This window comes from Phascolarctos cinereus, unplaced genomic scaffold, assembly GCF_003287225.1.
Source record: "Phascolarctos cinereus isolate Bilbo 61053 unplaced genomic scaffold, phaCin_HiC Scaffold_4;HRSCAF=312, whole genome shotgun sequence".
Classification (NCBI taxonomy): Eukaryota; Metazoa; Chordata; class Mammalia; order Diprotodontia; family Phascolarctidae; genus Phascolarctos; species Phascolarctos cinereus.
In genome coordinates, this window is record NW_027555847.1 from 184,701,552 (window position 1) to 184,845,730 (window position 144,179).

At 39.4% G+C, this 144,179-nt stretch overlaps 1 protein-coding gene and 1 long non-coding RNA gene across 2 annotated transcripts; one reads left to right on the top strand and one right to left on the bottom strand.

The window, feature by feature from the left end:
* Window positions 1–209: 209 nt before the first annotated feature.
* Window positions 210–86,053, top strand: GDA (guanine deaminase). Its single transcript, XM_021001821.2, has 14 exons — window positions 210–1,057; window positions 32,356–32,444; window positions 45,656–45,827; window positions 47,713–47,800; window positions 52,890–52,995; window positions 58,062–58,089; window positions 58,570–58,677; window positions 60,709–60,816; window positions 63,746–63,843; window positions 66,806–66,873; window positions 73,339–73,485; window positions 77,577–77,707; window positions 78,521–78,548; window positions 80,420–86,053. The coding sequence occupies exons 1-14, from the start codon at window positions 935–937 to the stop codon at window positions 80,488–80,490; spliced, it is 1,365 nt and encodes a 454-aa protein (XP_020857480.1). The 5' UTR covers window positions 210–934; the 3' UTR covers window positions 80,491–86,053.
* On the bottom strand, window positions 39,329–41,677 carry LOC110218839 (uncharacterized). The gene is made up of 2 exons (XR_002327427.2): window positions 41,248–41,677; window positions 39,329–40,548 (listed from the first exon to the last, which is right to left on the bottom strand). It is a non-coding gene; the product is annotated as an uncharacterized LOC110218839 (long non-coding RNA).
* Window positions 86,054–144,179: the final 58,126 nt, after the last annotated feature.

Genomic DNA, 144,179 nt, shown 5'->3' on the forward strand with positions numbered 1-144,179 from the left:
TTCTGATACCCTGGGTAAACCCATCATGGCACTGGACATGATGAGTATGACTAGAAGTTTTACAAAACATAGAAACAACCCTCAAAGCTAAATGAAAGTGAAACTAAATCACCGAGCCCCCAAGTCAGCATCAGCTGTCGGCAGAAGTTCTGAACTTTGCCTTCTAGGATGTCTTAGAAACAGGAGGGACTAACAGTAAGCACTAAATCTATGGGGTTGGATCTCGTCATAGAATCTGGGGCTGGAAGGGTCCTTAGAAGTAATCTTGCCCAGCCCTTCATTTTACACATCAGAGATTTAGAACTAGCACGAATTCAGGCAGTTGCCAATGGTCACACACGTAGGAAGCGTAGCTGAGAGTCAAATCCTACACCTTGAACTCTAAATCTCTCCATGCATGACTTTTTAAAAGGGAGGAGAAAGAGCTGTTTTGTTCTCAAGTTAAAAAAAAAGAAAAAAGATCAAGGCAGGAAACCCTTCTTCCACCTTTTTCATTTACCCACATCCTTAACCCGAGAGAGTAACTCAGAATCCTCCGCCTCAAAACTCCAAAAGTTAAGCTGATTTTTTTTGGTGGGGGGGGAGGGCCCAAAGAGTTAAATCGCAAAGGCAAGAGAAAGGCGGAGAAAAGGACTTTGCAAGAGCGTTAGCCACTCCCCAAAGGGGAAAGAGGGGTGTGGGGGGAACCCCTAGGGCCTGGAAGAAAGCCTATTAGAATCGAGGATCGCTGGGCGAGGCCTCCAGGGGGCAGGCGATTCTAGAGACTTGCAGCCGGGTGCAAGCCGAGACCGTGTTGCTTCTGCTGCGTCTATTGCGTCCGCAGCCTTGCCAGCCTGCCCTGCGGCGCCAGCAGACCCTGCGCTCGCTCCGCGCGTGCTGATCCCGCACCTCCACCCGGGCTCCCTCCGTGTCCTGCCCAGCCAGCACCTCCAGCATGTGCGCTGCCCACATGACGCCCCTGGCGCACATCTTCAAAGGGACTTTCGTCCATTCCACCTGGACCTCTCCCATGGAGGTGCTGCACGACCACATCCTCGGCGTGAGCGAAGCTGGCAAAGTAAGCGTCTGGACTGGGTGCTCGGGAAGAGGTGGTGTAGGCGGGCACATCCCCAGGAAGCGGGGGTGGGGCGGGGTGGGGGGGGATGTCGAGGGCTGGGACGTCGCGCCTGGTCCGTGACAGGCTGGAGCCAGTCGGAGGAGAGTGAACTCCAGGATCCAGAGAAAGGAAGCAATGAGGGCAACACGGGAGTTGAACGTGATCGAGCCTGCCTCTTTGCCACGTCTGGCTAAAACGCACCCCGATTGCCCTGGCGTCAGGTTTAGCCCCGGGTTTTGTTAGTTTCCAGAGGAAGGGATTCCCTCGCACTTTTGTATAAGACCGGTACTCTCCCCAGGCTCTGTTTTCTCCAAGCTGGAGGACAGGTAGCAGTGGCGGGAGCTGAAAAAGAAAACCTGGGACCTAATCATTGCTTAGGAGGAAATGTGTAAACTTAGAGGAAGAGAGAGGGTGTTGGGCTGAATGAGTAGAGGCCACTAAATGACTAATTACTTGTGTTACCAGCTGCGATTGCATCGAAGTGAGCTGGTGCTTCCTGTAAACCGTAAACAACTTGCAATATTTAAAAAAAAAAAAAGGAGGGGGGAATTCCAGGAAAGAAATTCTTAAATAACAATAACTGTTTTCATCGGTATTGCACGTGTATAGCCTTACACCAAGTTTATAGGTGGAGACTTCCCTATTGCCATAGAGAATAGGTATGAATCTGGGAATACCCTAAGCTCACCCCTGATCTCTAGTGTTGCAAGCAAAAATAGAGCTACACCTTGATGACTTGTCAAACCTAAGAAACTGTATATATCTATAAATGCTAACAAGAGTATTTTCGGTTTTGAATCTTGCCTCTGAAATCTAATGAGGAACCAAAATATTCATCTCTTTAAGTGTTTTAAACATGATTAAAAAAAAAAACAAACATCCTGGCTGTGGATTTCTAGGAGATCTGCTATTGTGTTACCTAGGTGATGGAGCATAGCTTCCAGAAACTTGAAGATAAAATGCACTCTCCCTAGACGGGTTGGTTGCTTTAGAAAGGTGGAGGTAATAAGTTTATGATACTGATGGACTCATGATGTTTGATGCCAGCATCATCCAGATTGGTGTAGAAAAAAAGCAGGTTTTTTTTTCTTTTTGAGAGAAAATAAGGCAAATTTTTCTTGCCCTGTTACAATACCATTTTAAAAATTAATAATTGAATTGAATTAGCCACTGAAACCATGTTATGTTTAATTACACTGGACTACCACCTCAAGCTCTCAGGGAAGGTTTGGCACTAAGCCAGTTTAGAAGAGGTAGCTGAGATTTTCACTGAAAAATGTAAGAGCAAGACTTGGGTTAAAATCCCTACTTTGATATTTACTAGCTTGTGTGACTTTGGACAAGTCACTTAACATCTCTGAGCCTTAATTCCTTTATCTGTAAAATAAAAATTATAATTACACTTCTCCTACCTACCTCCCAGGGATGCTGTGTGGGAAGTCTTTATAATTTATACCTTTAAGCTCTAGATAGATGTGAGAGGTTACTGTGAAAACTTAATTTACTGGGCCAGAGGCAACATGGTGCTGGATTTGAAGCCCAAGGAGCTGGTTTAAGAGCTACCTTACCTTGGACCTCAGTTCACTCATTTGTAAACAAAGGAGTTGGACTAGTTTATCTCTGAAGGCCTTTTCCAGCTCTTAGAGCTGTGGTTTCTATATTAATTCCATCACAAATAGCTGTTTAGCTCCTCTGTTTAGCTCTGTCCATTTTTTCACAATTTAGTTCAATATGGGGCAGGCTCAGGGTGATGAGTGGTGACTGAGAAGGATACAGAATAGAGATTTAATCATCTACAGAAATTAGTCACATTTTTTCTAGGTTCTACTGAAGGATTTGAAGATAGGGCTTAAGTAGTAGTGCAGGTAATTACCAGTTAAAATTCAAAGCAATATTTAGATAGCATTTCACAGCTTACAGTGAATTGAATGAATATAAGGATGAGTTGGTCAAGTTGATTGATACATTAAAATAGTTGATCAATGGATCAGATGTTTAGTGAGCTTCTGTTAGACACAAGGCACAGCTCCAATTGTAGCTCTTGCGAAGGAATTTCTGTACAATGTTTGGTGCATCATGTATCTTTAGTTTTTTTCTCAGTTGTAAGTTGCTGGGTGCCTTTGCTTCTATAGCATTGCTATGATGAATCTTTTATTAATTTTTTAAATGCACGGAGCTCTGGGGGCTAGAAAATGTCTTCCCATGTGAACACACGAATACTCTCAATCACATCATCTACTAATCCTTTAAAGAACCCCTAGAGGGTGTGTAAGTATCACTGAACAAGTGCAAGGCTTGTGTGTTGATTGTGAGCTCAATTCTCTTTAAGCCAAAGAGGGTGAGAGGTACCTGGAGCAAAAGAACTATGCTCACCCCCACCTCCATATGGCTTTCTTCTCCTCTCTTCTCTTCAGTCTTAGGCTGGGCATTACATTGCTTTTAGGGTAGGAAGAAAGAGCACTATCTTCTACCCCAGTCATAGAAAGCCAAAGCAAGAGTATCTCTGTATACTCTGAGATACATGGAGATTTTCAGGCCCAAAGAATGACTCACCATAGTAATTAAAGGTCAGTCAGAGTGAATTCATCAGAAAGCTAAATCAAAGCTAGTAAGCTGAATAAGATAATTTGTAAAATCTTACATTTCATACTTGTATTTTATATATTTGACTAAGCCAGAAACAGGTTTTGTAGCTGCCTGGGGTGTGTGTGTGTGTGTGTGTGTACACACACACACACACACACACACACACATACATACATGCTTATGTAATATATGTATACGACACATATGTGTGTATATATATGATACATATATCTATTATATACATGCACATGACATAGCACTTAGGAGCCATGAGCATAGTATCTTGCTCATAGTAAGTACGTAAATAGTAGGGCAGCTGAGTGGTGAAGTGGATCAAGTTCTGGGCCTAGATTCAGGAAGACTCATCTTTCTGAGTTCAGATCCAGCCTCAGATACTTCCTAGCTGTGTGACCCTGGGTAAGTCATTTAATCCCATTTGCCTCAGGTTTCTCATCTATAAAATGAGCTGGAAAAGGAAATGGCAAGCCACTCCAGTATCTTTGCCAAGAAAACCCCAAAAGGTGTCACCAAGAATTGGATACGACTGAAAAAAAAATGACTAAACAATAAAAAAGTGCTCAGTAGATCATAGACTCATAGATTTAAAGTTGAAAGGGACCTCAGAGGCCTAGTCCTATCCTTACATTTTACAAAGGAAGAAACAGAGGCCTAAGAAGGCTAAGTGACTTGTCCAAGGTCACATGGGTAGTAAACATGAGAGGTGGAATTGGAACCAAGGTCCTCTGATTCCAGATCCTGTGCTTTCAATATATGCTTAGTGATTGGTGGTTGGAGCTGTGAAATGCTATCTAATTATTGCTTTGAATTTTAACTGGTAATTACCTGCACTACTACTTAAGCCCTATCTTCAAATCCTTCAGTAGACTTAAAGGGGATGAAGGTGGTGGCAGTGTGAGTAGAGAGAAGGGATTGAATGAGAGGGATGTTGTAGATGCAAAGAGTGAAGGGAACAGATGTAGACAGCTTTTCCTAGGAGGTTGGCTGAGAAAGAGGAGAGATAGTTTGAGGCCATAGTAGGACCTAATGAAGATTTAATAAGGATGGGGCCCCAGACTTGGATGTGTTTCAAGAGACTTGGAAAGGAACCAGTAGATAGGGAGAGGTTGAAGGTTGGAGAGAGAGTATGACCATGCTTGCAGTCTGCTGGAGAAGACTGGGGGTGGGGGTGGAGGATAGGATCAAAGGCATATGTAGAGAAGGTTCATCTCATAAGAGACTGGAAGATAGGAGGAGAAATTGGGTTTGATGTCAAGGGGTTTTGAGAAGAAGAGAAGAGAGAATTCATGTTGAATGACCTCAGTTTTCTCAATAAAGAGGTGAGGTTCTTTTGTGAGAGAGAAGGGGAAGGGAAAATGTGGATGGCTTTTCAAAGAAAGAGAAGATGGTGGAACGGCTTCTATGGGGGTTGAGATAAGGAAACCAATTAAGGATTTCCTTGTTGCCATAAGGGCCCAATTGAAATTGGGTAAGGTGAATTTATGATATGCTATATAATCAGAGCCTTATGAGGACAAACAACTTTGAAAGACTCAAGAACTCCATTTAATGCCATGACCAGGCCTGATTCCACAAGCACTTGATGAAACATGCTTTCTGCCTCCTGCCAGACAGAGGCAATAGAGTCAAGATGCAGAATGAGGCATGTTTTCTGGTCATGGACAATATGGGAATTTATTTTGTTCAACTATATATATTTTTATCAGAGGTTGTAGGATGAGAAAATAAAAATAACTAAATTTTAAAGGTCAGTCACCAGTCATCATGGCTATGATGATTCCTCAGTGTTGATTACCACCTAAGTAAAATTGGGCAGGTCACCTAGCTGGCCTGGACCAAAGTTTTCCTCATACATAAAATGAGTGATGATGATAGATCAGAGGTCTGAAAGTGGCATTAGGAAGTGGCAATCGGGAGAGTATGTCACCCCCTCCTAACCATGTGGGGAGGGGGTCAGAAAGAGCAAAATAACAGGCAGCTTCACAGGAGGTGCTGAAAGGTGGTATTTGGTAACTGACTGACTGACTGGTGTCTTCGTCAGAAAGCTAAATTTGAGTAAGGTGATCATAGATCCAGAGTTGGAAGGGACGTCTGGTGCAATCTAGTCCGATTCCTTCATTTTACAGAAAAGGAAACTGAGTCACAGAATTTCAGTGACTTGTTCAAGGTCATGAAGGTAGATGTTAGAGGTGAAATTTGATTTTGTTAACAATAGCTGGTAGTTCCAAGGAGCAGAGTGAAGAGGGAAGAGCTAGGAGGATAGAGAAGAGGGAGAACTGAGGTTGAGTTGTGTAGGGATGAGAGTAAGGGGATAGTAGCAAAGGAAAGGGATTTTCACCCAGGCAAAAAGGAGACTCTGAATCAGGGGACAGGAATTTCCTAATTGTGTATGTGGGAAGTACCAAGTTGTTTTTATTCAGTAATTTCAGTTGTGTCTAACTCGTCCAGACCTCATTTGAGGTTTTCTTAGCAAAGATACTGGAATAGTTTGCAGTTTCCTTCTCCAGCTCATTTTACAGATGAGGAATCTGAGGCAAACAGGGTTAAGGGTCACGCAGTTAGTTAAGTGGCTAAGGCCAGATATGAACTCAGGGACATGAGTCTTCTTGCACTTTATCTACTGCGCCTCCCTCCAAGCCACCCAAGTATCAGGTACAGAGAAACTAAATGAGGTCTAAGGTCTTAAGTACTCCCCCCCCCCCGCAAAAAAACCCCGAAACCCACCATTAGAGTGGTATGCAAGTAGCTCTACAGATCCTGACTCTGAAGTGGAACCCTCTCACAGTTAGTCAGTAGTCAGTAAACATTGTCTACTGTGCTACATGTTTACACTGTGCTAAGTGCTGGGGGATTCATATAAGAAAAAGACAGTCCCTGCCTTCAAGGTGCTTACAATCTAATAGGTAAAGACAGTACACAAAAGGAAACTGGAAAGGAGATAGGGGGCAAAGGGATGAGGGAGGCCATGGGTACCTGGCCTATGGGGACATGATGTTTGTGGAGTTGAAAACAAGTAGAGCAGCTGAAGATAAATGAATTTAGCTGAAGTCTGAGCCCTCTGTAAACAAAGGCTTTGGGAGGAGTTTACTGCTCTACCCTCCAGCCTTCTAATCAGAAGGGAGTAGAAACTGAGGGTGTTGAGGAGGTGGTGAGTATCAAAGCTGCATCAGTCTCCTAGATGGTAGGATTTCAGGTGATGGACTCATCTTACAGGAGGCATGGTGTTCCTGGAGCCCAAGCCAAGCAGAGCAGCTGATGGTAAATGAATGGTTATAGCAATTATAATGAGAGGCTGGAGTAGAGACAAGATTATTTCTCTTGGTGGGAAACATGTCAACTTGTAATAGTTATCTCTTCCTATACATTTTTTTTTTCAGAATCATCCCACCGTACTCAGTTCAGCCCAAGCCTTTTTTCAAACTATTCAAATGATAATGACAGTCATAAGAGTACTGCTAATATTTTCACATATACAAAGTAAACAATTTGCCCTTATTGAGGCCTTTATAATTGGTCTTTAATGTTTACCTTATATTTCTCCTGGATGTGATATTCCCTTAAGTTCTAGGGTTTTTGTCTTTCATTTTGTTAAATGTCCATTTTTTTCCATTCAGGATTATACTCAACTTTGCTGGGTAAGTTACCCTTGGTTGTAACCCCAGCTCTTTTGCTCTACTAAATATAATATTCCAAGACCTATGGTCCTTCAACATAGTAGTACGGCTAAATTTTTTTTTGTTTTAATATATATACACACATTGGTTTAAAATTTTATTTTCTCCTTAATCCTGAGAGTTTTGAAACTTGGCTATGATATTCCTGTAAGTTTTCCTTCTGGGATCTCTTTCAGGTGGTGATCAGTGGATTTTTTTTTTTTTAAGGATCAGTGGATTTTTTCTATTTATGTTTTGCCTTCAGGCCAGTTTTCCTTGATAATTTCTTGTAATATTGTATCCAGATTCTTTTTTCATCATAATTTTCAGTAGTCCGACTATTCTTACATTATTTCTCCTTGTTCTGTTCTCCAGATCAGTTGTTTTTCTGATGAGATGTTTTACTTTTTCTTCTAGTTTTTTAATTCTTTGGATTTTGTTTTATGATTTCTTGGTGTGTTAGAACATCATCAGCTTCCCCTTGCCAGATTCTAGTTTTCAAGCAATTATTTTCTTTCATAAGTTTTTGATTCTCTATTTCAAGTTGGTTGACTTTCTTTTCTAATTTTTTTGATTTTCTTGGATTGCTCTTTTTTTTTCCCTAATTTTTCCTCAGTCTCTCTTATTTGATTTTTAAAGTCCTTTTTAAGTTCTTCCAAGAACTTTTTTTGTGCTTGGGACCATTTGACATTTCTCATTAGAAAAGGAGTGGCTTTTTAAGCTCCATTATCTTTCTTTGAATATGGACCCAGATCTTCTCTATCCCCATAGTTAACTATCTGTAATTGGGTTCTTTCCCCTTTGCTTACTCATTTTTATTTATTTATTTTTTGTTTTATTTCATTTTTAGCTGCTGGTAGTATAATCAAGTTGTAGTACCAGTGTATATATGGAATGATGCCCCAAGTCTCAGGTCCTTCTTTTTTTTTTTTTTGGTTAGGCAGTGGGGTTAAGTGGCTTGCCCAGAGTCACACAGCTAGTGAGTGTTATGTGTCTGAGGCTGGATTTGAACTTAGGTCCTCCTGACTTCAGGGCTGGTGCTCTATCCACTGCACCACCTAGCTGCCCCCCAGGTCCTTCTTATTGTTATTTTCTGAGGTCTGTCTTGGGGCCCAGCCTTGGACTGTCCTCTCCATTCCTAAGCCATGGCTAGGACTCCTAGCTACACTGTACCCCAAATGATTTTGCTTCCTAAACTGTCTGCAAACCACAGCTGTCCTGTTTGCCCTGGAACTGAAACCAAGGACTCTGTTCTCCTGCAAGTGCCCACAGCCAACAGCCCACAACCCACTCCTCACTACTGCACTCACCAGATGTGTGCTGGCTATTCCTCCCTACAGCCCACGATGGGTCTGGTCAGCACAGCTGTGCTTGATGTCCCTCAACAGTGGAAGATCCTTCAGTCTTCTACTCAGCCACACTATCTGCAAAATGAACATTTCTAAGGCTGAGGCTGCCTCTCATTGATTTTGAAGAGTGGGCCTGGAGGTGTTTGCACTCCACTCTGGCAGAATCTTGGCCCTGGAAGTTCCTGGGGTCTTCTCACATTGTCTTAGGAGGACAACTGCTTTACCCTGTGTTTATTTCTACTGCTCTGAGGCAATGTTCTGTCTTTTTTTGTGGAGGAAATTTGGACCTATTCCACCATCCTCCCAGAATCTTCTCTTTGGGAAAGGGGTCTTTAAGGATTTGGAGGACCATGTGGAAGAAGGATTAGTCTGATTCTTTATGACTCCAGAGGACAGACCTAGGAACTCAATGGGTGGAATTTATAGGCAGGCAGATTTCAACTCAATTTAAGTCAGAATTTTAGATGAGCCTAGAATTGTGATTTCATTGGTAGAGGGAACTCTAGGTGAGGAAACTTCTACCGACATCTGCACTTTCTCTGTAATTCATGGTATTAGAGGGTTATTTAAGCAGTGGTGTCAAACTCAAATAGAAATGGCTGTCACTGAACCTTACATAAAGATTCCTGTGAGCCTCATATTGACTTAGAAAACCACATATTAAGATCATCTGTGTTTTATTGCATTTTTAAAATTTTGTCAAATATTTCCCAATTATATTTTCATCTGGTTCGGGCCCTACTTTGGAGTGTTATAAGCCACATATGCCCTTCTCACATGTGACACATCTGGCCTAGAACACTGAGGTATTGCCCATGATCACAAAGATAAAATTAAAATAAAATTTTTTAAAAAAAATTTTAAATTAAAAAAACAACAACAAAAAACTAAAGATAGTATATGTAAGAGGCAGAACTTGAACCCAGATCTTTTCTGGCTTTGAGGCTGGCTTTCTACTACCTCTTTTACTTTTTGAGTACTACCCCTTGTCACCTCTCTTGCCTTTCAAAATTGAAACAGGCTGTTTTGTATAGCATTGAATTCCCTGTCAGTGTCCCTGTGGTATTTGAGCTCCACTTCTCAGAGATATTATAAAAGGCATTCATGTATTGGGAGACTAAACTAGAAAGATTCTCATCTGGCGTGCCGTGGTCCATGGGTTCACGAAGAGTCACACATGCCTGAACAACAAAAACTCTAACATTGCATGATTTTGTGCACGCCATATTCCCTATCACTCAATGAGGGGAAGGACAGTTACACTTGATGTTTCCTTTCTTCTCCACCATGAGTTATTCCATTTGAGTCACTGACTGCCATCATTTACCTTTCCTTCCATTCTCTCAACTTGGACACAATCCTGCCTCAGATGGGCAGGTCAACAAATGCTTTTTAAATGCCTAGTGTATGCAAGACAATGGAATGAGGCTGTCAAAGACCAATACCTAATCATCTCTGTTCTCAAGGCACTTACAATGGGTAGGGATATACGATATATTTATATACATATATAATATTATATTATATATTATTTATAAATATTTATATAATATATAATTTATATTCTGTATATATATTCTATATGACAGGTGGTTATATATATATGTGTGTATACATACATATATATGACAGGTAGTTGTATGTGTGTATGCATGTGTGTGTGTGTGTATATATATATATATACATGCATACCCACATACATACATATATATATATATATGTAAAACCTGTAGCCATATATAGTAGTCGGATAAGTATAATACAAACTGAAATAGAGATAAACGTAAAATTGTACCCTTAGCTTAAACACCTAGAAGCAGACAGTTACAAGATGGAAGAAATATAGCAGTTGCAGTGAAGAGGACAAAGAAGAGGCCAAAGAGCTCCAGGGGTATTTGAAAGGAAGGAGAGAACCCATCTGAGAAATATAGAATATCAAGACTCATTTCTCCTCTAATTTTAAAAAGTGACAATATATTGAACTCTTCAGCCTGAAGAGTAGAACTGAGTTGAGTTGCCTTTTCTTACCTCTGAAATTGAGTTTAGTATTAGCTGGCTAAGATGTTCTTGTCTCTATATATAAGCACTGAAAGTGGATTTTCTGAAATATCTAATTCTTAGGTCAGATTGCGCTTCCAGGTTGTTTTTTTTTTTCCTTAAGAGAAATGGAATGAAAAGGCATTCAGCCTCTCAGATGGATGAGAGCTTGTCAGTTAATTCTTTGAAACATTGTACCCTTCATGATACAGAGATGACTAATGAGGTGCCACTTATGTTCAGTAAGTTTTATTTCTTCTGGGAAACTCATGGCTCTCTCTGCTGAATTGGCCTTGTTTTCACAAAGCAATTCAAGGCTCAGGACTTTTGAGATGGGCCCATCAATTCAGTACTCAGTCCTAGAACCATAGTATGTTAGTGTTGCAAGGGACCTTAGAATGCCTACTCACATGCCTTTATTTTTTCAGATGAGCAAACTGAGGCTCAGGGGAGGGATTTGCTCCAGTCACACTAATATAAGCTCTTTGAGGACAGGGATCTTTCCTTCCCTCCTCCCTTCTTTTCTCCTTCCCTCCCTTCCTCCTCCCTTCCTTTTCCCCTCCTCCCTTCCTTTTCTTTCTTTTGTTCTTCCTTTCTTCTCTCCTCTCTGTTTCTCTCCTTCCCCTTTCTATCCAAAAAAGATAGTGCAGCAAAAAAAAACCATGCCTGGATAATTGCATTTCTTTCTCTTTTTTTTTTTTTGGATGGCATTCATAGACTGATATCGGGGGAATGCCAAGACAATATCTCCAGATTTCAGCAAGGTATTGGACAACAGTATTTCAAGATTATGTTATGGGCAAAACAAAGAGATATGAGCTTGATATTAGTATATTTATATGGATTTATAATTTCAAATAACTGGATCCAGTAAGTGGATGGATGAATGAATTAGTGAAAAAGTATTTATTAATTACTTTCCATGTTCAAAGTGCTGTGCTGGGGTTACCAAAAGAGAAGCAAGACAGTGCCTGCTCTTAAGGGACTCAATTCGAATGAGAGAAAACACGTATGGTAAATTTCAGGTATAAGTAATATGGAAAGGCCTCCTGGTCTGTAGGATGCAGTGGCAAAGCAGATGGTAACGCAGTTTCTATAGCATTATTTCCACCAGTAAAATCATATCCATTTCTGATGTTGAAACACTTGATGGTGCTGAAGTCTATGGTGGTGAGAACTTTCTTTTCCAAATCTAACTCCTATTAATTATTCCTTTAGTTGTGAGTTTCTTGAAGGCAGACACTGTTTTTTGTCTTTGTATTCAAGTGCTTAGCACTGTACCTGACACATGGTAGGTACTTAATAAATGCTTCTTGACTGACAGATCTTCAACAGCTACAACTACTGAGGAAACAGGGGCTGTAGCACCTGCAGAAATGGTTGCCAGGTCCCATCTCCTCAAGGATTGATTCTCTAGATGATGGTTTCAAGGGGATAGAATGGAGAGTCATTAATGGATTTGTAGCAAGAACACTCTAGTAGAGCACCAGAGGTCTGTCATTTTCTTGCTCTTCAATATTTTTATCAATGACTCACAAGAAGTCACACCACTCTTGACCCTAAGGAGCTTGTCTCAAGAAGATGACAAGAAGTGAGGGGAATGTGACATATACTCAGATAAGTATAATACAGGAAAAGATATTCCTGTAGGAAGTGATGCTTGAGTTGCCAGATAAACTGAGCCTTATGGTGCCAAAAATATTAGAGGCCCTGTACTTCCTGGATCTCAGAGACTGGCTGTTGAGTTCTTGCTCCATATGCAAGTATTTCTTTTATTGCCTTCATTCCCCCAGCTCTTGAGATGAGACTGTGGGGTCGACCCCAAGACTGGAGCACTAGTTATTTACCCACCCGATTGCCTGGACACAACTCCACTGTCGCTTTAAACCCTGGCTCTCTGTTGTTTGGAAACTCTGAAACTGAGGCCCATCCTTTCATTGACACTATTCTTAGTCACCATAAGATCCTCCAGGGTCGGGGCACTGATGAACAAATTCTTCTCTCTTGCTGTATATAGCAGGCCAACTCCCTAGTCCTGCCCCTTTGCTTCTGTGGTTTGGAGTCTATATCTGCTGACTAAAAAAACATTTCCCTCTACTACTGCTTCCCTTACTCTGTGCTTATCCTTGTCCACCTTAACCTTACCCCTCTTCAACCCATAACCTCCTCTGTCCCATAACCCCTTTGTCCTCTAATCCCCTAGTGTCTTCTGGACCACTCCTCCCTATTTTTTTCTTTTATTACAAAGATTTTAGAGGTTGTTATTTGACAACCAGTTACATCACAAACCACACAGACACTGTGAACAACTGTACATTTTTAAAATGCTAAAGTGATTTTCCTAAATGGGGAGCAGGGAAATAGGAATCGTAAGCCTAGCAGTATCATTCTTACAAAAGGCTGAAATGGGGAGCTAGGGCCATACCAGTCAAACCACTTTCCACCAGTCAACATAGGCATTTTACAAAGAAAAGTTCCCCAAATTATATGTTTAATAAAAATCAGTCACTACATATATTTTCCAGTCTTTTAAAACCCATTAGCAAAGTTTCTGGGAGTAAATTATACTTACACTCCCAAAGATGACATTATTATAGCACATGATTCTGAAATGGAGATCCAACATCAGGTAGCCATTTTATTTAGTAAACAGTCCTTCTGAAAGACAAGATGGATACAGAAGATAAGTGATTAAATATTAAGATTTTAAAAATGCACAACCGTGACTCCAAATCACGATCCCTGTTAGCTTTATTTAATGTAGTATTTTAAAAATGCCTGTGGAGTATATGAATGTATATGTTGAACCTATATCAATTTACATGCTGTCTTGAGGTGGGGGAAGGGAGAGGTGGGGAGAAAATTTAGAACTCAGAATCTTATGGAAGTGATTATTTAAAACTAAAAATAAATAAATTTAAAATGCCTATGGAGTGTTAAATCTGTACACAAGCCTGACAATACCTACTTTAATTAACATTCCATTGATTTCTGTTTTTATAGGAAAATAAGCAATCAGTACATGACTTAAGCTCTTTTTAAAAAGCATTTACAGGTATTCAAACATGTTAAAAAAAAAAGTTACATTTCTAGAGCTACTAAAAATTTACCTTTATAAAATAGTTGTTAAAAAATTATGCAAGAGAGCAGTGGTGGTAACAGGACCTGGGTGTAAGATGTTAATTAGATTTGGTTTCTCTCCAGCTGAATCTGAGGCTGGGACTTTCTTGTTTTTTAGTTTCTCTGTTTTCTGTGTCATTATTCTCTTAATTAGCCACTTGTACTCCTTTTGCTCCTTTTTTTTTTCCTTGTGTAAACTGGTTTATGGTTCTCTGCTGTTTTGGAGGCTTAGGTTCAGTTTTTTCAGGGACTTGTTTAGCTCACCCTCTCCCTGATCTCCTCTTAGACCTCTCTTTACTTTCCATCTGCAGGATTGACCTTCCTCCTCAGCATCTTGGCTACCAGTGTAGATGGGCTTCCTCCCTTTAGACACTGGCAGGCACAGGTGTTTTTGTTGTGGGGTGGGGAGGAGAGTGAGGGTGGGGCAGGAATGGGTATAAAAGCAGCTATAGACAGCACATTTTCTAAAGCCGACTCATCTTTTGATTTTCCCTCCTATCACTGCCTGTGTTGCCATCACTTAGCAAATTGTTTTTTGAGTTTCATTCCATCCCTCTCTATCACTGGCTCAGATCCTTTGTGCAGTCATCTGCCGGCCTCCTATCCATTATCCCTTCTTTTACAAGGGGCCCTATTCAAGGTCTTCAATATGTATATTGATACCCCAACACTCCCATATTCTAGTTCATTTAACCCCAATTTCCTTGAACTATGTCTTCATTCTCCCTCAGCCACCCTTAAGAATGATCAACTTGTTGATCTCATCATTACCTGTAACTGTTACTTCCATGATCCAGCACTCTACAATTCTTTCTGTTATGTTGTTGCTTATATCTTGCCAAAATCCAACCTTGGGGTACTCCTTTTGTTGTTGTTTGGTCATCTTAGTCATGTCTGACTCTTCGAGACCCCTTTTGGGGTTTTATTAACAAAGATGCTGGAAGTGGTTTGCCATTTCCTTCTCTAGCTCATCTTGCAGATGAAGCAACTGAGGCAAATGGTTAAGTGACTAGCCCAGGTTCACACAGCTAGTAAATGTCTGAGGCGGGATTTGAATTCAGGTTTTCCTAATTCCAAGCTTGGTGTTCTATCTACTGAGTCACCTGGTTGCTTCTTAAGTGCTGTTACCTTATCCCATTTCACAATAAATCTTACCCACTGCATTTCACAACAGGCTCTTCAGTGTGGCATTTCAAGAACTCCGAAATCTGACTCCCAGCCACCTTGCCAGACTTAGTTCACTTTCCTCCGCTTCCAGCCAACCTTTTCTCCTTGATGTTTCCCTAATTCAGCATTCCATCTTTTATCTATGTGCCTTTGTACAAGCCTGGGATGTATTCCTTTATTTCTGCTTCCCAGAATCCACCATCTTCCTTCAAGTCTCAGCTTCCTGTGAGAAACCTTTCCTGATACTCTAGTTGTTAGTATCCTCTCCCTCTTCAAAGTTATTTGGACTTACTTATCCTATGTATATAGGCTCATAGCTTTAAGAACCCCAAGGGCCACTGAATCCAACCCCTCATTTTATGGGTGAGGAAACTAAGGTCTAGGTAGGATAACTGACTTGCCCAAGATCATGTTGGTAGTAAGCAACATATTGCATGTGACAGAATATAAAGTCCTCAAGGATGGCTACTTTTTGTTTTTGTGTTTGCATTTATTGCCAGTTAGTTCACACTATTTTGGGGGGAGCGGGTACTAAAATGCCTGTTGAATTGAATTATAGTTCTGTTTTCCCTCTCGGTTTTTATGTCTCGGTTTATTTTTGATAGAATAAGTGTTCCTAACCCTGTCTTAACACTACCGAGCTACGTTGCCCTTTATTTAGTGGTGTGAGTACATCAGGAAGAGAGCTTCCTTCTTTCCCTTCTTCCCTCTTTCCCTTCTTCCCTCTTTCCCTTCTTCCCTCTTTTTTTGCCCTCTCCTTTCAGTTCTTTATGTGTATGTGAGTTTCTAATATGTCACTATTAATTGGTTGATCTCTATCTGGTAAATAATGCCACATCCTTTAACTTGGCGTGTATAATTGAACTGAGAAGGCTGGAATTACCAGATGGACTATATCCCTCCTACTTTTGTGGCTCTTTCTCTCTTACATCTCACCAATTTCTAGGAACCTTCTTCTGCCTCCTGCTCTGTTTTCGTGGTTCTTTAGTACACAGAAGTTCTCAGCCGAGGCTACATGTTGCATGTTATGTGTCCACTGTGTGATAATGCCATGCATATATATATGTATATGTGAATGCACGTGCATATACACACACATATACATATATATTTATACACATATACATATGCATGCATACATGGATACATACACACACACACAGAGCAGGATTGTTTTGCACAGTACCTGTCATGCTGTAGGCACTTAAAAATACTTGAATCAGTGGAAAAGTCTTTATTAAGCGTTTAATATGTTCTAGACTAGACTGTACTAAAAAAAGATGAGACAGTTCCTACCCTTAAGAAGTTTACATTCAAATGAGTGAGACAACAGGCATAAGGTAAGGGGGTGGTGGACAGACCAGGGCATTTTGGTCTGGGAAGTAATGAGGATGGAGAGAGGACAGTTCATGCAAGTTCATTACTCCTTTGGTGACAGTTCTTGGTGATGATTTTTTCCTCTCCACTCTGAGCTTCATTGAGTTGAAACAATATGCTTTAGAATGGGGTCAAGGGTGAACTTGTAGGGAACTTCATTCCAGTCATGTGGTAACTATTAACAATTCTGGTCATGCTGAGCTTTAAAATTTGTAAAGGATTACCCTTTGCATGCAGAGCCTTGATGACATTGTTTTGAAATATGTAGCTCACCCTGACACAGTAGCTCTTCTTTCTTGCCTCATGGTGACATGGAAGTGACCCAAGTTCCTGAAAGTTAGATTGATGGAACGGAATGTCTGCCAGATTCTGCCAAGATGGAAATGCTCTGAGCATGGGCCTCATAACAAACTACGTAACTAGTCTGAAGACAGCTTAGCTCATTTCAGAGATTTAGCATGGTCATGAATTTTTTTTGGCCCCAGCATCTCTTGAATGGTATGTAATAAATTATAGAAAGGTTATAATCTCCTTCCATGGAGAGATCACACATATCTACAAAAAGACATTCACCACCTCAGCTTAAATACAGGCTGCTTTCTTTTAAGCTGTCCTTCAAAAGTTTGGGTCTTTTCAAGCCACCTTTTACCTAGTGCAAGGGTAAAGTTGAATTTGGTCAGTCTAGAAAATGAAAAAAATGTATATGATCATAAAATATATAAAAGTCATTACCTGGTATGGGTCTTATTAGCTTTAGAGATTAAACCCTTGGTAAAAGACAGGCTAATGATCAGTCATTTGATTGGTGTTCTTCACACTTCCTAGAGTACTGTTTGTTTTAACTTTAGCCTCATTACCATCTTGATGTAATAAAAGAATCATAGAATATCAGAATTTCAAGTAAACAATTAGAAATTATTAAGCATCCACTGTATGCCAAGTACTGTGCTAAGTGTTGGTGATACAAAGAGAGGACCATTCCTGTCCTCAAGGACCTCAAAGATCTAAATGGGTGGTAGGGGAGAAAAGATGCAAACAGCTATGTACAAATAAGATTAATACAGGTTAAATTGGAGATAATCTCAGAGGGACTTCTCACAGTTTCCGGGTTGGAGAGTTAGAGGTCATCTACAGCCCAACCCACACCTGAACAGGAATCCTCTCTACATTGTACCAGCTGATCATCTGGCCTTTTCTTGAAGGCCTCCATTGAGGAGAAACTCCATTACTTCTTGAGGAAGCCTATCCTACTTTTGGACGGCTCTAGGAAATTTTTCACCCACTGACATTAGTTGTTCCCTCTGACCATATGGAACGAGCAGTTGCCCCTTTCATGAGATAGCCTACTATCTACTTGAAGAGAACTGTCTTGTCTCCCTTGAAATATTCTTTCTTTTCATCCCTAGTTTTTCAACCAGTCCTTGTATGGCATGATTTCAGGGCCCATTCAGCATCTTGATTATCCACCTTTGGACACTCTCCAAAGTTGTCATGTGGGTGGATGATTAGACTTCTTCTCTTTGGCCCAAGATGACAGCACCAGGAAAAATGGGTAGACATTACCAGGAAGCCAATTTGATCTTGATGTCAGGAAAAAAAACCACAACTTTTTAATGATTAGAGCTTTGTTAAAATGTGATGGGTCACCTTAGGAGGTAGTGGGTTTCCCTTCTCTGGAGGGGACAGTAAAGTCTGGATGACAATTTGATAGGTATGTTACACTGGGAATTTATTTGGGATATGGTTTGAATGAAATAACTAATTATGTCTCTTCCAACTCTCAGATCCTGTGATTCTGTCAGAATTGAACACAACAGTTCTGCACCCAGAATTGAACCCAACAGTTCAGATGTGATTGGACCAAGGCCTAGTATGACAAAAGCATTCAATAGGATTGACTTGGGTTAGGGCAGATAGAAGACCCTGGGAGATTGTCTCCTTACTGAAAACCTAGAATACAGGGTGTCCCAAAAGACTTACAGCAGTTTTAAGCTTTAATAGATACACTTAAAACCTCACCAAGACTTTTGGGACACCCTTTATAGGGGTCCATGACCAGTGAGTTGGGATTCACCAATAATTCCTGAAACCTTAATTAGTAGTTCTCCAAGCTGGTTGTCAACACCATTGTCCCTTCTCCAGAGTTTGTCAGGATTCCCACCAGGGAGAAGAGTAAGTTATTTATCAGGGGTCACTGACCTCCTTTACTTAGAGACATTCCTGTCTCTCCTCCGTTCCCTTAAGTTAATACAGCTTTCAGGAAATGATAAGTAGTTTTTTTTTTCCCCCAGAAAAAGGCTAGGGGCACCTGATATGTGCAATTCTTAGGCTTCAGAAAAATGAAGTCCAAATTCCTTTGCGTGTGACTCAAAACCTTCAATTGCCTGGTGGTCTCTGTGTACTTTTACGACTGTCATAGAAAGAACTACTCACGGCTCAGAGTTCAAGGTAGAAACTTTATTGAGATTATTATAAGTCATGGCATGGCTCAAGACTCTTGACTTTTAGTTGGTCATCCAGATATAGTTCTGAGATCACTTAACCTTGGTCATGTCCATTTATGTTTTGACCAGGTAGATGGTGGTTTTCCTGCTTAAGAATTCTTCCTCTAAAACAGAATTCTAAACCAGCCCCTCCTTCCCCTTTGCACCCCCCCCCCCAAGTTCACTGGGGTATATACAGGTAATCTAAACATAAGATATGTAGGGTAAAAGTGTTGTAATAGGTGGAAGGATTTCTATGTGAACAGCCAGATCCTTTAACGAAAGCAGACTTGGGTCATCAAGTTACTAAATTTTAAAGTTGAAAGACACCTCAGAGGTGCAAACTCACTCATTTCACCAGGGAAGAAATGAATTCCAGAGAAGGGAAGCAATGTGAAAATGTTAAACTTTGGGATCTCTTATTCACAACAGAATTGGGGTTAATTTGATGGTGTTCTCTTTTTTTGTTATTGTTTCTTTTTTTGGGTCAGCCCTTACCTCTACCTCCCCATTTTAGCTATAAACTGGGTTCATGACATTTCCTGCACATGAAAAATGATTTTTAAAAATTCACAAACTGTTCCAGCCAAACTAAATTTAGTCCCTTAAGAATATTTTTTTTTCAAAGTAACCATTTGTTTGATTTTTAAAAAATTTTTTTTATTGTTTTCCAAATTTAGATGTTAGATACAGACTATGTTTTATTATGGGGAGGTGATAACAAATCTATTCGCTGAGACAGGAAGCTTTAATTAGGATTTATGTTTCCCTTTTTGCTTTAGCTAAATTCAGGACTTAACTGTAATAACCACAGAGAGAAGTGGCTGGGATACACGTGACAAAAGGGAGGGAAGATGGTAATGTGAATGTAAGGAAAGTAAAAGCATCCTGGTCTAATGTAAGGGTGTCAGAATCCAATAGAAATAGCTACTGTAGGCAACCTGTTGACTTACAAAAAAAAAGTTAACATTATCTGTGATGTATTATATTTTTTTTTATTTTGTTAAACATTTCCCAAGTACATTTTAATTCAGTTAAGGCTGTACTTGGGAGTTTTGCCCCCACTGGGGAGTTTAACAACTCCAGTCTAATGATTGGAGCACTGGTCCCAGAGTCAGGAAAGCCCTGGGTTCAAATCCTAGCTCTGACTCTTGGCTGTGTAAGCATGGGCACATGACTTACCTTCTTAGAGCCCTTATTTCCTAATCTTTAAATTGGAAGTCATAATAATAGCTCTGTCGTACACACTTGTTTTAAGTACTTCATAAACCTTTAAACATTATGTGCATGGGAGCCGTTACTAGCCCAGAAACCTGGCACCATCTATTTTCCTACATTATTTGAACTAATTTTTGTTGTATTTTTATTTGTACTTGATTGTTTTCAAAGACATTGCAATTCCTTCTTGGAAGTAGGTGGTTATAAGTCCTAAGAAATAAAATTCTAATAACTTGGAATTGATGTACAGTCATTCTCAAAATAGAGGACTATTGACCTGGTGGGTGCCAGGTACTATTCCATTCAGACAGAGACAATACAAACAGTGGCATTTCCACACACAAAGATCAAAGCCTCTATTTTTTCATATTGGGGAATGGGGTGGGGATATAAGGGTGTCTAGAACTGTCTGTAGGGGCAACTAGGTGGCATAGTGAATAGAAGTCAGGTCCTGAAGTCAGGAAGACTCATCTTCCTGAGTTCAAATGCAGCCGTAGACACTTAATATCTGTGTGACCTTGGGCTAGTCACTTAATGCTGTTTGCCTCAATTTTCTCATCTATAAAATGAACTGGAGAAGGAAATGGCAAACCACGCCAGTATCTTTGCCAAGAAAACCCCAAATGAGGTCGCAAAGAGTCAGACAGTACTGAAACATCTGAACAGCAACAGAACTGACTGTAACACAATACTGAGAAGCTAGAGACCATTTTCCCTTACTTTTATTATTTTTAAGTGCTTTATATAACCACATGTGAATGTGGAAGATCATGGAGCTCAAGTAGTCGACTGCTTTTCAGTGAATGTGCTGAATCTCTTAGAAAAGTACACTCTTACGAATCTTTAAGTTGTAGACTACTTAGAAATACATAAACTCAATACATAATGCTTGTTAAAATTTTGCTGACCTCAAGTTCGTGTTTCATATTCCTGATGCTTTCATTTATAATGCAGAGTTCCTCAGCTTCTCCAAACTTCTGTGATTTTATCTAGTTAGTTTCTATTAGAAGTTGCATAAAAATTGTCCTGCTGCCAAAAAATGAGTAAGTAAGCTAGTAACAACAAAAGCAAGTCATCGTTTATATACTACTTTATAAAGTGATTCCTCCACAGCAGTTACAGGCAACTCAAGTGTAGAGAGATTAACTGACTTGCTTTGAGTCTCAGAACTGGAATTTGAACTCAGGTCTTTTGGCTTCCACTATAGGCTGTCTCTCTGTATTTTAGTAGATAGATCCCAAGGCAAAATTTAAAATTACTTTAATGGGGGGGGAAAGAGTGGGGCAGCTAGGTGGTGAAATAGATAGAGTACTAGCCCTGGAGTCAGGAGGACTCCAGTTCAAATTCCACCTCAGACACTTACTGTGTGACCCTGGGCAAGTCATTTAACCCCAATTGCCTCCAAAAAGAAATTAATAAATATTTCAATTACTTTTTCTCCAGAATGTTTCATAGTGTATATAATAAAGCTGGGCTTGGAGTAAGGAAGACCTGGAACTTGAACACATCCTAACTGTGGTATGATAGATGAGTAAGTGAGACTTTCATTGCCTTCAGGCAATTTTCCTAGATGTCGTATGTTTAAAATGAGCTTTTGATTTGCACTGGGGAAGTTTTCTTTAAAAATCTCAGAAAATCCCCTTGGTTTCATGGCACCATAGACAGCCAAGCAGTGAAATAAGTATCTCTACTACGAAGTCAGGCAGCTATGAACAAAGATGGATTGACAGTGTGGTATTGTAGAAAGAATGCATATTTGGATTGTCCATTGCTCTGCCTAAGACTCTGCTAAAAATCCACCTTGCCTTGGTGAATAATCTGTCTGTACCAGAGAAATTTGTTCTAGCTGACAAGCTAAGCTTGCCACAATTTTCATATGAATAGACTTCTGTTCAGTAATTTTCTCCAGGTACTGACAGTTAAGTGGTAAGAAGGAGAAAATGCCGATAGTGAAATGTTAGATTTATTTCCAGTAAAATGGACAAGAATCACACAGGACAAGGTGACATCTAGGGACTGTGTTCTGCACTGGTGAGGGAGTTTTACCCCTACCTACGTGAGATTGTAGGTCCACTGAAATATTCAGAACAAAATAGGAAAAACTCAATGTTTGGAATAATAGCATTAGGTTTACTTTAGATAATCTTCCAGAAGAGAGCTAGGCATTGTTTATTTGCCAGATCATCAGGTATTTTAGAGATGGAAGGAGCCTTTGAGATAGTAACAACTAGCGTTTACACAACACTTGCAGGTTTGCAAAGCACTTTACACATATCACATTTGTATCCTCAAAACAATGCTGTACAGTAGTTGCTATTATTATCCCCATTTTACAATAAAGAAACTGAGGTAGACAAAGGTTTCAGTGAATTAGCTACAGCTAACTTAACTGGATTTGAATTTAGGTCTTCCCCCAACTCTAGGCCCAATACATTATCCACTTTACCACCTAACTGCCCTCTAGTCTTGTTATTGTACAAATGACAAGTGGTTTGTGACAGCAGTACTACCTCCACCAATACTGATCATAACAGCCCTCATCTCGTGTGCAGTTTTTGGCCGTACTTTTTCCATATTTCCTATAAATACTCCATTGAGAGTTTAATTGTGTGTATGTGCGTTTTTTTTTTTTAAGCAGTTGGGGTTAAGTGACTTGCCTAGAGTCACACAGCTAGTAAGTGTCAAGTGTTTGGTCTGAGGGCAGATTTGAACTCAGGTCCTCCTGACTTCAGGGCCAGTGCTTTATCCACTGCGCCACCTAGCTGCCCTTAATTGTGTCTTCTTCTTGTTGTTGAGAGTTACTTTTTTGGTGTAATAATGATAGCTAGCATTTTTATAGCACTTAAAGGTTTTACAAGTGTGTTACTACATGTTTGTTCTCTCTCTCTGTCTCCTCCCTCTCTCCCTCCCTTCCTTGCTCCCTCTCTCTCCCTCTCTCTCTTAATAGAATGTTAGGCTTAGGGTCAGAAAAGACCTCAGTTTGAATTTTGCCTCAGTCATTTACTAGCTGTGTGATGCTATGCAAGTGACTTAACTGCTTGCATCCTTAGTGTCTTGTCTGCAAAATGTAGATAACAGCACCTACCTTAGAGGGCTGTTTTGAAGAGCAGATGAAATAACATAAATGAGATGCTTTGCAAACCTTAAGGCTGTTATGTAAATGCTGTTGCTGTTCAATCCTTTTCAGTCATGTCTGACTCTTCATGATCTCATTTGGTGTTTTCTGGGCAAAAATACTGGAGTGGTTTGCCATTTCCTTCACTGGCTCATTTTACAGATGAGGAATCTGAGGCAAACAAGGTTAAGGGACTTGCCCAGGGTCTCACAGCTAGTAAGTGTCTGAGGCCAGATTTGAACTCATGAAAATGAGTCTTCCCAACTCCAGGGCCAGCACTCTGTCTACTGGGAAATCTAGCTTCCTAATATAAATATAAATGTTAGCTATTTTTATTGTATCACATTTTACTTGGATGACAAGGTAGGGGTTGTGTTCTGCATTGGTGGAGGTATTGCTCCCACCTAAGTGAGACCAGACTTCTTTTCCAGTTATGTGGGTCCTCAAAGATTTTTTTTCATTTACTTCTGACATGTAAGTCATGGCTAATATGCAACCTACATACAGCCATTGTGCATCTATTCATTGCCTTTTAAATTTTTTGAAATTTAATTCTTCCAAGATTGTTGTGCGAATTACGTTCCATGCTTTAGCCCTTGAGCGTCCCTAGGAGGATGCCATTAAAAATGAATGCTTTTGTAGTGTTGTACAGTTGATAATCATTGAAAATACCATGTTATAGTCTATGCTGTATTTCTATGGCACCTAAGCAGAGCTCTTAAGGATTTTCAAGACCTCAGTAGTGAACATGAAAAGCATTCTCTTTAGATCTTACTATTTTTCTGTAGTTGAAAATGTTTTGAGTGACAGAGCACACCCAAGTTCTCAGGATCCCTGAACTAATGAGTGTCTTATCTTTAGAAAAAGGGAGAAGTAGGCTAGCAGACACATATGTGAACTGTTCATACCTAATGTGTTGTCTGGATTTGGAAATTTGAACCTAAGCTCTGCTGCTTACTATGTATATGTGTGACCTTGGGCACACATACATGACCATAGGGCAAATAGATGGTACAGTGGATAGAGTGCTGGCCCTGGAGTGAGGAATACTTACATTCCTGAGTTCAGATCTGGCCTCAGATTCTGTGTGATTCTGGGCAAGTCACTTAACCCTGTTTGCCTCAGTTTCCTCATCTATAAAATGAGCTGCAGAAGGAAATGGTAAACCATTTCAGGTGTCTTTGCCAAAAATAAACCCCAAATGGGGTCACAAAGAGTCGGCCAGAGCTAAAAACAACTGAACAACAACAAAATTGAGCAAGTCACCTCTCTGATCCTCAGGGTCCTTATTTGTAGAATAAGGAAGTTTGACTAGGTTACCTTCCAGCTTTAAATCTGATTACATGCCATCTCATAGAACTAACTCTTCCACTCTCCTCATACGTACCAGAAGTGACGGGTAGCTCAACAGAATCCAACCCAAGTTGACAATATGTTCATCATATAAGCTTAATGCCATAGCTATTTTAGACCCACCATAAGAAAACAGAGCCAAATGAAAAGTGAAGGAGTATTATGTCACCCAGAACATACCATATTTATATATTCAGTTTTTTAAAAAAAAGACTCTTCTGGAAATAAGGATAGAATTCCTGTTAACTTGGTTTATTTAAAAAATGCTCAAATGTGACTATATTAATACTGCATACACACGTGTGTGTGTGTGTGTGTGTGTGTATGTACACGCATATGTGTGTATGTGTACTGTTGTCTACTAACATTTTTTTCTGATGCCTCATTGCATAGAGATGACCCATAGGTCTGAAAAGCCATACCCGCAGAATATAAACTCTTGTGGGTTTTCCCAAGCTGGAAGGACTTTGAGAATTGGTCTGCTGTTAGTGTGTGCCTGTTATCTGGAGGCCAGCCAAGCTAAGTAGGGAGAACTCTATCCTAAAAAGGTTGAGGATAGCAATCCATCAAGTCTGTCTTCATAAGATCTCAGATCTAGAGCAGGAAGGGACCTCAATGGCTATCTAGTGCGACTCTCATTTTACAGATGGGTAAACTGAGACTCAAGAAGGTTAGGCATAAAAGGATCATAAACTGTGGTAGTGGAAATAATATATCCTTAAAACATTAATGGTTGTGTATGGGCATGTATGTGTGTGTGTGCACTCACACACGTGCGTGCCTGTGTGTACATGTGCATGCATGTACGAGACAGTGACAGAGAGATGGAGGGAAAGAGAGAGAGAGAGAGAGAAGAGAGAGAGAGAGAGAGAGAGAGAGAGAGAGAGAGAGAGAATGTGTGTATACATGTGGATGGGGAAGGAGGACTGGAGACTGGACCTGTAATTTCATTGGAATAAGGAGCTCCCAAATAAGGAAACTCCCCCTACTAATGTAGATTGGCATCTTCCATGCAACTTATAGTCTTAGAAAATTACCTGTAACACTAAAAAGTTGTGTGACTTGCCGAGGGTCACATTACTAATTTATAGTGGAGGTGGGGATTAAACTAAAAAATGTTTGGCCTCACGGCCAGCTCTATCCACTATGTTATATTGCCTCTATGTGTGAATATATATATGTATATATATACACACACACACACACACACACACACACACACGTGTGATTTACAAATATTTACATAATGGAGCCGTTTGGAACCTATTATGGTGTAAGATATACAAGTAGATGATTATACTCAAACATTCTAACACTACAAGAATGTATTATGTACACACATGCACTCATATGCACATATGAGCACATATGCTTACATAGGTATTTTGTATGGAAATACTTGTTGAATAAATGAAATGGGCTATTAGAGGCAGACTTCATCAATTTAACCTGGAAACTATCACCATACTTTTATTTATTTATGAAGCTCTTCCAGACTAAAGAAATAAGCCCTTGGTTTTGTTTGGCAGATGCACAGACTTAGGACTCAGAGTCTGCCTTTATCGTCTCACACAACTTCTTGAATACAGTCAAGAGAGACCCAAAATAGGCTCTGTGAGCACACCCTTGAATTAGATTCTGCCAAACATTTGGTTTCTGGGGGGAAACTGGGAATGACTTTGTAATTAATGTGACAGAGAGAAATTGAAATGAAGATGCCCTCAATTTCAACATTAAAGATACAAAGAAATGGAGAGTTGGGGGTGGAATGCATCTTCCAGCTCTGAAAAACAAAAAGGACCCTTCTTCTTAAACAGCAAGATAAAATAGCTCTATGTAATTTTGAGATGGCAGACAGCTTCACAGTGACTGAGAATAATCAAAAGAGCCATGTTAAAAATCATTCATTCGTACATCATACAGCATGGTACAAACGGACCATGAGTTGGGCCCAGAATTAAATAGGAGGGAGAGAGTGGGCTGGCTTGCCTTTCAGAAACTGCAGAGCTATCTTAATGACTCCTAGCTTCTCTTGGAAACAAAGGCTCGTCTTTTGAATGCAAATACTCTTACCTGAGTTGCTGTTTGACTAGGAGAGTAGAAAATAGGTTTCTGGAGAATTGAAAATGAATACCACCAAGTGGAGGATGGTTCGGATAAGGAGGCTGGAACGTAGGAGGAAGAAGAAGGAACTTCAAAGAACTCAAAGGAATATTGTCAGGGAACTTTAAGCTCTAAGAAAAGAAGATGGAGGGAGCAGCTAGGTGGCGCAGTGGATACAGCTCCAGGCTTGGAGTCAGGAGGACCTGAGTTCAAATCTGGCCCCAGACACTTGACACCTACTAGCTGTGTGACCCTGGGCAAGTCACTTAACTGCAATTGCCATAGCAAAAAAGAAAAGAAGCTGGCTAGCAATGTGGAGAAGGTAAGGAATGTGGTACCCAGAATGGAGTGCTGGACCTAGAGTCAGGAAGCTTTAAGTTCAGATCCCTCATCACATACTAACTGTCTAATCCTAGGCTAGTCATCAGTCTCAGTATTCTTCAGTTGTCTCATCTGTAAAATGAGGGTTATAACAAAACCCCTACTTCCAAAGAGTTGTGAGGAGAAAATGAGATAATATATGTAAAGTGCTTTGCAAACTATAAAATGCTATGTAAGTGTGAACTATAATTAGTAACAACAACAATAATAATGATGATGACAATAGAGTTCCATATATAACCAAATATTTGTAGAAAGCACTATGAGAAAAACAAAGAATAAAGAATAAAGCCCCACTGATGGGTAGAATTGCTTCCTGACTCTACGCCGGGCACTCTCTCCACTGTACCACCTAGCTGCCCCTAGTTATGGCTCTACCTTCAATGAAATTGACAAAGATAATTAAGGGATAAGGACGAGGCACTGTACCTGTGATTTCATTGATATAGGGAACTCCCTGTGCCAGTGCAGATGAGTAGCAGCATCTGCTCTTATCAAAGAACTTGCCATGGTTACTGAGAAATTAAGTGACTTGCCCAGGGTCACACAGCAAGTTTGTGTTATAGGTGGGACTTGGACACATGTCTTCCTGGCTTTGAGGCTGGTTTTCCATTCGCTGTGCCCTGTTGCCTCTTTCAGAGATAATGAAATATGATCAAGTTCAATTCTGGTATGATTAGGGTAAAACAGCCATGAAAATAACACTGATTGTGGGGTTGTGAATTAGTTCAACATTTGAGAAAAACAATATGTGTAGAGTAAGAATTTTTGTTTAATATTAACACATTTTAACCTAGTTGTTCTATTACTAGACATAAGCTGAGCTTGGGAGAAGAAAAGGAAGAGACAGGGTAAAGAAGGCTTATCTATGCAAAAATATTCTGAACAGCCTTACTGATGATAGCAGAATGCTCAAAACAAGCTAGGTGCCTAGTAATTGAGGAATGGTTGGGCAAATTATGGCATACCAATAAAATGAAATATTGTTTTGGTATGATAAATAAGAAATACGAGAAATTCAAAAGCACAAGAGAAAACTTGCATTTAAGTACCTCTCATTAAAGAAAACAAGAACCAAAAGAACAAAGTATACACTGACAGCTATGTACTTAAAGACAGAAATCACATTAATTTCCCATAATTCTAAAGAGGTCGCAAAATCAAGAAGGAAGATTTAGTTCTAGGTGAGCTAGACACAGTCAGTATGTACATCTTTTGTTCAGGAGTTTGCTATTAGCAAATAATTAAAAGTTTTCAGATATATAATATAATTTCTTTTGTTCTCTTTCCTTTGCATTTTGTGAAGATGGTCTTTAGAAGTTTCTAGTTTCCTTGTAATAGCAGCTGATTTAAATCCATTAAACTTCTGTGTGGACTTTTCATAATAGGTGTCAGTGTCCTTTCCTCCATCCATTTCTCATTTTTGGCATCAATAGCAATAGCTCCTATTGGAGTTACTTTAGTTGTATGCTGTATCTCTTTCTCATTTGTATTCTTCTAGCTTTGTGGTAATCTTGCTCTTTCTCTATTTCCATATAATCAACCTCCTTCTCAACATCTCCATCTGGTTGTTCCATAGGTATCTTAATTTTCATTTGTCAAAACCAGAACTTGGTACCTTTCTCTTAGCCCCCCAAATCTACCTGTCTTTATTTTACTATTTTTGTCAGGGTATCACTATTATTCCAGTAACCCAGTTTCACAATCTTGGAGTTAGCTGTGCCACTTCACTCTTCATTATAGTACATATCCAATCATTAGACAAATCTTAGCAATTTTGGAAGCTTTGTATCTTAGCAACTTCGTGCCTCTCACATCTATCTCCTCTCCATTCACACCATCACATTGCGACCATCAAACCCTCAACACCCCTCCCCTAGATTACTGCAATAGCTTCTGTCTTCTTCATTCCATTCCCCACACAGCTGCCAAATCAGAATTAATCACAAAATCACAAACATGGTTGTGACTGTGTCACTCACCTACCCAAGAAACTTCTGTGGCTCCGCATTATCTCTGGAATAAAATACAAATTTCTCTGCTTAGAATTTAAAGCCCTCCTCAGAGTAGCTCCAAGTGATCTATTCAGAATGTTTATACATTACTCCTTTTCACACACTGTATGGTCTATCCAAACTGGCCTCGTTGGTATTCCTCAAATACCAGTTCATTTACTGCCATCATGCCTTTGCACGGGCTGTTCCCAGTGCTTGGAATGCTTTCCCTTCCCACTTCTGCCTCTCCATCCTGGCTGTCTTCAAGGCTTGGCTCAAGTGCTTTCCCTGTTTCCTCTAGTTACTAGTGTTTGCTTTTCCTAATAATTACATTGTATTTTAAAAACATGTGTATTTGGGGGCAGCTGGGTGGTGCAGTGGATAGAGCACTGGCCCGGGATTCAAGAGGACCTGAGTTCAAATCCGGCCTCAGACACATAACACTTAACTAGCTGTGTGACCCTGGGCAACTCATCTAACCCCATTGCCTAGCCAAAAAAAAAAAAACAATAGCCCAAAACAAACATATATATTTGCATTTACTTATCTGTCATATATTGTTCCACCCTAGTTGAACGTAAGCTTCTTGAGGGCAGGAATGATCATTTTTGTCCTTGTATTCTTAGCACATGGCACAATGCAATGGTTAATGCTTCTTAGTATACACTTATCCTTATTAAATTAACTGGATTGAATTACTCCACATTTGTGGATGAACTACACTGATTATTTCCAAGGTCTCTTTAAGCTCTAAATCTATCTAGGATCAGTTTTGTCTTCAATCACTTGATGTAAAGTAGTGTACTGTGGCATTTTTCATTCTCGTACAGTGCTCACTAGTCCTTCTGGTCTTACCTTCTTGGACTCCTCTGGCAGCTTTGTTGGGATGGATTCGACAGTGGAACTATGGTTTGAGGATGGCTGTGCACTGTTCCATAGCAACAAGCTAGTTGCCCAAATCTTCCTTCTGCTATTTCAAGGCTGTATCTTCCAAAGATCCCGTTCATTAGCCGACAGCCATTACTCATTCATTTTTGGCATTAGGATCTCTGACATTTTCATTATTGCTCATCCCAAGTATTCTTAATTTCAAGTTTTAGAATGCATGGATGTGTTTGACTAAAGGAATAACAACTATTTAAAGATATGTTTCATGCCTCCTTGACCGAGAAGGAACTATGCCTTCAAGGGTAGGACTGTGTATGGCATGTTGTGGTGTTAGCTTGCTGTCGTGGCAAGTTTACATGTTTGTAAGGGTATGCATTACTCTTCCTTCCATACTCCGATCTGGCCAATCTGACCTTCTCGCTGTTTCTTATGCACACAACCTGCAACCTCCTTCTCCATACCTTTGCCCTAGCCATCTCCCATGCCTAGAATGCATTACTTCCTCAATTCTCCCTGACATTATTCTTGTCTTTCTTTGAGAAACACTTAAGGCACCATTTTCTACCCAGAGCCTTTCCTGTTTTCCCTCCTCCCAACTGCCATTCCCCATTTTCTTGTATTTAAGTACTCCATATATTTTTATTTATTAACTCTATATACAAATAAATATATCCATATATTTCTGTGTCTGTCTCCTCCATTAGAATGTAGATTCATTGCAAGTATGGGTAATTTCATTTTTTGTTTTTATATCCCCCAATACAAGACCTGACACATAGTAGGTGGTCAATAAATACTTGATTGATTGGGATCAGGTAGGGAATTCTCAGAAAGCGGAAACTCATTCTATCAATGCTATTTCAATACCTTCTCTGTAACTTACTGTCTTATAGAATTGCCAAGACTACTGAGGAGCTAAATGATTTGCCCAGGGATATATCAGATACAGGACTTGAGCCTGGATCTTCTTCGTTTAGAAGCCAGCTTTTTATTTACAATGCCATGTTGCTTCTCCCCATTTTGCTGTCATTTGTTTCTCAAATATTTCTCAAATAATATTTTTCTGATGGCAGAAAATCCATGAAGAAGGGGTCACTTGCCCTTATATATCAAATCCTGCTTCAGATACATATTGGCTCAGTGACCCTAGATAAGAAACCTCTCTGAGCCTCATCTGTAAAATGGACATAATAGTTCTTATCTCGAAGGGTTCTTATGTGAATCAAAGGAGGTAATGAATCTTTGCAATTCTTAAAACATTATACAGATGTGAACCCAGGACCTTTAACTTCTAACCCAGGGCTCCTTCTATGCCACAGTGTTGTTTCAGTAAATATTTGTAAAATGTTTGATTGGCCTTTCCTAAAGAATATTAGAACTATGATTTTCAGGTGTTTTGAATGGCTAACAGTCCAGTTAAGAAACTTGAGATGTAACTATCAGAAATATAATTATCCATAGCTACCACCTGTTTAGTCGTGTCTGACTCTTCGTGATCCCATTTGGGGTTTTCTTGGCAAAGATACTGGAGTGGTTTGCCATTTCCTTCTCCAGGTCATTCTACAGATGTGGAAACTGAAGCAATCGTTGCCCAGAGTCATACAGCTAGTAAGGGGTCTGAGGTCAAATTTGAACTCAGGAAGTTGGGTCTTCCTGACTCTAGGCCCAGCATTTTAGTTATTTCATCATCTGCATATGTATGTATTAACTTTATATTTATTCTGTATATTTATATTTACTTACTGTCTCCATTAGAAAGTAAATTCATTGTGAGTAGAGATTATTTCTGTTTTGTTTTTGTTTTTGTTTTTGAGTCCCCAGCTACTAGCACAGTGCCTGATGCATAAAAGCCTCTGAATAAATACTTACCAATTGATTGACTCCTTCCAGAACCTCTGTTTAAGGCAGGCCTCCAGGCCAGCCATGTCTCAAGCCTCTCCTGGCTCGGAGCTGCACTTGGGACTCCCTCTAGGACTTCCTCTGACATGCCAGGAGGTCGAGATACCTTTGTCGTTGCCCATCCCTTCCCATCCCTTCCCCGTCCCACTTTTCATCTTTTATATGTTATCTTTCCCTCTAGAGTGTAAACTCCTGGAGACCAGAATTGTTTTTATTTGTACTTATATTTGTGTTCCCAGCACTTACAACAGTGCCTGGCACATAGTAAGTGATATATACAGTAAGTGGTGTATATATGTGTGGGGGGGGTGGGGGGGTGTAGCTGAACTACTGAAATACATTTTTATTTTTATTTATTTAAAAAAATCTACCTAGACAGTTGTCACTAGCTTATTAATTTAGTTCCACTAAACTAAATTCTCATTTCAAAAGATATATATTAAATAGCAAATATACATGTGTATATGTGTATGTGTGTGTGTGTATTAACTTCGTGACTCTTTTTTCTTCCCATAAAGATAGTGTTTTTGGAACAAGCATCTCAGCAGGAAAAACTGGCAACAGAATGGGGCTTCACACCAATGGAAGTGAAAGAACTCAACATCCAGTAAGTCATTTTACCTAGAGCAATTAAGCTTGTTGACCACAAATCTTCAGGTACCAGAAAACACTACTGTGTTTTGTTTTACTGGATTTATTTGTACTCTCTCTGTAGGTTTCTAATCTCCCTCTCCCTCTTCCTCCTATTGGGCCAATAGGCCATTATTCCAAAGCTGTCCTTCTATCCCAAAGCTCTTGTGGAGGATTCACTGTGGTGACTGGGGTTTAGGTATTCTGGCCCCACTTCTCATATTCTGTTAGGAACCAAGGAAGATTGGAAAGAGGAATATGGTCTGATGGGGAGATGGGAGGGAATGAGGTACTTTCATCTAGGAAGGCTAAGACAAGGAACGGAAAAGTTGATGAGAGACCTTCAGAGGAAGGATGTTGTTCTGGGTTAGTGTCCTCTTCCTTCAGACTCTTTTCTGAACTATCAAAAACAGAAGCACAAGAGAACTTTTGGATGTGGATAATTTGGATTTTTATTGATAGCTGTATATGGGGTGTCCCAAAGTCCTAGTACAGTTTGAATGTTTAAATTGCACTAAGACTTTTGGGATATGCTCTATCCTCCCTCCCCCAAATATTCCAGTGACGTTAAAAGAGAGTGCTTAGTTTTCAAAGGTGCCCACATACCAAGAGGGAGCTTAAAGATTGCAAAAATCTCTTTAGTTTAGAATCAGCATAGAGAATGGTTTATAAATAGTACTTTTTTTATTTCGATGCCATCAACTGGAGTTGGATTGTAGGAAATCCTCCCTTAGGACACAGAACCTTTTTGAAAAAATAGAATAGAAGAGAGTATGGAGTTGAATGATAAAAAATATTTGAGAATTAGTGGTCTGCAGCATGAAATATTGAGGCCTTTTCATGAATAATATGGAATATTTCTTTATTGATCAGAAGGGTTTAATAGTGGTGATGATTTTTGTTTTTTGTTTTCAGAAATGGTTTTATGGTTGGCCCACAATCTCTCTGAATGAACAAATTGATCTATTTTTATAGAAACAGAAAAAAATAGCCATTTCATCTTGTTCCTAAAGAAGTATGTTTCTAAAGGCGGTGGGAATTGTGCCCATCATTTTGGTTCCAGGAATTCTTTTAGAAGGGTTGATAGGTATGCGGAATAAGTATTATTCTTAAGACCATAACTTGCCAAAGTCTGGAAAAGAAGGTAATCCATATAAAATCAAGTTAGACTATCTGCCATCTCTCAGTACAGTTTGGCTCGGACCTGAACGAAATTCAGCAGTAGCTTAAAGAAATTAAATTTTTTTTCTTTTGTAGTAGGGGGCCAAGGATAATAATAATATTAGCTAACATTTATATAGTTTGCAAAGCATTATATATGCATGTATGTGTGTATGTATATGCACACCTGTATATTCACACATATATAATTATCTCATGTGATTCTCATAACCTTGTGGGGTAGGTGCTATTATTATACTCATTTTACAGACGAGAAAATTGAGGGACAAAGGGGTTGAGTGATTTACCCAGGGTCACAGAACTAGTAAGTATCCGAAGCATGATTTGAATTCATGTCTTCCTGACTCCAAAATCGGCACTCTCTATCCACCATGTTTTGATCCGCTCATTTTCCCCAGCCCAGTTGATGAAATTACAGAAGTTAAGGGGCAGCTAACAGAGCCAAAGAAGTGTTGAAACCTTAAAAAGGAGAGCAAAGTGGGGCAGCTAGATGGTGCAGTGGATACGGCACCGGCCCTGAAGTCAGGAGGACCTGAGTTCAAATCCGGCCTCAGACCAAACACTTGACACGTACTAGCTGTGTGACCCTGGGCAAGTCACTTAACCCCAAATGCCTCAAACGTAAAAACAAAAAACAAAAAAAAAGGAGAGTAAAGAAGAGTCTCTATCCCCATTTATGAAATGTGAAAAAGTTCTTCTGTCAAGTAGCAGCACTAGAGGGAGGCTAGCCATTGGTTCTGGTGGCCATGCTTTGGTTAGCCCTTTGAAAAGCAAGATACACACTGTAGGGCATAGTCAGTGGAGAAGAGAGCCCTGAGGAATGAATGGGCTTGTGAGCTGAGAAGAGAGCCATATCTGGTCATCAGGAGTTGAGCTCTTGAGAGACAGGCACTAAACCCAGCTGAGCATCCTACCCAGGGGAGTTGCTATGTTCAGTGGGAGAAGCATGACCACAAGAAAAGAAAGGGTGTTGGGTCCCAGAGTGCCACAGGTATGAGTGGTTTTTTTATGTACGTGCCTCCCTACTAGATTACTTTCGGTGTGCACCAACTCTTCCCATTGGCCCTGAATATGGATATGGGAGAGTAAATCCCATATTCTTTTATTGATTTTTTTTTTTTTTGCATCTCTGTTACTATCCACTAACTCTTTCTCGCCCAAATAGAAGGAACAAAAAGTCGACACATTGGCCATATCTAATATATACATATATATATACATATATATATATATACATATATACATATATATACATATATATACATATCTAATATATACATATATATACATATATATATACATATCTAATATATACATATATATATATACATATATATATATACATATATATATATACATACACATATACATATACATACATATATATGTATATGTTTGTATATCTTCTTTTGTACCTTTAGAAAGATAGTGTGATATAGTGCAGAGATGTCAGATTCCTAGCAACCACAAAACTCCCGACTGTGGCCAGAACAAGATTAAATTGTAATTGGGAAATATTTAACAAAATAAATGAAAATGTATTAAAACATATATAATATTAATTTGTGGGTTTCTAAGTCAACATGCAGGGATTGGTTTCTATTTGTGTTTGACATCTCTGGTCTAATGGACAGAAAGCTGGTCTTGAAGCAAGAAAAACCTGGCTTTAAGTCTTGCTTCTGACATACTGGCTTTGGGACTTTTTTTTTTTTAATGAGGCAATTGAGGTTAAGTGACTTGCCCCAGAGTCACATACCTAGTACCAAATGTCTGAGGCTGGATTTGAACTCAGATCCTCCCGACTCCAAGGCTGGACCTCTGTCCACTGCACCACTAGCTGCTCATGGCTATGTGACTCTTGACAAATCATTTAAGCTCTTAATGCTAAGTCTCTAAGTTGTTCCAGACTACATCGGCAGAAGGAGTTGGCTCAAATGGGAGTTCCTTGTTATCAGTGAAATCCCAGTTCTAGTCTGTTCCTCACCTTTTCCAAGAAGCTTGGATATTTCAATATACAAAGAACAAAAAGAGTATTTTGTTATGAAACCGTGAATTTTTCTTTGTTTTTAATAAGTTTAACAAGGTAGTAACAAAATTGCCCTATTCGTGTGCCTTTCTGAACTCCTTTTTTTATTCTGTATTTTCTTCAACATCAGTCTTCTGAAGTCCTGATTAGTCACTCATTACTTTGATTAGAGTTCAGGAGTCTACCAGAGTTGTTTTCCTTTACGTTGTTGTAGTCATTGTGTAAATGGTATCCCTGGTTCTGCTCATTTCACTTTTCATCACATCATGTAAGCCTTCCCATGATTCTCAGAATTTTTCATATTTGTCATTTCTTAGGTTGTGATAATATTCCTTTACATTCATCTACCATAATTTGTTCAGTCATTCCCCAATTAATGAACACCTACTTCTTTGCTACCTCACAGAGCGCTGTATAAATATTTTTGTATGTATGGGTCCTTTCCCTCTGTCTTTGACCCTTTTATAGTATGTGCCTTCAGACTTTAGATACCTGTGGAGTGCAGACAGAAGGGAAACCGGTGAAGAAGTTCAAGATTCTAAGGATCAAAGCATAATTGAGAGAATTGAGAGTCCTTAAGGGGGATAGACATGATGGGATACATCCCGAACAGTATTGCAAATGGCAGCTACTGCAAGACAGTAGATAGTTTAGCAAATAGAAAGTGCAGTTAAAAAGCTTATTAGTGTGGCTTTTTTTCCTTATCCAAAACAGTGACAGTTCAGGGTAAGTGCCTATGCTTTCTTGATCCCTTCAGGAATTACTTGCAATTTATCCACATTCTTCCTTGCAGTACACTTAATCACCTTCAGTTGGTGCCCACTCCCTAAGTGCGGAGATTATGTCATGTTTTAGCTTTAAATTTATGGCACCTAGCTCAATGCCTGATACTTAGAGCCTGATAAATTCAGGATTTTCTCAGGAATGACTTGCAGTCTCCTTCATGTTCTCCCTTATTTGTATAGGTGTTTAATCCTACTATTCACTCTCTCAGAGCAGAGAAGGGGTCATTTTTCGTATTTGAATTTCCAGTACCTGGCATAATGCCTAGTATTGAGTAGAAGCTTAATAAATGGAATGCTGAATCGGCAATCACAGGACCCAGGTTCAAATCTCAGTGTTGCCACTTGCTTGTAAGTCACAACCCCTGGGCTACAGGTTGTCAGTCTGATGATAGGGTTGGACTAGATGACAGCTGCTAAGGTCCCTTCCTGCTCTAGAGCTCTGATTTTACGAAAGGAGGATTGTGTTGAAAACTCAGCTACTTACAAGCCAAGCCACAAACAGCAGACATGCAATGAGAAGGGAAAGGCCCTCATTTCTCTCTCTTCTCTTCTACCATCATACAGTGCCCTCAGCATTTCCCTGCTGCCATCTCATCATCAGTCTGCTGCACACATGAGACACAGCCTGACAAAAACCTTCAACCTGATACGATCTCCCAACATGGAGGTTGCTTTACTCCTCATGGGCAGACAGACACTGAAAACTGCAAACACACACATGCCCCAGAGTCTTGTATACGGTGATCCACATAGAAAAGACATGTACTCTACATGTTGCCATCCCACCTTATACCAGAAGCCCATTTCTTGAGTTATTAGACAAGGTCTTTCCAATTGGACTACCTTTATGTAAGTCAATCAGTCAAGACATATTTATTAAGCACCTGCTATGTGCCAGACACTGGGGTTACAAGTACCAAGAATAAGACCTGCCCTGCTTACAGAAATCTTATAATCTAATGGGAGAGACAAGTACATATTGTATATATGTGTGTGTATGTATGTATGTATGTATGTATCTATCTATCTATCTATCTACACATACACATAGAAGTACATATATAAATATATACACATATCTCTATATAAATTATAAAGTTAATAAATATGAACATACAAAGTCAACAGAATGCTATTTATTCAACTTCACATTAATAAGCATTTTGACTGTACTTTCTGCTTGCTAACCTATCTGCTGTCTTGTAGCAGGTGGCATTTGCAATAATGTTGGGGATGCACCCCATCATGTATGTCCCCCTCAAGGACATTGCTCCCTCAATTATGCTTTGATCTCTAGCATCTTGAACTTCTTCACTGGCTTCCCTACTGTCTGCACACTTCAAAGCACTTTCATTTGACCCTGCTGTTCTTATAATAACTATCCAATGCCTCTTTTTCTTTCATTGGAAAGCCTAGTGAGTACATCTGTTTGATGCCTTTACAACCACACCACCCACTTGCTCCTTATTGAATAAATGAAAAGAACATTTATTTAGTACTTATTATGTGCAGATTACAGGGATAAGTGCTGGGGACACAGATAGAAAAGCAAGACAAGTCCCGGCTAACAAAGGGAGACAATACATTCATATGGGAGATTTCAGCCTCAAGTCAGCTGGAAAAGCCCTATGGTCCTTAGTGTGCACCAGCAAAGAGAATGGTGATGATTCATCTTCTTTGATGTTATTTCCACTGATAAAACCATATGTGTTTCTGACGTGGAACCATTTGACAGTGCCAAGGACATTAGTGATGAGGACTTTCTTTTCCAGATTTTCAATAGCTGTGGTTGCCACGGAGGCAGGAGTTATATGGTACCTACAGAAACAGGTGCCAGGTCAGACCCTCACAACAGTGGCTTCCCTGGATAATGGCTGAAGTGGCTGAGCCCCACAGCTCCACTGCACCAAAACTGCTTTCCCCAGAAATCACCAGCAATTCCTAATGCTTGAATTCAGTTGCTTTTTCTTAGCCCTTGCACTGAAGTCAGTACTGTTAAGAGCTCCCTACTTCTTGAAACTCTCCCTCCCATAGGCTTTAGGATTCTCCTTCATCCTATTATATTTCCTTGTTTTCTGACTGCTCCTCTTCCATCTTCATTGGTTCTTTTCCTACTGCCACCTAACTGGGGCATCAGCAATCACCTGTGTCAGTCAGTGATACTTGAGTCTATATCTAATTGCCAGGCTTCTTTCTTGAACTCCACTTCTATATTTCCAACTGGCTATCTCAGATGCCAGCCATGTCTTAAACTTAACTATTTATCTCCTCCACACTCCCTAAATCATCTTCACCACCTGTTTCAATGATCATCCTTCCAGTAACTTACACTTTAAAAAGTTTTGTCTTTGACTCACTCCCCTCCCCCCAGTACCCTCCTTCCTTGGCCAGTACAATAAAATTCTAAGATTCTTCTTTATTAAGTTGAATATATTTATTAGGCCTTATTTTACTTGTGGAACAGAGTGAAAATGAGATGGAAAAAAATCCTATCTTTCCAAGAGATATTTTCTAAATATCCCTAGTATCTGTCCCTTCTCTTCCTTTCCTACTGAGTTAACATCCTAATTCAGGCCTATATCTATTCATATCTAGATTTATGTAACTGTTTTCTAGTGGGTCTTCCAAATTTCAGACTCTCCTTTCTTCAATTCATCCTGCACAGTCTTGCCACATTAATCTTTCATTCCCATCATATTGTACCCCTGTTGAAAAGCTTTCAAAGGCTTTCCACTGTCAGCGTGATAAAGATTGGCATTTAAGACCCTAGATATTCAGGACCTGTTACTTTTCATCTTTATTCAGAGGGATGCAAGTAAGTACCTTTTCAGTCTTACACAGAAAAATTCAAGTATTTATGACTCTCAGTACTGTTCTTGGTACCATTTATTACTTCCTTTTTGAGACATTTGCAGATAAACACAGACTTTGAATCTAGAGTTTTTTTTGGTTGAATTATCAGCTATGTCATATTTCTGTCATTCATGGCAGGGTATGTTTTAAAAGAAAATCATTGTGCTAGAGTTTCACAACTGTCAACCCCATATTTCCCTTTCCTTCAAATAGTACATTTTTGAATTGATAAATATTTTTCAGTCTTTTTTTCTTTTATTGAGGTGCAAGCTCAGGTAACTTAGATTATTCCATTAGAATGTCTGGGAACATGTGACTGCATACTCACAGTTAAGCAGATCTGTTTGGAGAAGTTTAGGGTTAGTATTAGATTAAAAGTGAATTGCCATAATGATGTGGAAAAGCTTTTTGTGTCTGCGTTAAGGCTGTTGAATCAATTTCAAGCCAATAATGATTTATTAGATTCCTTTGTGCATTCCATAGAAGTCCAATTCCAGTGTCTTATGATGGTACGGAGGGGACCCTGAGTTGTCAAAGGTGATGCTTGCAGCACAAGCTCTGGCAGGTTCTGCTACGTGCTAGAATGGTTTGTTGTACCCACTGCTTTACTTCAGTAATAGATCGTATCTGCTTTCTGGGATTCAGCCTTGATTAAGGATAGAAAGGTTCATAACAAATAGACAGGCTTCTTGGTAGTGATTTTTTTTTTCATCTTTGGAAACCCATGAAACAAGGAAAAATACAAAATGGCCCTCAGTCTTATGTAGCCACCTTCTGTTTCCCCAGTCATGTGGCAGACTGGCTGAAAGGGGAGCAGAAGGTGCTAAATAGCATCACTTTATAGACTAGCTATAAACATGAACTTCACTGTTTGTACTCTAAATGTGAGATCCTTGGATAATGACCAACAAGTCATCTGACTGCTCGAAGAACTGAATCATAGCAGTATTGACATTCTCACTAAAAGAATGACAGTGGCAGTGACTGGACCTGTGACTTCATTGATATTATAAATGTAACTGCTTTGCATTGGGTGTTCCATCTTTCAGAATCTGCTCTCTCCAGTCCATCCTGTACAGTCCTTCCAGATTAATCTTTCTGGTCCCAAATGAAGAAATTCCTTTTATATTCAATGCAAGTTGGCACTAGAGTTGCTCAGAGCATTAAGAAGTGATTTTCTCAGGGACACACAGGGGAAATTGAACACAATTCTTCCTGACTCCATGTCTGAGTCCCTGTCAGAAACCAAAAGACATAATGAGGTTGATATTAAGTGGAAGGATGAGTCACAGGTTTTCCTTAGGGAGGCAAATAAATGAGTTATTAGAGTCGGTTTTATTATATGTCCAAAGGCAAAAAAAGGAACATAATTTCACAGAATACTGAGTCATCTTGCATATGTTTATGATGAGAATAAACAAAAAGATTGATATGAAGAGAATTACAACTTATGTAATCTAAGTAGAGCTTAAGTATGTAATTATGTAATCAGTTACAGAAAATGAAGAAGTAGAGAAATTCTAAAAGGGCTTAGTAAGACCCTCCAAATTAAGTCAACATATACTTTGATACTTGGTCACTTCAGCTGAAATGTGGGCATAGTGTTGATGGATAAAAGAGATGTTGGAAAATATGGTTGAAAAACAAGAGAGGCCAAAGGCTTGTGGACTTCAAAGCAGCCACAAACTTACATATCATTAATATTTTCTTCAAGAAGGGCAGGCCCTTGAGGCATCCATGTAAGTTTACAAAATTGAAACTGACCAAATCTTAATGGACAGGAAATAACTGGTTAAAAATATAGGAGTACTTTCTGAATTATCTGTCTCTAACTCATACCATCAACATATTAAGAGTTGAGATCAAAGTCAACAGCAAATTTAAAAAAAGAATAAAAATGAGAAGATGTGGCATATAATCAAAACATTTCAAACCTGGCCTATTTAAGCAAGCTGTTGTTGCTGAAAAAACATGGGAAATTGACCCGGGCCGGATCCTTCAGGTACTTCTTCCTGGGAGCTAGGCTTCGGACGTCTCCGGACCCACCCTGGGGAAAAGATGGGCTCAAGGACCAGACAGGACGCGAGTGCGGTGTAAGATCTTTATTGCAGAGGACTCCCCCGATCCCTTGCTCTTAGCCCGTTATATACACTTACAAGAGCCCACCCCTCCGAGCCTCGTGAGACTCTGCGCCCCTCCCCTGTTCTATCCTAGAGGCGGAGCCACCCCGTAACCGTCAGCTGAGCGTAACTCAGCAACCTACAGCCGGGGGTCTACCACGACCCTTCCTAGGAAGCCAGGGTCCAGGGCGCCCCTGTCAGGAAATGGCTGGAGGAACAGACATCCATGTGGATTATTACCATTTTCTACAGAAATTTAACTGAAGTAAAGCAGTGGGTACAACAAGAATATCAAGAAAACCTAGACATCATCTCAGCCAACAAACACTTCATCTCATTGCCAAGAAGATAGATATGGCAGCCAAGTGCAACACCAACTTAGACTATAAACTTATTTGTAAAATTTTACAAAGATGGGTGGTGGAAAATTATGAAAAGTATCACCTCACAAAACAGCCAGAGACAGCAAAGGGGAAAGTGAGTGTACAGAAAGCTCAATGTAAGACCCCATTAAACCAGATCCTCTTGAGAGCATTTAAGAATAAAAGCAAAAGGAAGCCATAAAATTCAAAAGGCAAAAGAATTGAAAAGATCTGTCACTATTTCTATAACAAATCCTTTTATCATGCACTGACAGTAGAGCTACCACACCACATTTGTCATTATGGCCCTTGACATGCTGTGTGGAGAAGTAGAACTCACAATAAACAAGACAAAGAAGAAAGAGCAGCTGGACCAGATCATATATAGAGATCTCTTCTGGAAGCAATATGATTGGGGTGGGGGTGGGGTAGCACTTAGGGCAGTAACTCTCAACTTCTCTGAAAGAAGGGAAGATAGGAAAAGATGAAAAAATCATAAACTTTTTTTTTTTAAAAAAGGGATTGAGAGAATAATATCAAGAACTTTGGCTCATAACTTATTTTCTGATCTTTATAAAATTTTTGAGAGAAATTTACATACAAATTGAGGTCACCCTTGGTGAAAATATGAGAAGAAAAGAGGGAGGCTTTCTCAAGTAGTATTCTGTACCAGAGCAGACAAACATCTTTATAGTCACATAATTGACTGAAAGGTACACTTTGTACATAATCCCAGTGTGCTTACTGTTTGACTATTAAGTATTTGATTCAGTAGGACAAAATGCTCCCTTAAAGCCTCTCCTCCAACAAAATATCTACTGGGCTTATGTTAATGTCATCCAGCTTTCCTTTGGTACACCAATTATTTTAATTTTGATGTTCGTCTGACTATGAATATCAAGTGAAATATAGAAGAGGAGACATATTCAACCCAAATGAAAGAGAGATTTTCTGTAGAATGTGAAAATCTCCAAATACTTTTTTGTAGGTGATGTGGTAATTTTACTAATCCCTAGAACATTGCAGAACCTCCTAAATGAAATCCACAATCACTCAAAAGAGTTTATTTAAACACTCTTCTAGTTTTTTTTCACACTGGAAAAACCAAACCAATAAAGAACACCTATGTCCAAATAATGCTGTGTATTTTGATGGAGATCCCTTAGGGTTGTCCGATTAGGGTGGACACTAGAGATGGACAATGAATGGGGCCCAAAATTGAATAGAAGAATGAGTTAGATTACAATTGGGGAATTATGAAGTGCTTTTCCTTAGAAGAAAAATCTCACCTTTTTAATACCAGTACTCTTCTAGTAATGCTATTGGCTTCAGAATATGTAATATCACAAAACCATAACTCATATGGCTCTTACTGATGTGTTTAGTTTTTTTCTAGTCAGCCAGAGACACACTTAGTTCAAAGACATTTGTAATGAAATAGAATGGCAGGAAAAGTCCCAATAGAAACTGGACACATTCTCTTACAAATACACATGCCATCAGTGGGGGAGAGTGGGAATGATGGGGATCATGTAAGAATGTCACACATATAAGTGAATGTGTGTATTGCATATGTTATTAGTGACGAATTGCATACACAAAATGATGTAAAAGTATCATCAAAGAGATGATCTGAAAAGGCAATGAGGCAGTCATGTAGCAGAAGGGAAGGATAAAAGACCTCCCATGTGCTGTTTTAAGAGAAAGGTCCTCAGCTTATTGGGCAGACCCTCTGTGGAGGATTCATGGAAGCATATGTTCAAGAGTCATGTAAGAAATGAAGGTGTTCTTACTTACTAGCTGTGTGACCCTGGGAAAGTCATTTAACCGCAATTGCCAAAAAAAAAAAAAAGAAAGAAAGAAATGAAGGTATGGATGGTTTGTAGTGTATACTGTTGGCAGGAGAACCTCCATTGATGAAGTCATAGATCAAATGATGCATACTGCATGCCCAGCACTGTGCTGGTTACCTTCAGGTGGTTGGCTTTGTGAAGTAGCATCTTATCATGTCACGTGTTTTCAGTTCAATTCGACATGTATTTATTAAGCAGCTGTGCTAGGAAGATAAAGGTGAAAAATGACACTGGCCCAACCCCTACATACCTCACAGTCTAGCGGAGGGGATGAGTGAAGTGCGTAAAAGACCATCATAGAAGTTGGAAAATGTTTAATTGCATCAGAGAAGTGGGGATGATCTTGAATGGTTCAAGAAGGAAGAGATTACTTTTGCTAGGGAAATCAGGAAAGTTTTGAGAAAGAAATGGCATTGTGTTTGGGCCTGTAAAGAAGGGAAGACTATCAAAAAGTGGACATGGAGAGGAGAGAATTTTTTTATTCATGAAGGACAGCCTGCAGAGAGGCCAGGAGGTGGGAGAGGACAGAATGAGAATAAGAAAGAGTGACTAGCCCATGGTATAGGGGGGCAGTTTGATACAGTGGAAGGAACACTATCCCTGAAGTTAGAAGCCCTGGGTTCAAATCCTGATTCTGATGCTTAATGCTAGTATGATCTTGGGCAAGTCACTGAAGCTTCAGTTTCATCATTTGTAAAACGAGGGGGATAGACTGGATGGTTTTGGAACCATCTCTAGATTTATGAAATAAGAGTGGAGTAAAATTCTTCAGGGCCTTAAAATATTGAGATTAGAGAGCTTTTTACTTTATCCTACTGGTATTGGTAAGTCAGTACAGGGTTTTGATGTGAAAAGAGAGATCTTGATCCTTTCACACTTGATCCTCAAAAACCTCTCAACAGTGGCTCTTTGCCAACAGGATAAAATATAAACTCCTAGTCACGACATTTCAGGCAGCCAGGTGGCACAGTGGATAGAACTCTGGACCTGGAGTCAGGAGGACCTGAGTTCAAATCCTGCCTCAGACACTTACTAGCTGTGTAATCCACTGCAAGTCACTTAATCCCATCTGCAAGTCACTTAATCCCATGTGCCTCAGTTTCCTCATCTGTAAAATGAAAAGGAAATGTCAAACCACTCCAGCATCTCTGCCAAGAAAACCTCAAATGGGGTCACAAAGAGTCAGAGGACTGAGCAACAGTCATGACATTTAAAGCCCTCCGCAATCTGGCCGTAATCTACCTTTCCATCGATTTCACACTACTCCTGTTCATATAATCTTGACTCCAGCTATATTAAGCTGGTTAGCTGTGGTATATTGCAGTGGGGAAGTGAACAAAGGGTCTGGATTTGGAGTCAGAAGCCCAAAATGTGAATCCCCACTCCATCATTTACTATTTAAGTTGCTTAACCTTCAGTGTCTTTGTTTATAAGATCGTATTTCTGCTACCTTCCTCATAGGGTTGTATAGAGTTATGGTGAGGATGATGGGACATAAAGTACATAAACCATTTTGTAAATTTTAAGCACTATATCCATGGGTTCTGTTACTCCTTTGCTATTACCCATCTCACCCTGTTTCTCTTACACCTCCATTCATTTGCATAGGGCATCCCTCATGCACAGGTACTTTCCTTGCACATCTCCACCTGTTGAAATCCAGCATTGAGGTGAGGTGCCCCCCCCCTTCCATGAAGTCTTCCTTGATTCTCCTCCACCCTCACTCCCAAATAAAAGTGATCTCTCCTCAGATTTTCTTTTACTGCTTTTCTTGGATATCTTCTTTGCTTCCCTTACATTCTTTCTTTGTACATAGCCCCACTTTAAGCTCAGCCCTTCTAACAATAGAGGCCATGATGATGTAGAGGATTTCACACCTCCATGATTGTCTGGGTCATCAATCAGTGACATATATAGGTGTTAGGATATCGTTGGAGGAGAAGCTAGAAGGATAAGGAAAACAACTTCGTGTGCAGCTAACCTGTTTTCTCTCATCTTAATTTCCAGTGAATTCTTCATTCCTGGACTGGTCGATACACACATCCATGCACCACAATATGTGTTTGCTGGAAGTAATGTGGATCTCCCTCTCCTGGAGTGGTTAACAAAGTACACGTTTCCAACAGAAAACAAATTCAGCAATAAAGATGTTGCTGAAGAAGTCTATACCCGAGTGGTTGTGAGTATCATATATGCATGTTATTGTCTCTCAATCAAAAGGAATCAGTGTTTTGGGACTGAAAAGGTTCTTAGGGAGCAGCTAGGTGGCTCAGTGGATAGAGCACCAGCCCGGATTCAGGAGGACCCGAGTTCAAATCCGGCCTCAGACACATAACACTTTCTAGCTGTGTGACCCCGGGCAAGTCACTTAACTCCATTGCCTAGCCAAAAAAGCAAACAAAAATCCCAAACAAACAAACAAAAAAAGGTTCTTAGAAATTATTTAGCCTAATTACCCTTATTTTATACATGAGGAAACTGAGGCTCAGAGGAGTCAAATGACTTTCTTAGGTGACTCAGCCAGTAGGTAGGAGAACAGGGACAAGGGCCCAGGTCTGCTGACTCATTCTAATACTCTTTCTACTATACCATACTGGCTTCCATGGGCTAATGTTACTTAAAGTAGGCCTTACAGATGTATGTCTTTGATTTTTGCCTTTGGCTTTTCTGCAGCTCCGTAATATTGCTTTCAGTTTACAGGTGAGGAAACTGAGGCCCACAGTGGTTAAATGAGAGATTTAGAACAGGAAGGGACCTCAGACTCCCCTGAGCCTCAGTTTCCTCATGTCTAAAATAAGAGTAATTAGGGGCAGCTAGGTGGCGCAGTGGATAGAGCACCAGCCCTGAAGTCAGGAGGACCTGAGTTCAAATCCAGCCTCAGACCAAACATTTGACACTTCCTAGCTGTGTGACCCTGGGCAAGTCGCTTAACCCCAATTGCCTAAAAATAAAATAAGAGTAATTAAACTAAATTATTTCCAAGAACTTTTTCAGTCCCAAAACGCCTCCCAGGGTTAGGGTTCTTAACCTGGGACCAACAGATCACAACAGATTTCAGGAGGTCCATGAACTTTAATGAGGAAACTAATAATTATCATTATTATAGATATTATATATAATTATAAATAATACCATTCTTTTCACTGAGCTCTTAGCATTTCCTTCAGTTATTTAAAAACATTATTCTGGGAAAGAGCCCATTAGGCTTCACCAGGGTTCATGACACACAAAACGTTAAGAACGCCTGATTTCATCCAACCTATTTGTTTTACAGATGAGGAAACTGAGGCCCAGAAAGGTTGAGCAACTTGCCCAAGTTCACACAAGCAGTAATTACCTGAGGTGGGATTTGAACCCAGGTCCTCTAGAATCCATCCCCTTCCCACTGTTCCACAGTTACCTTCCCTTTGTTCCAAAATCACATAGCAAGTTAATGGCAAAGCTAGAACTAGAACTAGTGCAGTCCTATTGCATACAACTGATCAGTTATGACCAAAGATAATATTCCCTCAGGTAAATCATTTGCTTACTGGATACATGTTGTGTGTCACATGGAAATGTTAAAATTCCAATTTTTCATACCTAAATTCAGTGTAGTTTGGAAATCATTGGGAGGCAGCTAGGTGGCGCAGTGGATAAAGCTCCGGCCTTGGGAGTCAGGAGAAGTATCTGACCTCAGGTACTTAACAGCTGCTAACTGTGTGACCCTGGGCAAGTCACTTAACCTCAATTGCCTCACCAAAAAGAAAAGAAAAAAAGAAATTATTACCCAGCCCTAAGTATGAGATTCATTAAAAAGACATCTTGTAAAATCAGAACTTTTGAGCTGTGTAGGTGAAAGAAATAAAATTGAGGAGTTAGTAATACGTAGTTTCTTTACATTTGGTAGTTGCAGAATATACTCATATTTCTATCATCACCCTGGTTAATTCTACGTCCTAAGAAGTCAGCTCCAAATAAAAAGTATTGAAGATTGAAGGATTAGAATTTAAGCTTTCAGACCTTTCTGTCACATAGCTTTTTGGGGGCACAAGTGAACCTTGGTTTTTCTGGTCTATTTTTAGAGGAGAACTCTAAAGAATGGTACAACCACAGCATGCTACTTTGGAACAATCCACACTGACGCATCCCTCCGCCTTGCTGATATTACAGGTGAGCAGTTCAGAGTATGACAAGATATGTCATGCAGAAGCTACCAGATTAGACCAGTTTTTGACATCTTCACCCTGGCTGGAATTTGTACGTGAAAAGAGTCCTAAATGTAAATTGTAAGAACCTCAGAGTTAAATTTCTTGTAGTTCCTTAAATTGAAGGTCCTTATATTCTAACGGCCTGTGATTTTTTTTAAACTTAATTTATGTTTGTGGCTTTTACATCTAATTATGTACCACTGAATTCAAATTTTCTCAGGTGAGAATTTTTAGAAGCATTTTTAATTGCCTAAAAAAATGTTTCTAGCAGCCCCTCCTTCATCAATAAACATTTATTGAATATCTGCAAAGGAACTGTGTTAGGGGTTGCAATATCCTTCCCCTAAGACGTCCTTCTTCCTCTTGAGGATTTTATGACTAATTGGAAGGACTCTTCATAAAAAGGTGAGTAACAGCAGAAAGTAATACAGTACTGACTGTGAAACACATTCAAATCAATTTGACAGACATTGATTATTAAGCTTCTGCTGCCTATAAGGTATTATGCTAGGTAATAATCATCACTGTTATTTACTTAGCACTTTAAGATGTGCCAGGGTTTTCATACATCATCTTATTTGATCCTCACAACAATCCTTTGTGGTAGGTGCTTTCTCTAAGAAACTTGAGATGGGAACTGAAGATGGGAGCCAATGAGTGATTTGCCCTGGGGTCACCCAGGTTGTGCTGGAGACAGGATTCAAACCCTTATCTTCTTAACTCCAGGTCCTGTGCTCTATCTCCTTTGCCAGTACAACAGGCATTCAGAGGAGGAAGTTCTCACTCTGCGTGGTGAAGGAAGACTTTTAAGGAAAGATAGGTTTGGGTAAGGGGAGTGGTTACCATCCCTTATCCTTTCTCAGAGTCTTCCTTCACACCTCCTCTTTATTTACTCTAAATCTTTTCATCCATTCTAAGTCCTTCTCTGACACTCCCCATACTTCCTCCTCTAAACAATTAGTCAGTCAACAAGTCTTAAGTGCTTAATATTTGCCTTGCACTGTGCTAAGCACTAGGAATACCAAGAAAAAGCAAAAATAGTCTTTGTCTAAAAGAAGTTCTCATTCTAATGGAAGAGACAATATGTACATAAAAAGGTATAAATAAGATATGGAGTAAATTGGAAGGTGAGCTTAGAGGACGGCACTAGAGAGAACCAGGGAAGGCCTCCTGCAGAATGGTGGGTTTTAAGCTGTCTTGAAGGGAGACATGGTATTCTAAAAGGCAAAAATGAGAAAGGAATATGTTCCAGGCATAGGGAAAGGATCAAAAAAATCATAGGTTTAGAGTCACTTTATAGATGAGGAAAGATCCTGAGAGGTCAAGTGATTCCCCAAGATCTCATGCTAAAGTGACAGTCAGGATTTGAACCTCACCTTTTGACTCCACCTCATCATCTTTTCCCTTGTACCATAGAACCAAAGCATAGAAGGGGGAGATAGGGCATTATGTGTAAAGAGTGTCAAGCAGACCGGTATGGTTATTCCAAAGAGTAAGAGAGTAAGAGTCATAGAGGAGAGTAATGTGTAAAAAAAAGAAAGAAAGATTGTGTGGCACAGGTTTTGGGCTTATTCTTCCGACACATACTAGAACTGGTGGGTCAGGTACCTAGCGAGCAGCCTCTTGAGCTACTATTCCTACATGAGCCCCCACTAGAGTGCTCCTCAGTAGTATCCAACATCAGCATCAATTAGCTTTTACAAAAGTACATTTGCTGAGAAGGCATAGTGAAAATCAAAATACAATACTCCCCCCAAAAAAAACCAGGGGGGGAATACTCTCCCTTCTACCCACTCAATCAGTGCCTGGTGAGAGGAGGCTCAGACTTGAAGTACAAAAATGCTGAGACACAAATAGAGGACTGTATATGTGACAAAAGAGCATCTCCTGGCCCTGGGAGTTCTTTTCTCTCTTTGAAGAGCTCCCAACAAATTCACTTCTGGGTGGGATGTAGCCGCTAGTTGATTAGTGGCCCCTTGCTGACCTGGATCAGGCATGTCATTCCTCAAGGCTGTCTCCTTACCACATCCAGCCATTGTTTCTACCCTTGCACTCCAGGGCTCTGGTTCTCAGTGGCTCTCCCAGTCTCACTAGTTGCCTCGGTATGAGGAAAGAAGGAACACAACAGGAATACATATTCATAGAAACTGCTTCTTTCTCTACCTGGAGGCTTGCTGAAGGTGTTCCTAATTAAAAGCTTCAAGGAGAACAATGCTGTGCATACCTCATTTCTAGCTTAGCAGACAATTTAAATGCTTTTCAGCACCATGCAGTAAACTATCAGGAAATGGTCAGAAGATATTTGTGCAAGTTCTAAAGTAGGGGGAAAGGTTGCTCTTTTACACATACCTGGAAGCAGGCTTACTAGTCTACCATGTGGATTGGCACTATATAGAGCATTCCTGGATTTGAAGGAGATCAACATTCTCAAACTCTTTGATCTCAGGACTCCTTTACACTCTTAAAAATTGTTGAGGACCTCCCAAAGAGCTTTTGTTTATGTCTTTTGACAATTACCATACTACAAATTCAAACATCTTAATATTATGAAAATAGCTTTGCTTTCTCAGACCTCCTGAAAGGCACAATAACCCCTGGTGGCCCTATTCCTCTTACAACAGGAAGGAACTAGGTTATGAAGAATTTTAAATGCCAGAGGAGTTTAGATTATGAATTCTGTTTTGGATGTGGCGAATTTGAGATACCTGTAAGACATCCAGTTCAGATTGTCCAGTGAACAATTGGTGATGTAGAATAGGGGCTAGGAAAGGAGACTAGACCTGGAATGGTAGATACGAATGTTATCTGCATAAATATGTTAATTGAACCCAAGAGAGCTAATGAGCCCACCAAGTGAGAGTATAAGAAGGCAGCCCAGGACAAAGTCTTGGGGAGCAACTATGGTGGTAAGTGGGCTAGCTATGGATGAAGATCCAGCAGAAGTGACTGGGAGGGAGTGGTCAGACAGATGAGAGAGAAGCAAGAGAGTGCAGTGTCATGAAAACCCAGAGAAGTATCTGGAAGGAAAGGATGGTCAACTGTCAAATGCTGTAGAGAAATCGAGAAAGATAAGGATTGAAAAAAGGCCATTAGATTTGGTAATTGAAAAATCATGGGCGTACTTGTAGCGATTATGGTATATAATTTTTTACTTTTGTCTTTGTATTCCCAGTAGACAGTGTGTTTAATGTAGTGGAGAGAGCCCCAAATTTGTTGTCAACAAGATCTGGGTTTAAAAACTGCTTCAAATGTTTAGTAGCAGTAAAACCTGGGCCAGTCACTTAAGCACTCTAATCCCTAGTTTCCTTATCTTGAATAATAATAGTATAATAATAAGACTGTCCTAAAAGTCTTAAGGTTGTTTATAAGTGTCTAAGTTATTAAAGCTTAAGTCTCTAAGACTTTTGGGACACTATATATACTGTACAGGGTTGGCATTCCAGGTAGGGGGAATGTTGTGGGTAAAAGTGCATGGTATATACAGGATGCCACTTTGAATTGTTAAGGGTATGAGAGAAGTGAGAAAGAATATTGGAGAGGTAGGTTGAGGCTATATTGCAGATGGCATAGAATGTCAGGCTAAGTAACTTGGACTTTATTCATCATTTACTAGCGAGCCAGTGAAGGGTTTTGAGCAGAGGGGCAATATTTTAAGAAATATAATGAGAAATATAATATAATTATATATAAACATAATAAGAAATATAATCCAGCAGCAATTTGTGAAAAGGGATGAGAGACAGAAGGTAGAGAGAGATCCATGACTTCCTATTGCCTCTAGGGTAAAATATGAAATCCTCAAACTGGCCTTTAAAGGCCCTTACAGTCTGGCATCCATGTCCCTTCACTGTCTTATTTCACATTATTGCCCTTCCAGCACTCACTGTTCTTTCAAACTGGCCTACTAGATGTTCTATAGAGCAGTCCATCTACTCTTCCTATGCCTTTGCCTAAGTTGGTCTCCCATGCATGTCTGAAATACACTCTCTCTGCACTTTATAGAATCTCTAGTTTCCTTCAAAGCATTTTCCTTGTAGTATTCCTATAAGAAGTGGTCCTCATGGATCACTTCCTTTAGAAATGTTTTCTTGATCCTTCTTCCATCTTTCCCTCCTCCCCCAGATATTAGCATTTTCTCTCTTCTGCAGTGATTTTCTTCCCAGGATGTAGAATGTAGCATCTAGAAAATAGATTTTTCAAAGAAAACAGCTTACTCACATACCCCTGATGTGTCTCTCTTGCCCCTCCCTCCCCAATTTTGTCTTTGTATCCACAATGGCTAACATCATACCTTACACATAGTAAGCATTTAATGTTGCTTGAACTGAACTGACTCCAGTATGATAACTCATTTTATGGCGGACCTGAATATTTACAAAGTAATTTTCTCACAACACCCCATAAAAGTAGGAAGATTTTTACAAATAACAAAGAAGGACACTTGAAAAAAAATATACCTTTCTGCGTCTATTTAGCTCTCTAGCTGAAATTAAAATTCCATCAAAATCCTGAGTATAGCCTGAGTTATTAAGTTTCCTCTTTTGGCAGCCTATATAAAAAGAAAGAAAAGGAAAAGAAAAAGAGAAGTGAGAAAATAGATGTAATAGTAAATTGAGAGGGGAAAAAAAGGAGGAAAAAGAGGTGCCATGGTGGGAAATGATAGGGTATAATCAGCGCTCCTTATAAATGCCCTTCAGGGTCATAGGCTGCTTATCACTTCTGGATAATTTAATTGGGACATTAAAAATAACTTAATTTAATGTTTTATAGTTCACACAGCACTTTTAAATGCATTATCTCATTTGTACCTTACAGCCCCCTTATGGGATATGTGGTTCAGGTATAAGTTTTCATTTTACAGATGAGGAAAATGAGGCCCATAAAGGTTAAATAACTTACCTGAGGTCACATAGCAATAAGGAGTAAATTTTAACTCGTATGTTCTGACTCCCAAACCTCAGATTGTTAAACTAGTTAAGATTTGGGCTAAATATTTTTTTACAAACATAAAACCTGAATTTATTAAATTTTTTTTTGTTCACACTTTGCAGATAAATTTGGGCAGCGAGCATTTGTGGGCAAAGTTTGCATGGATATGAATGATGCTGTTCCAGAGTACAAGGAAACCACTGAGGAGTCAGTTAAAGAGACAGAAAGGTAAAATGCTGGTGTTATTTTGACATGGGGAACCTCTCAATATCTACCTAACTATCCATCCATCTATGTATCTATTGGATACATGTGTGTGTGTGTTTATGCATGTATACACATATATTCCTGCATGTATATGTATATTTACATATATACATGCATTGCTGTGTATCTATAAAGTCTGTGCATCATGTATGTATATGTATATGTGTTTTATATATGTATGTGTGTGTTTTATATATGTGTGTGTATATGTATGTGTATATATATATGTATATATGTGTGTGTGTATATGTATATATATGTATATACATATATACATGTATATATGTATTGTAAGGCAGCTTAGTGGATAGAGCACTGGGTTTGGAAGTCAGGAAGTCCTGAGTTCAAATTTGGCCTTGTGACAATTAAAAAGTTCCTGAGAGACCGAGTTTCTGGATAAATTAAGATCAGTTTTATTGGCTACATCTAGAAATCCATCAACAAAAAGAGGCTCAATGTCCCCTCAGTAGCTAGAGACATCAGACCTCTTGAACCTTTGATATTTATAAAGTCTTTTGAAAAAGGAATTTACTTGAGGGTGAAAATCAACTCTGATCGGTCAACAAAAGAATGAATATTATAATGAGAGGTGTCACCCAAATCTTGGCTGATAGACCTCAATTTCCATTTCACTAGTTAAGGCAAAAGAGAAAATCAGCACTTCCCCAGCCAGACCTGCAGAGCAAACACATTGAGCAGGAATACACACACCCATTAGCCCCCATTTAGAATTTCTTTTACTATCTGTTAAGATCTTGGCCTGGGTAAATCTGTAAGAGAGATTTCCCATACTAGTTGATTTTTGGATGAGAAAGTAGAAAAGGGGAAAAACCTTGGTCTTGATTCAATAATAAGTTATTAAATAGAGTTATTAAAAAGAGAGAAAAAAATAATTTCTCACACTTACTAGCTATGTGACCCTGGGCAAGTCGCTTAACCTCTGTTTGCCTTAATCCATTGGAGAAGGAAATGGCTATCCAGTCTTTGCCAAGAAAACCCTAGGGACAGCATGGTCCATGGAGTCACGAAGAATCAGACAATACTGATATGACCGACCAAAACAATATGTATTATAGTGGAATTTTTTTAGGGACCTAAGAGGGTTGTCACTCACCATTTGAGTTATTGAAGTCAAGGTTGAATAACAGCAGTAAGGAGTCAATTAAGAGTAGCAAGTCTATGGGTAAGTAGCCCATTTATTCCAGCTGGTGGTGGCATATTGCAAGATGGTTGGCAATCTCACCTGAGCCTGACATAAGAGTTTTCTGATAGGCATTTCTTAGGGTAGCATTCATAAGCTAATTATTATTCAAAGTAATGATGTGTGAAACAGAAAAGAAAGATAGCTATTCATAAAACGCAGGTGGCTATATAAAAAAATTGTATACTTGTTGGAGAAAAATGTTTATTCTTAGCTACAAGAGATGGATAAGGGAGTTATTTTCTGAATATAGTTGGTAACAGTAAATCAAAGAAATGTGCCTGCCAGGCCAGAATCCTCCACCTTTAGCAGCTAAGTCTTTCAGTACTGATAAGAGGCAAGAAGGAGACACAGAAGGACACAAGCAGCCGTAGCTCTGTCCTTCATCTCACTTAGATAAAATAGCTGAAGTCAGTGTGCCTTCATACCGAGCTGTTTCTAAAGAGGAGTTGGGTTGGGGGTGGGAGATGATGGGGGAAGGGAGGTCTTCGTATTACACAAATATATCAGAGAAATTCATGGTGCAATACTAAGGGATTCTGGTAAGGGATATTAAGGCAAGGATGTCAAGGAATTACTGGAAGGTGCCAACTCCAGGAAACTTGCTGAAGTCAGTCTCTGGGATTCATCTGGAGGGGGGAGTAATTTTGCCTGCTTTTCCCAAACACTGAATCAGTTTTGGCAATGCCTTCGTCAACCTCATTATCAATGTGTACATCCCTAGAAAGTATATTGCCAAGGTAATCAGACTTATCCACAACATTCAGAACTTTTCCATTTGCTGTAACCAGTGGTTCCAAGTATGGGTGGTGTGGTGCTGGCTGATGGAGTGATGTTTTCTTGGTGTTAATTGTTAGGCCAAAATTGGCACAAGCAACAGAGAAATGATCTATACTTGGTTGCATCTCAGCTTCAGAGGCTGAAAATCACGCACCAAAACTTCCTCCGTTTTGGTCTTGGCTTGTAGCCTTTTCAAATTGAAGAATTTACTATCAGCTGACCTTGATGCCATGTTCATCCTCATTGAAGGCTTTTGATAACATGGCTGAAAATATCATGCTAAAAAGCATGGGAGCAAGCACATGGCCTTGTGGGAAAGCATGAGAGCGTCATCCAATATCCAGAACCTGGGCAAGCGTGCCCCACAGCATTTACGGATATACTTTATGTGCACATAAGCATGCACATATTCACTCAAACCCTACTTAATGTAGTAGGAAGTGGTCTTTTAAAACTGACCACCATGTATGCATTTCATAAATGTGCTTAGCCCTTCAGGATCTTTGTGGGTGGATTACTCCGTATGTTAGAGATCCCTCCCAGCTTTGTGCCCCCTTTGTTTAATTTGTTAAGCATTTCTTTCATAGGTATACTAAAATGTTTAGAAGCCTGGGTATTAGGAATACTTAAAGTCTATAAAACTAAAAAAAGAAAAGACATAACTGAGTAATATTGCCACACTTTGTAACAGACTCTGCATAATTTTCTGCTTTCTGATGACATTGGTGTGCCCCATGGACTACATAACAGTCCCCTCAACGTTTTCTTAATTGTAGTGCCCATGGTAGAGAAAGTAAAAGGTATACCATGATTTCATTGACATAGGAATCTTCTGGATGAAGAAACCCCCTTTGCCTATTTCAGGTCATTGCTTTATCCACAATTTGTACTCTTAGAAGATTGCCTGGAGCATTGAGAAATTAATGACTTGTTCAGGGTCACACTGCCAATACGAATCAGAGGCAGGTCTTGAACCCAGGATTTTTGTTGTTGTTGTGTTGTGTTCTGGTTTTTTTTGTATTTTTTTTAACCTCCGAGTTTTGCTATTTGCTAAATGAAGGCTGCCTCCCAAAAGAGCCTTCACCACTATACACTGATGATTTGAAAAGGGTATCGTTTTATTGTATTCATCACCCAAAGGATGTGGAAGAAAGTTCTTTTAACTTCAGTCTTCCTTTAGGACTAAGCCTAGAGAGATTTGCTTTTTTTCCCTCAAAATACATAGAAGTAGTAACCCATTTCAAGAATTACTGTACATTGTAGGTGTCTAAAATTTCCCAGTTCTTACCCAAAGTAATGCTTTTTCCAGTTAGAGCTGGTAAAGCTGAGGATGGCCAGCTGCTAAATGCCCTAAAAAGAGAAACATTGTGGAAGCTATTCTTATTGCAATAATAATTATAATTATTATTATTATCATAATAAATAGCATTTATATAGCACTTTAAGGTTTGCAAAGTGCTTTACAAATATGAACTCATTTAATCCTCACAACAACCCTAGGAGATAGGTACTATTATTTTCCTTTTTATAATTGAGGAAACTGAGGCAGATAGACTTGTCCAGGGTCACAGAGCAAATAAGTTACTGAGGCACGTTGTGGACTCAGGTCTTTCTGACTTTAGGTCCAGCACTTTCAACTCCCTTCTTGAGTTTCTATGATCAAAAAATTTTCATTGTCTAGTGATGAACTTTTGAGGACTTAAGGCTGGTCATGAATAACAAGGACTCAATTTATTTCTAGGTTTGTGAGCAAAACCTGTCTAGCTTGATAGGACATCCCAGAGCTTACGTGCTTTTGGAATAACCCTTGCAAACCAATGACCACCATACAATGATTTGGCCTAAGTGGTAGGGCTTTTTCAGCTATTACGCATGTGAATTTCATGTGTAGATTGTGACCCAAGTTCCTGCTATTGTTTAATACATTGATGTGGAATATATATTCCATGCTTGCAATACATAGATCATTCTTGAATTGAGTAAATACATTGTATACTTTTATATATAATTTATTTTGACTTATCAGCCTACATGTATCTTGCCCCTCTGTCCACCCCCCATTTAAGCTCTTGAAGGCAAAAGGTTTTATCTTTGAATCCTAGCTCTGTGCTCTTCATGTATTAGCACTTTTGTTTCCATCATTTTCAGTTGTGTCTGACTCTTTGTGACCTCATTTGGGGTTTTCTTGGCAAAGATGCCGGAACCATTTGCTTCTCTGGTTCATTTTATAGATGAGGAAACTGAGGCAACCAGGGTTAAGTGACTTGCCCAGTGCCACACAGCTAGTAAGTATCTGAAGCCAGATTTGGACTCAGGAAGATGAGTCTTCTTGACTTCAGGCCTAGCACTCTATCCAGTGAGCCACCTAGCAGCCCTTTGGAGGGAGATATGAAAGTAGCAGCCAGAGCTGGTGGCTTCAGTTTACGTGTTTCTGGCTTACATTACCAACATCTTCATTTACTTACCAGTCCCTTTACTACAAACATGTGATTTCTTAGCCCCACCACCCTGCACCAGTCTCTGCTTCCTTAACTCCACCAATCTTTTCTACTCCAACTGCTTGCTCCAACTTATGTCTCTGTGAAGAGACACACTAGAAAATTGACTTGCAGCTCTCCACTTGCTATGAATTGAAAATGGAAAGCCCCCTGACTTCTAAGTCTCAATACATGACTTAAATCTCTACTACCATATTATATGTGGAACATCACGTCTTGCAATATTCCAAAAATAGAGTTTAAAATACTAGAATGGATTTAGTCCTGTGGAAACACTCATAAACAGCCCAAAGGAAGAAGAGCTTTTCTGTGTATGTTAGAATATACAATTATGTTTTCACTTGATTTTACTCAGCATGCTTTTGGTTCCATATGGAAAAAGCGTAGTAATTACCACTTGTCTTTCTTTAATTATCAGTGATAAAATTTGGGTGAGGTTACATGGTTTTTTGCATAAAAATTGGCATGTGGACCCATTACCATTTTAAAAGAAGGCTTACTTGTGAATTTTTGCATTTCCTAATTTGCTGTTTATTGTTTTGCCTTAGGTTTGTTGAAGAAATGCTAAAAAAGGAAGTAAGTAATGCCATAAAACAACATACTTATGATTATGTCTCTGAAAATAAAGCCAACAACTTTTCTTTAAATATAATTACTTGAGTTCTAAGATTATGCAGCATTGTTCTGTTTTTGGTTTTCATGAGTAGATTCTGTCTGTATAGCTTACTCTTAGAAACAGATCAGGTTTCGGTAAAAAACAAAAACAATTGATTAGATCAATGGTTTCACCCCAGAATATGTTTACCAGCCTAAATTTGGAGGGTCACTGAGTTCAGGTGTCTTAGTGTCTTATAGTTAATTCAGTAATGTCCATACCTAGTCCTATGTTAGAAACACGTTTTAAAATCAAGGTTTGTCATTTGAAACTACAGAAAAAAGCAAGAAGCTACGTGACTCCAAAGTGATCCCTTTCATTTTGTAGTAATAAGCTTGGGTTTGTTTTCTTGGGCCAAGTCCTCATGTTTTTCATATCAAATGTCTTTTGGCTGTTTCCAGTACCCTAGGGTGAAGCCCATAGTGACACCACGTTTTGTCCTTTCCTGCTCTGAGACTTTGTTGCATAAACTTGGTGACATAGCCAAGGACCACAAACTGCATATTCAGGTAGGTATTTACGATCTCACCTCTAACAATGGCTGCCTGCTCTCCACGGACTGCACATCCTTGGATTAGTCCTTGATCCTTTCAGGGCCCCGTAGAATCCTACTAGTTTAGAAGTAGAAGACTAGTGATCGTCTAGTTCAACTCCCTTGTCTCACAGGTGAGGAAACTGAGGTATTAACCAGCCATCACTGCTTCATAAACCTTAAAGCACTGCATAAATGTGAATTCTCATTATTACCTCTCTTCCTACTAGTCTTTTCTTAGAATTGTTGATCTGTTAGGTGGATTAGTAGCTTGAAATATACACCCACTGTGATCATATAGACAAAGACATTTTTCATAATCCACTGAGGCAAATCATAAGAGAGGTTATTTAGCTATTCTCTTTGTTAAGATTGTTATTGTATTTCTTTCTTAGCTGTATTTTATATGACACTTTTCCAGCACACTCAGTCTTTTTAGGGGAAAACTCACTGCCATTTGAAAAGCTAAAAGGACCTATTTTTCACCTTACAAAAATGCATTTTAAAGATCTTTTGTTCTAAGTGTCTCATTTTAACAGCAATAACCAAAAACACCCTGCATTTTACTTTATCATTAAGTTGCTGCAATTTTGAGATAAAATGCTTTTAAAAGCTTACAGCTGTGGTAAAATTGGGAGCTTCCCCCCCCCCCAATATCAAGCCTTAATTACACACTGTACTAAAATTTTCTCCACTTAAGAGTAATTCAGTGATGCTGCAAGAAGGGACAGGTAGGACAAAGACAGTGTAAGGATTCTTGACCACTTTTATGGTGGTAGTTTCTTTTAAAGTCTGGCCTTCTTAAGACCCATTAACTGTGGGTACCATTTATACCCTTCTCCTTTTTTATCTTTGTGCATTGAACACTATCATTTTTGTGAACTGTGTTACCTGAGTTGTCTCCCAACACCCTACACAATTCTGTCCAGTTGATGAACTTCAAGTATATCAAATCATTGCTACATCTATGCCTTGAGGAAGAAGGCTAACCACCAAAACAGCTGTAGAAGAGGGATTAGCCCTGATCTGTCAAAATATAAATAGTTTAGTTCTTTTTCATCTTTCCCTAACCTTCTACCCTCTTTGCTTAGGAATCTCCTGAAAGAGAGGGACCTGTATTTACTGTATTGTACTCACTTTGATGAAAATGCAATTAATTGATTCATTCACTCATTTACTGTTTCATTGATATAACTATGCACACTATAAATACTGCTGATGAGGGGGATACCACAACACCATTCTTGAGATTGTTAAGCTGCTCACTGAGTTATTAGCCCATAACACACACCCACCATCAGTTGTAGTCTAGAAACTGCACAACAGTCTCCTTCCTAGGAAATGTGCATTACATTGTCTTGTGGCCTAGAGAAAAGCAAACATAGAGAGTTGTTTGGGTTGAAGGTAGGGAGCTTATCACAAGTGAGTGAGGCCTCTTTCTCCAGAAATGACTAAATAAAAGACCTTATGGGCCATAGAACCATAGCATATTAGAATTGGAAAGGACCTTAAATATCATCATTTTACAGATAAGGAAAGTGAGAACTAGAAAGGTAAAGGAAGTTAATCTAAGGTCACGTAATATGTTCAGGGAAGAAGGCAGACTAGAATCCAGATCTCTGGTTCAATGCCTGATTCAATTAAATAATGTCACCTATATTCTCTGACATCTACTCAACTTTTTAGTAGCACAGAGTCTATTCACCTCTGATGAGGCAATTTACTAGAAAAAGGTGGTTTCTTTATCTTGAGGGAAAATGTTTTACTTATTCTGATGAGGTTCTGAATTTTAAAATTTTTGATTGGAGTTCAATTTTGAACAGATTTTAATTTGTTTGCATTAAATTATTATTGACTCTGAAAAGGCCATAATTTCTATCACCTGACTTCCCAAAAAACCCTTTTGTATATTCAAGGCCAAACCATCCCTTCCATTGTTGTACAGAAAGTTTAATTTGGTAAACTATGTTATAAAAAAACCTTGAAAGTACCATCTTATTTCTCATAGAGCCACATAAGTGAGAATCCTGATGAAGTTGAAGCTGTAAAAATGTTATTTCCTAATTACAAGAATTACACAGATGTATATGACAAAAACAGTCTCCTGACAGACAAGGTAATGTAAAAGACTGGCTTCTGTGACATTTATTAGACAGTATATGTGACTAAATGTGTTGAAAATTTTAATCATTGTGGTCCTCACAATTTTAATATTTATGTTCTTCAGACTAGGAAATTAAGACATTTTGACCTGAAATTTTCTCAGGTCAGATTCCCTCATTATGAGGATGTAATTCATAACAAAAAAATTGTGTTTAGATGCAACTGTGCAGAGTAGAAAGAACATTGGATTTAGAAAACCTGAGTCCCAGCCCTAACACTTTCTGGCTACATAACTGGGGAAAAGTTATTTAAATTCCCTAACACTAAATTTTCCCATCTGTAAAACAGGGATAATAATATAATTACCTACCTTGCAGGCTTGCTATGAGGGAAGCTTATTTTAAACCTTACCACCCTATGTAAATGTGAGACTCTGTGATGCCATTTTTAGACCCAGGGTTTTATTAAAAATAAGGACATGTTTCCTATAGTGTTCTGAAATTAAATACCTATTGTTGGATGGCACAGGTATATAGTCAATTCTCAAAAATCCAAATGTGGATTATCTGCAGATGTTAAGTTCTAGTCTGGTATACCATGGATAAACAGTATACTTCTGAATCTGTACTCCACTAACTACTGGTATGTTCTAATAGAATTTAAACCACTTTGAATATTAGATTAAATTACTGTTGTTTAAAAAAAGACGTGTTACTTCAATCCAAAGCAAAATTTGCCTTATCTGGTGTTTCAGATTGCTTCTGTCATGACCATTTATGTAGCTATTAGAAAAATGACTATAATAATAAGATTTTAAATAGAAGTTATTTAATATTCTTTGGGCTATACAACCTTTGTTTCCCAAACTACAGTATGGAAGTGGTAATGTGACTTGTTAGTATGTGTGTGCACATGTTAAATGAATATCCAGACAATTCCGCTCGTGCTATTCGTACTCTGTCCAAGGCCATGTAAAGGAGAAAAATCAAGCCAGGAAACATTCATTAAGCACCTACTATGTAGCAGGCACTGTGGCCAGTGCTGAGGATACAAAGAAAGGCAAAAACAGACCTCGCCCTCCAGGACCTCTCAGTCTAATTAAAGCTACAGCATGAAAATAACTGTATGTGAACAAAATCGATGTAAGTCACATTGGAGATTATCTCAGAAGGAAGGGACCAACATTAAGGGGGATTGGGAAAGGCTTCTTGTAGAATGAGATTTTAGCTGGGACTTGAAGGAAGCAAGGAGATTGAGGGGAAGAAGGAGAGAATTCCAGGCATGAGGAAGTCAGTGAAAGTGTCTGGAGGCCAGAGATGGAGTGTCTTGCAGCAAGGAGGCCAGAGGCACTAGATTGTAAGAAGACTGAAAAGGTAGGAAGGGCTTTAAAAGCCAAATAGAGGGTTTTATATTTGATCCTGGAACTACTGAAATGAATTGAATAGTAAACTTTTGCTCCAACTACTCACCTCCTTGACTTCCTTTAAGACCCTTCTATAGGAAGCTTTCCCCAACCCTGCTTAATTCTAGTGCCTTCTATTAATTATTTTCAATTTACATAGGATTATATATAGTTGTTTATAGCTGTATATAGCTTGCTTTGTATATATTTGTTTGCATGTTATTGGCTCCCCCATTAGATTGTAAGCTCCTTGAGGGCAGGGACTGTCTTTTGCCTCTTTTTGTAGCCCCAACATTTATTAGCACAGCACTTAACATGTAGTAGGTGCTAAATACACGTCTGTTGATTAATGGATTGAAATAAACCTTCTGACTACCACACCTATGTTTTTTTACCCCCTCAGCATTATACCCATTTAGAGAATCAGGTTGAATATGTTTTAAACCACAAAGAAGAAGGGCCAAGGTAGTTTAACCCACAGAGCAAATCTTTACTTTCTTAGCCAATAAAAACAAAAACTCAATGGCAATTTCAAATGTATGGGAATATGAACATTGAAAGAGGAAAAGACTAATTTTTTGCGTAAGTGACATAAAGGTTGCAAATGGATTTAAACCCCGCTTACATTCTTACATTTATTCGCATGTGATTCACAAATTAAACTTCAAATTTGTATATGTGGTTTCTTTACATACAAATTGTAGAAACTTGATTGCAGCAATATTTTTGTGCTCACTACACCATGACAACTTGAAATAGAAAACTACTTTGATGTGGATTTTGTTCTTATAAGAGTTGTTGAAGAGAAAGGGCTTGTTCTGGAAAACCATACAGATTTTGCAAGAATCTGGAGAAATAAGCAGAGGTTTCAAATGCTAGACAGGGCCTACTTTGTAGAGCAAGGTTTCTTTTAAATAAAAAACAAAGGGATGCCTCTTATCAGAGATTCTATCCCATGCTGCTTTTTTTTTCCCTTCAAAGAAATTTAATTATTTTCAGCTAAAAACATGAAGTGGCATCATGTCACAAGACCTTTGGAGCCTAAATTAAGCAAAATGGAGAAATGAAATCAAATTATGACTCTATAATGGCTGAAAACATAATTCTGCTAAATAGTGACCTTTTTCTTTTAAAGAAAATTCCATTTAAGATAAGAAACCCACAATTCTTGTAGGAATTCATTTGGTGATTTGGGGTGAATAATTGAGCCTGACTATGTAGCAATGGAGAAAATTGGATCGTAGAATTCAGAGCTCAAAGGAAGCTAAGAGATTCTGTGGTCCTGCTCCATCATCTCACAGGTGAGGAAGCCTTCAGTTGCTTGTCATAATTTGCAGAGTTACTGTGAGGCAAGACTTGGCCAAAAAAAAAAAAGTTACTTAAATTCCTTGTTCATAATGTGCAAGTAATTTAAACATACTCTTGCCACTATGATAACAATAAAAATAGCAACTCATACCATGTCTCTGGTCTGAATTGGCAGATATTAACATCACAGCAACTAAGCGGTAAAGCTTACATGATTTGTTTTCTTGTCTAGACGGTGATGGCTCATGGCTGCTATCTCTCTGATGAAGAGCTCCAAGTATTTCAACAGAGAGGAGCTTCAATCTCCCACTGTCCCAATTCAAACTTGTCGTAAGTAGATAAGAGTGTTGTTTTTAAGGAATTCTCAGTACGTAGGGGAGGTGCTTAACCTCCTGTTCTTTTATATATGAATGAGTGAATGAATAGATTAGTGAATGGAAGAAAAGGACATTTACTAAGCACTGACTATATGTAACGCACATTATTAGGTGGAGATACAAATTTAAAAATGAGACATTTCCTGCCCTCATGAAGCCTATATTCTAATAGAAGAGAGACACAACTTTAGAGGAGTTGTCACAGAGAGAGAGAGATTTGACCTATTTACAGGGATGGTGATTGGAGGATTGGTGATAGGGCAGTTAAATGATTTTCATGCTCTTTCCAGTAGTAATGGTAGTAACAGATTTCTTGTTGCGCATGTATGTAGAACCTATATCAGATCGCTTACCATCTCAGGAAGAGAGGAAGGGGGGATAGAATTTGGAACTCAAAGCAAAAAAAAAAATCGGATATTGAAAATTGTTTTTACATGTAATTGGGGAAAAATTAAAATATATATTTAAAAAAACAATGGTGGTAACAATTTTGATAAATATTACTTATTTCAATGTAAGGTTATGTAGACAGAAAATGTTGTTGTGGGGAATGGTGTGGATGACACTGTATGTGATGCAGTTGGACTGATTTGCACCAGACTTTAGAATCTATTGTGGCTCTCCTGAGTCAACTAATCTATCTAAGTCGACTCAGTGTCTTTCAGAACCCTACTACTCCCATGCATCTGGAACTTATCCAGGTTTTCTCTCTGTCCTATTCTAGATAATCTATTAAAGATTACAAGGGTTATTTCTTAGTTATATCTTACTTTGTCCTCTTAGAACCTATTAATATCCCACTTAAAATGGGGGGAATAAGTCCCAGAATCCAGGCTATGAGCTGTTTTATCTGGTCTTCAACCTTGTAACTTGCTACTACAGATTTTCCTCATGGGAAAAATTAGAAATCTCAATCCCTGGCTCATCACTATTCTGCAGCTCGGATGCACCGTTTCTCCTGACTTGGCAAATAACCTTTCATTCCAAGTGAGCAATACTTTATAACAAGTGACTTAGACCAAGCACAGACTAGCTCCAAATGAAAGTTCCATTGCTAGAGAGAATGAATCAATAAGGCAAAAAAAAAGTTCTTAAATCCTCTTAGTAAATAAACAAATATTTCACAAGGATATACAGGTACAACTCCCCAGGTTCTCACTCATGCGAATGTATCCAGGTCAGTGACTTGAAATACTGAGAGGCAAGATCAAAAAATTACTTTAAAGAAATGCCTCATTAATATATACAAGAAATTAATAATAATAGCATGTATATAGCTAAGGTTTGTAATATAGAGTATCTCACTTGATCTTCACAATTCATTTTACAGATGAGGAAACTGAGGCTGAGGTTAAGTGACTTGCCCAAAATCAGACAGCTAGTGAATATATGAAGAAGGATTCAGATTCAGGTCTTCATGACTCTAAGTCCAAAACTCTATCCACTGTGCCACCTAGCTGCCTTTTATTATTACACGTAACCTTGAAAATATGAAAACAACTACTCCTTCCCAACAGCTCATCAACTCTGAAGAGGCTACCTTCCCTTCTCGATGCTGATTTATATACGATTTGCCCCAAAGTGAGCCTTAGTTCATTTAGCTCGTCCCCAGTCAGGTCTCCACGACTAAAGGCTATATATTCATTTTAAATCATCAACAGTATATGGTCTAATAAGACCCTCAGGGCCCAAGGCCAAGATAGAGCAAAATTAAGTTTTTATATTCCTCCATTTATAATTTAGGACAAACAGACTGACCCAAAGAAACAAATCAGTATAGACTAGTTAGCTTTTGGGCTTGATTTAAAAACTTATTTACTTATTCTTCCATTCAAGTGATTTTCTTCTCTCTTTCACTTGGCCCCCCTCCCTTCTCCTCTTACTATTTCATTTGCTTCCTGAAGGGTAACTGGCAAAATGACCCAGCAGCAGAGCAAGGCTTTTGTGATTGGTCAGCCTCCCTTCTCCTGGATTCTGGAAAGATTTCCCGTGATTGATTTAACTTGGGCACTTCTTGCCACCTAAACATTAAAGCAGTAGCTTTGTCTGGATGATGTTGGGGAAGGGGGAGACAGAGAGAAAGACATACAAAGAGAGAGAGATAATAGGAGAGATGAAGAGGGGGAAAGAGGAGAGAGAGACAGACAGACAGTGGGAGAAAGGAGGAGAGAGAATGAAAAGGAGGGTGAGAGAGGAGGGGAAGAGGAGGGAGGGAGAGAGCCTAAGTGGGAGAGATGAGGGGAGAGGGAGGGAGGGAGAGAGCCTAAGTGGGAGAGATGAGGGGAGAGGGAGGGAGGGAGAGAGGACAGAGAGAGAGAGTGGGAGAGAGGAGGGGAGAGAATGAAAAGGAGGGAGAGAAAAGAGAGTAGGGGAAGAGAGGATGAGGGAGGGAGGGAGAGAGACTGAGGGGGAGAGATGAGGGGAGAGGGAGGGAGAGGAGGGAGACAGACAGACAGTGGGAGAAAGGAAGGGAGAGAATGAAAAGGAGGGCAAGAGAGGAGGGGAAGAGAAGAAGAGGGAGGGAGAGAGCCTGAGTGGGAAAAATGAGGGGAGAGGGAGGGAGAGGAGAGAGACAGACAGACAGTGGGAGAAAGGAGGGGAGAGAATGAAGAGGAGGGGATGAGAGGAAGAGGGAGGGGCAGAGCCTGAGTGGGAAGAGATAAGGGGAGAGGAAGGGAGGGAGAGAGGAGAGAGAGAGAGTGGGAGAGAGGAGGGGAGAGGATGAAAAGGAGGGAGAGAGAAAGAGAGGAGGGGAAGAGAGGATGAGGGAGAGAGAGACTGAGGGAAAGAGATGAGGGGAGAGGAAGGGAGGGAGAGAGAGAGAAAGGAAGAAAGGAAGAGAGAAAGAGAAAAGGAAGGAAGAAGGAACAGGTTGTATACTCTTTCCTTAGACTTCCTTTCTCTCCTGTCTCTAGGATCTCCAGTGGATTACTAAATGTCTTGAATGTTCTGAAACATAACGTGAAGCTTGGACTGGGCACAGGTCAGTAAGTCACTAACTCTGGTTTGCCAGGCACTTTACATGCATCACCTTGTCCGAGCCTTATAGCAGCCCTGTGAGGTTGGTACTAGAGATATTATTTTCTCCATTTAATAGATGAGGAAACTGAGGCTGGTGGTTATGGGAAGAGGTGGGGGTTAAAGAACTTGCCCATCATCTTATAGCTCATAGGTGACAGAGGAAGGATTAGAACTTGGGTCTTTCTGAATTTAGGTCCAGTGTTTCTGTCCATTATACCACAGTGCCTTTAAATGTTTGGCTTCACAGTACTACTTGAATGAGGATGACTTTCAAAGGCTATTATTCAACTGGCTGTGGTAGCACATGCCTAAAATCCTTGCTACCCAGGTAGTCTGAGGCTGGCGGATCGATTGAGCTCAGGATTTCAGAGCAGTCTTAGTCTGGTACCAATATAGTGAGCCCCGTAGGAGGAGAGGGTTGAACTGGTCCAGGTCTGAGCGTCCATGCACATTGGAAGTGGTATCCAGCCTGGTGAGTGGCCTTTCCACTTCCAGCCCAGGCTAGATAGGGAGACCAAGTCTCAAAAACAAACAAATAAATAAAAGGCTATTATTCCTTTAGTGTTAGAATAATTTAAAACATCCTGGAATCGTTCTTTTCTTCTGCTTCCATTTTATCTTATCCTTCTAAGTTTGCACAGTTTTTATTTATGTTATTTCTCAGTAGATGTCTAAGCACAAGTGCTAACTCTAGAAAAATTAAAGTTGTTTTATTTGACCCTATCAGCATAAATAAAGCATTTAGACAACTGACAGATTCAGCAAAACAAAATTCTCTTCTGTAGTCCCTCCACCAGTCTGGATGTTGACAAGACCTTTTAGGCGGCTGACGGATTAACTGATGCCTCCTGGTTTGAACAGTACGTTTGAGTTGTTTCTCCTAATTGTGTGTTGAGCTGTTCATTTAGGAAGCATGTGTCACACCCAGATGTCTGGGTGGAAAGTGCATTGGTACCTCTTTGTCTTACTCTGTATGGCTTTAAACTGAAAATTCTACAATTGAAAGTGACTCAAAAAATAAAAAAATAAAAAGGAAGGAAAAAAGCTTGGAGGATTTTTAGAATGCTGTTGTGTTCCATTCCAGCCGCCTACAATGAGAATGAGTAGGAGGGCAAGCATTTGTTTTTCAGATGCATAAAACCATTAGGATCTGTTCTGCTGATATTTATCCAAGCTTTTTCTGTCTAACCCAAATCTCTACAGAGAGCACTCAGATTTAATAGTATTGCTGTTATTTTGTTGACATTTCAATAGTATTGATACTTTGATGGACTTGTCATCTCATTGATGTGGGTAGAGTCTTTCCATAGCCTCAAATTGCAGCCCTTTGATGTCTTCTTATTCTTTGTGATTCCTGTCTGTGTCTTCCTGTAAATTCTCTATAGATTATCTGCCAATATGCTGGAGAACTTCTTATTCTTTTAGTATTTCATGCATGGCAGTGTGGCATTGGAGTTATCCATTTGAAGTCAGAAGACTTGGGTTCAGGTCCTGACTTCTCTATTTAATATGTTTAGCTTGCCACTTCACCTCTAAAATGAGCATGGTGGACTAGATGGCATTCCAAAACCTATCATTCTTAATATTTATCTCTAACTCTATCTACATGTTTTATTTTTTATATTTAGTATTTTATTTTTCTCCAGTTACATGTAAAAATAATTTTTAACATTTCATTTTTAAAACTTTGAGTTCCAAATTCTGTCCCTTCCTCTCCCCCACCCCCTCGCCATTGAGAAGGCAAGCAATTCGATATAGGTTATACATGTGTAGTCATGAAAAACATATCCGTAATAGTCATGTTGTGAAAGAAAACACAGGCAAAAAAAACTCAAGAAAAATAAAGTTAAAAAAGTATGCATCAATCTGTATTCAGACACTATCAGTTCTTTCTGTGGGGAGGGGTAGCATTTTTCATCATAAGTCCTTCAGAGTTGTCTTAGATCATTGTATTGTTGAGAATAGCTAAATCATTTACAGCTGATCATCTTACAGTATTGCTACACAGTAAATTTCACTTTGCATCAGCTCATGCAAGTCTTTCCAGGTTTTTCTGAGAGCATCCTGCTCGTCATTTCTTATATACAATAATACTCCATCATAATCACATGCCAGAACTTGTTCAGCCATTCCTCTGTTGATGGACATCCCCTCAATTTCTAATTCTTTGCCCCCAGAGAAAAGCTGCTATAAATATTTTTGTACATATAGGTCCTTTTTCTTTTTTTCTTTTTTATCTCTTTTGGGATACAAACAGTATACAGTGGTATTGCTAGGTCAAAGGATATGCATGGTTTTATAGCCTTTTGGGCATAGTTCGAAATTGTTCTACAGTGCACTCTATATGTAATAGCATTTCTGTAGCAGTTTTAGGTTTGCAAAATGCATTACATGTTATCTTATTTGATCTTTACAATAGCCCTGTGATGTAGATGCTATTATTATCCCTGTTTTACTGAAAAGGAAACTGAGGCAGAGGTTAAGTGACTTGCTCAGGGTCACACAGCTAATAAGTGTCTGAGGCAAGATTTGAAATCAGGTCTTCCTTACTCCAAGTCCAGGGCTCTTACCCACTGTACCACCCAGGTGCCAAAAAAACAACAAAAACTCAAGTGGATTTTTTGCTTTAAAATTTTTTTTGCCCTTTCTGTCTATAGTGTCCAGATTAAGTGAAAAATTACCAAACAATTCACTTCACTTTATTTATATGGCAAGAAGCCTGTTGGTTGATAGGCTGATACTTTAACACAAGGTTGGTTTATGTGACACCTTCACTGAAGTCAAAGTCTTAAGTGGTTAATGTGATTTAACCTAAGGCAAAAGTAAAACAGGTCCAGGGAAAAGCGAAACAAATATCTACAAGATTAGGAGAATATGTTTTTTTAAAAATAGAAACAAGAAAGCTTACAAATCCTGCTGTGACAAAGTTAAGAAGACCAATTTGTGATGGAAAGACTGGTTATATAAGAATTTATATAAAATATGTAAATATTTTAACCCATATAATATTCTCTTCTACTTTTCCCACTGAGTCACACTAAACCTGTTCTTTGCCCTTATTGTGACCTTCTGGCCCTTCACAGATCCATGTTCTTTGCATTTATCTCTTCCACTTGCCTCCATTACCTAATAACTGTTTCACTAGTTATCCTAGAATCCCTTGGTCCCCTAAACATCTGCCATTCTTGACTGGCAAAGGCTTTATCCCTGGTTAACTCCCACCATTCAATTTCTCTTCCTGTTTAGTCATTGCTGATTGTCACTGAACAAGGTCAGGCTGGTTTCACTCACTACAAACTGGTCACCAACCTCAGCCAAACATGTGCTGTTCTTTGAAGGCTCTTCTCCTCTACTCTTATTAACTTCATGCTTTTCCCCACAACAGCTATTCCAAGCTTTGCCTTCCTTTCCCAATTCCGCAATCACATCACTAATCCCTGACATGTACAGCAGATGATTGAACTTTCATCGTGAGCTTCCCCTCTTCCATTCCTCAGAATTCAGTGCTATCACCTGCTTTCTCTGTTTTTTTTTTGTTTCTACAAAAGGAGAAACAAGTAAATACGAAATATTTGAGACCTGTCATTTATATGTATGTTTGAGAACTCAACGTTACCTCCATGCCCAAGAAGGGACTGGAGTAGTGCTAGAGGAAAGGTATTCACAATTTTACATTTCTGGCTACAAATGACAAAGTTTCCAATGAATTATAAAGTATACTTCATTCTACATATAGAGATATTCTTCCCACTAACAGTATATTAACTTTCCTGCCATTTATTTATTAAATTAATTTAAAATAACATTTAAAGTAGCTTTTGTCAAAGATTGTTCAACTCAATTATGTTAAAGTACTTTGTTTTAATAACTTAAATGATTTGTTCATCAGATTAGAATGCTGATGTGCATATGAGATAGTTATTATCTATTAATTAATATATAATTAATTAACATGATATAAATAATTATATATTAATATTATCAGAATTAATATGCTCATTTCTAAAGAAAATCTTTCTTGAAAATTAACTTTATAGAACTTTGATTTTAATTTTTTATAAATTGTATTCAGAATAGGACTTGGAAAAGTTTCTAGATTAAAGAATGGTGGATCTGTTTTGAACTCATTATACCCTCTAAATAATCCATAAAGCTCTAAAGCTACAAGTTTTCCCTGGGAGTTCTACCAAGGATATATATAAATATGATTTCCTCACTTTACTTTACCAACCAAATTAGAACATACTTAACACCGTTATTTTCAAAGTGAATGTTATAGTATATGTTATTTGTGGCCATCATTTGTACATAGGATTTTTGCATTAATTTATCAGATGTACTCTCAGGAATGTCTGTGATGAAAACTGCTTCCATTTATATAGTGTTTTTAAGGTTTCCAGGGTGTTTCCTTTTACAATAATACTTTGAGAGAAGCAGTGAAAGTATTAACTCCATTTTACTGATCAGAAACCTGAGACTAAGTCAGCAAGTAACTAACATTTAAGTACCTGCTATGTGCGGACATTGTACTAAGTGGACACTAAGTGTTTAGGATACAAAGAAAGGCCAAAGACAGTCCCTGCTCTCAGGGAGCTCACCATCTAAGGAGGAAGACAGCACGCAAATAACTTTGTATAAACAGGATAGAGACAGTGTAAACTGGAGATAATATCAAAGGGAAGGCAATAAGATTAAGGAGAACTAGGAAATGCTTCTTGTAGAAGGTAGAATTCTAGCTGAGACCTGAATGAAGCTAGAGACGGAAGAAATGAGGAGGGAGAGGGTGCCCAGGCATAGGGGACAACCAGTCAAAAGGCTTGGAATCCAGACATGGAGTATTGTGTGTGAGGAACCAGGAAACCAGTGTCAGGGATTGCAGAGTACATGAGATTTGTAAAGTATGAGACTAGAAATGTAAGAAAGGAGCCAGGTTATGGAGGGCTCTAAAAGACAGTAAGTAATAGGGAACTACTGGAGCTTATTGAATGGGTGTGGGAGGGTGACATGGTCAGACTTGTGGTTTGGAAGAGTTTGACAGCTGAGTGAAGGATGGACTGTAGTGAGGCTATTGCAGTCATGAGGGGTGAGGTGATAAGGACCTGCACCAAGATGGTGGCAATGTCAGAGGAGAGAAAGGGGCATGTATAAGCCAATGGTATGAAGGTAAAATCAATAAGCCTTGGCAACTGATTGTATATGAGGGTGAGAAAGAGTGAGGAGTTAAGGATGACACATAGGTGACAAGCCTGCATAACAGGAAGGATGATGGGAAGTTAGTTAGAGGGAAAGGCTAGAAGGGAGAGAAAGAGATAATGAGTTCAGTTTTGACATGTTGAGTTTAAAGTGTCTGTAGGAAATCCAGTTGGATATGTCTATCAGCAATTGGAAATGTAAGGCTAGAGCTTAGGAGAGTGGTTAGGGTTGGACAGGTAAAACTAAGAATCATCTGTGTAAAGATGATAATTGAATCTATGGGAGCTGATGAGATCATCAAGTGAAATAATATATAGAGAGAAGAGGACCCAAGACAGAATCTTGTGGGGAGGTTACTCACATTTAATGAGCATGACCTGGATGATTATCCAGCAACAGAGACTGAGGAGTGGTCACACAGGTAGGCCGAAAGCCAGGCGAGAACAGTGTCATGAAAACCAGGAGTCAAGAGAATGCCAAAGAGAAGAAGGTTATCAGTAGTGTCAAAGGTGACAGAGAGGTTAAGAAGGATGAAGATTAAGCAAAGGCCATTAGACTTGGCAGTTAAGAGATCACTAGCAACTTTGGAGAAAGTGGTTTCAGTTGAATAATGAGACTAGAATCCAGTCTGCAGAGAGTTATGAGGAGAGTGAAAAGAAAGGAAGGAATCAATTATAGGCAACCTTCTCAAGGTATTTAGCCACAAAAGGCATAAGAGAGGTGTCAATGGGAGACCAAGAACAGGGTTTGAAAAGTGGCAGCCAGGGGCTCCAAATCACTGGGATAGGGATAGAATGATGTGGTGGAGGTATATTAATCATTAAGGAATGAGTTCAGGTAGGTGTTCAGCCTGGGGGAGGAGATGTCTCAGGGCATCAGGCAGCGGTGCGCATCAGGAAAAGGGGCGGTGGTGGTGATGGTGCCCAGGCAGGGCAACTGCCCTGGAGCCTAAATGGCCAGAGGGAGTGTCTGGAATGCAGTCCAGTTGCTGCCCTGGGAGTCCAGGAAGCCAACTGGCTGAACAGGTGCAGATAAGCCAACTACGATGGTGTTTAGGGAGCCAAGGAGAGTGACTAACCCATAGCAACACACCTTTCAGAGCCAGGATTCAAAACCGGGTCTTCAGATTCCAAATCCAGTGCACTTTTTATTACATGATGCTCCCTTGTTTATATACTTGATCACCTGTTTATCCGCATGAGGTTATTATTAATATTTTTTAAATCTACTATAGATGTTGCTGGTGGTTATTCATCTTCCATGCTTGATGCTATCAGAAAAACAATCATGGTGGCCAACATCCTTTACATGAAAAAAGCAAATGAGAAAAGCCTCACTCTGAAAGAAGTGTTCAGACTAGCAACTCTTGGAGGAAGCCAAGGTAATGGGCATTTTGTGTCTATCTCATTTCATATCTCTTTATATCCTTACGTGGACCATAATCTCTATGAGGGCAGGCATATAACTTTGTCCAAACTTTTTATTTCCCCTGGCATCTAGCACAGTTCTCTAGGTATGTTAGCTAATTAACAAATATTTATTGACTTGAAAGTCCTTAAATAAAGTATGGAAAGAAGAAATCTTTAAAATTTTTTAAATTTAAACTTTTTTTTTAATCTCTAAATTCTCTTGATTCGAGAAGAAAAATGTAGTAATCATGAAGAATAATCATGTTATTCTTTCAAACTTTATGTGGCACATCCTAAAAGTAATAAGTGATCATTTTTGGCATAAAAGATGAGTATGTTATCATTCAGGGAACCCTGTACATATGATTGATAAATAAGCATAAATATAATGCAAGTCTTTGCTGTGCCGAGTCCCAGTGGTGGATGGTGGTGGGGAGTCACTGACTACTTTGGGTCCTGTAAATTGCTAGCTTCCACTCCAAGAATGTCTTGGAATGTAGAAAACCATGAGGAACATTTGAAGAAAGAAAGGTCTTGAAACTGTTGATTTATTATCTAAAATTTCAGAAATTTCAGCAAAGCTAATGCCTTATAAGATTGGTAATCACTAATCATGTTTTTAAAAATCTCCGCTTAGATTGCTTGGCTGGTTTTTCAAAGATCAATTTATTATATGTTTGAATTTGCTTTCAGTGGTGCTTCTTTCACTCTAGGCTCCTTGTGATGCTACTTCATCAGGGATTCGCCCACTTTCTGAGCTGGCCAGCATAATAGGGGTGTATACCAGATCATTTCTTTTGTTTTTACAAGGTTCTCACTTCTAATTCTTAGGGCAGTATGGCCATTGTTGAATGATGTCTTCTTCCTAGGTTGTTTCTGTGCTATAATTTGAAGTGAAATGAGGGTAAATGGAAGCAATTGTGCTTCTTAAGGGTGGACTCTTCTCATCATTGTTTCAATGCTTAAATTCCCTAGTAGATCCGAATGTGGTTAAACAGCCCAAAAATCCAGGTTTTCCTCCAGAGGATAGTAGTTTTCAGTAAAACAAGTCTTCTGTAAATGGATTTGAATTATTTATCAGCTTTGGTATACCTCTGCAGACCTAATACTGATTGGCCTCTTGTAGGCACTTAATGAATGCTTTCTGTTTTATCTGTATTTCAAGTGCTTAAAATTCCTGGTAGATTTGGATATAGTTAAATTATCTATACGTATAGCCAAAGAATTGAGTATTCCTCCAGAGGGCAGTAGTTTTCAGTAAAACAGACCTTCTGAAAATGGATTAGAGTTGTTTACCAGCCTTCATGTACTTCTGCAGACCTTATAGCACCCATCCCTAGTAGGCAGTTACTAAATGCTTTTTGATTCATCTAGATTTGGGTGAATTTAGTAAAATAATAAATAATAATAAAATCTAGTAAAACCAATCAGATCATTTTTAAAAAAAGAATGTCTGGATTCTTTGACTGTATGTAGAGATGGTTTAACCACTTCCAAATCTGCTAGGATTATGAAGGTATCAATGAAATATCCAAATCAGTATAACCAGAAGCATCCTTATTCTTGCTTGCTGGCTTATTGAGCCTATAGCCATTACAGAATGATCTGACTTACAGTATTATTTTTCTACGTACTAGACAGATACTTCTAGAACCCAAGAGGCAGGTGTCACATACTTCAACAAGGGAAGAATTTCCACAGTTTTCCAGTATTCTTATTTTCAACTCCACACCAACAAAAATACAAAGAAAAACCCAATTTGAAGTCATCTAGCAATGGCCATTTCTAACCATTTTAGTACCAGCCCCCCCCCTTTTTTTGCTGTGATATTTCTTTGGCTTACAGACTTTTATTTCTGAGAATGAAAAAGTTACCTTTCTATAAATTGTTTAAAAAAAAAGACAAAGTCATTGCCCAGTAATTTTGCCAAAATTATTCTCAGACATAGTGGGCATTTGGAGATCAAAAGTCACCCATCAGGAGTTTGTTATTTCAGAGACAATTGCACAATGCTATGAGGGTGTTGGTTTCCTGAGATCACCTTTACAAATGAAATAAAGAAGTTCACTTTTTTTATCCAGACTTCGCCAGTTGTCTTGGTGTGTACATCTCCACCAATCTATAGGTTGGTGTTAAAGAATGGTTCTTGGCAGCATGGCACTGTGGGATGAATACCAGATTTTGGAGTAAAAGGACCTGGGTTCAAATCCTGGCCCTCCCAGGGCAAGTCAATTCCTCTTTCTGCCCTCTAGATTCCTGTAAGTGAAACAAGGGATTGAACTAGATGGCAACTCTAAAGTCTCCTTCAGTTCTAAATATGAACCTAGTACTTTCATTGGGCAGGAAAACCACATTTTGGAAAAACTACATTTTGGGGCTCAAGGTAAAACTCTTAGTAGTAAGGGATATTTGGATGTGAAATTCAGTACCAATCACCAAAAGGCACTGCAGAAGTCTTTGATCATTGAGAGAGGCCATTGACCCAATTTATTGGTTATTGATAGTCTAACTAATAAATTGATCATGGTCTCCCAGTTTACCTTAATTTTCAAACGTAACAATACAATGGCTACACCATTGTTAGTGGAAAGAATGACAGCAGAAAGGATCGATCCTTAATGATATTGATAAAGGTTGTCCCTGAAGAAAGAAAGAAAATGCAAGTCCCTCCCTTTGCAGAGGTTGGTCATTATAAATGTGGAATGCTACATATGAGATTCAATTTATGAACCCCCAGCCAACAGCCTCACCAGGAGGCTGTGTTCTCAGCTGCCTTACTATGAGATAGTGTCTGTCTCGAACTCCTCATCCAGTTAATCAACTTTTCCACATGCAAAGGGAGCATAGCACTTTTTCTGCAGAAAATGAATTTTCATTGTCATGCCTTTTTTGCTTTCTGCAATTAAAGTCTTCCTCTTTTAAATAAAAAGGGCATTGTAGACAGATTCCGTACTTCCTTAAACCTCAGGTTTGCTCTAGTGACCAGGAAAAATTTGGAAGTCAATGTAGTAAGCATCCCATTGAGATGCTTACTAGTCATGAAATAATTTGCTCAATTTTTTTTACAAAGCTTGTTTCTTTTCAGAGGATTTGTGCCAATGGCATCATATATATGTAATAGTATACTTGATTTTTTAGAGGTGATAGTAATAGATGATATTTACATAGTGCTTTAAGTTTTGCAAAGCTATATATATGTATGTATGTATACACACATGAATGATTTGATTCTCACAATCACCCTGTGAGAGTGGTTTCTTAATTTGATAGATAAGGAAATTGAGGGTAAGAGAGGGTAACAACAGTGGCCTCACAGCTAGTGTCCAAGGTAAGATTTGAACACAGGTGTTCTGACTCTGGGTTCAGCATTCTTTTTACTGTACCACACTGCATCTAGAGATAATGTCACTTCCATGAAAACAGACCTTGGGATCAAAATGATAAGTATGTGACAGAATAGAGGAGAAATAAAAGCTGGGAGCAGGAGGATAGCAAGGAGGATGCAGTTAGCTAGTAAATTTTAGATAATTTTAAGCAATGGTGTGCGTGCGTGTGTGTGTGTGTGTGTGTGTGTGTGTGTGTGTGTGTGTGTGTATGTTTAGCAGGAGGCAATAAACCAGCCTTCAGAATACACTGGCATAATTCAAAGGGAAAAATTTCAAAATGTGGAAACACATTTTAGATGCAAAAGAGACCTTAGAGGCTTTTGAGTCCACCTCCCTTATTTTATAGTGGGGAAACTGAGGTTAAGTGACTTGCCAAGAATCACAGCCAGTTAGTGCACTTTGAGTGAAAAAAAGGGCATAGACATTTCATTCTTAGACTTCGCTTTCAACGTACTTAACCTGCCTACTGTCTCTGTAACTATCTGAAATGAGTACACAAAAATTAACTTCTTTTATGCTTGACTTAAAACACTTGGCTGCTTCCCCCACCCCCTTCTATTGATATAAATGTCAGCAGACTATATATTTCTTCACAAATTTAACTTAAGTTTTGGGACACTTGAGCATTCTAGGAGTTCAAAAGTACCATAAACTCACTACTTTGCTCCCCATTACAGCCTTGGGACTAGATGGTGTGATTGGAAACTTTGAAGTCGGCAAGGAATTTGATGCTCTCCTGATCAACCCTAAGGCTTCAGACTCTCCCATTGATGTCTTCTGTGGCGATCTGCCTGGTGAGCTCTCAGAGGTAAGCCAAGAGAAAGTCTTTGGAGAGTGAAGTGTAGGACCCTGTACTTAATTTGAGTATTTTCTGTTAAAACCTTCTAATCATGCTGTTTAAAAAACGATCATTCAAAGCATAAGTTACATGATAAAATCTTTGCATTAGGAAGGACCTTGAGGGATTGCATTGGATTAGTATTTGTTAATCAATGTAACAGCAAGATGACTAGATTATAAACTCCTTGAAGACAGGACCAAGAATAAGAATAAGTATAACATGTTTTGAGCTCCTTAAAGAAAAGATCTATGTAAGTTGATATTGGTATAATTCATTATTTTGTTCACTGTTTAGACTCACACTGGAATGTACTTCCTGATGCCAAACCTATTCATCCAGTCCATGGTATTATTATTGTACAACTTCTGTGATGGGTCAATTATTTTACCATACTCATTTTTTAAGCTTTCAGAGCTTCTTTTCTCTGAAAACAGTCAAACACTTTAAAAACAAATACTGTTCTAGCAAATGATCCCTGGTTTTTAAAAAAATGGAAATAAAAATTCAATGCCAAAAAACAAACTCATGTCTCTTGGCTTTGCTAATTGCTTATGGTTTTTTTGCACTGTACCACCTAGCTGCTGTATACTAACAGCGTGATGTTGGGTAAATTACAACATCTTCGGGTGTCAGTTTCCTCGACTATAAAGTGAAGAGGCTAAACTAGATGCCTTCCAAGGTCCTTTCAGTGTTAAATCCTGTGGTTTCCTGTAAATGTCCTTTTCTATAGAAGATATCAAACTCTGCTTTCTAATTATTGTCTTTCATTGTTCATTTCAGGCTGTCATCCAGAAGTTCTTCTATCTAGGTAGGTCCCTGCATTTCTCTCATCCTTGGTGTTTATTATTCATCGTTATTTGTTACACCAGATTGCATAAATTTCTCTTTAATCTTAGCTCATTCCAATCCCATTATGCAGACTCTTGCCAGGCTTTAACTGTTTTAGTTTTCAAAGAAGATTTAGGGCACTCACAATTCATCAGATGTACATCCCACCCTAGCTTTGGCCTCTGCTACCATAACAACCTCCTAATTGGTTTCTCTGCCTCTAGACTCACTCTTTCCAATCCTTCTTACATATCTGTGTTAGACTTTCATCATAGCATCAAGTTCAAACTTCTCTGTCTTTTGAGACCTCTGTGCCTTATTTCCTTACTACTACCCAGTTTTTCCAAACTCTCTGTCTTTTGCCTCCATCAGCCTCAGTATGGCCTCACTGCCTTTGCTTATGCTGTTCCTGTTACCTAGAATGTTCTCCCACTGTCTCCATGTACCTCAAACCTACCCCTATTTCTTTTTATAATAATATTTTATTTTTCCCCAATTACATGTAAAAGTGTCTTTGACATTCTTTTTTTTGAGTTCTGGGTTTTAAATTCTATCCCTCACTCCCCTCCTTCCTCCCTGAGATGGCATGGCAATCTGATATAGGTTATACATGTGCAATCATGTAAAAATTTGCATATTAGTCATTTTGTGAAAGAAAACTCAAACAAAAAAGGAAAGAAAGACAGTGAAAGGAAGGAAAAAGAGAAAAGGAAGGAAGGAAGAAAGAAAAATAGTATGCTTCAGTCTGTATTCAGACAACATCAGTTCTTTCTATGGAGAAGGATAGCAATTTTAGTTTTCATCATGAGTCTTATGCAGTTGTCTTAGATCATTATATTGCTGAAAATAGCTAAGTGATTTATAGTTGATGATCATGTAATTTTGCTCTTACTGTGTATAGTGTTCTCCTGATTCTTCTCACTTCGTTTTGTATCAGTTCATATAAGTCATCCCAGGTTTTTTTGAAACCACCCTGCTCATCATTTCTTATAGCACAATAGTATTCCATTACATTCATATACCACAACTTGTTCAGCCATTCCCCAATTTATGGGCATCCCTTCAATTTCCAGTTCTTTGCCACCACAAAAAGAGCTGCTATAAATATTTTTGCACATGTGGGTCCTTGTCCCATTTTAAAAAATCTCTTTGCCTACCCTTCTTTCAATATCCAGTTCAAGGCTCAATTCTTCCATTACTCCATCCCACCCTGATCTCTCCATTATACTAGTCCATTTTACACTTTTTTCACCTAATGGTTATGTATGTCTTAGTCTTGTCACCCCAGTTAGATTATAAGCAGGGTCAGGAGTCTGGGGTGCTTGCCGGGCTCAGGAACAGAGGGCACAGGTCATATCCTGTATAGTTCATTGGAAATTTCTCTGGGATTCCCTACATAGTTCCAGGGCTATTGGCAACAGCTAAAGCTGCTTGCATTTCCACAGGGGAGCCCTATAGTAGGATAGGGACTGTTGTAACCTGGATCAAACTGGCTCATAAGTGAAACAGCACGGTTGAAGCTGAAATGAATCCAGTAGCCATTGTTCCTTCACCTCACATTATGGTTGAGAGGGACTGCTCACAATTGTCTGTCAGTCCACACTTGGGTCTTTCGCCATTCCAAAGCCCTAAATGATGCTGAAAGCTGTGATCAGCTCCAGCCTAGCACTGCCTACATGAATTGTACCAGCTCAACTTAATTCTGGTTTGCATGCTAAGGGAAGGGTCCTTACCCTTAAATGCTGGTCATGTAACACAGAAGGCTATATCATCCGCATCGTCATATCTCCCTTAGCATCTAGTTCAGTGCCAGGTACATACTAGGTATTAATTGACTAATTCTTGTTTTAGGAGATGATCGAAATATTGACGAAGTGTATGTGGGCGGCAAGCAAGTGGTTCCATTTTCAAGCTCCGTGTAGGTCCGCTAGGCTTCTGAAGACATTCTCCTGGGATAACTGATGATTCTGCATCTCTCTGTTCAGCCCAGGTGGAGTTGGAAAGTGTTGGTTAAAATATAGTACCTTCTTGTTGGGAATGACTACTAAGTTTCTGTGTCTAATTAGAGCCTCCACTTGAGAAATTACTAGAGGGAAACCAGGGATCATTTTAGGTTCCTGGGTTGGGTGGCTTTCATATATGTGAAAAATTTACCCTTTCAGCTGTTGAGATTTTTTTTGGCCATATTCAAAGATAAATTTTGCTTTATTAATTTGAAACATCAAATCAGTTCCATGGTAAGAAAGACAAAGTTGCTTTTCTTATAAAAATGAATCTTGGGCACACGTGAAAATTTTCAACTACGAAGTTGAAAATTGCCTAGTGGGGAAATCTTAATGAAGAAAGAAGTCTTTAAAAAGAGTGTGAAAAGAAATGTTGAAGATCATTTAAAGTTATTCGTGTTTGAAAATTACATGTCGAGCATACACATTTTAAGAGAGACCTTGCAGAATTTTAGAATGTGATTTCAGAGCAGGTCTGTGTGCTTGGAAATTTGCACTTAACTGACATTTGCACTTCATAGATATTTTGCTATTGTTCTTTGGCTTTGTTTTGGATGAAACTTAGGAAACAAAATGTTAAATGCTACATTAAGATAGTTTTTGGCTTGTTTTAAATGTGTGTTGAAAGCTGGAAAATGGCTTTTTAAAGGTCTCTTAGGACTATTTTTAATGCACTTACATGGCACAAGTAGGAGTATTTTTAAGTACCTTGAAACACCTTAAATTATAACCATGCAGTGTTGTTATCTATCAAAATTATACTGTTGGAAAGAAAATGGAAGCAGATTGCTTGAGGTAGTGTTATCCACAAGATAACAGAAATTGCAGAGACAGAGAAGACCAGTGGGCATCACCAAATCTATCTCATCTCAGACAAATATGAAAACTGTCATTGATTAAAGCTTTACCTGGGAAAGGTTCCATTTATTAAAGACAAGCTCTATCCACACTATCAATCACAATTGATGATTTTTCAAAGGCTGATACCAAGTAATGGCTGGCATTTTGAAATACACCTCCACTGTTCTTTTAATGGGTCTCATTAAAAAAGACCTTCTCTCTCCCTTAAAAGCAGACAACCCTTTGTCTATTGAAAATACTCTACTCCCATTTATTCTAATAAATTTTCAATCCAACAGTATTTAAGTACAAATAAATAACTTAGATACTATCTTAAAATTCATCTTAATTGGATTTATTCCATATTGAGGGCAGTCACTGGTTTTTTGTTTTTCTGTTTTTGCCTTTCTTTGTATACCCAGTGCTTAACAGTGCCTGCCACATGGAGAACACTTAATAAATGCTCGTTGATTGGTTGACTAATTAATGTTTCATATTTAGAAGGATACAAAAGCTTTAAGAGTACCTTAAAGTTACTAATACTTGCCATGTCCTAGAATTGGAAACAATTTTTGCCCCTGTAATAAATCTTTGAATATTATTGTTTATGGACTGTAACTCATTGCTAATTTTATAAAAATTACGGCTTTTTTCATACCTGTGCATTTTGGCCGTAGAAACCACAGCAGTCAGAAAGAAACAAAATCTCAGTATTCCAAGTAAGCAAGTACCCAATTGGGGTACATAGGCTAATTTTGTTTTGTTTTATAACCCCTAACATTGAAGAACTTTATATACATATCTGTAACTAAAGATATGATCTCATCAATAACATGTCTGCTATTTTGGAAAATTCATTGAAATATATTCATCTTATTCTACCCAGCCATCATGTTTTGGCTGGTTCCATATTTCCATCTTCCATAAGACTTCCCTAAGTCTTCCATAAGTCCTTCTTTCCCTGAGCAGAAACCTTCCTAGAATGAATTGTTTCTTCATCCCACCTTAAAGATAAAACTTTTTTAGGTCACCAGGTAAGCATTTGGAGATACTGAGTAGCTCAATAAGTCTTTGTTTTTCCAAAATGTCAAAGAAGCCAGGTAGAGTTTGCCCCTGCTTCTAAGAGGTGTTTTGAACTGTAGTTCACACCTTCTTGCTAAAGTTAGGAAGATAAGTAGACTAATGAGTGTTATGGGAGATGAACAATCTATCCCAAGCGGTGGTAGCATATTCCTAGCCACTGTTGGTTTTCTTGTTCACCTCACTTTTTTTCTGTCTGAATTGTAAATGAACTTAAATGTGGATCATTAACTTTCATTGATATTTAGAATTAGCATGCAATCAAAATGACAATATAGCAAAGAAAAAAGAGAGAAGGACAATGGATGAGCATGTTAAATGTTAAGTTTCTCCCAGATAGTATGTTAAGACCAACATAGTCTAGTGGGAGGAACACTGGATTTGGAGTCAGGGGACCTGAATTTGAGTCTCAGTTTTGCCATTACTGTGTGGCTCTGGGCAAATCATGCCCCTTCTCTGATCCTCAGTTTCTTTATTTGTAATATGAGGGTGTTGGACGAGATGATCTCTGAGGTTCCTTCCAACACTATCATGCTATGGCGTCGTCGTTTTTCTTAAGGAACCTGCTTGAAACGTTAGTGTCCTTTGACCTCCCTGCACTCCCAGAACTTGTTACTCTTTGTGTTTTATTTCTCCAAGAAAAGTGTTATTGTACATTGCATCTGCTTGTGTCTCAAGTGAAGTTCTTGCACTTAGAAACATTCTTTTCCTAATGTTGGCTAACTATTTAATAATAAAAGCTTTCACGAATCCTGGAACGGCAGCACACTGAGCCAATCCGAGGTGTCACTTGATGTAGAATGTTTTCCTCTCTGACAGAAGCAGGAGTTATGACAGTGATCTTAAGCAAGTCTGCATTTTGAAAATGCATACTTGTTGTCACCCCCTGCCGTGTATCACTGCAGAGTCCCTGACCCTCTTTTTAATCAGATATACATTCTTCTGGAATGTTGTTGCTCTTCTAGCATTGCAAAAATGCTGTTGCAACTAGAGTATGAAAACACTAAATAAGTAGTCAAGGCTTTTTTCATCGTCCAGAATAATAAAGGAAAGAAACAACATCCATAATAAGGAAGTGAGAGGCTGTATAGGGCAGTGGAAAGACCCCTGGCCAGGGGGTCAAAGGAGCTCAAATCTAGAGCTGGAAGGGACCACAGAAGCCATCTAGTCCAACCCCTGTCCTTTTTTAGGGAATAACCCTTGAGAGCTATAGAGGTTAAGGGACTTGCCTAGGGTCACATAGGAACAGCTAGGTCCTGTGACTAAAGGACCAGTGCTTTTTTTCCCCGCTACATATTCTGTACAAGCGATCACATTTCTAGCACTGGCTCTGCCCCTCACTAGCAAGGTGGCCTAGAGCAAGTCACATCACCTAAAGGAACCTCAGTTTGCTTGTTTATAAAATGAAGAGATTAGGTGATGAGTAAGGACCCCTCTAGCTCTGTGACTGTAACTCTGATTGTCTTCCCACATCCCTTTCTACCTTATCCCCTGCCTCTTAAACCTAAGGTTAAATTCAGGAGGGCAGAAGATGTTTCTTTTGAAAGTATAACTAAGGACATTTATTTTTTAAATTGAGATGGAAGCAGATTACAAGGCTTATGAATGTGAGCTTGGTGTATAAGATAGAAAAACTGTCAGTCTTGTTCACCCAAGAATTGCTTGTATTTTGCTTATTACTGCTTTGGGGAAGGAAAAGAAAAAGGTTAAAGACATTTAAATGTAAAACAGAAAGTTTCCATGAAAAAGCACAGATTTTTTTTAAAAGCTTCTCAATTTAAGGAGAATATGATTTATGGCAGACAAACTGGAAAGAGTACAGATGTTATTTTTTTTATAGCCTATGTGTAGACTGAGCAGAGAAACAGGTGGGGTGATGATAAAATGTTATGAGTTATTCAATTGTTTTTATGATTTTATTATATTTGGTTTTCAGCCCTTTCTCTAAGTTTAAATGTAACATATTTTGGAATAGAGAATACAGGAGCACACCGAGGAGTAGATTCTCCTGATATCTCTTTCAGAAAAAGGAAGAACCCTTTGGATGTACAACCCAACAGTCTCTCTCATATAAATAGAAATTCCACAGTCAGAACAAATAGTGTTGGGAGAGAAATACTACCTTATAATCCTCAGTGGTTTTTTTGAAACCACCAGTCAGCCAACATTGATGACTGTCTTTGGAGATTGTGAGGAAAGGACAGGATTAGGGATATATGATGTCACAGCGTGTTTTGAATGTTCACTCCCTCCTGGTTCTTCCTGTTACCTTCCCCTCCAAAAGTTCTCTCCCGGATTTTTGTCCCAAAAGGCACATTGTGTTCATTGAATATTGTGCTGTCTCTGTCAGATGCATCCTAACAGGAAGCCTTTCATGAGGGCACAGTTTTAAAGCAAATGATAATTACCCAAGCTCTGGGATTTTCCAAGATTAAGGTTATTTTTCACTTATAAAGATCATAGAATCATAAAGTTAGAGGTGGAAAGGACCTTTTTTCTTTTTGTTTTCTTTTTTTTTGGGGGGGGGGAGGCAATCAGGGTTAAGTGACTTTACCAGAGTTACACAGCTACTACATATTAAGTGTCTGAGGCTGGATTTGAACTCAGGTTCTCCTGACTCCAGGGCCAGTGCTCTGTCCTACCTCACTGCCCGAAAGGACCTTTCAAGGCCATCAAGTCCAGTCATCTTCATTTCATAAATAAGGAAACTAAGTCACTGATGTGACTTGCCCAAGGTCACACCAGTAGTAAATCACAGAAGCAAGAATCAGACCCAAGACCTCTGCCCTCAAAGGCAGTGTTCCTTCCATCACACCACCTTGTCTCCTTGGTAACTACAGAATGTTCCAAGACCAGTGACTTCACATTATTTTTAAGCTGAGCAGAGTTAATTAGTATATAATTGGTGTCTTGTTCAAAGGCTAAGAGCAGATTAAAAAGACTCTCTGATCTAAATCAAATGTGATTTCAGTCAGTGGTGAATTAAATAGTTTGGCCCCTGAATTTGATGTCTTTAGGGGAAAATTATTACATAAAAATATAATTTTTTTCAAATTCTAACATTAATTATGATAAAGAGCTTTTAAGTGTAATCCTACTTCTCTTCCTCCCCCCCCCACCACTTTCTTTCCCTTTTGTATCTTAAATGTTAAGGGTAAGAGATCTTGAAGGTGAAACTGTTTAATCTGTTTTCATGAAGTCAAAAGTTGACCTTTAAAACCAATGATGAAAAGAAAATATGTATTTTAACATGTCCTCCCCATTCCCACTGTGCCCATGAACACCCAGGTAACTACGGTGCTTCTTGATACTGGGATTAGTGGCAGTATCTGCCTGTCACTTTCCTGCTCGAAGACCTGGTTTTATAGATTCTGTCAGAAACTGCTTTTAAAGGAAAACTGCTTTAAAATGTTGCTTATCTCTTGATCGCTACTCTTAAGTATTATGTATTGGGTGGGAAAATGGAACTCAATATTTGTGTTGATTTGCTTATTTCTCTTGTGAGTGTGAGCACCTCTGTGTTGCAAAAACAAAAATAAAAGTGGTCTTGTGTTTACCTTAATCATTTGAGTTAATTTTTGGTAGGGGGAGAGGGCCCATCTTGGAATGCTATTCTCCTCACTAGAGTAAGAGAGACCAGAATACAATATACATGCTTATAGGAGGTGGACAAGGTGTATTGTGTCATTAACAGTCTGAAGACCTGAGTTCAGATTCCTGGCCTTGTCGATTCTGATGTGACCTAACCTCTCTGAGCTTAAATTCCTCATCTGCAAAGTGAGGGAGTTGGGACTACATGACTCCAAAGATCCTTTCTAGCCCTAAAGCCATGAACTTATGATCATAAGATTCCCCACTCTGAAAAGTTACTTCATCGCATGATAGTAGGAGTTCTTTAACCTTTTTTGTAGCATAGACCTTTTTGCCAGTCTGATGAAATCTATGGACCCCCTTATAGAACAATGATTTACATTTACTTTCGTAATTGGAGGAAATGCTTAATTTCAGTTAGAGGTTAGTGAAAATAGAGAAGTTAATTTTTCCCATTCAGGTTCATGGAACCCCTTGAAATCTATCCATGGACTCCTTGGCTTCCCAGGGATCCTAAGGTAAGAATCCCCATATTGTAGTATTGGTTGTAATAGAATCAGATTAAAAGATGAGCTTTATTCTCTCATGATGTTAAAATGACCAATTAAAATAAGCTGTACCACTAGCTTTTGCTTTTTGGAACTTTGAAAAAGAAGTCAGGAGTACCTTATATATTCTAATGAAAGAATACAGAAATTAAGGCAAAAAAATCACTCAAATGTATATTTCCCATTTTTCTGTCTAAATAAATTATATAAAAAGAACCCTGTGTTTGTTCAAAATAGACCTATATTTGGAAGGGACCTTACAGGTAATATCGTCCAGACTCTTTATTTAAAGCTGAGGAAATGGGTCCAGAAAGAGAGAAAAAAGAGACAGGTGGAGGAGAGGTAGAGGGGGGTTAAATGATTCATCTGAGGTCACACAGTTAAGTGACAGAACCGCTGAGGTCCAGTGACACCAAGTTCACCACCCATACTTCAGAAATCTTTCTGCTATGCCATATTCGAGACTTAACATAAAAATTTTCCAGAGTAATTTTGGACAGTAATTTTTCCCCCTGCAGTATGAGACAGAAAATAATAGATTTGACCAGTTGTCCAAGAGTGTGCTTTCCCCACACCAATTCTCAGAGCCTACATTTCATTTATATTTAGGCTTATGAATGACTTATTACGTGCCACTCACTGTGCTAGGTGCTGGGGATTCAAATGCAAAAGTAAGATAGTCCATCCCTCAAGGACCTTACATTCTACTGGAGGAATGTGGCTTTTTGTAACGTGTCTAACCTTGTACACTGACAGCACATACTTTCCTAGAAGACTATTAATAGATCCAGTCAAATCAACTTGGGCCTGCTGATGCAGGATTTGAGTGAAATAAAGCTAAAAGTAGCAATGCGGAATTTGGGAAGAGTGATGTAGTATGAGACAGAAGACTTTGAGTTCAAGTACCTGAATTTCCATTAACTGACTTTTAGGTATCACTTAACCCTACTGAGCCTCAAATGCACAGAGTTTGGGAGTTGGAAGGGCTATCAGAGAGTCTTTAGTGCAGGAACTCAACCTTGTGTCATGAACTCCTTTGGCAATATGGTGAAACCTACAGACTCTTTCTCAGGATAATGTTTTTAAATGCATAAAAGACACAGGAAATCAATCATTAAAATATGGTTATCAAAATATTTTTTACAACAAGTTCATGGGGCCCTGGTTAAGAACCCCTGTTCTAGTTCAACCCAGCTATGAACAAGAACCCCATCTCTAGCAGCCCTGACAGATGGACATCCAATTTTTGCTCCATCTTTTGGATAAGCCTAATTTTTTAGGATGTTTTTTCTTGTACCAAGCCAAAATCTGCTTCTCTGCATTTTCCATCCATTGTTCTTAATTCTGCCTTTTGGGGTCAGGTAGAATAAATATAATCCCTTTTCCAAATCATAGACCTTTAAATGTGTCAAAACAACTTTTCATCACCCCCTTTACGTCCTCTTCCAACTTAAAAATTTTTAGTTCCTTTGACAGATCCTCCTTGTGTGACATCATGTTAGTGATTTCCCTCTGCTGATTACTTCCAGTTTACCTTGTATAGATCATGTTTGCAGATAGTTGTTTGTATGTTTTCTTCCCCATTAGACTGTACATCTTTGAGAGCAAGGACTGTCTTTTACCTTTCTTTCTGTCCCTGGTGGTTGACACAGTGCCTGGCACATAGTAGGTATTTAATAAATGCTTGTGTACTAACTCTCATTCTGGTTGATAAACAAGAGATTGCCCAGAAGAGGGCAGTGCCCTACTAAAACGTAGTACCCAGAGCCGAAAACAGTCTTCCAATTGTGGGACAGACCAGAGTACAATGGGATTGTTAACTCTCTCCTTCTACATGCTATTCTTCTCAACACAGACTTTTTAGTTTGTTGGGCTGTAGTATCATAATGTTGAGTAACTGATCTTATGGTTCATTAAAACCTCTATATCTATTAGAGAAGTTATCTAGACTTGATAGTAACTTCATAGATACAAGGCAGGAGAGATATATTTCAAACCGAAGTATAACACTTTACATTTAGCCCTGTTAAATTTGACCTTAGAGTTTATCCGAGTTATTGACCAAAATGTTAAAACAGAATGGTGCCAAGCGTATGCTCCAGGGGTATTCCACTGAGGACCTCCTTCCTTCCAAGATGTCATCGAAGTGTTAATGTCTTTACATCCAGCCATTCAATCAGTTCTGAGGATATCTAGCCATATTATCATCAAGCCCATATCCTTCCATATTTTCCTCAGGAATAACTTGGGAGACTTTGTCAAATGCTTCATTAAAAATCATATATATATATATATATATATATATATATATTACTCTCAACCTACCATTTCACTATATGGACAGATCTGTTATTTCATCAATAAGCATAGGAGACTTCAGGAAAAAGATTTCCCTTCACTAATGAAAATCATAGCCTATAAGTGGTATTAGTTAATGAATCCTAGAGAGTTACTTAACGAACACAGAGAAGTAACTTGCCCAAGATCATATAGCTAGTGTCAGAAGCAGTATTCAAACCCAAGTCCTCCCAATACTTTTCCCACTGCACTGTATCAACTCTGTACAACCTGATAAGGGCTAAAGCCTTTCCCTGTCTTCCAACAGGCACTATTCAGCTTGTTTTATTAGCTGTCCCAGGGAGGTGGAACATGAGGGACTGTGTTAGGACCCAAAAAGATGATGAACTCTGCCCGGGTGAGAAAAAGCCAGAGGAAACTTTGATGGATATCCATAAAGAGAGAGAGGGAGCAGAGAAAGGGAAAAGGAGGGAAGAGGGAGAAATGAGCCTCTCTGTAGCACCTGCTATGTGCCAGGCACTGTGCTAGGCACTTTTTACAAATATGGCCTCATTTGATCCTTACAGCAACCCTGCAAGGTAAGTGCTATTATTATCTCCATTTTACAGTTGAAAAAATTGAGGCAAACAGATTAAGTGACCTGTCCAAGGTCATACAGCTAGGAAATGTCTGAGATCATAGAGGTTCTGGCACGCAAGCTGGTCATCTGGTCTTGGATCTAGGAGTGAAAGACCAGACCAATGACCCTGTCAAAAGAGAAAATAATTTTTCAAAAATCACTGAGAATAACTCAAAGTCCCATCTACCACTGCTTATAGTATCCTGGTATATAATTGGTCAGTGTTCAATGACCAGAACTCAGCAAGGTCAGCCAAGTGCCCTCATATTATCTTTTTATTTTAGGTTTTAGCCGATAACCTGTTGATGATTGTTGCTCTGACTTTTCTGGTCTCAAGATTATTCTTCTTGATAGAGAAAATGGAAATAAAATTAAATTGAGCGATTCTGGCTTTTCTCTGTGGTCCATTATTATCACTGCACCACTCACCTTTCCAAGCAGGTTCTATCACTTTGATCTTTCTTTTTCCTTTACTTTAAAAAACAATAACAAGCCTCTACTCACTCAAACCCCTCTCCACCTTTGAAAAACAACCTACTAAGTTGTTCTTAGCTTAATCCCCAGCTTCAGCTCATTTTAAGCTTTAGTACTCAGAACTGATTTCCTACAGGTTCCTGCCACACTATTTTTACAAATACTTATTATCTGTCCTACACAGCCCCTCCACCACAACAAGGCAGTAGCCAGGAGGAAAAATTTTTTCATTCATGTCCAACTTTTCATGACCATATTTGGGGTTTTCTTGGCAAAGATACTGGAGTGGCTTGCCATTTCCTTTACAGATGAAGAAACCATCACTTTACACATGAAGAAACTGAGGCAAACAGGGTTAAGTGACTTGCCCAGGGTCACAAAGATAATAAGTATCTGAGATCACATTTGAACTCAGTTCTTCCTGACTCCAGCCCAAGTATTCTGTCCAATTCGCCACCTAGCTGCCATAAAGAGTAGGATATGACTGAAAACAACAGCAACAATTATCTTTCCTTCGCCACTGCTCCTTTCCCAGTTGAACAACAACAATAAAGAAAAATATTAACATGTGCATAATCTAGCAAAAACAGATCCCCATGTTGGCCAAGTAAAAGAAAAAAATCTCATTTTTAATTTTTTAAGTCCTTCATTACCTCTTTGTCAGGAGAGGCATTTTTTATCTTTAGTTCTTTGAATTTTGTTCTATTATTACATCGAACAGTGTTCTAATGTCTTTCAAAAGCTTTTTCTTTACGACATTGTCATTATGTAAATTGTTCTCTTAATTATGATCACTTCACTCTGCATCAGTTCTTAGAAGTCTTCCCAGTTTCCCATGAAGCTGTCCATTTCATCACTTCCTGTCATACTTTTCTATTCATTTACCATCATCTACTTCCCTTGCTTCCGTCTTCTGTACATGGAGATAAGAATAGGAAATGGACCTGTTCCACTGCCCTCAGTTCCCTCATCTGTAAAATGTAGATAATAATAGCACCTACCTCCCAGGGTTGTTGTGAGGATCAAATGAGATAATATTTGTAAGGTGTTTTGCAAACCTTAAAGTGTTAGAGAAAAGCAAGCTATTTTTACATAATAGCTATTATGTAGGGAGTTCCCCTTTACCAGTGCAAGTAGACATAACTTTCTATACCTCTCTTAAGATACCCAAATCTCTGGTCATCTAATTGGTAATGCATATGAATGGATGAATGAGATTCCCATTTTACAACCTAGTGAAACCAGGGCCACAGAAAGAGCTTGGTAAAATCAGCCAGGAAAGAAGACCCTGTTAAGCTTGACTCTAGTCTGGCATCATGAAGAGACACATTTAGAAGAAACTTAAATAACAGCTTTTCACAGAATTAATCATTGGAAAGAAACATTTCAAAAAATGCTTATTTAAAACACACGTACGCATTACACACAAACACACAACCTGAAAGTTGCTTCAATTTTGAGAGTTACCTAGAACATTGAAGACTTAAATGACTCACCCAAGGTCCGAAAGCCAGAATGTATTAGCCAGGTCTTCCTGTCTTTAGGGCTACTTCTCTAACCATTGCACAACCTTGCCTCTTTTTAAAATAGAAATTGGTGGACAGGTTTCTTGTGTATCTGCATCAATCTCCACTGACCTTTTTCCATCTCTTTGAAATTATTTTTCCTCTTTGTACCTTCAAAATCTCATTCTTGAAAGTATCACATCTCCCTGGGCTGACATGCCCCTGGAGAACTGTAGGCCTTTGTATATCCTCCCTAAGTTTCTCCTCACTTCCACCTCCTGGCTTCTTTCAAGAATCAGTTCAAATTTCCCTTCTGCAGTAAGGAAGAGGAGTTGAGTCTAAACTATTGGCTAGGGAGCTTGACAGCACGGTGGATACAGCCCTGGCCCTGGAGTCAGAAAGACTTGAGTTCAAATGCAGCCTCTGATGCTTACTAGCTGTGTGACCCTGTAAATCACTTAACCCTGATTGCCTCCAAAAAAAATCAAAACAAAACAAAAAAAGAATAACTCCTGGTTGCCCTAGCCCACTAACTGAGAATGACTAAACTAAATTTCTCAGTTCCTTCCCATGCTAACAAGGCCTCTGCATGGATAAGTAATTTCACATTCCAATGATAGAGGCGCTTTCAAAAATCTGCATACTTTATGTTTGTATGTTGGTCTAATGAAATAGAGGGTACTGGGAGAGACAGTGGCAGCTAAGTGGCACAGTGGATATATCATTGGACTTGAAATTGGGAAGACCTGAGTTCAAATCCAGCCTCAAACACTTACTAGCTGTGTGGCCCTGGGCAAGTCATGTAACCCTCTGTGTACCTTGGTTTCCTCATCTATAAAATGGAGATAATAATAGTACCTGCCTCACACAGTTGTTGTGAGGAGATAATGAGATATTTTTAAATTGCTTTGAAAATCCCAAAGCACTATATAAATGCTAGCTATTTCAAAGGGACAAGACTTTCAGGCAGATGCTGCTGTTAAGAAGAGGAAAACATTTTTTACTGGCCTATGGAAAGTAGTGGGTGGGTAGGGTGCTGGGACAATTAGGTAGGGTAAAGTATAGAAGTGGGACATTGAAGTTTAGAGACCTCCTATTCCATCATTTTGCCTAGAATCATAGATTTGTAGATTTTTAGAGTGAGGGTGGTCTCAGATGCAATCTAGTCTAACATTTCATTTTCTAGATGGGAAGATCCAGGACCCTCATCATCATGTAAGTATTAATAATACCTTTGGCTTCATTACTATCAGATGAGGGCAGCTAGGTAGCGAAGTGGATAGAGTGCTAGGCCTGGAGTCAAGAAGACTGATCTTCCTGAGTTTAAATGCTTCCTCAGACACTTACTAGCTGTGTGACCTTAGGCAAGTCATTTAACCCTGTTTGCTTCAGTTTCTTCATCTATAAAATGAGCTGGAGAAGGAAAGGACAAACCACTCCAAGTATCTCTGTAAGAAAACCTTAAATGGGGTCACAAGGAGTCAGACACGACTGAAAAAAAAAGACTCAATAACAACAACTATCAGATGATCCTACTGACAAGTTGTTGATAAGTGGGCAGAAAGAGTAAGATTTTCTGGTGGATGCATGGTTTCTCTTAATCTAGTATTAACAGGGCTAAAGTTATCACTAAATTCAGAGTATAGTACATATTTTATGATCATTCCAACACTAATTTACCTATGCTTCCTTGTGAAAAATAAAAAATTAAAAGTGTAAAGAGACTGATGGAAGGAATATTTAGCAGACTTCAAATTTTTCAAGCACTCCAAACCACTTTGCTAGTCACTTTACACATCAGTCTCTATATGCTAGTTTCAAAATATGTGTTAATTGAAACAGATCCACAGAATCTCTCCTGGTGGGTGCGAGTGTGTGTCAGAAGGAGGTTGTCAGCCCGTGGTTTAGCAATTCCACTTGAAAGTAAACACTCTTATGGTTTTATGCAAATCGCAATCTCTGGGGTTCAATTTCTTTATTCGGGAAACGAGAGGATTGGTTTAGATGACCTCTGAGGTCCCATTCAGCTTTAAATCTGTGATCCTAGCATCCTAAGACACAGCATGGTGTAGGGCAGTGGTTTCCAAAGTGAAGTGGACAAGGTGATCTCTGGGGTCCCATGAAGAAAGTATTACAACTAAAGAGAAAAGCATAGCTGTTCAATGCACTTCTAGCTGCTAGTCACCTCTCCGCCCTCTTTCCCTTGCCCAAGTTCCTTCCCCACCAGCTGTGCTGGACCATCCTATGTACCTGCTCACCCCCAGTTAGGAGGCAGCTAGTCATTGCCCACCTAACCCTAACTAACCCTCAGGGCCACCACAGCAAAGTCTCCTGACTAAAGGGGGACATTTTTTTTTGTGCCATTAATAAATAAAATTTAAATCAGTTCAACATTTTGTTCATTTCATCTCTATGGCATTCTTTTTAATTTCCATTTTGTGAATGTTTTCTAATGCAAATAATATGCAAGTATAGTCATATATGTATGTAATTTATACATATACTCAAGCAGTGGATGGTGCAGTGGACAGAGGGCTGGACTTGGAAACAGGAAGACGTGAGTTCAGATTCTGATGTTGTGTGCCTCTGGGTAAGTTGCTTAACTTCTCTTAGCTTCAGTTTTCTCACCAGTAAAATGGGGATAATGATAACACCTACTTCCCAGGCTTGTTGGGAGGATCAAATGAAATAATATCTATAAAATGCTTTGCAAATCTTAAACTGCTATATGTTTTGGCTATATAAATAAGAATATGTATATATGTGTTTATATACACACATATACATATATACATGCATACATATACACACATACAAATACACACACGTGAGGATGCACATGTGCACACATACACACACACACATCCCACAAAATATTTTCCTACTGGGGCATGTGATCAAAAAAGTTTGGAAACCACTTATGCAGTTTATAGAAACCTGGTAGTGAAGTCAGAGAAACTTTAGTTTGAGTCCTGTTTCTGAAATACACTGGTTGTATGATCCTGGGTAAGTCACTTAACTTTTCAGTGCACCGGGCAAGCCTTTGACTCAGTTGCAGAGCCTGTGTCAATTTGCATTAGTGGAGGTATTTTCCTCACCAAAAGTCCCCTACACCAGTGACAAAGCAGGGCCAAAAATATAATAAAGTGATTTGATAATGTCAAAGCAGAAATTAAATTTCATTTTAATTAGTATCATAATTATTATTATAGTATTTATATTTATTTCTATTTAAATATAGTAAATATATTTAAAATATTAAATAATTTATAAACATAAACATAAACAATTCATTTGAAAAATAATTAAAATTAAATATATTTAATTATGTGCTAAATATGTTTATTTTATTATATGTATTACTTATTATATTTCCTTGCATAATATTATGTGTATATTTTTATGGCCTTTTCCTGTACTTATGCCATTACTAAGATTTTTTTTCTATAGTTTCAACCCATATTTCATGATAGACTGTGTTCTCTTTACCACCTAGGCAGTTAGGTGGCTCATGGGATAGAGCATTGGGCATGAAGTCAGGAAGACCCAAGTTCAAATCCTACCTTAGATGCTTACTAGCTCTATGAGCCTGGGTGAGTCACTTAACTTCTGTTGGCCTCAGTTTCCTCATCTGAACAATCAGGATAATTATAGCACCTACCTCCCAGTACTGTTGGAAAGATCACATGAGATAATAATTATAAAGCACTTAGCCTAGCACCTGGCACATAGTAAGCGCTACACAAATTATTATTATTATTATTATTATTATTATTATTATTATTATTATTATTATTATTATTATTATCATTATTATTACACTGATGCAAAAATGTTCTATTTTAATTCACAATTTAAAGACTGTTAGGGCTTTGTTTTGTTTTGCTGCTAGAAAGAGAACCCCAACACAACAGGCCACCTATACTTTAGCAATACTCACAGCTCATATTTATATAACACTTTAGGATTTACAAAGGACTTGCCTCACAACAATACTTTGAGGTAAAAGGGCAAGAATTATCATTCCCATTATATAGATGGAGAAATGGAGCTGAGAGTTAGAAACAGGCTGTGAATCTGGGTCTTTGATTCTGAGTCTAATGCTTACCACTCTACCAGGCTGTGCACAGCTATAATTAAGGTAGAATGATCAAGGCTTTATCCAGGGGGCAAACATGGAAGGGGCAGGGAGGTAGAAAAGGGGGAAGAAACGTCTTCCCTGAGGCAGCCTTCTGAGCCCAGGCCACAAATAGTATGACTATCTTTACTCCATGAGCTCCCAGACGCCACTAGGTCCTAAAGCAAGTCAAGGAGCACTTTCTTATTTCTTAAGCACTTGTTATGGGCCAGGCACTGTGCCGGGCTTTGGAGATATAAATACATGCAAAAAGGAAGATAGTCCCTGTCTTCAGGGGGCTTACATTCTGATGGAGGAAGATATCATAACAAGAGACTGCAAAAGGGTGAGGAAAAGATAGAAAGGGGGCATGGTAGTAAAGTCTGCAGAGTGAAGCATGGCTACTGTGGACTCTTCCTCAAAACAGAGGTTCTGTGGTGATGCACACGCTAAGGAGAGAAGGGAGACTCAAAGGTGGAGGGAGAAGGCAGCTGAAGTATAATGGAAAAGTCTGAGGAGTGAAGACCATTTCCATGATGTCTTTCTGTGGGCCTTGCCTTCCCCCACCACCCTGCCCACAACTGTTTTCTTTGCTTGGGTAAATGGATTTACTTCCTATTCACTATTTGTAATGGTATTTGGTGTAACTAGCATTTGGTGGGAAGGACCTAAGCTGGTAAGTGTAAGCTAAGGGCTATCCTTCCTCTTAGGAATGATCAGAGAAATGACTTGTTGAGCTCACTAGTTCAGAGATATTTGAGGATTGCAGACAGTTAAGATTCTAGTCTTATACTCCAGAGACTAGAGGCAAGAGTGAGTTGGGTTACTCTTGGGGACTTCCTGCCCCTCTCCTTCCCTCACCCTCCACCCACTAACTAGCATGTTAGCAATACAGGTACTGTGTTTTAGCTTTCCTCCTTTCTGCAGGAGGTGGACAAGTCTTAGATAATATCTATCCATGCTATACACAAACTACATATACACATTTAGACAACCCCTGTGGACATACCTATTTTGCAGAAGTAGTTAGCTGGGACAGTAAAAGAAGCATTAGACTTGGAGTCAGGAAGTCCTCAGTTCAAATCCTGCCTCAGAGGCTGAGCAGTCACTTGACCACTGTGATATGAAGGGGTTAGAGTTGATGGGCTTTAAGGTCCTGTCCAACGCTAAATCTATGATCCAATGACTAGAAATCAGGAAGGTTGAAATCGCAACTTTATTGGAGAAGATCTAGCATAAGATCTATGATCAAAGGATTAATCTCTAGGCTTTTTGTTGTTATTCAGTCATTTTTCAGTTGTGTCCGACTCTTTCTGACCTCATTTGGGGTTTACTTGGCAAAGATATAGAGTGATTTGCCTTTTCCTTCTCCAGCTCATTTTACAGATGAGGAAACTGAGACAAACAGGATTAAGTGACTCGCCCAGGGTCACATAGTTAGTAAGTGTCTGAGGCCAGATTTGAACTCAGAGAGCTGAGTCTTCCTGACTCCAGGCCTGGCACTCTATTCACCATGCCACCTAGCTGCCCCTGCCCCTTGCTAGACTTTTTGACCTGTGCAAAATGCATTCACTTGTGTTCTACTTTTTTCTTATCAGAATAGTGGAGAATGAGTTAGTGCTTGCCAGATTATATAACCGAAACACAAATCCCCAATATTGCAAACCTGAGCTGGAATAATACAGTGACCTGGCAGAAATTCAGTGAGTTCTCAGTATTGAGCAGTGTTCAATGGGAGGCTTGGGTGTAGAGAAAATGTTTTGTTTATTATTATTTTTTTTAATTTTGGAGCCATTAAGCAGCTCTAGACATTAAAGGCTAAATAGTACATTTACTAGATCTTCCGGGGCAATTGTAGCATCTTTTGTAAGACTGTTTATTTAACCTAATAGTCAACAATAACAACAATGGCAAATTGTCACTCTGTAGAACCTCATACAGAGTCTTCACATTTCCTGCAAAATTACTTTCCAGAGAAGTGGTTGTGCTCAGCCTCAGTGTATATGCAATCTCTGATGAGCAGCCTTTGTACTGTGTGCTGTTTAATGTGACATAAATGAATCATAAAGAAATTGCTGTTAGTCATTCAGTAAGCTCTGAAAAATAGTTGGCTTATCCCTCACAAAAGGGCCATTTTCCACAGTATAATCCTGCAGATTCATAGCGTCATCCCCCAAATTAACTACAAAGGAGTTATGAAGGAAGACACTATCTGCATCCAGAGAAAGAATTGATAAATAGAAGTACGTATAGAATGGTTTTACATATGTATATACGTACATATACATAATATACATATTTGTGTCTAATAGTAGCCATCTCTGTGGCAGGGAGCGGGATAAGAGAAGAAAAAAAGGGAAAAAAAAGAAAGCTACATGATAACTTTACTGTATGTTTAAAAAGAATAGTAAATTGTACATAATAGATTGCAGTGTCATGTACACTCATTTTTTCCTATTCTACTACATTATGGAAATACTTGTTTTATTTCTTAAATCCAGAATAAAATTTTTAAAAATTTAAATTAAAAAAGAAAGATTCATAGAGTCATCAAAAGCTGACAAGATCTATCAACTGTTTAAACCAGAGAGATAATATGATTTGCCTAAGGCAGGGGTAACCTGCTGCCTGAAGTCACACTGCTGGTTAGTGGCATGAAGTAAAGTTACACTTAAAATCAGGAGACTTGGGACCAAATCCCAGCTCTGTCTGACACTTGATAGCTGAGTGACAATCAGTCAAATCTCTTAATCTCTCTGAGCCTCAGTTTCCTCATCAGTAAAATGGGGCTTATTATATTTTCACTGCCTATCTCGCAGGTTTGTTGGTACTCCTCAAATAACATATACTTATTTGTGCACATATTCTGTCCTCCTCTTCCCCCCACACCATTATATAAACTCCTTAAGGCCAGGGGCTATTTCATAATTGCCTCTGTTTTCCTACCACCTGATGCCTTACTTAATAAATGTTTGTCAAATTGAATTAAATTATTGAGAGGGAAATATTTTATAATCTTTAGCAGGTCCTTTTCATTGTTGGTCAGTTATTTCACTCATATACAATTCTTCATGACCCCAATTGGGGTTTTCTTGGCATAGACACTGGAGTAGTTTGCCATTTCCCTCTCCAGCTCATTTTACAGATGAGGAAACTGAGGTAAACAGGGTTAAGTGACTTGCCCAGTGTCATACAGGTAGTAAGTATCTGAGGCAGGACTTTTATTCAAAATCTTCTTGACACCAAGCCAAGAGCTCTATCCATCTAGCTAGACAGTCATTTCCTGTAAGAAATAGTCTGAGTTTCTTTTTTCTTGACAAGTAAAGAAAGGCACAGTACTGAAGTCAGCTTTCTATGCTCAGTCCACAGTTCTGGTAAGATGGTTTTCCCTTGCCATAGCTCCACTCGATCTTTCCCTGACTTTTCCTATCCCTCCCTCAACTCCATCCAAAGCTTACAGTGAACTAGCCTTAACCCTTTCCTCCCATTCATTCCAAGTCACAGAATGCCTGGGCTGAGGAGTCTGTTCGTTAAGACACTGGACTACAAATCCCAAGATTCTTAGCATCGTCTTCCTTCACCTGCAAAAGAGTTGGCTCCATTGGAGCTGGGCTTATGAATTAACCTGAGTTACTTCAGGGATGTCAAGAGAGTACTTGCTATTCTCATATATATATATATATATATATGTATATTACATATATATGTATATTATATATGTATATTACACATATAAAATTATACATTATATATATATATATATTGAATGACTTAACAGCAAATTTATTTTAACATTCATTTTTTTTTAAAAAACTGAGTTCCAAATCTTCTTCCTTCCTTCAACCCCTTCCCCACCATTGTTGAGAAGGCAAGCAATATAATATCAATTACACATGTGAAGTCATGAAAAACATTTCCAGATTAGCCGTGTCACAAAACAAGCATTTGCTATTCTTTCCTTACCTTTATATTGGGAGATATACCCTGAAAACTTACACTGTATATTTAATAGGTTTTGGATTTGCCCCAGCTGATCTTTGCAAGGGATTGTAAAGAGCTTTGGCCCAGGGAAGGAATATAACTCCTGTCTCAAAGCCTGTTGGTACAGGACTTTCTCCTTATTATTAGTAGAGATGAAGGCCCTGCTCTTCTTGATGGGTAGAGCAGAATTTTTAAGAAACTCAGAGCTTCAATTCTCAGAGTGCCCTTTTGGGGATTCATCATTCTGGTACTCCTGACTTCCAGCTTTGAGAGAGAAGATGGAAGAGTCTAACTCCATTTCAAGTGACTGAAGGAAGAGACTGGAAGGACATGTATTTTCTGCTAGCTCAGAGAGTTTACAAAAACACTGACCCTCAATAAAAACTATAATGGCTTGTACTTCCAGATAAGCAGTTCCCTAACAGTTGACTAGAGGCAGCTAGCTTAAATTCTGCGTAACTTTTAGTTAGCCAGAGAGGAAAGGGTAGTGGGAGGTCTCCATTATGTCCCTATTCTCATCCGCTATTCTAGAGACTTGGGGGAGTTTCCCCTCGGGTGAGATCATGGATCTCTCTCTTGGTTGAGCTGCGTGATCCTGCTCCCAATGGGAGAGCTCCTTCATTCTGTATTGTCTGGTATATATTCTCCCATGGACACTTCCTCTGATTTATGTTTTGCTGTGATTTGGATAAGTATTTTTGTTTGTTTTTTGCTGTTGTCTGTGTGGTCATTGTGAAACTGGTATTAGGTGTTAAAGGAGTAGATGTAGAGCTTAAGGTTCTCATTACCCCCAGGAACAACAAAGTTCAAAAATTAGATGGAACCTGATCATTCCCCTAGACTAACAATATTTAAGGGAGCAGATAGATCTCTCTCTGAGGTGAACAGAGCAGTGGACTCTGGCCCCAACCTCCTGCTTTCCCTACTGTCAGGAATGAAAGTCTCCCTTGGAGAAGGAGGGGTGGGCACAGAAGAGGCTGAAGATGTATAGTCTGCCTCCCTTCAAGTCACACACAACAATGGGCATCCTTACCACACGTGGAGCCTGACTCCACATGTGGGACCCGCATATTCACTCCCTTCCCTACATCTGTAACAGACTATTTCCCTAAAGGTATTAATTTAATTTCCTAGTACACATACCAACTGTAAGGGAAGAGGGAGGCAACCTTAACTGTTGCCTCCTCGCATGTGTGACATGTGACCAGGAGAATTCCTCCTCCTTTCCTGTTCCCCCTTGACTAGAGTGCACCCCATGTTGTGCCTGGAGCTGGCTCATTTACTGTACTTGGAACTAGGCCCCTTCTGCTGATACATTTGCCCTTAGCCTTTTAGCACAAAGCCAGCACATATGTCCCCCTGGAAGGGGCCAGGACTGCCATCCTAGGAAGGGGTCCAGCTCCAAGGACAGCCCATGTGGCGCCATATAGCATCTATCCCCAGGCCAGCTCCACAGGGTGCACTCCAGCTGGAGCTGATCAGGAATGGGCATGGGAATTTGCCCTGATCACAACCCCCACATACATCTGCATTTTCTTGGGTTTCCAGCAAGATGAGTCTGTCTGAATTTAGCCAGGCTTTTCTTTGGATGATGGTTTCTCCCCAAGCCTGTAGTTGCCCATAGTTAGTGCTTAATAAGTGCTTTTTAAATTGAACTGAAGACTGAAAGTAGGCCAGATCTGATGTTCACTATCTGTGTGATTTGCGGCAAGTCACTTAGCCTTCCTCAGCCTGTTTCCACATTTGGAAAATAAAGAGGGGAGACTCTGAAGGCCCTTCTAGTTCTGGGTCCACAATCCTAATATAAATCTTGCAACCTGGTAGCAGAGCCTTTGAGAATTCGGGGTCAGTTCTATACCACCATCAAGCTAGCCATCAAGCAATGAATTTTATACCCATAAAACCTCATGAAATTATTTACTAAGCCTTAGGGGACTTGTAATCTGCATCAGTGGGTGTGCCCATACTCTTAAAGCTCAGGTCTAATCATGTCACCTGCCTACTCAATAAACTTCAGGATCAAATATAAAATCTTCCATTCGGTATTCAAGCTCTTCATAACCTAGCCCCCTCCTACCTTTCAAGTCTTACTCCTTGACACTGATATTCTTTTTTAAGATAGACTTCTGCCTAATTATAGCTCTTTCATATTGAACATATGAAATAAAAATTCTGAACCCAAGTGTAGGACTTTACAAATATCTCTATGGCATCATCTTAGATTGGGCCCAAATTCTAGCCTGTTGACACTCTGTTATCCAATATATCCAATGTCCAATATTATCTGATCTGAAAATCTGATAAGCACACTTCTATAACTTCATCCAAGCCATTGATAAAAATATCAAGTGGCACAGGGCCCTGGGATGCTCCACTAGAGACTTTTCTCCAAATTGACATCGAGCCACGAGTGAACTACTCTTTGTGTCCAGTCATTCAACCAGTTCTGCACTGGATTACTGTCTAACCTACATCTCTGCTGTTTGCTAACATTGTTTCCCTAGGAAGAGCATGCAACTGTAAAATGATTTGATTTTCAGTAAACTATCTGTAGAATTCCCCCTTCTACTATTCTATGTCAAAAAAAAGACAACGAGCTTAGTCCTGAATGACTTATTCTAGATAAAACCACACTGGCTCTGTGGTTAACATTTACTTTTCTAGATGTGCACTAAATATCTCTACAAATGTATTCTAAAAGACTCAGCACAAATACTACCTACTGCATAAGGTCTTTCTTTCTCTATCTCCCCTCTTGTTGCTAGTGTCTTCCCCTCTGAGATTACCTTTTATTCACCCTTTATGTTGTCTCTCCATTAGAATGAAATCTCTTTGAGAGCAGGGCTATTTTCACCTTTCTTTGTATCTCCAGTGTTTAGCAAAATGACTGGCACTAGTAAGCACTTAATAAATGATTAAAATTTTGCCAGGACTTAAAGTCAATCTCATGGGCCTAGTTTTTGCAGACTTTCTGTTAATTATATCCCCAGCACATAGCATAGTGCCTGAAATAAAGTAGGTGCTTAATAAATGTTTGCTGGATTGGAATTTTTTTTTAATCAGTAAATAAATGTTTGGGGAGTCTAGGGATTTTAAATATTCCCCAGAATAAAGTGAGTTTGGGAAAATTTTAGAATAAAGTGCTCTATCCTACTTCCATACTGGGGAGGAAGGAGGATCTGTTTCATATACTAAGTATCCTTGATACCTAATTTTTGTATTTCATATTTGAGCTAAAATATCACCAGCAATCTCTTAGATTGCCTATTCATATTGTGAAGAGCCCCAAGGTTCTGATCAGTAGTGTGGGAGACTGTTTTCGAGACTTCAAAAGATGTGAGCAATTCCTTCAGTGATACAGACCTCGAGATCTCTCCATTTTAGTTTCTGGTTTATGAGTTGCTACAGGAATGAAAAAAAAAATCACCATTTAGCAGTCAACCTTTTGGTAATGAACCTCTCTAGACTAAGTTCAAAGGACCTAAGTTCAAAAGACAAGTGATTTGGCATAAAATATCTTGCCAAGGACATGGACAGGGTGTGTCAACCTACCCTCCTTTGGTTCCACTCACTATCTCCGTAACTTCCAGGACTAAAACGCCCCTTTTTGGCCACTACTCAGCTATAGGTGTTTTTTGTCCCATTAGAAGGCAAATTTCTTGAGGTCAAGGACTGTCTTTGCTTTTGTATTTATATTCTCAGTACTTAGCACAGTATATGCTCCTGAAAAAAAAAAAGCTATTTCATTCATTTGTGATTAGAAAAGGAAGTAACCCATTTGAGTAGTGAGAATGAAGGATGATTGTATGGCACTGGTATCTATGAAATATTAGTAGACCTAAAGAAAGGTCCCTAGTGGATCTTCTATGGATGATTTATGGAAGGACCCTGGACAAGAAACATAGGATGTGAGTGCATGAATGTGTTGTGACCTGAAAAAGGTTATGTTATATCAACATCTATGAAGCCCAGATTTATAGAAATAAATGGTCAGACTGAGGAAAGTGTATTCTGCACTGATCAATCCATTTCCTTCTGGGTGCTACAGTTTTAGAAAGGATATTGACAAACTGAAGTACACTTAGAAGAAAGATAATGTTTTGGATGGTGAAGTTAATGGAAACCATGAGACCTATGGACTGGTTGAAGGAATTGAAAATATTTAGTCTAGAAAAGAGAACACATGGGGCAAAGGATGGATGACAGCTGTCTTCAAATATTTGAAGGATTGCCATGTGGAAAAGGAATTAGACTTGTTCTTCCTAGGACCGAACTGAGAATAATGAGTAGAATCAATCAATTAACCAATAGGCATTTATTAAGAACCTTCTAGGTGCCAGGCATAGTGCAAAGTGACATGACAGACATGAGAAAGTCTCTACCCTAAAAGGTGTTTACATTCCATAGAGAGAGACAACATATGTGTATATAAATGTTAATAGTCCTGGCAAGGCTTGGACTGGCTGCCTTGCAAGGGGTCCTAGGGTTGCTAAAGATTCTGGAAGTTTTGTTTCTTGCCAACTTGTAAATTTAAGCTAACATGAGATAGGCCTGGAAGAGGGCAGGATTTTTCATGACAGCTGGAGTTTTAAGTAGCTCTGAAGAGAAAGGAGGAAGTCACACTGAGAGAAGAAAGTTGAGTTCCTTGGACACATGGAACCTAGCCTTATGGTAGTAGTAACCACATTATTTCAGCCTCTTAGTGGTTACTTAGGGATATTCAAAAGACATAAAAGGAGATTTAGCAGTTGGGGAAGGTGTGTATGTGTATGTGTGAGAGAGAAAGAGAGAGATTGGGAGAAAAGTAATCAGGAAAAGCCTCTTATAGAAAATACTACCTGCCTGAGCTAGGGCTTAAAGGAGGCCAGAGATTCTAAGAGACAACAGTGAGAAGGGAGTACATTCCAGATGTGAGAAACAGCCAGTTTAAAGACGTGAAAATGGGAGGCAGATTTAAGTTATAAGGAAAGAAATCCTTTTAAGAGTCAAAGGTCTCCCAAGTGGAATGGTTGCTTCAGAAGGAAGGAAAGGAATAAACATTTATATAGTGCTTACTATGTGTCAAGCATTCTGCTAAGAGCATTTCCAAGTATTATCTCATTTGAACCTCACAGCAGTACTGGGAGGTAGGTGCTATTATCATCCCCATTTTACAGTTGAAGAGACTGAGGCAAACAGAGGTTTAGTAATTTGCCCAGGGTCACACAGTATCTGCAAGTATCTGAAGCTGAATTTGAACTCAGGTATTCTTGACTCCAGGCTCATTTCTTTATCCATTGGCCCAACAGCTGCCTCTAGAAGTGAGGAAGTCTTTGGGCAGAAGCTGCAAGCCTCTTTGTCAAGAATGCTATTGAAAGGATTCCCATGCATGAACAGGTTTGACTGGGATCAGGGGTAGGGAACCTGCAGCCTTGAGGCCACATGTGGCTCTCTAGGTCCTCAAGGACGGCCCATTGACTGAATCCAAACTTCACAGAACAAATCCTTGATTTGTTCTCAATTGTTCAAAGGGCCACACTTGGGGACCTAGAGGGCCATATATGGCCTCGAGGCCACAGATTCCCCACCCCAGGTAAGTGGCCTCTGATGCTCAATTCAGAGCTTCTCTAATAATAGCCCTCCAGGTGACGCTGTAACTTCTGTTTCACATCTGATAAAATCTTCCTCATAGTGTCTGCTTAGCCCAATATTGTTCTTAAATAGAAGAAATTATCTCACAGGTAACTTCTTCAACTTCATACTCATGACAGGAACATCTAAGAGAATAAAGAAGAAGTTGTTTCTTCAGCAAGAAAAAGAGAAGAAGGTCAAAGCAAGTAATCAGATTCTTTGACAGCTTGTGATCAATCATTCATCTAAAAGCACATATGCTATTCTTTTTTTTTTCCCTTCCCAGCACGGCAGGATTTGGCACTTAACGTATAAGTAAGTATGTTACACACAGGATCATAGAATGGTAGACCTGGAAGGGACCTTGGAGATGTTCTAGTCCAAGCCCTGCATTTTGCATAGAAGGGTTGGCCTCTCTAGTACTCAAGCAAATATATCCAGTGACTCCTAAGCTGTTTGCTGGTCAAGGCTGAACAATGGTCATTTGGTGTGACTTTCACACAAATGTACGTGTGTATATACACACACACACACACACACACTCATTAGCGGGGGGGGGGGGATTATTGAATCATAGTACTTCAAGTTGGCTTATTATTTTTTTCTGCATTTGGTACAGAAAATCCAAAGGAAACCCTGTTGCATTCAAATGTAGGTACATTTCTGTCATTCTGAAATAAATTAAGCAGGGATGGTCCAGTAGAAAGAGATCTGGCTCTAGAATCAAAGGACCAGGGTTCCTACCCTGCCTGACACTCGCTACCTATGGAACCCTGGGCAAGTCACTTAATCTCCCTGGGCCTCAGTTTCCTCATCTGTAAAATTAAGATGGTCTCTTAAGTCCATTCTAGTTCTATATCTGGAATCCTACGAAATTGGAGGCTATTCCTGCCTTTTTAATATACTTCTTTCTGATAAAAATGATTCCAAGTAGGATCTGCAGAGCCAGTGATTATGCTTAACCAGTGCATCCCCTAGTGGCCAGCATTTGAACAAAAGGAAAGCTGCTTTCCACCCGCAAAGAGCTGTCAGGTCAAAAAAAAAAAAGATCAAAAACCTATTTGATTTTGACATTTGCTTGGGAATTCACTGTTTCAATTACAGGCTGGGCGCAGTTGGGGAAAGAAAGAGGGAAGTGAGAAGAGAGGAAAATTGGGTAGAATGTTTTCCTAGTTGGGATTTAGAAATTTGTCAGTGAAGAACACAACCATGCTAAAAAGTAATCAGTTGTGTGTTTTTCATTCTGAGCTTAACAAACACCAAAAAATCCACAAGCATTTCATGTACAAAGTAGAACAGAAAAAGAGGATTGTACATGAAGCTACAAATCTCTATTTTGTTATACTCTGTGCTTTTCTTTTTTGAGTATATGATAAATTCAACATATTATTTTTAAAGATGTTCCCAATATCTCTATTTCCTTCCTTCTGTTTTCTTCCTTCTGAGACTACTTTCTATCTACCCTGTACATTCCTATCTAGGTAGTATGGTAGATAGAATGCTGGATCTGGAGTCAGGAAGACCTGAGTCCAAATCTAACCTCAGATACTTATTAATTGTGTGACTTTGGTCAAGTCATTTAACCTCTGTCTGCCTCATCCTTAACTGTAAAATGATATCTGTCTGTGACAACTATCTATCTCCCAGGGGTGTTGTAAAGATCAACTGTTGTCTCTCTCATTAGAAGGGGAACTCACTTAGAGCAGCAACTGTTTTTGCCTTTCTTTGTAGCCCCAGCACTTAATACTCAGTGCTTGCATGTAGTAGACACTTTAAAAAATGCTTGTAGACTGATTGACAGTTCTATGCATTTGAAAAAAAATACTTCAATGACTCTTTAAAAGAAATTGGCTTTATAAATGAAAACAGAAAACAATGAAACTAAAGAAACCTTGCAATAAGGAGTATGTGAAGTCTGAAACCAAAGTAAGAGAAGATAACAGGGACTGTTCTATAAAAACAGACTGCTCCCAGTCCAAATTGTCTTTTTCACCCTTCCCAAAGCCCTGCCAGCAGAATACAGTAGATACCATTAAATTCATTTGCTTCTTAAGCACTTGTTCTCTGTGGTTAACTGGGGCCAGGAAGAAATGATCCAGAATGAGATCATTTCTCCCAGGATTGAGGAAGAAATGTTTCTTTAGGTTGCCTCACCATTTGGGGGACACATAATCCAGACTCCTGTGGGGAATGAGTAGCAGAGTGAACAGGAAGAAGCATGACCCAATAATATATTGATCCTGCCCTCCTTCACTCAAAACAACAACAACAAAAAAACCACCACCACCACCAAAGAAAATTTAAGCTTAGTGGTTAAGTCCTGTTCTTTCAGGCTAACCAGAGGCATTTCCTTTTATATTCACAACTAGAATGAGAGCTTCAAGGGACTTCTCTAAAATATTTTACTATGATGTTTACTATATATCTTACTACAACATTTACTACAATGAGGTGCTAACCTCATGTATCTTTTTGATATTTATCCCACATATGTTCACTTTCTGGGACTGGTTATGTGTATGTTCAAAACTTTGTTGCTTGGGTTGGATAAGAATTTTATCTCTCGCTTCTGTGGCACTTCGTCACACATGCCTCACAACCCACTCTGCTCCAACCTTTCCTAAAAATCTGTTCTAGGTTCAAGACACTCTGTAGGTCAACACCCACAGAAAGCTCACAAGCCCCCACCAATGTGCTTACTTTCACCAGTTAGAGGATAAATTAATTCAACACAAGACATTTCCTCAAACAGCATAGCATATAAAGCAAAAAGAAAATATCTCCCCAAGTACCTATTGAGGACACTTTTTCACAATTTACAAAATAATCAGAGGAAAGGATGTGCATGAAGAGGACATATGGGGCAGGGAACTTGCATGAAAATATACATTCCAGGAACTCATGTGGCCAAGGTGAACAAAGGGAAAGTTAAGATGCCTGTAGAATCTTTGAAACAGGCTTAAGGAAGAGAGACTCTGCAATCAGTGATTTAAAGTGAATCACACGGAATTTTCTAACCCCAACTCAGAGAGTTTGCCTGAGACCAAGGATCTCAGATTCAGCAACTAAAACCGTCTATTATTTTGACTTAAACTATAGTCTCACAGCTAGTAGTCAAATAATTAGTCAATTCAGCCAAACAATGAATCTGGTTGATTTGAAAAAAAAAAAAGAATTAACCATCTGTTTAGCTGAACTGATCATTTGATTAATTTAAAACGTATTGGCTGGGCACATATTTCATATTACTAGAAGGCTATTGAGGTAGTCAAGGTCAGTGGTTTCAAACTCACATAGAAACAGGCAACATACTGACTTAGAAAATCGCAACTTAACATTATCTGTATTGTACTGTACTTTTATTTTTTATTAAACATTCCCAAATTATATTTTAACATGGTTGGGGAAATATTAGAGAGTTTTTCAGGCCTATGGCCTACAAATTTGACCCTTCTATGGTATGAAGTAGAGGGAAGGACCAAATACAGGTCTGAAGTTATACATCTGGGTGACTGGGAGAATAGAGCTACCAGCAATAGAAATAGAGACAAATAAGGGAAGGAACAATTACATATATATGTACATATACACATACACATACATATATATGTATATACACATACATATTTAGCAAGAGTGGAGTTATCTGAGGCTAGAAAGATGATAAATTCAGTTTTGGATATGTTGAATTTGAGCTAACATTGGGACATCCAAGTAGAGATATCTATCCGGCAACTGGAAATTTGGAACTGGAACTCTGAAAAGAGGTTGAGGATAGAAAGAATATCCATATGTCATCATCTTGACATATTATCTATCTTGAGAAGACAGACTTTCTAGAGGGCAGAGGCTACACCTACTATGCATCTTGGTGATGCAGTATCAGTCTGTCAATAAGCATTTGTTGTTGTCGTTCAGTTGTTTCTGACTATTCATGATCCCATTTGGAGTTTTCTGGGCAAAGATACTGGAGCGATTTGCCATTTCCTTCTCCAGCTCATTTTACAGATGAGGAAATTGAGGCAAACCAGGTGAAGTGACTTGCCCAGGATCACCCAGCTAGTCTGAGGCCAGATTTGAACTCAGAAAGATGAGTCTTCCTGACTTCTGGCTAGGTGTTCTAACCACTGTGACACCTAGTAGCTCTAAGCATTTATGAAGCACCTGCTCTGTGCCAGGCACCGTCCTAAATGGTAGGGATACAAAGAAAGACAAAAGACAGTCCCTGCTTTCCAGGAGCTCACACTCTAGTGGGTAAGACATGTAAGATGGAGCTCTGGGCCTGGAGACTTAAATTCAAATGTGACCTCAGACACTTACTAGCTGTGTGACCCTGAGCAAGACGTTTAACCTCTGCCTGCCTCAGTTCCTTCAACTATAAAAGAGCAGTGAAGATGTCACCCAGGGTTGCTATGAGGATCAAGTGAAATAGTGTTTCTGAAGCATTTAGCATAGTGTTTGGCTTTAAAATACTTGTTACCTTTCCTCCCTCCCTTCCTCCCTTCCTTCCCACTTTCTTTAAATAGCATCAAGCACCAGACCACATGCAGATATGCATATATCTGCTAGATGGCATAATAGATAGAGCACTATAGTTGGAGTCAGGAAGACCTGGGTTCAGATCCTGCCTTAGACTCACCATATGTTTGACCCTGGGCAAGTCATCTAATCTCTTTCAGCCTCATTTTCTTTATCTCAAAAATGAAGATAACACCACCTACCTCATGGGGTTGTTGTGAAGAATAAACAAGATGACAGCTATAAAATGCCTTGCAAACCTTAAAATGCTAGCTATAAATGCTAGCTGTTATTATATGCAGATATGTTACTTAACGTATGTCTTTTGAAGACAATAATAGGCATTTATTACATTAAATATAGGCTCTATTATAATTTAGCTAAAACTAGAGTTGTTCTCTCTATACAAATGAGTTTCACAATTTACTTATTGTCCTTTAGCTCAGGACTAAAGTTTCTCTAGGAAAGACATCAAACAAAAACTTTAGAAGATAAAACTGTCATACTTTCCTCATCTATCAGATAAAAGGACAAAGAAATGTTTACCAAGAGCAAAAACTAGTCTGGTGAAATGCTAAAGATGTGTCTATATATAGGCTTATTAATTGGAGCCAGAGAAAGAGGATTGCAATGAAACATTGTGTTTGTAACAAAAACTAATAGCAGACTATACGCACATATGTATACATATATGTATCATGTATATACATGTATACACTTCCACACACTGATATGTATATGTATACTTTTGGTATTTGATAAAAACATAATGTTTGTGTGTGTGTGTATTCATACACACCTGTGTTTTGTCTGTGTGTATACACGTATGTATACTCATATTTATGCTATACCATGTAGTGTGTATATGTGCACAAAACAAGGAAATGGTTGGGAATGCAAAGAGAGACCTAGGAGGTTGGTCAGTTGTGTAACCAATGCTGTTACAGAATGTAAAAATGTAAGCTCCCTAAGGAGAGGAATGATTTCGTTTTTTGTCTCTGTATCCCTAACACCAAGCAAAATGGCTGGCACGTAGTAGGTCCTCAAAAGACTCTTGTTGAATGACTGATTGTGTGCTGCTGACTCCAGGCAGACTCCCACTGAAGGCACAGTGAGGGTCCTCCAAGCCTAGCCCAATGGCACGATGCAATTAGGGATGGTTCACCATGTTTGAGTGTTGTCACATCAAAGGGAGAGGAAACTCATTCCTTAGAGAGTCTGGCGCAGTCCCCACTGAGCAGCTAATGACCTCCCAGACTCTCTCTGTCCTATTTCTTATATAATATATAATAAATACTTTTTTGATGGATAGATTGACTTAGATGCCACAACATTCTGCTCGATCTAGATTGAGTAACTTTGATTCTTTGTTACCTCCATCCCCACCTCCACTTAGTCACTGGACTTTCCTGCATCTCCACCTGATTTATTAACACCACTTCTGTTTAATTTGGTTCTAGATCTCACTTGCCCTGTTTTCCTCTACTGTCTTCACATCCTCCCACCCTTTGTCTGTGGACTATACCTCCCAGATATCTCTGAGACAGGGACTTCTGCTTAGCTCTATATTGCTTGGACAGACTACATCTTTCAGGGAACCTCATAACAAAGACTTCAATCCAGTGAATGGTTATCTCATCCTGGTGGTCAGGATAGCCCCAGTACCCTTTGGCAGTGGGGTTTGTGATGGAAGAAACAGTAGTAGTAAGAAAGAAGATGAAGAAGAGGGGATAAAGAGGGAACCCCATTCTTCTACTACTATAGGATCCCCATTACTGCTCTTTACTGTCCTCACTAAAGCTACCATTTCCCCCCCCCCAAGTACCACTTATGTCAGCTAAAAGAGAAGAAAGGAGACAAAGTCCTATCCTATGTCACTTTGGGACTCCTACCACCGTTCCTATCTTCAATTTCTCTTTTCCCCAGCTACCACCACATTGCTACAATCCAATGAAGCATCCCAAAATGGAGCTCTGAAGATATTTTCTCATCAAAACTCTGTAAGGTTCTATCATAATGAGAGGGTGCGTGGAGAGCATTGGATAGAGGATTAGTCCCCAAATCAGGAAGATCTAGGTTCAAGTCTGAGGGCAGCTAGGTGGTGAGTAGATAGAGCACAGGCCTGGAGTCAGGGAAGGCCTGAGTTCAAGTATGCTCTTATTAGCTACTTACTAGCTCTATGACCCTGGATAAGCCACTTAATCCTGTTTGCTTCAGTTTCCTCATCATCATAAATGAGCTGGAGAAGGAAATGGGAAACCACTCCAGTATCTTTGCCGAGAAAACCCCAAATGGAGTCATGAAAGAGTTGGACAAGACTGAAAAACAACTGAAAAACAGCAACAACAGGTCCCAGTCCTACCTCTGATACGTATTGACTGTGTGACCCCAGACAAGCCTCTTATCTCTAAGTGCCCCATTCAACTCTCTAAGACTAGAAGTTGCAGAGAAGGTGCTAGTCTTCACTGTTTGAGGGAGATTCCTTATTGGGAATTCCCTATTCCAATGAAATCACGATCTAGTACCACACTCAGCCAACTATTCGTGCCACAATTCACATGTGAGAACATTTGAAGGATCTATGATTCATCACCATGGGAATTTTCTCACCTAAGGCAGGTATGCTACGAACTGAATAGATATTTGTGGAAAGGCTTAGGAACTTAAAAATCATTTGTACCTTTTTTTCCTATGGATTAATGGACCTGAGTTCCAAGTGATTGACTTTAAAATGAACTGTGGGAACACAGCCTATTTGGGCTGGGACAACATCTAAAACAATATATGAGACCTGTTCTTAAAAGGGATATCCCACAGGACTTCTCATAGACATGCATCTCAAGTTTTCCTTTTATATATCAGTTTTCAGACATTTTGAATTGTTTCATATTAATATGGAAGGGTATTTTTTAATATTGCACATTTATTTTTAAACAATATTTTATTTTCCCCTAATTATACATAAAAACAATTTTAAAATCCATTTTTTAAAAAAAGTGTTGAGTTCCAAACTCTATCCCTCACTCTCTTCCTTCCCCCCACCCCGAGATGGTTAGCATTCTGATATAGGTTTATAGAGAAGTATTTTGAAGAGAATGAACCTGGGATTCAAAGAAGATCAATGGTAGAATTGTGGAAACATAGCCAGAAGGGACACCAGGTAAAGAGGGGCTTGAGTGATCTCCAAACTGTATTGCCCCATATAGCAAACCTAAGCAATGGTCATTTAACTTCCACGCAAAGACTTCTAGTGATAGGGACCTCATGATCTCCTGAGGCAGCCTGTTACAACTTTGGACAGTTACAGGAGTTAGAAAAGTTTTTCCCTTACCTTGAGCCAAAAATCTGTTTCTCTGTCACTTCCATTCACTGCTCCTAGTCCTGTCTGGAGCCAAGTAAAACAATCCTAAGTCCTTTTCCTCATGACTACCCTTGCAATACTTGAAGACAGCTAGTATGTCACTCCTAAGTTTTCTTTTCTTCAGCTAAATATCCCCAGCTCATTTTACCAATGGCTATCTGGCAAGGTTTCAAGTCCCTTCACCTTCCTGGTAACTCTCCTCTGGTTGTGCTCCAATTTGGACACAATATGCTGGATGTCATCTGGCCTCTCTCGTTTTGGACATTGTGCTTCTATTAATGAAGCCTAAGGTTACATTTGTTTGTTTGTTATCATATTGTTGATTCACACAAGAAACTTGGTCAGAAGTCAGAGAAGAAATTGACGGCAAGACCATAGGAATGACACTGAATCCTGGGCACATTTCTCAAGTATTTGTTTGTTGTCTTTTTCTGGTTCAAATTAGTGCCAGGCATGCTGGGAGAGGCTCTGCTGGCAAGAAGCCCAATTGGCCTGGTGGCCCTGGATATCTTGAGGGAAACTCAATCATTTATAAGATGTTGAGGCCTGTTCTGCAGGTGGGAGAGGCTTACGTTACGCTTGGTTTAAGGAACTGAACTAAAACCAAACCCAGAGCCTTTTGAACCTCACCAAGTTGGTTGAGGCCTCCCGCTTTGGGCAACTCTTTGGTCTGTTTTCCTGGAAGCTCAAAACAATGCTCCCTGGGGGTAAAGGATATGGCCTAAATTTAGGCCCTTTGCTGAAATTATCCCTGAAATAATATCTTTTATGCTGAACCATCTGGAGGCATGTGAAAGACAAGGATACCATTTATTCCTGTGGGTAACAGAGCTTTCCCAACTAATAGATTCAGTTAGGGAGTTGACGTCACAATAGAAATCACTTTGTTCTCTTTGGTGGTAAACCACTGTCTATAGCAGGACTCAATTATGTGGCTTTGGGCCATTCGCAATGAATGGACATTACTAACATTAACCAAAAGAGTCATATGAGTATTGTATGTTCTCTAAAATCTGGAACTTCAATACTTAGGTATTGTGATCTCATCAGTATGAACATTCAAGTATGCATTTCACAATCCATCCCTATCTTACGTTATGGGATTCTTGTCCCTGCCCTTTCCATATCTTCCGTAGAGGATACATTACATTGAAAGCCTTCCTCTAGACCTTTTTTACATTTCATGGGTAATAGTGCAGCTCTTTGGCTGTTTACTTTTACAGTACATGATTAGCCTACCTCCTCCTCTAACCATGTATTTACTGGTTATCTTTTGTACCACTTCTTGTATATAAGTCAACATTAGTCATTTGTTATCACCAATTCAGGTCTACCATACAAGTCTCTGTTGTCTTCCTGATTCCCCAGAGGATAGTCTAATAAAATATAATCATAATTAATTAATCAATCAACAAGTATTTATTAAGCATTAATTAGATGCCAGCCACTGGACTAAGGGCTGGGGATACATAGAAAGCACAAAAATCATTCTTGCCCTTCCTGGAGTTTTAATTCTAATATAGGAGACAACAGTCAGTCAATCAACAGCATTACCATGTTTACCATGTGCCAGGCAATGTGCTAAGTTCAAAGGACAAGCCCACATAAACATAAATTGACACATATAAGATTTATACAGGGTAGGTGGAAAGTAGTCTTAGAAGGGAAGGTGATAGCAGATGAGACTCCTGGGAAAAGTCATCATAGCTGATATTTATATAGCATTTTATGCTCATGGCAATCCCTCAATTTCTCTCAAAGTGATATCTTTCATGTGAAACCTTTCCTAATCCATCCTCTTCCAGATATTAGTGCCTCCCCCTGAAAAAATTTACCTTGTAATTTTGGGGGGATATTATGTAAACTTATCATCTATGTGCGTAGTGTCTCCCCTAAAGGCAGGGACCATTTCATTTTTGTCTTTGTATCGTCAACGCCTAAAGATGTTAGGCACACAGCTGGGGCTTAACCAATTCTTGTTGACTGACTGATTCTTTGACCACCCCAGCAAGGTAAGCAGTATAGGCATTAATAGTCCAACTTTAAAACTAGGGAAATAATGCATAGAAAGGTTAGATTCACCCATTATTTGGTAAGTGGCAGAGCCTGGATTTGAATCCAGATCTTCTGCACTTCAAATCTAGTGCTTTTTTAAAATTACCCTCAAATAAAAATGTGGGATTTTGAAGAACTTTAGGTTGCAGGTGAAAGGGGCATTTGTGGCTGTGGAAGCACAGTCTAAGGTTCGTGGCTTTATACCAAGTTCAGAGGCACCAGCACCTCATTTTTCTTGCTCTTTGCCTTTGCCCATTTCATTTCCTCCACCTGGAATGCCTTCTCTGGCCATCTCCATCTATTGAAATTCTAGTTGTCCTTCAAAGCGGAGCTCAAGTGCCATCTACTCCATGAAGCATTCCATAATTTTCCAGCTCAGAAAGCTCCAGCTGGGTGGGGCAGTGGATAGAACCCTGGACTTGGAGTCTGAAAGATAGGAATTCAAGTCCAGCCTCAGACACTTACTAGCTTTACGAGCGGTCCTAGGCAAGTCACTCAACCTTTCCTTGCCTTAGTTTCCCCATTTTAAAAATGGGGACAATAGCATTATCTCCCAGGATTGTTGTGATTATAAAATGAGATATTCAGAATGTACTTAGTAGGTGTTTAATTTTGTTAGTGTTCAGTCATTTCAACTCTTTATGACTCCATTTGGGGTTTTCTTGGCAAAGATACTAGGGTGGTTTGCCATTTCTTTCTTCAGCTTATTTTACAGAAGAAGAAACTGAGGCAAACAGGGTTAAGTGGCTTGCCCAGAGTCACACAGCTACTAAGTGTCTGAGGCCAAATTTGATTTTCCTGACTTCAGGCCCTACATTCTATCCATAGTGCCACTTAGCTGCCTTAGGTGCTTAGTAGATGTTTTGCAAAATAGTGTTTCTTGACCCTCTACTCCCTTCAAAGCACCATGCTACCAAGGAATAGGGGATTAAAAAAAAAAAAAGAAGACATAGCCCATGCTTTCAAGAAGCTTACAACGTGGAGTGATGTATTTCAAAAATCCAGTAGAGCTTCATTAAATGGGCACTATGGGGAAAATATTGCACAATTAGATATGCAAATCACATTTATATCTCCACCCTCTGCACCAGAGGTGTCAAATTCTGGTCCTGCAAAACTCCCAAGTGCTGCTGGAACCAGATTAAAATGCAATGGGAAAAATTTAACAAAATAAATTAAAGTACAATACAACATAGATCATGTTAATTTGTATTTTTTCTAAGTCAATATGCTGCTAGCCACAGGAATCTGTTCCTATTTGAGCTTAACTCGACTGTTCTACACCCAGCGTCATTTCCATTTGTCTCTCGTCTCCACGAAGATGACCTTCTGGTCATCCTCGAGGTACTTCCTCTACTTCAAACTTGATATGATCCCAGACTGAACTTATCATCTCCTCCCCTGAGACCTGACCCTTCCACTAACTTCTTCACTCTTACTAAGTAAGCACTTAGGCTCATAACCTCAGGTATGTTTTATTCTTCCTTCTCTTTCTCACCTCACACATTTGATTAATTGATGGTTTTAGCTCCATAATCCATCACATGCAGCCATCCCTTCCTTTTACCACTACAACTGCCTTTGTTCAGGTCTTTACTTCTCAGGATTGTGGGATCATACATTAAAAGTTAAAAGGCATCTAAAGGGAGGTGATAGACCAGCCCTCTTCAATCTCTCCCAGTCTAATGACTGCTTCCCTACTGCCTATAAACACACCTTTGTCTTCCCCATCCTCAAAAAACCCTGGGATCTTCAACCCCTGCTAGTTCTCATCCTATATCTCTTCTCCCTTTCTTGGCCATACTCCTTGAGAAGGCCACCCACAACTGATGCTTCTTTCTCTCTTCTTAACTTGCCACAATCTGACTTCCAGCCTCATCATTCAGCTGAAACTGCTCTCTCCAAGGTTGCCAGTGATCTCTCGATTGCTAACATGAATGGCCTTTTCTCAATCTGCACCCAACTGGACCTCTCTGAAGCCTTTGGCCCTATGGAGTACTCTCTATTCCTTTATATTCTTGCCTCTATAAATTTTCATGACACTGCTGTCTCCTGGTTTTCCTCCTACCTGTATGCCCATTCTTTCTCCAGCTCACTTCTGCTAACCAGGAGTGTCCCCTAAAGCTCTGTCTTGGGCCCCCTTCTCTTCTCCCTCAATGTTATTTCATTTGGTGATCTTTTCCATTCCATGGCTTCAGTTATCATATCTATGCTGATGATTTGTTCAAATCTATTTATCCAGACCAAATCTCTCCTCTTAGCTTGAGGCTCACATCTCCAACTGCCTATTAGATATCTTGAACCTGATGCCCTGCAGACATCTTAAAGTGATCACATCCAAAAGTGAACTCATTCTCTTTCTCCTCCCCCCAAACCCTCCCCTCTTCCCAAGTTACCTATGACTGGGAGAGCACACTACTATCCTTCCAGTCATCCAGGCTTGTAACCCAAGTACCATCTTTGATTCCTCACTCCCTTGCCTCCCGTATTAAATCTGCTGCCAAGACCTGTTGATTTTATCTTTTTTTTTTCTAGGCAATTGGGGTTAAGTGACTTGCCCAGGGTCACATAGCTAGTCAAGTGTTTGGTCTGAGGCTGGATTTGAACTCAGGTCTTCCTGACTTCAGGGCCAGTGCTCTATCCATTGTGCTACTTAGCTGCCCCGATTTTATCTTGATAGTATATCTCGTATACATCCCCTTCTCTCCTCTGATGCTTGCACTACCTTGGTACAAGTCAGTTGGTCTTCCTGCTTCAGGGAGCTCTCCTCACTGCAGTTCATCCTCCACTCATCTGTCAAATTGATCTTCTTTAAACACAGGTCTGTCTGTGGCACCTCCAGTGGCTCTCTATTATTTCTAGCATCAAATAGAAAATTCTGTGTTTGGCTTTTAAAGCTCTTTATAATGTGACCTATTCCTACCTGTCCTGTCTCCTCATATCTTACTCCATTCCACGTAGGATCCAGTGACACTGGCCTCTGATATGCCTTACAAAACAGACTCCATCTCCCCACTCCAGCCATTCACTGACTGTCCTGGATGCCTGGAATTCTCTCCCTCTTCCTCTCTACTTCCTGGCTTTCCTGGCTTCCTTCGAATCACGACTGAATCCTACCTTCTACGGGAAAACTTTCCCAATCCCAGCTCAGCCCTGATGCCATCTCCTAGGAGAAAACTTCTCCTATTCCACTTAGTCTTTTGTTGTTATTCAGTTGTGTTCTACCTCTTCTTGACCCCATTGGGGATTTTCTTGGCAAAGATAGTGGTTTGGCCATTTCCTTCTCCAGCTCATTTTACAGATGAAGAAACTGAGGCAAACAGGGTTAAGTGAGTTGCCCAGGGTCACATGGCTGATAAGTGTCTGAAACCAGACTTGAACTTAGGAAATGAGTCTTCCTGACTCCAGGCCCAGTTCTCTATTCACTGCGCCACATAGCTGCCCTTCCACTTGGTTGTGCTCTCTCTCTCTGTCTCTGAGTTTCCTAAAAAAAAAAAAATAATAATAATAATAATTGTTAAATGAATTTTGGCTTGGGATTAGGACAGAATTTCCACCTATTTCTGAAATGGCCCTAAACATACTTCTCCCATTTTGTACTACATATTTACGCAAAGTGTCCTTCTCAGCACTGACGATTATAAAATCAAAATATCGATCAACTCCGAAAAATGTTGAAGATGCTCTGTCCTGCAATATCAAATATTCCGCCAAGATTTAATTCTTTTTGTAAAAATAAATAAGCATATCCATCTCATTAGTATGCACATTTGCTTTTATTTTTAATAAAAATGATACATTATAAAAAATGATAAATTATATGTACACCAAAGAATTGTTTTAAAATAATTTTTTTATGATTTATTATTAGTAAATGTTTGATTTGCATACCTATTTTAGATACCCATATACCCGAGTTCACATAAAAATTTATTGGACAAAAAGTGGTCATGAGTGGAAAAAGTTTAAGAAGCCCTGTTGTGGCCTATTAAGTGTGCAATATTAAGTGTGCAATAGTATTATGTCTAAAAATACCAATGTACTTGATTGCACATATAAAACCTATATTAAATTGCTAACTGTCTTAGGGAGGAGGTGGTAAGGGAGGGAGGGAGATAATTTGGAGCTCAAAAAAATCTTTAATGAATGTTAAAAGTTGTCTTTACATGTAATTAGAAAAAAAGAACATATTAAAATTTTTTAATGTACATACCTTAATTAAAAAATACTTTATTGCTAAAAATGCTAACCATCATCTGAGCTTTCAGCAAGTGATAATCTTTTTGCTGGCAGAGAGGAAGATCTTGCCTGAATGTTAATGACTGCCAACTGATGAGGGTGGTGATTACTGGAAGTTGGGGTGGCTGTGGCCATTTCTTAAAAGAAGACAACAATGAAGTTTGTCTTATCAATTGACTCTTCCTTTCACTTGAACACTTACAGGTCATTATATGGTTATTAATTAGCCTGATTTTAATATTGTTGCAGCTCAGGGAATTGGGAAGCCCGAGAAGATGGAGAGAAATGGGTCAATTGGTGGAGCAGTCAGAACACACACAACATTAATTGTTTAAGTTTGTAGTCTTATATGGGTGTGGTTCATGGTACCCCACAAGAATTACAATAGTAACATCAAAGATCACTGATCACAGATCACCATAACAGATATAATAATGATGAAAAGTTTTGAAATATTGTGAGAATTACCAAAATGTGACACAGAGACACAATGTTAGCACATGCTGTTGGAAAAATGGAGCCTTATTCCACTTGCTCAACATAAAGTTGCCGCAAACCTTCAATTTATAAAAAACACAATATCTGCTAAGCACAATAAAACGAGGAAGCCTGTATTTGCTACTGCAAGGGACTATGCTAGATCCTGAGAATGACCACATGAAAAAAAAAAAAGAAAATGGATATCCCCTGCTCTCACAGGGCAGCCATTCTACTGGGAGAACATGTAAGCGTGCAAGGAGTGTAAAGAGAAACAAATACAAAATATATCCCATTCAAACTCAAGGAGATTTTATCAGGGATAGAAAGGACTAACTGGGAAGTGGGAGTGGATCAGGAAAGGTCTCGTGTAGAAGGTGGTGGTATTTGAGTTAATCCTCAACTGAGTCATAAATTCCAAAGGATAGATGGTAGAGGAGAAGAGATAGAGCATTTCAGACATGGGGGGACAGTCTGTGAAAATTTGAGAAGGTGGGCAATGGAATGCTGTGCATGGGAAAGAGAATGCAGGCCAGTTTGGCTGGCATGTAGAATGCATGAGGGGGAATAATGGGAAATAATTTTGGAAAGATAGGTTGGAACCAGATTTTAAATGCCAAACAGTGAAGTTTGTATTCGATCCTCATAGTGAGAGAGAGCCACTGAGGTTTGGGGTGGGGGGGGGGGGAATAGAGGTGAGGGTGGGCCCTGGAAGGGAGAGGAGGTGGAGTGACATAGTTAGACTTCTGCAAAATTAAATTATGTGCTGTTGTGAGCCAGTCTGGACTCGGGTCGATCTGGCAGTTCAGGTTCAAGGCTAGAATGAAATGAGACATTTGTAGACTTTCTAACAGGTAACAAAAAGAGATTGGCTGAGCCATAGAATGGGAAGCCAGGCTATGATAATGGTCCAGGGAGGTGCAGCTCATACAAAAATCAATTAACCAATCAACAAATATTTACTAAGCACCTCCTATGAACCTGGCACTGTGATAGGTGCTGGGGAAACAAATCCAAAGAAAACACAGTTGAGCAGCGTGGTGTGGTCCCCCACGACAGGGAGACATCCTCCAAATTTTAAGAGGCACTTGATTTCTCATAGAGCCATGGAGAAGCTCTATCAATGATTGGAGCCTTAGCATCCTGGACGAATTGTGTCTTAGGGATGGCTTCCCTGCCTTTTATAGAAAAAAAAAATTAGCTCAGTCTATATGGTAGGGACCCTGGTATACATTGCTCCTGCCATAGACATCATCTTTGCCCTCAGAGGGGTTATCTTGAGGTGCAAATAGAAGGCACTTAATAAATCTGAATTATACTGTCTTGTGTCTTAATTAGCACAATTTAGCACAATTCAACAAGGATTTATTATGTAGCTTGTACGTGCAGCTGGGTGGCAGAGTAGATAGAGTGCAGGGCCTGGAGTCAGGAAGACTCATCTTCCTGAGTTCAAATGTGGCCTCAGACACTTATTCTCTGTGAGACCCTGCACAAGTCACTTCACCCTGTTTGCCTCAGTTTCCTCTTCTGTGAAATGAGCTGGAGAAGGAATGACAAACCATGCCAGTATCTTTGCCAAGAAAACCCCAAATGGGGTCGCAGAGAGTCAGACATGACTGAAAAACAAACCAAACAAACTCAGCAATAAAACAAATGTGCCAGGCACTGTGCTAGGCACTGAAGGAGTAATAGGGGAGAGAGGACACACACTTGTATAGCTGTAACACTAAACCGAATATTCTGAGTATATGATAGCAGGACAGCATTCAGAGTAGAGAGCCCTCCTCTAAACTTCTCTGTGTGGCACTTCTAGCTGCCACATTCCTCAATTCATTCCTCTCACCTTGACAGGTATGGCCTTGTTATTTGTTTTGTTTTGTTTTGTTTTTTGGTTGGGCAATGGGGGTTAAGTGACTTGCCCAGGGTCACACAGCTAGTAAGTGCTATGTGTCTGAGGCCGAATTTGAACTCAGGTGCTCCTAAATCCAGGGCTGGTGCTCTATCCACTGTCCCACCTAGCTACCACCTAGCTGCCCCCTAGGTATGGTCTTGTTGTATGACTTATATGCCTGTCAGCTCCCTGGATAGATTATAAATCCCACGGGGAGAAAGCCTTGAAGCCCCCGATAGAAACTAACACAGTGTTAGGCATCTGCTGCACATAGTAGGTTTTTAGCAAACATTTGTTGAAGAAATGAACCCCTAAGAGCTTTCCATGTGGGGAAAAAAATCCCCATCTACCCAGATTTTAATTTACGACTGTACTAGATTCTTCAGTTGTGTGAATGTAATGAACCATGAGAAAATACAGCCAACGGGAGGCCATAAAAGTCGGGCGAGAGCTGCACCCTCACTCTTGTCTACCAGGGTGTATGTGAGTTTTCTAATGGGTGCTAGCATGGAGTCTCAGTGCTGCCTGGCACCGGCTGAGCTGCTGCTTGCTCTTCCATTGTTCCACTCTAATGGAGTGACCTGTTTTCCGTGCTATCCCTTTGGGGGGCCTTCAAATATTTTAACCTTTTTTCTTTTTGCCAGTCTGTTTTCATTTTCTTTCTCCTTCACCCACGTTCCCCCTGACTTCTTTTCCTTCACTTTCCTTTTTCATTGCCTCTAAATGCGCCCTTCTGGAAATCAATTGTTCTACTCTAATCACCTTCTCTTCCTTCCATTCCCTTATCACAGTTTCCATTAGCACTATTGCTCATCTTGATCAGAACTGTGGACACAGTTCACGCTGTGGGAAAATCTTCTGAAGGAAACAAATTCTGGAAAAAAGACTAGAGAAATTCACTGGAAAAATTTATCGCAAGGAACCTTTCTAAACTGGACCAGTTCTAACCAGGGTCAATTGTTAAATTTTCATTGTGAGAATTTACACTTAGGAAATCAGCAAACACTACAAATCAGGGCTTGATTTATTGTTCAGTTGGTTGTCTAGATTCAAGAAACTGATGGAGAAAGATGTTAGTCATTCAGATTAAACTTAAAAGCATGTTAATTGATCTTTTTTTTTTCCTGAAGAAAATATTTACCAGCCCACTAGGGTCACATAACTAGTAAGCTGCTGAATCATATTCTGACAAGATCTGTCGTGACAGTTTGCATTTCTCAAAAGGGAAAACCATAGAGATTGAAGATGTGAAAGCCACTGCTCAGAATAACTTAAGAAGTATGAGAAGTATTTTCGAGCTTTAATCTCCCTTTCCTCTTTTATGTCTGCCCTTCCCTGTTCTGCTGCTCTGTTTCCTATGATCACCAACACAATGCCCCTTATCACCTCCTTCCTATGGTCATGCTCCCCTCTGTACTTGGTCTCCCACTTTTCCCTCTTCAGCACTCCAGTACTGGCTGTAATAATTTTTTGTTCTGATTTGTTTGAGAAAATGGAGAAGCATCAAAGGACGAAGATCTGAAATGTACTGACTACAGTCCATCATGAATTTGATGCTCCTGAAATTCTGAAATAGGTTTTGGATCACATCCAGTCTTTATTAAACTGAACACACTAAAGCCCTACTCAGCAAACACAGCCAGTTATATCAGATAGATAAAAGGAGCTCATCCTTTGTAAACGCTAATACACGTGCCATGATTTCAGCTACAAAAGGGGCTCCCTCCACCCACATAACTCACCACAAGCCCTTGACTTAGATAAGGCCAGGGGAGTTCATAGATTTATAGCTGGAATTTAGCAATACTTTGTGAAATAATTCTGAATGTATTTTAGAAAAGATGAAATGGCTTTAATCTATATGTAAATTCAACTTAAGTGTATTCAAATGCTATTTAAAAAAAGTTACTGGGTGATAGGAATAATATCTGCAATGCTAGGATGATCCAAAGTAAAAAATAACATGGCATAAATGAGACTTTGCTATTTTGGGGGTAAGGGGAGGAATGTGGATTTGTTCAGAGGGTTCCCAATGTGGAAATCCCCTCTACAAATGCAGGCCTCCAAATACAGATGATCTGAGAGAGTGACCTAAGCAAGGGGACTGCATTGTTGAGTGACTTGCCCAGGATCTCACAGGCAGTATGTATGTGTCAGAGGCTGGTTCTGAGCTCAGATCATTTTAACTCCTTAGCTGGCTCTCTATCCATTATATCCAACCTGTCCTGCATTAAACTTCTGTGACCTTTACTAGGCTACATTCTAGATATTACAGAGAAAAGATACTCACAAGTAATAAGAAAAAAAATTGGGTATGAAAGAAGCTTCTTTTTTGTGATATAAAATATGAAGATGATCTTAGTAAGAAGAGTCTACCATTGAGTAAAAACTCAAGTTGATGTTCTTAGCTATTTATTCAATCAAACAGTGCCTGCTATGTGTCAGGCATGGTGCTAAGCACTAGGAATAAAAAAAAAAGGTAAAAGACTGTCCATGTCCTCAAGAAGCTTATAATCGAATGGGGGAGAGAACATGTAAACAAATATATATAAAGCAATCTACAGGCAGGATAAATAGGGATTGATTAACAGAAAGAAGATGCGGGCATTAAGGAGGATTGGGTAAGGCTTCCAATAAAAAAAGGGATTTTAGTTGGGACTCAGAGAAAGCTAAAGAGGTCTGTAGGTAGAATAGAAGAGGGAGAGTATTCCATGCATAAGGAAGAGTCAGAGAAAATGGAAGAAATGGCAAGCTATTTAAGGGCAGGTAAGGTGGTGCAGTGGATAGAGTGCCTGGCTTGGAGACAGAAAAACCTGAATTCAAATCCAGCCTCAGACACTTACTAGCTGTGTGACCCTGGACAAGTCACTTAACCCTCTTTGCCTCAGTTTCCTCATCTGTAAAATGAGCAGGAGAAGGAAATGGCAAACCACTCCAGGATCTTTGCTAAGAAAACCCCAAATGGGGTCATGAAGAGTCACATATGACTGAAAAACTCAACAACTACAACTCAATATTCCCATTGCTTCTGAAAAGAGCATGACAATGGATTCTTCTATGGGCTCATTCACCCTTTCAGACAAAAAACTCATTCTTCCTTGGTCACTGCTTTTTTTCTGTGTGTTGCCTTTCTCGATTGCAATGAAAACTCCTTAAGATCAGGGACTGTCTTCCTTTTGGATTTGAATTCTCAGTGCATATGACATAGTAGGCATGCAATAAATAAAATAAGATAAAACCTCCTCATTTTACAAATGAGGTTATACCCAGAGTATAATTTTCCTTTAATCTAAATTTCAAGAAAAGTAACATTTTAAAGAATTTTTTAAAATTTAATTAATTAATTGAATTTAAAAGTAGCTCTTAAAGAATTTCCCCTAAGATTAGAGGTGAAACTGAATCCATTTTCTAAATGTTCTATTTTACATGTGGAGTAGACCTGAACCTAGATTTTGACCTTCCTAACTCAATTCCATGAATTTTTAGTGCACGTTGCTTGGATTTATTCTACAATGGCAATAAGGGGGACAGTTTTATGGGGTTTTCATTGCTAGCTTAAAAATAATGAAAGATGTATGTAAGGCAGATTGGGCCTTCAAGGAGACTTTCCCATCATCGCAGACTTGTTTTCTTAATCTTTGTCTCTCTTCGTTTCTAAGTGCACTGTCACTTCTACACCAGCAGAGAGCGTATGGGGGTAAAATGAGATTATTCTTTTCCTGCAGTTTTTCAAATTTGCCCAGGAATCTTAACTTTACAGCTTATATTTAAGTACTATAGTAATTTGCACAGGACTGTAGCAAATAAGTACTATTTAAAATAAGGTCAGAAAATCAACCATAATGAGGATCGTTATATAATCATTTCTGCTAACGAGGCAAATGTTTAGTAACCAACATTTGAGAGAGATAGAATTACCAAGGAAACCTGTATTTACACATGCAAAGTGAAGTAGAGAATTGAGGCAATTAACCGGAAACTTACAGCAGAACTTTTCTGAATATTCCAGTGAACTTAGAGGTCTGTGTTAATCCAAATTATTTTCTGGATTCTCTCTTCACTTTGCAGCTAAACTTATTTATTTCATCAGGGAACATATCCACTAAATAAAACTTATTATGAGAGACAGCATGGTAGAATGAAAAGATTTCAGAGTCCCAGATTCTGTCATGTGTTATGCATGTGACCTGAAAACACTTTCCATCTCAAGCCTCAGTTTCTTCATTTATAAAATGGGGATAAAATTGATACTTACATTATGTATCTTATAGGACTATTGTGAGGTGATTCATTTGAAAGCCTTATATTGGTGGTAATATAGTGTCATGTAGTATGATATTTAATCACAAATGTAAGCTATTAGTGTGGTGCTTATATACTCCCTCCTTCCTCCTTTCCTTTCCTTTCCTTCCTTCCTTCCTTCCTTCCTTCCTTCCTTCCTTCCTTCCTTCCTTCCTTCCTTCCTTCCTTCCTTCCTTCCTTCTTTCCTTCCTTCCTTCTTTCCTTCCTTCCTTCCTTCCTTCTTTCTTTCCTTCCTTCCTTCCTCCTTTCCTTCCTTCCTTCCTCAAGGTACTAAGAGATCTGATCCAAGTCTGGGCTTTGTAACCTTGAACAAATCACTTGGCCTTTCTAAGCTATTGTGTCTCCATCTATAAAATAAAGATAACAATAACCTGGTTGTGCCTATTTCAAAGGCTTGTTTTGAAGGCAAAAATGAAATTATATGTGTGATACCTTTGAAAAACTATACAGACATAATACACGTCATCATCATTAGAATCATTAGTTTGTAATGTAATAGGGGAGACCTAGGTAGTGCAGCACTCCTCGAGTCAGGAGGACCTGAGTTCAAGTGTGCCTTCAAACACTTCCTAGCTACATGATCCTGGGCAAGTCATTTAACTCTGTTTGCCTCAGTTTCGTCATCCATAAAATAAGCTGGAGAAGGAAATTTCAAACCACTCCAGTATCTTTGTCAACCCAAATGAGGTTATGAAGAGTCAAGCATGACTGAACAAAAACGACTTCTTCACATAGCTGGATAAAATAATTTTTAAGCCTTTACTATTTTCTAAGAATATAATGTAAGCAAAAAGCAAAAAAAAAAAAGAGTCCCTGAGCTCAAGGAGTTTACCTTCTTATTTGTCAAGACAACTCTTAAAGGGGAGGGAACAGGTGAGGAAGGAGAGTAGAAGGTACCTGAATGGATGCAAAGTTGCTGGCAGGGAGGTAAAGTCCGGATAGTAAGGAGAGGAGCCAGGAGTGAAGAGAAGAAGCATGGCCTGGGCCTCTCATGATATAAATTGCATAGCTATTATCCCCTATCAGTAATTCAATTTAAAAAAATTATCTAACACTTACTTTGTGCAAGGCATTGTGCTATAGATATCAAGGTAAAAAGGATACTGTATTTCACGGCATAATCGTCACAAATATTATGCCTAATTTTTTTGCAAAAAAGTGGGGTGCAACCATTATGTGAAGCTTTAAAATTTGTGCCGGTACTACTTAAAAATCATTTATTACTAAACTGTCTTTGGTGCAACATTAGGATGCACAGAACACTTGTGAATATATGTTAAAATTGATAAGATGCAAGTCTTACCATATCATATGACTTACTCACGGCAGCTTTGCCTGCCAGCCTCTAACCAAACCACTCGGCTTTCAGAAATATACTGACAAGGTGCATGTGCTGAGAATTCTAGGCTTGCGATGCATGAGAGATAAATGCGCCACTAGTGAATACATTGCTGCTCTGTTTACCTTTTAAGCGGTGAGAGGAACAGAATTATACCATGTGATGATTACACAATGAAAGGCTGCCGATATTTGGACTGAGAAACAAACAAAAATAGGTGACAATTATGGGGTGAGATATGGCAGTCCGCCCTCGTTTATATTCTGCAAGGTGGTTTGAGGAGGGAGCAAGCCCCAGCAGCTAGAGTGATAAGCAAAGGCTTCTTGAAGGTGGCAATGTCTGGCCTTGGAGGAAGACTAGAGCTTTTCAGAGGCAGAGGTGAAAAGGGAGTGCTTTCTTCCTCTGGCTTTACTTTCTTCTCTTTCCAATCTAGAACGTTTATTTAACCAACTCACTTGACATCATCCTCTATTTTTGAACCCCTTGAGGCCTGGTTCTTTAGCCACCCCTGTCTTGCCAATCCTCAACCCTGATTATTCCCATTATTCATCTCCCCCACTACTTCTGCTCTTATGCTGCTGAATAGAACTGGATGAAGTCATGGAGGCTCCACTGAATCCTAATCTCTTTTCTAGTCTCAGCTGGGCCCTTACTCCTGCAAGGCAATCCTTTTACACTTCCTATTGGTCCTCACTGTTCTAAACCTTCTCTTCTCTATTCAAGCCTACTATACCCCTGCTGCTGTTCAGTTGTATCTGATTCTTTGTGTCCCTGAAGACCGGACTGTCCATAGGGTTTTCTTGGCAAAGATACTGGAGTGATTTGCCATTTCTTTCTCCAGTTCATTTTACAAATGAGGAAACTGAGGCAAACAGTTAACTGACTTGCCCAGGGTCACAGACCTAGTAAGTGTCTGAGGCCTGATTGGAAACTCGGGTCATCCTGACTCTAAGCTGGGAACGGTATCCACTAAGCAAATTAGCTAACCCCAGCTGTACCTCTACTCCTCACCAAATCCCCTTTAGCTCATATTTTACTTAGATGACCGCAGGGAGGCCCTGGTGAGTAAGGCCAGCTGAGCTGTTAATCCCTCCCTGAGCTTGAGGCCCCAACTATCCATACTTAAAGAACTCACTCCTCCTCCCTTGGTGTGGGCAGTTTCCTAGCAGCTAACTCCCTTCTGGGAAATGGCTTTCCTTTCCCAGCAACTCACTTCCCCTGCCTTTGCAGAGCAGGGGCTTTCTTTTTGGGCCCAGCATGGGCTGTGCCACTGACTCCCAAGGAAAAGGGCCAAGAAATGGCTGCCACCTCTCTTACTTAAGTCACCTCTGTGACTTTTGGCTTACCATTTCTAGGCGTATCTGGCCCCGAGGATTATTTTCTCTCTTTCTCTGTCTGTCCTCTTGTCTGTCTCTCCGTCTCTTTCTCTCACAGATTTTCATCTCTATTAAATCTCCAAACCTTCAGCTAGTTTGCACTGGCATCTCCAAATTGAATTTATAAAACCTCAAAATTCTAGAGCTAGTCCCCTCTGGACTCCCTCCCTTCCTTCCCAGTCTCCTCATATACATTCAAATAAGTAGAATTGGCATAGGTTCAACAGTGATCTGGTTTTAATACAGTTTTAAATGCATAACAAGAAACCCAGAAAATGCTGCTTGAAGAAGTAACATTTCTAAACCCTGGCCATTCAGTTTGCATCCAGGAAGGCAGATTTCTTCTCCAATTCTCTTGTCCCATTCTCCATTGGAACAGGTAAAAGGAGGAAGTAAAGATAGATATGAAGGGAATGAGTCTCCACTCATCTCCGAGGGAACCCCACACCACTCTCCCCACAGACACCCCTGGCTTTCTATTAGGCTTTCCCAGGCTCCATACTGTCATAGGGTCATCAATGTAGAGCTAGAAAGGATCTGAGAAGCCATCTAGTCCTTTCTTCACATTACAATGTCTCAGTGCTTGAGTCTTCTTGACATAGGTGGGAACGTGGCTCCTGCTCTCAAAGCTTAACCCTTCCCTGGAAAGTTCAGCATAAGGATCCCTCCTGACCCTCAACTATTCTCACATTGCCACCATTTTCCTAAATCTTCAAGGTCAAAGTTCCTCTCCCTCCTTGACAGGGGGAAATTGTGTCACTCTCTCAAAACCTGAAGACTTCCAAACAAGAAGATCTAGCAGAAAAACCTGGGAAGACTTCTATGAACTGGTGCAGAGTGAAGTGAGCAGAACCAGAAGAACAGTGAACACAGTAACAGTAATATTGTAGGATGATCAACTGTGAATGGCTTGGCTATTCTCAGCAATGCAATGATCTAAGACAATTCCAAAGGACTTATAATGCAAAATGCTGTTCACCTGCAGCAAAAGAACTGATGGAGTCTAAATCCAGATTTTTAAACTTTATCTTTCTTTCTTTCTTTCTTTCTTTCTTTCTTTTCTTTCTTCTTTCTTTCTTTCTTTCTTTCTTTCTTTCTTTCTTCCTTCCTTCCTTCCTTCCTTCCTTCCTTCCTTCCTTCCTTCCTTCCTTCCTTCTTTCTTTCTTTCTTTCTTTCTTTCTTTCTTTCTTTCTTTCTTTCTTTCTTTCTTTCTTTCTTTCTTCTTTTCTTCCTTCCTTCCTCCTTCTCTCCCTCTCTTCTTTCCTTCCTTTTTTTTTGCTTCTTGTTCTTCTATCTGTATTCTCTTTTGCAACATGGCTAATATGGAAATATGTTTTGCATGACTGCACATGTATAACCTATATAAAAATACTTGCCTTCTCAAGAAGGGGAGAGGAGAGGGAAGGAGGGAATTTGGAGCTCAAAAATTGTAAAAAATGAATGCTAAAAATTGTTTTTACATATAATTGAGAAAAAAATAAAATAAAAGCTTCTTTTTTTAAAAAAAGTACCAACACTTTGCTTAGTTTGCAGACATCTGGTACTCACTGATGTCTGGAGAAGTGCTACACTGAGAAAAATGGGGCAATTCACTGTGAACCCCCTCCACTCCCCTTCTCTAAATCACTCCTCTCTTTCTCATTCAAACTCCTGAAAAAAACCGTCTTCACTCACTGACTCTACTTTCTCTTCTCAGCCACCACACTAGGACAAGACCCTAATCACTCCTTGCCTAGATATTATAATAACCTCCTAATTAGTCTTCCTGCCTCAAACCTCTCCCCACTTCATCCTTTCTTCCACACAGGTCTAACCATGTCATTTCCCTACTCAATAAACGTCTTTGGGGCTGACTGCCTCTAGGATTAAACACAAACTCCTTTGTTCTATATTTAAAGCCCTTAGCAACTTAACTCCAACATAAATTTCCCTGCTTATACATTGCTCCCCTTCTCATACTCTATAGACCAGCCAGATTGGCGTTCTTACTATTGTTCCTCACCTGACATTCCAATGATCTTTTCTATACTTTCGCACGGGTTGTCCTTTATGCCTGCAAAGCACTCCGTCCTCACCTCTACCTCTTAGTATATTTAGTTTCCTTTAAGACTTAGCTTGACTTAAGTCTTTCTTGATATTTCCCCCTTCCCTGCCACCCCACTGGCTGTTATTGCCTTGTCCCTTAAAAACATTACCTTGTATTTATTTTGATTATACTTATATATGTACATGTTTCTTTCCCTATAAAATATAAGCCCTCTAGCATAGTGTCTGGCATGTAATAGAAACTTAATGATGATGATGATAATAATAACAACAAGAATTAGCATTTATATAACATTTTGAGGTTTGAGAGGCATTTTACAGTGTTATTTTATTCTTATAACAACTCTGGGAGTAGATTCTACTATTACACCCATTTTATAGATGAAGAAACTAAGACTGAGAAAGGTTAAGTGGCTTGCCTAGGGTCATGCAAGTAGCTGAGGCTGGATTTGAACTCATGTTCTTGACTCTAAGTCCAATGCTATGTCAGTTGTACAACCCAGCTTAATAAAAACTTATTGATGGATTGATTTCCAAGAGCAGAGGTAGAAGATAGACCACTGAGTGAAAGGAAGAGCAGGTAGGTCATTTTGACTAGGATATAAGATTATTGAGAGGGGTAATTCTAGAAAGTTAGGATGAAGCCAGATTAAGGACTTTAAACACCAGGCTGAGGAGTTTTAACTTTTTCCTATGGTGTTGTGCAAATTAATTGTGATGAAGTAAAATAATTAAATTTATTGACATGTAATAAGCTATAACTTTTTATGCCTTTAAGAAAATTTTAAACTATGCAATATGCCTTTGTGCTACAGTCCTATGTTTTACACAATTTGGAATGGAGTTCACATGATTTTGACATGTAATCTTTAATTTCTCATCGTGAAACCACATTTTTATCACATTAGATACTAAGCACACCTTTCATCAACGGTCCATTTCCCCAAGTCTAGCCTTGATGATGAGCCTCAGATTTTCGGTGAGGTTTAAGGCCACTGAGTTCCCAGATCATGGAACATGTTTATCTTTGTCTCTTGGGTAAGCAAAATAACCTTTTGTGACATGTGGCACAGTATAAGTCTCTGTAGTTTTCCATCTCTAGCTGGGAATTTCTTAAATTCTAGACCAATTATGTTTCTCAGTATATCAGTATCTTTATGAGAATTCATCCTTCCCTCAGTGGGGATAAGACTTCCAAGTTGAATGGAAGTAAAAAGTCTCTAACCAATTTTTTGAGAAGATGGATGTTTTACAGTCTGATCAAGATATTCATCTCTTATGGGTTCACCTGGGCTTCTGACAATTTTGATAGAGCCTTGGATGGAAAAAGTAAGTTTCATCAACAAAAAATAACTGTTTCCAATCTTCAGTATTTTAGTCTTTGTACTATCTTGCCCATGACAAGTGTGGTGTTTTTTTTCTTCATAGTGATAATTAACAGCTGGTTTTATCCTGGTCTTCTCACTGTTCTTCCAACTTCAGGTAGCCTATGTTGCACTTTAGGGGAATCAATAATAACCCCTCCTGCTTCCTGGTCTTTCTAAAGGTCTTTGTTTTATGAAGATTGATCATTCACCAGTTCTTCACGTTTTTCATTTTCTTCTACTTTTTCCTTTGACCTTTGGTACAATTGATCCTATTTCATTATGATCTTTGCTATATTTGCAGCAGATCATATAGAAAGGCAGCATAGTATAGTGGATAAGGAACTGGACTTGAAATCAGGAAGCCCTGTGTTCAAATCCTACCTTGGATACTTACTAGCTGCATGATCCTGGGCAAGTCATATAAACTCTCTGGGTCTTAACTCCCCAATCTGGAAAAATGCAGTGGGCAATAGATGATTGCACTCTCCCCAAGAGCTTTCTTAAGGACAGGGAATATGAATGTTCTTACTGAGGACTGAGATGGAAGGATCTTCTTCACATTTTCCTGAATATATGCCAAAAGGGTTTACTTCTCTTACTTATCCCTCATTTATAGAGTGGTAATATCCCAGGAAAAAAGTTTGCATGAAAATTTTATCCCTGGGTGGGGTGGCAACTGATCTACTTTGTCTTTACTACATGCAACCCACAAATTCTGAGGGTGACCGTGCCCTTTGAGCCTTATTTGTAGCTAGCACCCCAAGAAAGTTTCCTATGATACCACTTGCTTAGGAAAATGCTGGTATCTCATTCCATGCAAAGATTGTGTTGTTGTAACCATGGCAACCTAAACACTAACAATTTCATATCAAGGACTCCCAGAATTATTTGTCCTTTACTGCCATCTGCTTGCCAATGGAGAGGAATGATTTCATATCACACTAGCCCTCCCCTCAGAGGCCTGTCTTCCACAGTAATCATATACCCCAGTAATACCTTTAGATATTTTCTTAGCATATTTCAGATAATATTCAGTAAAATCTTAGTTCATCAGATCATATATTAAGAGCTGGAAGGGGCCTGAGGGGTCATTTAGCTGTATCCCTTCATTTTATAGGTAAGGAAACTAGACCCCACAGAGCTAACATGATGTGACCAAGGTCACACAAAGGAGGTGACAGGACCAGCATTCAAACCCAGGCCATCTAGTTCCAAAATCCACGGCACCAGATCTACCTCCCAGTGCCCCAGCATCCATTTTAACTCTATGCAATTTGCCTCTTCCTGGGACCCCAAACTATTGTGAGGATAAAACATACCAGGACAGCCCCTCGGTTACCCAAAGTTCTTTCTCTTGATACCCAGTGAATGCTGTATTGCTATCTGAAATCTCCCATCTCATTTCAAGCTCTTTTTGCTTTCCCATTCTGTATATCTACACTGGTTATTTAAATTAAATGGAGGGGCAGTGAGACGGTGCAATGGATAGAGCACTGGCCCTGGAGTCAGGAGGACCTGAGTTGAAATCTGGCCTCAGACACATAATATTTCCTAGCTGTGTGACTCTAGGCAAGTCACTTAACCCCAATCACCTCACCAAAAGTAAATTTAAAAAATTAAATTAAATGGAGACTCTGGGCCTGAAGTATAGAACCAAGTAACTTGGTTTTCCAAGCCTGAAATGAAATGGATGCCTTGCAGTATATTCCTACCATTTGGGTAACTGAGACTTCCCACTAACCCCTCATTGCACTGTTGCTGGGTCTTCCCACTCTTTCTTTTCTTATCTATTCTCTGATATCCTGGGCAAAATGGCACCTCTCCTCTATGTTTCCAATCTCTCATGAAATTGGTGCATTAGTCCAGCTAAATTCTGCTGTCGCAGCTCCCTTGCTAATGGATCTCTGAACTTGTGATTCCGTTTTCTCTTAAACGTCTCAATCAGCACTGATTCCTCCTCATCTGAAATTGCCCAGTGCCTCCAAAATTCTTTGATGCATTCGATTACAGCCTATTTGCTTGCCTTAATCCAAATGAAAGTCTCTTCATTCTTTTTCCTCTGTGTCTATCCAAAGATTACCAAGCACTGAAATACCTTGTGGAAACATACAGAAGAGAAGGGAGGTCAGAAGGAATCAGAGAGAAGCAGTGCAGCTTTGAAAGTAATATATTGAATGTATTAAATATTTACAAAGAAAGGCAAGCTGTACATAGGAGATTCTCAGTTTGTGCAACCCTGCCTTTCTATTTCAGTCTGTGAATGGAAGTGCTCATATCAGCTGATGTTTGCTAAAGTCAGAATTTTAAAAATGGGGAAACCCAGGACAGCCAGGTGGCACAGTGGATAGAGCTCTGGCCTTGGAGTCAGGAGGACCTGAGTTCCAATATGGACTCAGACACTTGATACTTACACTTACTAGCTATGTGACCTTGGGCAAGTCACTTAAACCCTGATTGCCTCACCAAAAAGCAAAAAAAAAAAAAAATGGGGAAGCCCCTGTAAAAGAGTATCAAGACCTCAGCTTTGACTCCCTACTACTGGGGGAGGATACTGCATATGTGTGGAGTCCCTGATATTTTTACATGCAAAATCTTTGTAAAGCTAGATAAAAATGTAGCAAAGCCTTACTTAAACCTTTTATTTCTTCATATTTGTTGCTAAAAGTTATTATTAATACTTGGGGTCTTCTACTGACACAGGGTTGTCCTTCACAATAGAACTACATAAATATAATTAATAACGACTAAAAGTTGTAATAACTAGCGTTTACATAGTGCCTTCAGGTTTACAAAGGTTATCTATCTATATAGATACGTGTGTGTGTGTGTGTGTTATTCAGCTGTTTCAGTTGCGTGTGACTCCTTGTGACTCCATTTAGGTTTTCTTAGCAAAGATACTGGAATGATTTGCCATTTCCTTCTCCAGCTCAATTTACAGATGAGGAAACTAAGGCAAACAGGGTTAAGTGACTTGCCCAGGGTCACGTAACTAATAAGTATACGACATCAGATTTGAACTCAGGAAGATGAATCTTCCTGACTTCAGGCCCAACATTCTATCTACTGGGCCATCTAGCACACGTGCGCGCGCGCACACACACACACACACACACACACACACACAAGTATATCTGTATATATGTGTACATATATATGTATCCCCCTCCCAAATTCACCATGTTATTTTGAAGTGGAGCTACTCTACTGATAGGAGACACTGTTTCCAGGAGGAAACAGAGATCCACACTCCAGACAATAAGGATAGAGAGAGATAGTCACCCAATGGAGGAAGCAGATTCAAGGAACATGACTCCTGGAAGTAGAGAAGTATTGACCCAAGAGAGAGAGCTAGTCCTGGCAATCAGAAATTGAGAGATGAGCCTCATAAAGGCCTGGACAAGGAGAGAAAGGACTTCTGGTCCCTTCAGTTCCAGAATTGTAGGTTGCTGTGGCACATATATTCCCTACATATGAACCTCATTACCACCGTCTTCTAAGTTTACGTTCACTCTTCCCCCAAATACTGCGTGTATTTGTGGGATAGTGCACAGGTTTCTCTGTGTGTGGTGTGGTGGTGGGAGAGGGGAGGAACATTCTATAAATACTGTTCTTAATATACCATCTTAGTATACTACACTATACCATCCTTTGCCAAAAGCTAATTGTGTCCGCTGATCACTTGTTAATGGAAAATGCACCAGTAAGGGCTCATGAGCTATAACGTTGGAATTGCAGGCATGTGAGGTGTACTAGAATCTTTGAGAATAGTAAGCACCCTCTGGAGACCCAAACCAAGGGTGTGAGTACGAGTTGAGGGAGTAACACAGAAGGGGTGCTTACTTAAATTAGAACATCAAAATTGAATAGTTTGGGAGCAGTTTTTCTTTAAACTGTCTGACAATTCGCTAGCCATTCAGCATCTACAAACAGGGCATCAAACCACTAGCTAAATATTTAAGCCAGTTTCTGTTTCATTCTCTTCTTTTACCATTTTCCCAGTGACTCTTTTCCCCAAAGGCATGAGAATGTCAGCACTTTTCCATGTAGTTATTTTTAAAAAAGTAAAATAGTCAGCGCTTACAGTATTTTGATTTCTTTTCCCACTGACTAGAAAATGAAATCTCTTCTCTGTCTTTTATGTGTCTAGGCATGCCCAAAGTCAAGCTTTTAAAAGATTTACTCTAGCTATTTAAACAGATGGGCACAGGTAACCTTTACAATATTTTCTCCCTAGCACTTCAGTGCCCACAGAATCCTGGTTTCTAAAGTTTAATGAAGTCAATGGTTAACATTGTCTGAGCAACAGGAACCCAGAGTTGACCTCATTCACTGCCTGCATCCCAGATCCTTCACATTCAAATATACCTATGTAGACAAGATAAAGTGATATCTCTTTTCAGTGGCAGAACAGAGATGTAGTTTCATCCCAGATACTATGAAAACACATCAGAAGTCCTGGTTTATTATCTGAGTTAATGTATCTTTAAAGTAAGAGACTAACAGTGAGGGTAGCAGCAGATATACACCTAAAAGCACTGATGTTAAATATTGAGTGAGCTGTATGACAAGGGGCTAGAAATGAAAGTCTTTAGGGAAAGACCTGGGAAAAACTCAAAGAGATGTTTCAATAGGAAAAGTGAATTCATGAAGATATTAATCAGCTACAAACCTGTGCTAGCTGGCAGTACAATGCTTTGGGTCAGGTACTTATTACTTAGATGTTCACTCCCTAATGGGCTGGGGAGGGGGGGAGGGAGGAGGAGAGGAATAAGTATTTATATAGCACTTACTGTGTGCTAAACAGTATGTGCTAATAGCATTACAAATATCTCATTTTATTTTAATTCAATTCAACAAAAATGTATTAAGCACCCACTTGGTACTGGGATTAGGGCAAATAAGTTAATCAAGCAAATATTTCTCAAGAGCCTACTAAATACAATGCTGCCATGTTAGGTGCTGGGAACAGTGACAAAAATGAGACAGTCTTAGCCCTCAAGGAGCTTATAGTCTACTATTTCTCAATTGACGAAACTGAGCATAAGCAAACATTTAAAAAATTCTTGCTGTGTGTCAAGCCCTGAGAGAATCAGTCATGCCCCTTGAACCTATATAAAAAAGCAGGCCAATTGGCATTTTTAGCCAGCAATGGATAAGGAATTCACTCTTAGTGGATGGTATTTCTCTTTTCCCTCCCAAATCCACAATTTTATTTTGAAGTGGGGCTACTCTATTGGTAGGAGACACTGTCAATTGCGTTAGATTTAGCAATAAACCACTAGTAAATTTGGAGAGAATAGTCTTAGGCAAAGGGTAGGGTCAGAAGCCAGACTGCAGGATGAGAATTGAATGGGAGACATGGAAATGAAACAACTTTTCTAGAAGGTTGAATGTGAAAAAATATAGGATTATAGATATCTTGAGGTACTGAGTTTAATGAAAATGTTTTTGTGTGTGTGTGTGTGTGTGTGTGTGTGTGTGTGTGTTTGTGAGGCAATTGGGGTTAAGTGACTTTCCCAGAGTCACACAGCCTGGGAGTGTTATGTGTCTGAGGCCAGATTTAAACCCAGGTCCTCCTGACTCTAGGGCTGGTGCTCTATCCACTGTGCCACCTACCTGCCCCAAGAATCCTTTTTCAATCATTGATTGGTTCCACCCACTCCTCCTAGATGTACCTTCTGAGGCTAAATAGAACAAGTCTAATCTGCCTTCCAAAAGCAGCCCTTTCAATGCTTAAAAACAGCTATCATGTTCCCCATGAGACTTCTCATCTTCAGGCTAAAACATGCCCAGTTCTTCCACCTAATCTTCATATGACATGGACTCAAGGCTCTCTTCAACATCCTGGTTGGTCTCCTGGGTTTACAAGCACTGAATATGAGTGTAAGGTACTATCCTCTTAAAGTTTCATATGGCACAGTTTGGTATTGAAAGGAACAGAAAAAATACTTTTGCATAAAAAACAATTAACGGGGAAAATATGCAAGATATTGCCTCTTTCACAGGTGAACCATTTAGTAGCTGGAAGAAGTAGGAAAAAAAATTTGACTTAATGAAAACTACTAAAATCTCTGTGTAAAGAAACAATTTTCAGACAGGCTGTGAGCAGTTGTGTTTCAAAAGAGGCAGAAAAGGGGCACAAAAATATGAAGGCTCAAATCACCTTGTAAATGATATGGGTGATACCTTTCTTGTATGTGAATAGTTTGATGTCTTAAGGGAACCGAGAAATAGCTTTTGCTTACGAAAATTCCAGTACAAAGAAATAGTTGTTAGATGCACAGAAAGGACTTTTTTAAAAACTATGAGCTTCAAGGCATTCTGTTCCTTCAGTTCATTTAACTATCTTAAGAATAAGAGTGTAAAATTCACAAAATTTAGAATATCATATTGGAGACTATGGGATAATTAAATGAAGATTATTGATTTTGTGGGGGAAATTTTGGTGAATCACTGAGTCGCTAGCAGAAATGAGGGGCCCGTAAGCCACTGAAATTTAAGAATGAAGAGGTTGGAGAAGTCTGGCTGGAATGGTCCAGAAAGGGCAGGAGAGGAAAGACTTAGCAGAGATGTGAGGAGGAGGGGTTAGAAAAAGCAGATGTGATAGAGCTGGTAAAGAACTCAGTGGCAGGAGCAGTCGGCTAACAAGAAAGCTTCAGCTGCTGCTTTCTGACTGGCTGAATAAAAAGGCTTAAGGTCATTGCAAGAGAGCTTCAGTTTTAGCTATTGCTTTTTTTAGTACCACCGATAATTTGAGATGAATTGCTTTTTCTTCATTCTCAAAGAGGACCAAAATGACATCACTGTAGTAGAGTTAAATTATGATGTGTCCTGCTGTGGCTGATCAGACGAATACGAGTTCAGAATGCTTCACCACAGGTTGGGCGTGGATTCTCTACATTTGCGCATCTCTAAATTTGTCTTTCTAACTACTTCAATTCTGCTTTGCTCATAGAGCACAGCACCTTCTTTGATGAGGGCATGCCATGCTGGGTGGTCCTGTGCCAGTGTCTCCCATGTCGTGCAACCAAATGAAAGTTCTTTAGAGAGATCTTGAGAGTGTCCTTGTATCACTTCTTCTGACCACAATGGGAGCATTTGCCTTGTGTGAGTTCTCTGTAAAATAGTCTTTTAGGCAAGCATAGTTTGGCATTTGAACTCTGATGCCAGCCCATCAAAGTTGTGCTCTCTGCAGAACCGTTTGAATGCTTGGTGTTTAGCTCGAGAAAAGACCTTAGTTTCTGATACCTTATCCTGCCAGCTGATCTTCAGAATCTTCCTAAGACAATTCAAATGGAAGTGATTCAGTTTCTTGACATGGCGTGGCATGCTGTCCAGGTTTCACAGGCATACAACAATGAGTTCAGCACAATGGCTTGGTAAACCTTCAGTTTTGGTAGTCAGTTTAATACCTCTTCTCTCCCACAGTTTCTTTCAGAGCCTCCCAAACGTTGTGCTAGCTCTGGCAGTGCCTTCGTCAACCTCATTATCAACGTGTACATTCTGGAAAGTAGACTGCCAAGGTAAGTGAACTTATCTATAGTATTCAAAACTTCTTCATTTGCTGTAACCGATGGTTCTACATATGGATGGTATGGTGCTGGCTGGTGAAGCCCCTGTGTTTTCTTAGTGTTAATTGTTAGGCCAAAATTAGCACAAGCAGCAGAGAATAGATTCATATTTTGTTGCATCTCAGCTTCAAAGGCTGCACTGAGTGCACAATCATCTGCAAACAAAAAGTCTTGCACCAATTCTCCCTCCACTTTTGTCTTGGCTTATAGCCTTTTCAAGTTGAAAAATTTTACCACCAGTGCAGTAGCTGACCTTAATGCTGTATTTTCCTCATTAAAGGCATTTGACAACACTGCTGAAAAAAACATCATGCTAAAAAACATGGGAGCAAGCACACAACCTTGTTTCACTCCATTGGTGACTGCGAAAGTGAGAGAGCAACATGTGTTATTCAGAACACAAGCAAGCATGCTGTTACTGATGAACTCTTTGGGCAACCATATTTTGACATAATTTTCCATAAGCCCTCATGACTTACAGTATCAAAGGCCTTGGTCACATTAATGAACATTGTGTACAGACCTCTGTTCTGCTTCTGGCATTACTTCTGGAGTTGTCCAGCAGCAAAGATCATATTAACCATTCCTTGGCTCCTTCTGAAGCCACACTAGCTCTCAGGTAGGTGACTATCTCCCAGGTGAAGGATCAGCCTATTAAAGAGGCCTCTGGCAAGAATCTTGCCAGCAATGACTAAGAAAGAGACCCTCACTGTGATTGTCACAGGACAATCTATTTCCTTTATCTTTATGGACATGGACAATGGAGCCATCCTTGAACTCCTTTAACTTCCTTTTGCCTTATAACCGGAAAATTTCAGTTGGCCTTTATATGAGCAATGGACCCCCCCTACCTTGTAAATCTCAGCTGGAATAGAATCAGCACCAGGTGCTTTGCCCAGGAGAGGAGCCTGATGACATTCAAACCCTCTTCTTCAGTTGGAAATTTCAGTTGAAGTCAGTCAACCTGAGGTAAATGGTCAATGGTTTCAGCATTGATTGATGACTGTCTGTGGAGAACACTGTGGAACTATTCAGCTCATCTCTCCAGGATCATGTCCTTATCACTAATCAATATGACTGCATCAGCACTAATTAGTTGAGATGCACCATACATCTTTGGCCCATAAATAGCCTTGAGGGCATCATAAAAGCACTTTGGATTGTTACTATCAGTGTAAAACTGAATTTCATCTGCCTTCTTCCCGAGTCAAGAATCCTGCATCTCACTAAGCTTCACTTGTACTTTACTTTTGATGGAGTTAAATGCTCCCTTCTTAGAGATGGATGAACTACCCTGCTGGTAAACCCTGTGTTCTCATTTTTCATTTAGCAGCTTCTGAATTTCCCCATCATTTTCATCAAACCAGTCTTGATGCTTGCAAGCATTCTGATCAAGATGAGCAAATGCAGTGCTAGACACCAAATCCCTGAAAACTGCCCACTCCTTTTCTGCTCCACTGTTGCCAACTGTATGTTGACTCAACCTTCCCTCCAAGTTAGCAGTGAGCTGTTCCTGTTCAGAGAAGCACTCTAATCTGTTGACATTAAGTCTTCCGGTAGTCATCGTGCCTTGGGGCCTCTGCTTTTGTTGAATTTGAGCATTTAGCTCGAAGAGGATAAATCTATGATCAGTCCAGTGCTCTGTGCCACACATTACCTTTGTCACTCTCACATCCTGTCTGTCTCTTCTCCTTACAATCACATAGTCTATTAAATGCCAATGTTTGCTGCAAGGGTGCATCCACAAAGTTTTATTGTGTTTAGGTAAATGGAAGACAGTGTCGGTGATGAAAAGGTCATGAGATACATAAGTCTTCAGTAGTAAGTAATCATTGCTGCTGTTGTTTCCAACTTCATTTCTTCCAAGGACTCCCTGCCACGTCTGGTAGTCTGTGCCTATTCTAGCATTAAATTCACCCAAAATTATAAGCTTGTCCTCAGTTGGCACATTGATGATGAGGGTCTCCAGGTCTTCATAAAGTTTTTCTTTGACTTCATCAGGGCTCATCATGGTGGGAGCATAGGCACTCATGATGGTGGTATGGCATTTTCCTGCAAGTGGCAATCACATCGTCATGAGCCTATCATTCACTCCTTTTGGAAGGCATACAAGCTTATTGACTAGATTAGTTTTGATTGCAAAACCTACATCAGCTTCACAGCACTCCCCTTCACTACAGTAATCCAGAAAAATGTGTATCCCATTCTGACTTCCAGAAGCTGGCCTTCATTTGCCAGCCTTGTTTTACTCAGGGTTGCTATTTGGATGTGATACCTGCTGAGTTCTCACAAGAGCTGTCTGTCTTTCAGGCCTACTAGATTTTGTGTTATCTCTTCCACGTACCCATGATGAGTGGTATCACCTTTGCAGAAGTTTTTGTACATTTTTTTGTGTTTCAGCCACAGAGTGGGATCCCTGACTGCTACAGTAAACAGGCCAGGGCTATGCAGACAATTTTTAGGGCACCTTTCCTAGCCCCTTCTTCACACCAGTAGGTAAGCAGTGCAGTCCTTAAAAGGCTGCTCAGACATCCTGAGGGCTGCTGAATCCCACTGCTGCTTCCAGTGAGAATGACCCTATGACCTGGGCTGCCTATGTGTAGGGGCATGACTACAACTCCCAGTGTATCTATACTTGCTGCTTCCTCATTTGCCTGTCACCACAGGGATTTGAGATAGGTAAAAATGGTAAAAATGGTATGGGTATGTCTTTTGATTCATGCACAAATTAGATTTAAGTCTTTTCCAGAGTGTCACAGTCCAGTGGCAGAACAGAGTCAAGATGACTGGAGATACAGTGGATAACCTTGGCATCTTCAATATCTGACCAAGCTCTAAGTGTCAGGTTTAGCTGCCTTCATGATCATTGGAACGAATTTTTCTCATCCACCCATTTCACCAGGGGAAGTCATCACATGCTTGGGTAAACACCCCTCCCCCCAACTCACTGCTGGGTTTGAGACCCCTCAGTTACCCTCAACCTGATCCACCTAACTCTCACCAGTGGCTCCAAAAGGCTGTAGCATTCACACTGGCCACACCTGGGGAACCGTTTTGGCAGCATGTGAAGACTTCCCCCCAGTGGAATGGGCAGATGAGAATATCCAGTGACCATGAAGGCAGCTAAAGCAGGTGCTGTCTCAATTGGTTATGGAAATCTATCTTACCCTACAGGAAAATAGGGGGAAGGGGATAAGAGAGGGGGGATGATAGAAGGGAGGACAGATTGGGGGAGGGGGTAATCAGAAGCAAACACTTCTGAGGAGGGACAGGGTCAAAAGAGAGAATAGAATGAATGAAGGGAAATATAGTTAGTTTTTCACAACCTGGCTATTATGGAAGTGTTTTGCATTACTACCCATGTATAACCTGTATCTAGTTGTTTGCCTTCTCAATGAGGGTGGGTGGGGAGGGAGGAAGGGAGAAAATTTGGAACCCAAAGTTTTAAAAACAAATGTTAAAAAATTATTTTCACATGCAACTGGGAAATAAGATATACATGCAATGTGTATAGAAATCTATCCTGCCCTACAGGAAAATAGAAGGGGAAGGGGATAAGAGAAGGGGAAAGGGAATGGAAGGGAAGGAAGATTAGGGGAAAGGGTATTCAGAATGCATGCCATCTTGGGGTTGGGGAGAGGGATGAGATGGTGAGAAAATTTGGAACTCAAAATCTTGTGGAAGTGAATGTTGAAACCTAAAAATAAATAAATTAATAAAGCAGGTGCTGTGGATCAGGTAAACACCAAAGGTGGATAGCAGCCCTCCAAAGGGGTTGGCAGCCCTCACACCAGAGATAGTACTCTTCCCTAAACACACCCTGCACTCCAGTTTGAGATGAGTAAAGCCTTTGAGGAGGGCTTGTTGCTCCACTGCTATCTCTGATTTGAGAGGGAAAAGCAGAAAGAAGAAAGATATGCATTATAAGTATTTTGCTGTACAGGAAGAAATACTAAGAGCGATGAAAAATAAAAATGAGTGAAGAGCTAGCATGCTTTGCTATTAAGGAAGAAATACTAATATAGGGCAATATAGAATACTAGTGAGTAAAGAGCTATCTGGGCTTGTCTGTATTGCCCAGAGAGAGCTAGCCTGATGAGCTTGGCAGTTTTTTGGCTTTAAACACGTTTAAGGGTGATTGTGAGTTACGAGTGGTAAATGATTCATAGGTTTGAGAATCAAAGAGAAGATGATTTACCCCACTGTAAAGCAGTGAAGTTCAAAAGGGGAGCAGTGAGTAGGAAAGAAGTGATTTCATGTGGTGTAGATACTCCTGAATGAACCAAAGATATTAAATCCTGTAGTCCAGAGTTGTGAGTTACCCTGAACACATGGGTTTTACTCCTTCATGTGCTTCCTTGTCAGGTTTCTCTAAGTATATGCCCACTCTTCTCCAAAGTTAC

Excerpts from the sequence above, each read along its gene's own strand:
- GDA (XM_021001821.2), top strand. The coding sequence starts at position 935 with ATGTGCGCTGCCCACATGACGCCCCTGGCGCACATCTTCAAAGGGACT. Across the intron at positions 1,058-32,355 it reads GCGTGAGCGAAGCTGGCAAA|ATAGTGTTTTTGGAACAAGC; the intron begins GTAAGCGTCTGG and ends CTTCCCATAAAG. Across the intron at positions 47,801-52,889 it reads CCGCCTTGCTGATATTACAG|ATAAATTTGGGCAGCGAGCA; the intron begins GTGAGCAGTTCA and ends CACACTTTGCAG.